Below are 121642 nucleotides of genomic sequence, written 5' to 3'. Positions count from 1 at the left end.
TGCAATAAAATACTATATATTATGCACATGGAAAACAACTTTTCTGTGTTTTATTTTTATTTTAAAAAACAGTTGCATCATGTAAACAAAGGGTTAATATCCTGAAAACGAATGAATAGTTGGTAGTAATTATTAATGTAACCTGGTGAAAGTTGAAAATTATATTAATATTGAGTATTTTTATGTAAGTTTTTGACATGGGACATTTTTTGTACTAAATGTGGTCTGAGTATTTTTTATTTTTTTCATCAGTTACCCGAGGGATTAACGGTAAAAAGCATCTTAAGAACTGAACCTGTGACCATAAAACTATGATAATGTCAGGTATATTCAACTTTGACAGCCCTACTTTCTGTATATTTGTATATAAATAAGTGTGTATTTGAGATGTTGCATTGGTAGCTATTTTTTTTAATGGCTAATAGCACATTGTCAATTTGCAAACTACCCTGTTTCGTGACATTGCTAATTTTGACTAGCACTATCAACCTGTAGGACAAGGTTTGTAGGGCACTGATGTGTAGATGCTCGCTAGCTGCTAGTCTGACCCTCTGGGCTGTGAACATTAGCTTCGGTGGAACAAATAGGCTATGCCCCACCGAAATTGCCACCGGTTTGAATGTAAATGGGCCTTTGAATTTACAGTCACATCAAATGTATTAGCAGTGTGAATAGTAAAGAGCTCAGTATTTTTGGAGAGGATTGTAGTGTGAGGCTCTTTGCCTGCTTTTACAGTAATTATTGTAGGATAGCATTTTAGGGCACTCAGCACTCTTCCAGTTTCCAAGAGCAGAGTGTAGTCAGTGGAGGGACAGACACAGAAATCTGACTGTGATGAGGATAGCAGCAACAATGGGGCAACAAATGATTGTAATGTGTAATTACAAGGTGAAAATATTGTCATAACACTGTTTAATTGACACAAATTATGCAATCGGTGAATTAAAAAATCGAGATTGTTAATATATTAGATCTACATCAATGGAACATACAGTAGGACATCCAGCCATTGTTTGGCATGCTGCATTTGGCGTACTATTTATTGACACATACTAAATCTTATTCAGACATACTAAATACTGTTCAGAGATCTTGTTTTATTATGTTTAGGGGATTTAAGTGCACAGATGTATGTGTTAGGTTGTTATTCTTGTGTTGAGCTATAAACTGCTCCTCTGAACCCAGACTCTGGTCCTAGCTATCTGTAAACATCTACAGTGCTACATTGAGGTTACACTTTTAAAAGGATGAATGTGACAGAATAATATATATCTAATTAACATTTTTTATTTGCGAATTGAATTTATTGTGGGAACCTGAGCACCAGGGGAAAACCCACACAGACATACTTGACTTGACTTGACTTGACCTGACTTGAACTGAGACGAGATGACTTGATTTGACTCAAGTCATTTGGTCCGAGTCTCAAGTCACTTTTTCTTGGGCAAGTCAAGTCAAGTTGAGACAGTGGACAGCAATTTAGTGTTTTTTTAAATGAAATATTTATTTCATCATGGGAAGAAACCTGAGCACCAGGAGAAAACCCTACTGTGTGATTGCTGAGCCACTGTCAAGTAAATGGGGGGGACGGGGGTGGAAATCGGAAAGGATTAGGAGACGGGCTGGGGTTCAGAGAGAGATGGAGGCAGGTGGGAAGAGGGGGGTGAGGATGAGGTCGAGGGGGAGAGGGTGGAGCGAGGACGGAGGAATGAAGGCAAAGTGATCCGAGAACGGGAGGAGGGAGATTTTCTTTTCATTTCTTTTTTCTCCTCCTTTGCTCTCTTTTGGAGCTCCGCCTTCATCTGTTTTTCTTTCTTTTTCATCTCCTTTTCCTGATGCTTTTCCAGCTTTTTTTTAGCTTTCAGGTCCTCTTTCTCTTCTTCTTGTTTCCTTTTCAGGTCTTGCATCTCTTGTTTTTGTTTCATTTTCATCGCTTTCTTTTCTTTCTTCCTGATCTTCTTATCTGTTTTACCTTCCTTTTGCTCCTCGTTTGTTTCCTCTACCTCTTGGTTTGTTTCCTCTACCTCTGGGTTTGTTTCCTCTACCTCTTGGTTTGTCTCCTCCACCTGTTCTACTCTCAACTTCCAGCTCTGTTCTTTGTCCTCCAGCTCGCTGAAATTCTCCTGCAGAACTTTATATTTCGTCTGCCAAGCCTGTTCGCTCTGGAGAAATTCAGCTTTGTTGTTTGTCAGCTGGTTTGTGGTCTCCGTGAGCTTGTGAGAGAGACCCACTTTCTCCTTCCCGAGATCCAGGATTACATCATTCTTCTTTTGAAGCTCCTGCTCCAACTGCTTCACCTTCTTCTGCAGGTCGATCTGGAGCAGAACGCTCTTGTGGTTGTTGAGCTTCAGCTGGAGCATCTGATCGTTTTGCTCAGACAGCTTTTGTTTTTCTGCCTCCAGTCTTGCTGCCATGTCTTCCTTCTCCTGATTGCTCCGTTGCTCGAGGCTATCCACCTGCGCCATCCGGAACTGGAGATCGGTCTTCAGGTTTGAGATCTGGGCCTCATGAGATGCGATGGTCTCGTGCTTTTCTTTGTACTCGACCTTGAACGCTTTCTCCCTGAGCTCCACAATACCCTCAAGTCTGTTGAGCTGATACTTGAGGTTGTGGATCTTGTAGCCCATAGCCTGTTTCTCCATTGCCCAGCGTTCATATGGATTATCTATGTGGTCAAAGGGACCCTCGTCCTGGTCAGATACTGGGCGGCGCCGAGGACGGGCGTGAACCACTTGCTCCATGTTTCTTGGGCCGTTTCTCTGGTTGTTCTGGCGATACATTTCAGTTATCGTGGTAAACAAAGTTGAAATGGCCTCAAAGTGTTCAGTGAAGCAAAGTTGTAGCTATCTGCCGTAGACTGTGGTCTCTAGAAGATTGTCTGGTTGATGCTACTCCAATGTGGTCACGTGTGGCAAGGTTTGAATATTAGACCTGCCTTTTAAACTCTAGCAGAGTTCTAAAGGTTGGTTCCAGTCCGTGGCTTTAATCTGTTGTCTTTCATCTCCGATCCTTTACAAGATCAGAGCCACAGAATGGAACCATCATTCAAACTGTTTGAATGAGGTTTGAATGATGCAACCATGCTTTTAATCAGTAAGTATTAATAATATAATATATCAGTGGGGCCATACCAGTACTTTAAATGAATGAAAACACCTGTGCATGTGAACCACATCTGTGCAGGCCCCTATAAGGATGTTACCATGGACTTACAAGTCTTTGGACATGCTCAAAGGGAAAGCATGTGGTGTAAGCTGTAACTTCATATCATTGCTATAACATCATATGAGATTCATATGAGATTATTAATAAAATGCATTATATAACAAAGTCAGACCACAACAACACTTCATTTGTACTGATATTTAATATTTAGACACGGGGCAACAGCCATTTTTACAGCACAATTTGCACAATTTATCAATACCTCCTGTGTACAATCACAAAACCATGACAGTAGATTTATATTTTTTTTATCTGTTTACTTACAAGTGAAAAACCAGACAGGTTTTACAAGCGCAATCTTTGTACAGTTAGCATACGTCATCAATAATTTGAATAGGTTTTCTTTTTTCTTTTTCAGTTATGCGTTGTGTTGTAAACCAAAAAAGGAGACCATGCTAGCATATAGAAAGAATGTCTGGGATCAGACTATGCAGGATGATGTGCCTATAAAGTGTGTGAATGTGCAGGTTCACGTCAAATAGGAGAAACTCAGAGAAGCTGTTGGGGAGCCAGACAGGAAGCCACCAGCCCTGCCTTATATCAAAGACTGCAGAAAGTGTCCTGAGTCATCTTCTCAGACCTTCATGTAGTCATGATGTTATATTAAAATGCTTCCTGCTCTCCCTCAGTGAACAGTGGGACTTGTCTGCTGTGTCCCCATTGAGCCCTGGGGTGATGAGTTTAGTGTTCACAACTGCAGAAAGTCGAGGAAGAAGCAGCTTCAACTGCAACAAATAAACAGACCCAGAGAGGAGACATACCATGTCTCAGAGATACCAAACAAATGTCAGTGCCTGCAGTGGACGTGCCAAAATTAAAGGCAGAGTACGTAAGATTTGTCAGTTGCTGTTCATAAACACACCAGGATAGGTCAGTGATTCTTGAAGAGAGTTGAGTCTCATTCACAGGTTGTTGAATACTGATGGTTTGGGTTGGCAGACACCCAGACTGACACAGGAGTTAGTGTTAGGCACGGCTAGACAATTTTTTTTGTACAGCACATTTCATACATACATAGACAATTGTGGTTTACAGCAGTGTTTCCAAATTTTTTTTTAAATGGTAAACAAAATACAGAACTTTTTTTCTTTTTTTCCAAAGTTTTAAACAAAGTAGAAGAAGCTCTACTGAATACCTCCTATAATCCAAATATTTATTGCACACTCACTGTTTGAGTGTTAACATTGAAAATAAATGGATTTACACGAACCTCACACACATACACAAAGGGATAAAGTCCATCCCATCTGCAAACATTAACGAGTAAACTTTACAATGAGCATGTCTCTTTCTTATGGGAGGTCTTCTGCAGCTGCACCGGTGTTGCAGTGATCATTTGGGCCTGGCTTCAGAAGCAACACTTACACATTCCTGACCTTTGGAGAAAGCTCGCTGTCGGGCAGATTCAGGTGCACCAAGAAGGGAAACAGAGAGGAGAATGATATTAAAGGTGGTGATTTCGATTGTGTGTGCTGTTGCCGTGCTGACCGTAGGGATCCTGATCGGCCACTTTGGTATCAAAAAGGGCAGCTCGGCACCGTCCTGGGTGGGGGATCTGGCGAAGGATGTGGACGAAACCCTCATTGAGAAGTTCTTGTCTGAGGTTGACAACATCGAGATTCAAGAGAACCTAAGGTGAGCTGATGAATGTTCAAATTTAGATTTTGTTCTTCAGTCAGACTTCTGTTGTTGTTTATTAGCTCAAGTGACAAAAATGTGAGACCTATAAACAGCAGCTTTTATATTTCACATTAAGGTGTCTCGGTCTGAATAAATTGAAGGCTAATCAGCATTCTTATGGCAATAGTCCTTATTATAGACATTTTTGGTATTGGACAGTACAATAGGAAACATTCAATTTAATCAAGATTTTCTGAAACCTCATCTCCCTCCACAGGGAGTTGACCAAAGTGCCCCATATGGCCACCACACCTGGAGACGAGCAGACAGTGAAGCTTATGCTAGAGAGATGGCAGGACCCTGAAACCGGCCTGGACGAGGCCTGGAGAGAGGAGTATATGGTCTACCTGTCCTTCCCCGACACCAAGAACCCCAACAAGGTCACTGTGGGTGAGTTGACCTCTGAATGTGTGAAAGTAGAGATTTGTCTTTCAACATAATTTTTGAATGTTTATGAATACTGAGTAATTAATAGCGAGCAGGTCTCACACAACATTACAATATAAGAAATGGAGTGAATCAACAGCCTGTACTTCATGTGTTGTGCTGTCTGATTTACTGCTATGAAAGCTGCCGTAAAACTGGATTTAATTTATCTGCAGGATCTGCAGGACAAAGTCCTCAAGCCACTCATGAATTATTACATTTAGCTCATGATGTTTCCCATCAAAATCGACTTCATCTGGAAGTCTTTTTTTTTGTTTTGAAATACCATTTACAATCCAAACTCAACACAACGAACCACAAAGAAATAACTGGAACTAATCTAAAAAAGTCTGACAACACTGAGTGGGTTTTCATTCTGCCAGAGTTTCGCTTTATTTACCGACTGATCAGTCACCATGAGTTGTTTCCATTTCAGTGAGTCCATCAGATACCGTCAGATACTCTGCCAGAGAAAAAGAGAAGGCTTACACTGCTGACCAAAATGATCCTGAGGTGGTTCAACCCTATGCTGCGTACTCCCCTCCTGGACACCCAAAGGTAAAAAGCTGCACCCTGATGTATCTGAAAATCTGCTAAAAGCTCCTTTAGCTCCCTGACAGCCCCAGGCAGAGCTCTTTATACATTTGATTAGTAAAGGTATCCCTTAAGCCAGCATTTTTCGATCACTGAGTAACTGAAAAAGTGGTCTGGCATTCAGTGCATGATTTAAGAGAAAAAAATCATGAAAACCTATTCAACATTCAATTTTACTTTTAAATAAAAAGGATTCAAGTGTCTGTAATTTAGACAATTTTTTTTATTGTGCTTATTCCGATAAAGGGACTTCTAACAATTAATGTACTTAATGGGATGAACAGAAAGGGCCCCATGATGTAAAGTCATTTTGACCTTAAAGTGCTGCATATAGTCCTCTACATCCTTTCTTGAGGTGCATCGGGAATGTACATCTGATTTCCTTCTAGGTGAATGTACTTTTACACCAAATGATGATTATCTTGAGTATTTTCTCACTATTTACATGGATGGGTAGATGAGTGGACGGATAAAACGATAGTCTGCGTTTATGGAACTTCCTGTTTAAATGAAGCACACATAACTTCTGAGAAGTAACTCACTGAAACAACAACGAGCACGTGATTGTCACATCCCTGCCTCACACAGCGCAAGTTTACCTGTGTTAACCTCTGAGGCGTGACAGGCATATTTATCTGTAAGTCATTGTTATAGTAGGCTCATCAAAATATTTTACTACTCTGCTGTCAGGAATAAGAGTGTGTTTGACAGGGAAGTCATTACTTTACTGCAGTGACGGTCCATGGTCTCGATGATAAGCTTGGGGGAAGGTTTAGTTTATATATGTTTATACAACAAGAATACATTGAAAGGGAAAGAGGATAAAACATAAGAGACCAGTGATTGATCATTTTTTGCGTTTTTTCAATTTATAGTCAAAGTCAGATACTCTATGATTCCGTAAGGCTCAAACCTTTTGCATGTCTTATCAAGTACCGATAACATTACAAGTTATGATGTAGATGATGTGATATCACTATCTGTGAACATCTATATTAGGGGTGAAGGAGGTCATGATAAGGGTTTGAATGAAAATGATAAGGAATCAAATAAAGATTTATCTAGACAAGAGTGTGGTGAAAGGATTCTCAGAGGGCAGTGAGATAATTTTGAGAGCAATGTTTAGAAGTTTTCACGAATGTGATAAAAATGCAGTATATTTTTATTTTTATCTCCCAGACGGAAAAATTCTGCACAAAAGGCAGCTGTGATTTTTACAATCAAAGATCACATTCCTCATAAAAGATCATACTCCTGCCAATGGTTCATGAGATTACTGCTCAAATTGACTCAACGTTGACTTTTCTGATGGTTTTAGGGGAAACTGGTGTACGCCAACCAGGGGAAACCAAGTGACTACCAAGAGTTGAACAAGACAATGGACCTCAGAGGAACCATCGCTATCACCAGATATGGTGGAGCAGGCAGAGCTGCTAAAGTGAGTTGCGCTTTGTGCTAAAAAGTGAATGACTTATTATAATGTTTGTTTGGTAGTTTTAAAATAATAAGCACAAACATTCTGTCCAAGACATACAAAAGTTACACAGTGACACATTTTATTGTGATAGTGGAGGACAACATGTTACAGTGTCATTACTTTACAACTGAAGAAACAGAAGAAAGATTTTAAAAAACTGCAGACTTAAAAATGCTTACAAAGCTTTGACGTGTTCACTGCATCACTGCAATGCCCAAATCACCACTATGCACCATGTAAAAAAGGATGTATTCCCACATTACGACTGAGAATAAGGTTGGGTAAATCATTACGCATATATAGTTTTGTGTACAGTTTAATGTCCATCAGTAGGAAAATGGTTGTACTGCAATGCTTCTAGATGGTAGTGCCTGTTACATTAAGTTGAATTGAAAGATAAATAAATGATGTTAATGAAATTCAAGTGTTAACAAATGCCATGTGTGTCTCATCCAGGCCATCAATGCAGCACCCTACGGTGTCATCGGTGTGCTCGTCTACACAGACCCTTTGGACATCAACGATGGTGTCATGTCAGACATCGATGAGACGTATCCTCACTCCTGGTACCTGCCTCCCTCTGGTGTGGAGAGAGGTTCCTTCAACACTCACTTTGGAGACATGCTCACACCCTACCTGGCTGCCAAAGGTAATTACCAGTGACTTGTGTAAAAATAGTACACAGAGTTCGCAGTAGTGTTTTTATTGTTTCTCCTGCTGCACTTTGGCTCAATACTACCTGAAGGTGGGACTTTTATGACAGTTTCAAACATACCTATAAAGATAAAGTTGGATACTTTTAAATCATTTTATTATGCTATTTTTACTTTTCTATAAATTCTTCAGTTATACTGTACATTTGTTTCTGCAGATGAAACCTACAGAATTCCTGTTGAGGACATCACAGGGATCCCGCCCATTCCAATTCAACCAATCGGATTTGAGGATGCCTACGTACTAATCTGGTTTGTGATCAGAGAAATCTGCTTTAGGAATAAATACAGGCCAAAATCAAAATAAATCGATTCTAACTTGTTTTTTTTTGTTGGCCATTTCAGTGAGCTAGGAGGAGAAGCAGCTCTAGCTGATTGGCAGGGAGCGTTTAACTGTACCTACAACGTTGGAGGTCCGGGGTTCAAAGAAACATCAGCTTTCAACGGCAGGTAGCCAGACATACTCAGGCATTAGCTGCATTTAAAGCTAATCCAGGAGTTTTTTATTGAGTTATGCCTGTTCATTATCAAACCTTTCTTTTAAAAGTCTGATACAACTAGTCAAAATACTTCTAACTCCCAGAGTGGGGAGTAAACCATTTTTTCTGAATACATCCCATTGGAGAAGTAGCAGTCGAGCAGTGGGACCTTTTGTCAATTCCTTCATCCTTATGACTTCGATCCTCTTTTCCAGCGATGTGAAACTGGACATCTTCAATCATGGAGAACTTAAGAACTCCTCCAATGTGATGGGAGTTATCAGAGGGAGTGTCGAGCCAGGTGATACTAGAAAACAATGTCGCAATTGGCCATTAAATTTAATCTGTTTTCGCCTTGTAATTACTTTGTTTGTGCTCTGTGTGTGTTTGTGTCCACAGACAGGTATGTGATCTATGGGAACCACAGGGACAGTTGGGTTCATGGTGCCATCGATCCGAGCAGTGGGACGTCGGTCATGCTGGAATTAACCAGAGTGTTGGGCAGGATGGTAAAGCAGGGTGAGGATACTAAAAGCTGTATGATCTACCAATAGTTTGGCATATATGGCTGAATAAAGAGTTCATTTTTGTTCTTGTCTGTGGCAGGCAAATGGAGGCCTCGCAGGTCAATAATATTTGGAAGCTGGGGAGCAGAGGAGTTCGGCCTTATCGGCTCCGCAGAATACACAGAGGTGATTTCAATTAATCCACAAGATCAGACATAACACGAACCAGCATGACATTTTTATTTTTATTTTTGTTTTAAGGCAAGAAAGATCAATCTTTCTTGCAAAACACTTGTTGCTCATTTCAACACACATAGGTTTTATTGATACAACCTTCCTTGGTATGGTGTCTAATGTTAGCAAACTTTAGATGGATACTCCTGTCTAACAAATGATAACAATCACTAACAAATCACTGAGTAACTTTTCTGACTTGAAGTTCTGCTGTATACTTACTGTCACTGACAAATATAACCTTTATCTTGTCTTTTCCCCAGCAATACTTCACCAAGCTCAGTGAACGGACTGTTGCTTACATCAATGTGGATATAGCTGTCTTTGGTAAGAAGCTCTTCCTGCCTCCCAGGAGTAAATAAAGACATCCAGTGACAGGAATAGTCTCAGTCCTTGGGTCCACCTGTACAGATGCAGCCATGTAGTTGGAGAAATGATCACAAAAACTACTTGTTTTTAAAAAATAATTTAAATTTTTTTAAAATAAATTTAAAAATGTACATTTCAAGATGTTTGTAGGTTTTTTCTTGAAACTCTCTTGTTGACAAACATGCATTATTTTGTGGTACACAAAGTTAAATGCATGAAGAGGAATGGCTGCCACTGTAGGTTGTGTTCACTGACTGCCAGCCTTGTGCCTTGGAGCTGTTCAAGTTAATGGTGACGCTAATCCAAAACCTGTATTCATCTTCCTCTCCTCAGCCAACGCCACTCTCAGAGCTTCAGGGATGCCGTCAGTACAGAACGTCATCTTCAAAGCCACAAAACAGGTGAGCTCTTTAAAAACCAGCTTATGTCACTTCAGGTGGTTCTTTCCAGAAATTTAAGGAGGCTGTTACATGAAAATGTGTTTCTTGTCTAGGTCAATGCAGCTGGAATGGACTCAACATCTGTATATGACAACTGGATCAAATATTTCAACTGGACAAGCCCAGAACATGGACTCATTCCCAAGTAATGGACTACAGTTAAACCTTTCTGTTTTCCCACATCTTGCATTGCATTGTGTGAAGAGTTATTTAGGTTTTTATTTTTTTGGAAGTTTGCAGAATTGATTGGTTGTTTGCCCATTGCTGATCTATTGCTGTCTATCTTTAACAGGATGGGACACCTTACAGGAGCAGGGAGCGATTACGCAGCCTTTGTCCATTATCTGGGAATCACTGCCATGGACATTTCATACACGTATGACAGGGTATGAAAGAACCCTGCCTTTGAATTGCTGTACTACAATATATTTTTGTTTAATGACCATGTGACCATGTGGCTTTATGTACAGTAGGACATAGATACCAAAGTAAGGCCTCAAATAAAAGACTTGTTTTTTAATCTTCCGCTGTCATTTAGTTTCTCTTCATTGGGTCCGAGACACATTGCTCCTCCCTGTAAATTGGATAAATCTTACATTTTTGGCGCACTGCTGTCATTCTGCGCTGTTCCTCTTAAGTTGTCTTATTTTATCTCTTGTTTGAAACAAGCTGTCACCCAACAAAAGTTTTTTTCTGCCTGAGCTTGTGAGGCAAAATCAGAAGTGAGCTGAACTCATTCAGTCAGTCATGTAACTTCTATTAAATTGTTTTTTTTCTTCTTACAGAGTAAAACAAATGCTCGGATATACCCTGCGTACCACACAGCATATGACACCTTTGACTACGCCTCAAAGTACATTGATCCAGGTGAGTAATGATGTCTCTCATGTTACCACATATTGGAGATTCTTGGAAGTCCTGATCCTTTTTTCTGTCATGGTACTGCAGATTAGGCTGTCTTTCATGTCATAACAGTGAAAAATGTGATCTATTACAACAAAGAAGCTTTTATTTCTTAGTTTCTAATATTTTTTCTCCATCTTCTGATGTAAAATTTGCCAACTGCAAAGAAAGCAAAACATTTTCCCAACAATTACAAAGTATTTTGAACTGTTTTTTTCTAAGTAGATGATACTAACCAAACTAGATTTCTCTCTAGGCTAATTTTCCGTAGTTTAACTTCTTACAGTGTGAAGTAATTGGTAGCCAGCAAAGCTTTCAAAGTAGTTTCCCCAACACTGATTCTAACACTTCGTCCTCTCAGGGTTCTTCAGTCACCAAGCTGTTGCCAGGACGGCAGGAAACGTCCTGATTCGATTGGCAGACAGCCTGGTGTTGCCACTCAACTGCAGTGACTACGCTGAGCTTCTGGAGGCATACCTCAACAGAGCAGTGGATCTATATCAGAGCAAACTGCAAGCTATACCCATCTCCATGGGTAAGGACAGGACTGTTAGAGAATACTTTACGTTTCAATATGTCAAGACAAGAATTCAGCGTTTGAAATGGGGCTGTGAATTTTATGTTTTCTTTCTTATGTTTTGACTTGTGTGTCCATCTTGGGCCACAGCAGCTGGAATAATTTACTTACTACATTATGTCTAGTCTCTGGACCTAACATCAATGATGTCTCTGACTGGAACCTGCATTCACCAAAATGCTTTTTGTAACAGGAAAAACCTGAAGACATCTGTGCTAAAAAACATGTCTTCGGGCTGCACTTAAGAGCAGAACAAACAACAGAAACAACATCTGTTTCTCCTACTAGAGGATTAGAGAGGGTGAAATCTTTGCAGAGAGGCTGCACAGCTGACCTGTGTCTTATTTCAGAGCCACTAAAACGTGCAGTGGCCAGCTTTCGCAGTGCAGCTTCTCATCTGGACCAGGTGATTCGCAGTTCAGACCTGGCAAACGAAACGTAAGAGCACAAACATACATATGTTGTCATCTCCTTTGCTGCCCACAAAGAAATGAATTTCAGTCCATCCCGTCTCTCGCTGACTCTCTTCTCTTAGACCAATGAAGGTCAGAAGGATCAACGACCAGCTCATGCTGCTGGACCGAGCTTTCTTGGACCCTCTGGCCTTCCCAGAGAAATATGCATTCAGGTAAGAAAATTATATGACAGCCTCAAAATAAAACTAAGCTGCCATGTGTAGTTTTATGGTTGCTCTGTACTTGACAGTCATAAAGTAAATGCATGCAAAGGTAGTAGGAGGAATGGAGGGTTATGCTACTGCCAATTTCCTGATCTCTACTTTGCTCCAGATTCAAACTATTGTATGGATTGCCGTTTCATTTTGAAAAAAACGTTCATGGTTGCCAGATTAAGTTTCGCCACTAGGTTGACAATTTTGAAAGAAATGTCTTGACCATAATTGGATGGATTGCAATGTGAGATGTTAAAATTTGTTAAATCATTTCTCTGTTTCCTTGTGTGATACACAGACATGTTATCTGGGCTTCAAGCAGTGCTGGCATGTCAACCTTCCCTGGTCTGGCTGATGCCTTCGCTAAAGCTGAGTCATCAGGACAGTCCAGCGACTGGAACAAAGTGCACTACCACCTGTCAGTCCTGAGCCAGAACATCGAGGGCGCCGCCAATACACTGGTTGACGTCATATAGAGCAGGAGGAGGGAGGAGAGAAGGGACTGCACTTGCTCAGTGATTTTTTTTCCAAAAGACAGGGACCTGGAGCCAGTCAGGCCATGATGGGACTATTTATGGATGATATTAAGTGAGGCGATATAGGAATCAATAAACAAAGCACACCATTGAACAGTAAAGTGATTGATGTATTCTACTTTTCTAACAGGATTAAAATATAACAATATGATGAATCTTTTTCATTAAAGCACTTCATCAAAGATGAACTACAATTATTGTTGTTATTACAGCTTTAGTTATTATAATTGTACAACAGCTGTTAAACTGAATTCACAATGAGCGCCATAAGAACAATAATGAAGAAAAGACTATAAAGCAAATGTCACTTACATACACTTACAGATATGAAGAGACACATATACAAGTATAAAAAGTAAAGACATCCACTTATTCTGACCACCTCATCAAAACTGATGAGATGACAGGATGGCTGAATATCTCTAAATCAGGGTTGCCCAAACTTTTTCCTTGAAGTGCCAAAACTTATAGTACTGTATTTTTAAGATCCTTGGTCCGTGTCCACTATTTTCAGATTTGAAAAATTATAATTTGTAATAAATAATTCATAAACTTACTTGTTATTTTTCCTTTAGAAACATCTGTCAGGCCACATATAACATTACGGTGGTCCAGCTTTGGCCCGAGGGCCCCACTTTGGGCAGATCTGCTCTAACTGAATGTTGATATTACATCTAAATCTGTAGAAAAGTGTCAAAACTGACTTTTCATTACTGTTGATGCATTTCAGTATTGTAGCATTTCAATAAACTAATTTGTGTTTTTATATAGATTTAAAGAACTGAGTAACAGCAGAGTGTTTCTTTGTTCTCACTGCAAAGATCTCTTCTTTTCAGAAGTAAAATTTTAGGGTACTGACACCGACATGGTATTTTTTTTTTTATTTCAAAGATCAAACGCTCACACAAGATCTGTGCGACGACTGCGTGTGCCAAATTTACTTTGAAAGGAGCGGTAAGCCACCAGACTGAAAGAGAAAAGGCTGACAGACACTGCAGAGCCATTACAACAGAATGATGCAATGTACTACTGGGTTAATGATCCAGAAATTAATGGATCAAGACCATCCTCCACTGGTGTAATGGCATACAATAGAATGACGTTTAAGTTAGAAGAATTGGCGCAAAGGTTTGTCCAATTAGGGCGAATGCTTGTGAGCTGTCAAGGATATCAGGCAATCAGCACCTTGATATGTCAGCGTTCACAGCAACATGAGATGACTATCAGAGCTCCAAAGAGACTAAATCATCTCTAGCCAGACTGCACGTGCATAAAAATGCAAATTATTTAATGCAACAACTGGTTTGGTCTGGGAAATATCGACTGCACCTCATTGAAAACCTACACATACTTTATGGGCCTCAGTTGCATCCTGTCTTAGCCTGCTGCCCTGGTGCAGGCCTTCATATTAGGCCGCAATACTACTTCCTACCACCAGGGGTCAGAAAATGCTTTGAGACAATCCTTAGAGCCTAGTCAGCATTTGGGATTAGTGTTTGGGAAGTGTGGCTTCCACAAAATTGAGTAGCAGTAGTGGCAACAAATCACTGCTGAAATGGTTATTGAAGACGAAAAGTGACAATATCTGATGAGAGAAATGGGATGGAAGAGGAAAAGCATGAAAAAAAAAAGTCTACTCCTTAACTTATTTCCTGTTCAGGCTCTCCTGTAAACATGGGTCTCTCAGGGATTGCTGGTTTCATCCAGACCCCTCCTCTCTGGTTAAAGCCCACAGTGTTAGTCACGCTCATCTGAGCCCTTGCAGCCGCTGCAGAAACACAACTTGGGGGTAGCACTGGCGTGTAAATGAATAACTGTGAGTTTGTGTGGGTTGGTAGATCTGAGAGCTGGATGGGTTCATTTATGTTCATCTTTTATTCTCCCTCGAAAAGATGGGTTGTTTGGTTCCTGGTTATATTTAAATTACAGACACTTCTACTAAGTGAAGTTAAATATCACTTAGCAGCATGGTGAGGTTTTAAAAGTGGCCTATAAAGCAACACATGACACTTAACAGCCCTACGAGCAAGCTGAATGTCTATCAGTCACAAAAACTCCACAAGTAACAAGCAAGGACATAATGAATATGTGCTGTGAATAGAGGACAAGCAACCTAATATAAGTCTCATTGTCGCAGTGTTTGCAGTTGGTTTGGGTTTTCTTTGTTTATTAAAATGTTGGTTTATTTTTTGTCCACAGACTTTATTTTTTTTGGTCATATTTTTATCTTGTATAAGCAAAGTCTCCTGACATTATGAGCTGAGTATTGCAGGAATGACTGGCTGTTTTGTTGGTCAGATATATATATAGATGTCCTCCATATTTTTAGCTGGGGAATATTTACAGAGGATGACTCCTCTTTTCAGCAATGCAGTGCTTGACATTAACACAGTTTGATGTCAATATTTGCAGACTTGCCCAGAACAACCAAAGTCTGTCTGTCTGTGACTTAGCCTGTTAGTAGTTTCAGTGGTGCAGTAGAAGTTGGGGAAGGAAGCGCTTTCTGTCTTAAAGGTTCCTCTCATGCAGATTTGTGAACATCTGCAAGATAGAAATCAAACTGAATCTCAGTTGTCAGGCTTCCTTTGGTGTCAGCTGCTTCCTTTATTCTATATTGTGTTATTTATTAGTTCTGGTCTCAAGTAGATGGGAAATAGAATGCAGATGCAGATTATTGATATTTTATCATTTTATTATTTTTAACTGTCTTTAATGCAGAATAATCACATCTGGCTGATAACCACTGACTTGGGTGGAAAGTCACGGGGCAGTAACAGCAAATGATGAGGTAAAAAGTAGCATTTCCACAATCGGGTCAGTCAGAAATGACAACAAACACAGGTGCTACTCGCCAGTCGCAGAGTTTATTCTTTTAAATATACATAGACTTTATCCCCATATTAAATACCCCACCACCCTTCCCTCCCTCATCATCCCTCCCTCCTCCCTCCTCCCATTTCTTCCCACTCTTAGTTCTCCGCTTTCTCTGTTCCCCGCTCCAGAGAGAAAGCTCGTCCGGCTGAAAAACACACTCTACTTTGTGCAGCATATTGCTTATTAAGACATTTGCGAAAAACATAAATTAAAAATACTACAGCTTGTTGTTTTTTTTTTTCCATTTTCTGCTCCAACATCTGACTGTTTAGAACAGAATCTTAAAAAAACGAAAAATGAAAAAAAGAAACGGCACAGTGTCCCTCAGTCTGGCTACATAACATGAACTGGATTCCCCTGTTTTCCACTACATGGTATGACCCTCCTGGTTTGAAGTGTACACAGTGGTCTATACCGCGGTAGGTGAAATGGTAAGAAGAGAGATGTATTGTTTAACAGATGTCCTGAGTTTGGTCAAATCATGTCTGTGTTTCTTTTTATCATGTGTTAAATGATGAGACATCCGAGATCAAGATGGCTGATTCTGCTTCAGCCTTCGCTTTCACAAGCATTTGTGTTTTTGCTCCTCTGCTGGTCAGAAAGTGTGTGAGTGTGTGAAAAGTGTGAAGGGAGGGTAATTACTTTATTCTCCCGACAATCAGGCATGTGCTTTTTGTTTGGTGGTCGCTTGTCAAATCGAAACTTGTGGAAATTATTGGTCCAAAGAGGTGGCTGGAGCTGCAGGCAGAGTGAAGGACAGTGTGATACGGCACTAGAGGAAAATTCAGGTGTTTAAGTCACAAGGCATGCATGTTAACACTGAACTCACAGCCTCCACCAGAAGTGTTTCAGCTGTGACGTGTGGGGTGTGTGCTGTGTACATGTCAGTGTTTGTACAGTTGAAGGTGTCGTAAAAGTCCTGCTTTTGACTGCATGCAGGATGGGCTGCTGCTTTGCTAATAATTCTAATATTTTCAGAGGATAAAAGATACAAGGAATGCCGTGTTTGGTTCAGATTTCTATCACCAAACTGTTTTGACTTTGAATAAATGCATAAAAGCAGGGCTTTTACTAACACCGACACTGTATCATGTGTGCACCTGTGTCTTGTGTGCATGTGGCGTGTCTCATCAAGTCTTATCAAGTTTCGTGTCCATCATTCTAGCAGTCTGTCTGTTTCCCTCCCTCCTCTTTAGGAAGCACAAGAGGGGCTGCGTTGGCGTCGGGGAGGGTCAAAGGGTCAAGCTGGGGGTCACACGCGGGGGGAGTATTTGGGGTTTCTTGGCACCTCGGTGAAAGATTTCAGCTCATAAGGGATCCCTGTGTCCACTTCGATGGATTTGCGGGAGAATAGCAGCCGGATATCATTGTGCAAGTAGATCTTCCCAGATTTGGAGCTCTGGAATCTGAGAAAGCAAAAAAAAAAAATTATTAGCAAAACACTTTTTTCTAAGTACATAGTTTTCCTCTTACATGTAGTGCTATTTATCTGTCTAGATTGTTTTTGTGAGTTCCTGACCTTTGGAGATATCGGTCATAGAGATGTCTGCCTTCTCTCAGAAGGAATGGAACTAGATGGCACTCAACAGCAATGTCTCTTTCCAGAAATCATATCCCTGCTATTATATTATTATGTGAGCAGTTTCATGTGGGATGTACTTTCTTTCTACTGAACTTCACCCACAAACCATATGCATAGAAGAAGCGCACACTAAGATAACCAAGCTAGCTAAAGTTACAGCTCACCGAGGAGGACGTCCCTAATGGGCACTAATGTTTATATCCCGCTTTCACAAGCACCTTGTCCATGAGTAGATGCAGGCTTTTATCTACTGGTGATACAGTTAGTGGGTGCAGTTCAGTAGATAGAACATTCCTTCATGAAACTGCTCACAAGGTCTTTGAGCTAGTTTCATTATATTCAACATAAGGCAGATATACAGCTGATATATCCAAAACTCTGTAACTCACGCCAAAACAACCCAGATGGATACATAGCACAACAGGTAAGAGGAAACATATGTAGCTTAGATTTTGGGGTGAACTGTCTTCTTTAAACTTGGAAAATTACTGCAAGTACATAAAAGTATTTTACTAGTATTCAATGAAAAAACTGCAAAAGCATTATGCACTTATAGGTGTGTAACAACATAATATTAAGAATTCACGTTTTACTGATGCTGTAATTTCGCTCTGTTTTAATTCTTGTGCAGATTAGGGATATTTCAAATAAGCATTTTAAATTTGTTATCATTACTTTATTATACTTTTCCAGACACAATGTTGACTAATAACACAAAATTTAGAGACAATTGCTGACAAAACGTAAGTAATGCAGACAGCTGAAAGCTCAGTCGCACCTGAGATGTATCAGGTAGCAGAGAATCTTCTTCCTGTCGACTACTCCACCCCCTGGAGACACCTCGCTTTTCCCTTCAACCCCCTCCTCTACAGGCACCAGGAAGATACGGTGGCGCAGGAAGGTCATGTGATTGACGGGCATGTCGCCGAAGTTGTAGGTCACCAGGAACATCTTCACCACAGTTTTGTTGGGATTAAATAAGGTCTGAGAACAGAAGTCAGTCGGAAGTCAGCATTTAAAACGGCACAAAACAGACTGCAGTAGTTTTAAATTAGTGAGACTATCTTTTGAATTCAAATGACAAAAGAACTATTGAACATGGTTTCATCCTTGCCATGAAAAGTACAAATCCCTTATAGTGTGGTTGTAATGATATCAACATAATCAAAGTCATCATGTTAAAACATTGTGATAGCATAGATGAGATATCTCTGAAAGATTTTTAATTTTTCTTAGACAACCTGGTCTTAACCTGAGTATGGAATGAGATGAGGTTGAAGGAAAAGATTAACTCACCACTTGAATGGTCCCTGCTTTGGGTATGCTGTATCCTTTCTTTCCAAGAGGCTCGAGGGATATCACCCCCTGTGAAGGAAAGAGACATGGCACTGATTAATGTCCTCATTCACTGCAGTGTTGAAATAACTCTCTCTCTTTGGTACACTTTAATAGCTGTGAACTTCTACAGCAGGGTCATGATCTGTCTTAAAGGTGCCGAAATGAAACTTGCATCATTAAAATGCAATTATCATTTCTGGTTTTATTCACTGACAAGACATGTCTGTTTAAGTTATGCATCTAAACTCTAAAATAAAAGTGGATGAACTCTAAAATAACTACATCAAGCTGTAGTTACAAAGTTGCTACACAGGGAGACCTATTATGTTAAATGTCCGTTTACAGTTCAAAGCACTGAATCAAAAGGAGCCCAACACTCACCACATCTATACACAACAATTCAAAGTCAACATGAGGCATTAAGCTAAGAAATGGAAAACAGCTGGTTTCCAAATAGCCACAGCAGACTAGGTTCAAGACTTATTATGAGTCGGACTAAAGTTGTTCACATGTTAATGCTGATGCCTCTTTACTAAGGACTAGGTGATTGTATATATCATTATTTGAGCATACAAATTGTGAATGTATATTGTATTCTGTGCTGATGTGGACAGATGTGGGAAAAGGCCTTGCGATAAATGCATGAAAGGAAAAACATGCCACATTTTTTATGCATCTGGTTCTGAGGAAGCAAGCCAACATAAATTTTGTTGAAGCCAATTCTATATTTGTTATTGCTTTGAGTACTTGTTCTGATCCGATTTGTTTTTCTTTCAATGAGTGTATTTTTTTTCCTGCAATCAGACAAACCATCTACCATGAGAAATAAACAGTGTTGTTTTTTGTTTGATTTATTGTTTGTGCTTGACTAAATGTGCACACAACCACCCACAAACACATAATATCATACAGACACACACACACACACACACACACTGACCAGGAAGGGTGAGGGTGCGCTGTGCTCTGAGATATCGTAGTACGTAACCTGCACGGGCAGGGTGACGTGCTGCGGGCAATAGGAGCCACTGGCGCCGATCTCAGCTGTGAAACCTTCGATCCGGCCTGACGGGGAGAATCGACCCTTCAGTATAGACTCCTGAAACAAGTGAGAGAAGAGGGTATATAGTCATGAATATGAGCCTTTAAAACTCTTCATACTACCTAGGGTTCATAAAGGACGTGGTTTACTGCTGCACTCTGAGTCAAGTTCGGCCATAGAATCAGAGAAACGCCCAACTTTGTGAAATCCATGAAAATCCATGAAAATCCATATTTACGGTTTTAATCTTAAGTGAAACCACAGCAGCATTGAACAGAAACAAAATATGTATCTGCAGGTCAACAACAATGTGAGCCAAGGGGAGGAAAGCATTAAATCATGAACTCACTTGATTACAGTGTTACCCTTTTTACCTCATTTAGTGCCAATACATTAGAATCATCTGTCTTTAAGTAAAGGACATATCAAAGATATATTTGACATGTCATTTTGGCACTAACTTTCTCCATTTACTGTTAGTCCTTATAATTCTTTGGTGAGACCTGGGCCTCTCCAACAATCATTTTCTTTTTAATGACATTAAGATACTCAGGCTGTATCAAAACTAACAGCAAGAATTTAACAATATTATGCAACCTATTATAAACAATGTAATGATGAAAACTGTTACTATTCCATCTTCCTGAAAGTCCTGTTTAAAAAAATGTTTTAAAAATACTTTTGTCAAAAAAACATATATTTTATAAAAGTTTTATATAACTCCCTGTACTTTACTTACCATTATTATTTTAATTACATTTGCTTGTACATCAGGACATCACAATTTCCACCATTTCTTGGCAATCCATAAATGTCCCAATAACTAAAGTGAAGTTTTCTTAACAAAGACAGACAATAAAAGTGCATGATTCTTTTGACACTGTCCAAAAGATGTTGATTCATATTTATGTTTTAGCATTAAGATCATACTGTAGTTTCTAATATTCTGCCCTCTTCATGTAGATAAATGGGCAGGACAGAAAATTAGGAACACCAGTCAATATAATGTAGTCCAGTACAACATCACTCTACTAACTAAGACCCTTATAATAAATATATAATTGAAATACAAAACATTTACAACAATGTCACCAAAACATGAACATTATAAACTTTGTAAAAAGGAATTTATGATTGAGCTGCATTGGATTGTATAGGTGTGCCTCATGAAATGGCTCCAGAGACTACCTGAAATGGTAAACCCATTGGTCGGGTTTGCATCTGGATCTGCCAATACTCTGTGGACACAGCACTATTTCTGACCTGCAGTTACTTGTGTCTTCTGATGTTATTAAAACATTTTTTACAATTCGTACCTCAAAGTTGCCGAGTAGCGATCTGCTGATGGAAGATGAGGGCCAACTGGAACGTGTGGAGCGGCTGGTGTCTGTGTGTCTGCCGCTGCGCAGCTGCCGACTAAATAGGACCGCAAACACACACATACAGACCCGTGGTTAGTGGTTAACATCACACTAATTTTGTCTTAACCAACATGTCACATGCCACTGAGTGTGTCTCAGTATTCAAGTCCAGACACAAAACCCTTTAATTAAGAATAACATCTAACCTACGCAAACTCCCACTGTCTTTCCTTGTGTTGACTTTGCTGGTTTAAAGGGACAGTTCATCACAAATTAAAATGTACATATTTTCCTCTCACCTGTATAGCTATCTATTCATCTAGATTGTTTTGGTTGGAATTGCCAATAGACGTCTGCCTTCCCTCTAATATAATGGAACTAAATGGTATTTGGCTTGTGGTGCTGAAAGGGCCAAAAGGTACATCTGAAAACCTCAACCGCAGTGTCTCTTTCCAGAAATCATGACCGAGTTACGCAAGATAACCCAGAAAAGCGGTTTCATGTGTTTTCTGTCTATGCACCGTGCAGAAGGAATATATTCAAGAGAAGGCAGACATCTGTACAGCCAATATCTCGACAACTGAGCAATTCAAACTGACACAATCTAAATCAATTAATAGCACAACAGGAGAGAGAGATGCAAAAATATCTAGTTTAGACTTTGAGTCTTAACTGTCCGTTTAAATATTTTTCTCTCGTCAGAAATAAGGCACAGCACTCACCTCTTCAGCCGCAGCCCGCTTTTTAGCCGTCTCCCTGATCTCGTGCAGTCTGTGCCGGTCTGAACAGGACAAAAAGAAGGAAATTATTATTTGTTTTTTTTATTAATATCCCTGATTTATGTCAGCACCTAGCTATTCACAAATGAGTCACTTGCTTAATACGTTAAAAAAATTAGATTCTCGATACACACACAGAAAGTACAGATACTCAAACAAAGAATAAATGGGCATGTGTTTGTGTTTCTGCGTTCACGTGAGAGAAATTTGTATGTGTAATTGTGTATTCCGGGTGTCCTCTTACTTACTGAGCGTTGACTATTGGAAGTTGCACTAACATTCCCCATTTCCAAGCTGCTGTTCATCGTAAAGGCCACCCAGCTGTCGGATGACTCATCACTAGCCAAACCTATGCTACCTGCTAGCCATTTGCCCACAGCAAACCTTTCACTCATGGTCAGCTCCCTGGTATTAGCTAACCCTTGGCTACACTGGCTCTCTACAGAGCTCGGAGCTCTTTGTCAGCTTGTCGTCTCATCGTCGCTCTCGATCAAAACCACAGATGGCATTTTCGAATGTTCTCCTGTCTCCCCTTTCTTTGTCTCAAAAATATATTTGTCTAACTTACTTAAATACCTGTTCCTGTGACAGCTTAGCCTTGCTCCTTTCACTGCCCTCTTTGTCCCTATTTTGAATACTTGAGTCTTTCTTAAATCTGTTTCTCCCTGTGCTTCCCTCACACAACACTGAACACCTCTAGCCACGGTGTTCCCACCACTGTATGAAACTAACTAATGAACTAGTGAACCCTATTGTCACCATTAGCACACTCCCCATCCCACCAACCTGCAAACATAAAGCTCTTTCTGGCCTCCCAATGTTCAAAAATGGCCAGTTCACTTCCAGAACCATTTTTCAAGCAGGATGTATGTACATGTGTGTGGGCGTGCGCGTGTGTGTGTTTGTGTGTGCATGTGTATGAGAGACGCAGCACAGTCATGTAGGGGGAACAATGGACGCTCCCTCAATGGGCTTTATTCTGGAGCTACTCAGCCTGTTCCAGCGTGGCGTGATAATGAGCCGGCCATCACTTCATTCTTTCACTTTTTACTCGTTCTCTTAGTTTCCCTTTATTTATACCTCAGCCTCTTTGCCACAACTGTCAAGGCTCGCAGATGTCTTACCATCAACCACTGACTTGAAACGGCTATTTCTTATTCTGTATTCAAAGTTTTAGGAGCCTTCGCATATGGTGGTCTCAGTGTTTTTGGTCTAAGAGCACAGTATTTGCATGCAAATGTGCACATGCTGTTTTACTATGTATGCTGCAATAAAGTCACCTTGAGCTTCTTTCTCGTAGTAGTAGCAACTCAATATACTATACAATCATGACACTAAGATAATGACATCAAGATACAGCAAAACATTTGTCTGTCACATCTATAAATTTAAGACTCAGTTACTTGGTATTACAGCCAGGTTGCAGAACAGCTCATGTTAGCTTTTAGTGAGGAAAGTGGTTGGAAGTAATTTCCTAAGAGAGATGTATGATGTATGTCTGTGTATGCATGGAAGTTTGCTGACCTTAGGCCGGTCCCATGCAGAGGGCAGCAGGTGGTTCCAGTAAGGGGCAGCTTTAGCATCAGTGCTGCGACACGATGCTGGGCCAAGTCCTGGAGCCAGCAATGACAGCCTGCTCCTCTTGGATGTGGAGGGTCCCTCATCATCTGAACATGACTCCCCTGTGTCGCTCGGGGACAGCAGTCTCTTTTTGGCCGGCCAGTGGCCTCCAGAGGAGAGACGGTGGCCATTAGTGCTGGGAGTTTTCTCCCAGGAAGCCAGACCATTAGAGGAGGAGGAAGCAGTCTGTGTGGCACTTCGCTCAGGGGGGGAGGATTCAAGTCCGACTTCCCATTCGGTGGCCTCCCCTGGTTCCTGCAGCTCTGTGTGGTGTGGGGGCGAGAAAGGGCCTGGAGGGCTGGTGGGACTGGTAGGGTTGGGAATCTCATATGTGGACATTTCATATAAGTAGGGGCTGGGCTGGCCTCCAGATGAGCCATTATTGAAACTCTCACTTCCAGGGCTACCTAGTGGGTGGGTGGGTGTGTGGCCCCCATTAGGTGCCTCAGTCCTGGCTGATCCTCCAATGGAATGACCCTGGTCACACAGATGACTATGTGGGTCACACATTGGGGGAGATTTAGGTGAGAGAGGAGCAAACACATCAGGAATGGGCCTGTCATGATTGTGCTGAGTTGGGCGTCGGGAGGGGTTGTGGCTTGGGGAGAGGGGTGGAGACCTGGGTGACAGTCCCCCCTCAGAGTCTCTGTGCTCCATCTGTGCGCAAGAGTATACAGAACCAGGCCCAGTAGGGCCCATCGCTAACCCCATCCCAACACCTTGAGCGGGGGCCGGCCCACATAGCACCCCTCCCTCAAACGCCTCTTTATCTGAGGTGTCCCCCAGGTGAGGGCGCTTATGAGTCAGCTGGGGTTCCTCTAGCCCCCTTTTCACACCCACCCGGACAGGCCTCTGTTGGGTATCAGTGTGGGATTCTGTGGAGGTAGAAAATCCCCCCAACTGGGAGAAAATAGAGAGCTGGTAGACCTTTTGGAGACGTAACTCCTCCTGTCCAAAGTGCCTGGGTGCCCCTGGTCTGACCCCAGGATCTAGGCCCTGTGTTGGGACCTTAGGTGGAGGCAGGTCCCCCTCCTGGGCTGGAAGCTCTAATGGAGCCTTTTTGTGGGCTAACTCCACGTGAATGTGCCGCATGGTTTCTACGCTGGAGGATAAGAGTCCTGACTAAATTTTGTGCAACAGGGTCAAGTAGGTCCTCACAAGTGCCAGAGCAAGATGTTCCACAGGAATAGGAAGTCCTATAGTTCCTGCTGTGATTTTGTCAGATAGTGTGAATCAGGAAGCTGAGCTGCACAGCACCTGAGAGGAACATAATACAGTATTATTACTTTATAATTACTTTAATAAAGCAATCGATGATGGTAGACCGTAGGAGTGATGGAAAACGACAAAAGGGCATTGAGCGATCAACAATGATGTTAGGACATTAATGATCTATTTAATTCTTTGGGTTCTAATAAAATCTGACTGAAATGAACTCATTTCATTCTGTATGCAGGTTTCCCTGTCTTTTACAGTTCTCCACAGAGTATTGACTGACTGTCACATACATGAATCACATTAAGCAATCAATCATATCTATAAACAGTGCGTCAGTTTTCACCACTCGCATGTGGTACATGCTCACTTCAGCATGTGTTGCTAACATGCCCATCCAATTGTTACCACAAAAGAAATGCAGAGCTACATAATAAAAACTTTTTATGAAAAAAAAATTATATTCTCTCTATTTCCCTTATTGTTACACCAAAGAAATAGTATGCCTTGTGATTTTTGATTTTGACAAACTACCTTTACACTTAAAATGACAACTATAATGTCATGACTTCATGACATGGTGTTATCTGAATAAGTTGTAGTAGTACATCTTTTCTGCCCTGACAAAATATCTTGCCACAAAATCAAAAGGAAAATCAGCTACTTATATTTATAGATAAAGTTTGATTGAGTATAACATATAAATACCACTCAGGACCTTTCAGCTCTAAAACTGTATGAAGATACAGCTCTTGCATTAATGGTCCACTTTACATAATACAATTTAGGGCAGGCTTAAGCCTATTTTGCCTCCTGTCTAATTAACGACAATGTCCAAGATCAGCATTTTACCTCTGTGCCCGTCCTTGTCTAATTCTGCCCGTGTGGACGACCTGCATCTGGCCCAACATCTGGAGGTTGTGTCTTAAATAGCCTACTAAAGGAACCCATCTATCTCCATGGCAGCTGCCACGAAACGACTCCAACATCCCAAGATGGGTAATCAGGAAACAGTAAGGACTCCAGAGAAAACAGGAGTGAAGGAAGGGGGCAATGACCTGAGAAGAAATAAAAAAGATTAGTTGTTGGTCAAAAAAGAAAATGCAATCAACCAAAACCATGATAGATATTATAATTCAGAGTGCATTTATGTATAATGGACCACTGGATGAAAACTGAAGAAATTCCACTTTTGACATGCATGCTTGTTAAACACTTTTAATACCTTGACAAGAATTTAAAAAAATTTTTTTGGTATGTTTTAATCACTGGAAGTTGCAGGCAACTTGGCCATACCAATTGAACGGTACAAATTATTTGCATTACCTTGATTTGTTTAAGAACATTTAAAAAGGTCCAGTGTGTAGGATTTAGCGGCATCTCTAAACGGTAACATAAACACAATGGTTTTTAGATTCAAGTCATTATAGACGAATGCTTACATATTTCTGAATATTATATTCAATTACTGCACCTAAATCCTACTCACTGGACATGTAAATAGAGAATCGACTGAAATAAGTGACTTGGAAATCATCGTCCAGAATGCTAAAACGTACCAGAGGGGCAAAGTGTCAGTGATGCAGGAGGCTCTTGAGAGGAAATGTATCTGAACAGGAATCTGAAGTAACTCTATTGGGGCTCCATCTGTGATTGGCCGATAGCCAGACACGCCCTCCTTGGTCACCTGGGCGTATGGTGTGGCACGGCTGTAGCATCATGACAGGGTCATTCCACCCAGAAACCCTGAGGAGACAGAAAGATATAGAAACAAATCAGTGGTCAGTCAGTTGCTTTTATCTTACCCCCCGCGTATACATGCACAGAATATGTATGATACTGAACACAATATTGTACACAAATATATACTCATACTTGTGCATACTTGAGCAGACACGTACTGCAGTCGAACGCACAGATATTGTGCAAACATGGCAAAATGGAAGTCAATATCTAAGTCCGTTCATACACTTGAGAAGAACAACACAAAAGACGCTTCAATCAAATAATAAATTCCTGTATAATGTTGGTATTCATAATTTCAAAAGGAAAACATTTTTCACTCATTCCTTTTTATTTTCTATAACTAAAGTTCCTCATATTGAGAACAAAAACCCAAAGACTCTGGGCTGAGGATCAAACAAGAAGGAGCCAGTTCAAACTTGACACTAAATGGTGCTAGGCCAAGAGAAGCGGGACGTTTTCCGACCCACTTGGACCAGAACTTGGGAATGTGGAGGGAAGGAGGGGGGGGGGACACAGTGAGCTGTCGCTGTGGCAACCAGTAGCCCAAGGATAACGGCTCCTTTGTACTTGGCCACAAAGAGGGAGAAAGAGAAGCAGAACTAGAGGGAGGGGATGGTGGGGGGTGCTGGGGGGGGGCAGGGATAGGCTGGCAAAGATGCTCCTCCGAGAAAATATCTACAAACACAACAAAATGGCTGTCCTCCATGAGGTGTGTACAACCATTCAAAAATGTCAATACACTATGATGCCTGCCCTGCGATAACCCAAAGCAGGCAAAAGATTTTGATTGAATCCAAAGCTTGTAAAATGTGACAAGTTTTGAAAACGGGAAAGAAAGCTACCCTGCCGCCGTTTAGTTGGTTCCCATTTAGACCTACATTACAGCAACCAGCAATTTCACTTTCTTGTATTTCCTATTGAATCATCATGGTGAAACAGTGATTACACATGAAGAGATCCATTATGTGCACAGAAGCAATGACATAAGCCTAAAGATCCAGCAAGAGGAAAGTAAAACCGGTGAGAAAAGGGAAATGTAAATAACTAGAGTGGTTCATGGGTACTTTCCACTCCATTGAATCATACCTGAAATGTAAACACCAGTGGAGTTGTAAAGGATGTTACAAAAAATCCCCAAATTTCTACACAAATATAGCAAGGGGGTAACACTGCACTCTGCTGTAGGTGTTTTAACTGCTTGGCTGACAAATAGTGTTTGTATAAGCATGCATTGTGTTTCATATCTTTTCTAAAAACCAAATTATCCACTAATTTGGGACAACACAGTCTTAAACGTCAACAAGAAAGGAGTGATCGTCTGTCAAAGGTGACAAAAGAATGAGATGGTCCAGACAGGGAGACACAAACAGAGAAATAGAGACAGGATTTGTGCCTATATACTGTACATTACAGCCTGATTACATACAACTGAAAACATAATGGTATATCATCAGGTAATTATGCTTTCGTATCAGTGCGCACAAAAGATTTCACATGGATACGATGTCAGGCGTCAAGCCTTTGTCACCTGTAATTATATACATGACATATGGCCCACACTCAGTCGAACGGTGCAGCCTTTGGGAAAACCCAGTTGTGCAGACTAAACACACAAATATGTGAGCGCCATTCCCAATTTTCACAACAACCCGAGATGGGGGAGTTTTTTAAATAAATACCAAAGAATATAACCTAAAAAACATGCTATTATTCTGACATTATTAGCCTAAATACACTGAAATTTCGAGGAATTCTGCTAAAATGAACAGGAGGGTACATGGCGATGTGTCTATAACTACTGAAAACATTATGGAGTCGCATATCATCATAACATATCAACTGCTGTCCATGCTAGGACATTTGAAGGACAAATGCTGTATACCGTTCAGATTATTTTGCAGATATATCTCAGTTTGGGGATTTGTGTTGAACCAGAACTGCTCCGGTAAAACCTGAATGTCTGGTTAATTGAATTTGCAAGTCAAATGATAAAAGATAGGCAGCATGACTTGCATATTAGAGTTCAATCAACATAATGCAAGAAATCACCTCCTCTTGTTTTGTGTCCGCCTGAAGACAGGTGGAGTCTCCAGGGTGACATCCAAGGGCGGACTCAGGTGGTGGGGGATGGGGAAAGACTGGAAGAGGAGTCAGCAATTAGTATTTATAGCCATTGCATATATCAGAGCTCACTGGGAGTACCAAAGGGCTCTGTGCTAGGTCCCACTTGATTTCTGACCTTATTTTGAACTAGCTGAGCCTGAGGCTGGCAGAGGCTGCCCAACCCTTTTCAGGCTCGATCCAGGAGCCAATAAGGCGTAGAAACACAAAAAAAGGCTTCAGTTTGCAGGGTGTGTGTGCCAGCTGAGACTTGAGAATTTAAGAGCGCCATTATCGCAGAGCATTGTAGAGATTTTAATAAACTCCACCTGCCCTATTAGACAAAGTTCCAATATTCACCTTTTATCTACCTGTACAATCTGTTAACACCTACAGCAAAACAGCAACCATTCTTTGTGTTACTCCCTGTTTGGAAATCTGCATTTTCTGTGGAACAATTTCCAGACTTAAAGGATAAAAACACATTTTAGCTCATCTAGATAAAACCATTAACCCCCCTCCGAGCTTTAGCTAAATGCTATCACTACATTCAAAAAGTCATTACCCTCAAATTTCTTCTCACATTTCCTTGAGTTAAAGCAGCTGACAATCAAGCATAAAGATGTTACACATCATTGGCAAGCCATGTGCAATCTCGATGCAACATCTGCAGCTTCTCTGGAAGTGGAGCAGCAAGCAATCATTCACTGAGGGAGAGCGAAAGTAGAAATGGTGAGATGACAGACAAAGGGAATGAGAAATGCCTGACAAGAAGGAAGCAGCTAGACAGAGACAGAGCGAGAGAAGAGAGGAGGAGAGGAGAGAGGGTGAGGGGAACACAGAGAGCCCAGCCAAAGACCTTGAGGAAGATATAAATACAGGAGGAGCAGGTAGCACTCCCAGGTGTCAGGGCCAACTCAGAGTGCTCATGGCTACAGTGCATAACCCAGCAGTTGAGTCAGCTCATAGCCTTAAATTTAAGCTGCACAAATGGCCAAAGAAATCCTTTAGAGCCACCACAACCCACTTCTAATTGGTTATTTCTTGAAAAGGGTCCAGTGAACAAATAGCTCCTGCTGCCAAAAAAAATGCAAATAGCAAGGCTGGACTGTAGCATGCATATTATTGTTTTTAGTACAATAATCAGACTGAAGATTAGCTGTAATTAAAAGGCCCAAAAATTACTTTTGGTTGGGAAGAAACCCACACATATAACTACTGAATTAATATTGTTTTACTCTGTCATGTTTTGTTTGTTTAATTGTGATGAAAGGAGGAGGAAATCCATTGTGATTATGTGAAACAAATGAGGAAATAGGTGTAAAACAATGATGGGTGTGCTTGGGAGAGGAAATCAAATGGGATCAGTAAAGTTGTGAACATGACCAAGACAAAATAATCAAAATAGCAATAGCATCAGTCATGATTGCAGAAACATTCAAATGCAATCAGACCATAACCAAACCTGGGAAATGACTGTCCAATAGAAACAAGCTTAGGACAACAATAGGAAAATGAGATGGGATGGGAAAGGTGGAACTTCTATGTATTTATTCACTGCTGGTATCCACAACAGAAAATCATTGAAAATGCTATACTAGCAATGCAACTGTGCCGTTCACAGAGGCATCCAAACCTCAGGAACAGCATCAAGAAACACTACTGCTCATCATGTGTGAGGACCGAGGTCAATGGGTTCAGTCTGGGTGTTAATTTAGGCCGAAGAAGACTGTGGTCAAAAGGTCAGAGGCCAATGGTCTTGGGTCAGATGACTTCGAGCACATCAGGAGACCTAGAGGCATTTAATTTCACCATTATCAGAGAGGTGGCGTTAGGAGGTAGTGGTAAAAGGCTAAGGCAAAAGCAAACAAGGTGTCGTTGATCTACATGTAGCAAATAAATTACACACACACTTGGACAGTTCCACTGAGGGGCCCATAAAGAACGTGTTGGACTGAGTTACTTATGAGTCATTGTGGCAACTGGAGCATCAGTACTTTAAGCAAAAACATCTGCAGAACAGACAAAAGTACACTTAAGATCCTGTGCATTTTGAAAAGCTGCTCACAGGTTGAATGGAACACATTAATGTACACAGACTCGTCTTTAGGTGCCATGCTGACGGCTCTGACCTCAAAACCAGCTCGTGGTGAAATAAATAGGCTTGAAAGGGGCAGAGTTCATAGCCAAAATACCCTGACATTTGGCCTGTGCACATTCATCACAACACCCAGATACCTCGTGCATGTGTGCACACACACACACACGTGCAAGGCGACATCACTTATGTCTTTCTGCAATTAAAAAGACAGAACGAAGACGAAGTACGACAAGCTACTACATTTAAATGTATTTGTTTACAGTCTTCACCACAAGTGCAAGAAACACAGTCACTGCATAGTTCAGATATTTTTATAGCATGCCTTTTGACAATCACTGCACTCCACCTTTGAGAAACTGTTTATGGGAGAGAAACAGCTGCTCGGTTTACAGCTGACTGAACTTGCAAGAAACTTGCCTACTTCCTCACCAGTTTAGAGATGTTATATCATACTTTATACTGTTATGCAGGACTGTAGATCCATGACATTCAAAAGCCAAAAGAGTCTGTGGGAAATTTCCCTCATTTTCAAAATAAGGTTTTTCCTCCCCTTGATCAGGATCCTAAACTGCCAGGCTGGATTATTTCTTCAGGACTAATAATAATAATAATAAACTTATAAACTAATAATAAACCATGGACACTAATATTGCGTTTCTCCTTTAATTTCCTCCACATTATTAATTTGAATTAATTAGTCTAATACAGGACAATATTTGCATCAAAAACTTCAACCCCGACAACTGATGGCAAACTTCTGACAGTCTCTATTCTCCCCGCAGTCCCCTTTAATATTAAAATGAGTCTAGTGATAGAGGCAGTCATAGCCTTCAGAGTCACCAATGCAATGCCAGAGTAATCAAAAAGCAAGGTTTTAGCCTGCGCTCATGTTTGTACTTTCCATCACACAAAAGAAAATACCCATTCATGAAGAAAGGCATCATTCTATTGAATGTCCTTCTTAATAAATGCTTGAAACAGTGCTAGCCAATGACAAAGTCCCATAATAACCAAATGTGTTGCAACACATTTTGTGAGAGTCAGCCTTTGGCCTCTGGATAGGGTTAATTCTCCACCTAGACTGTCTGAAATGACTTGTTATCACTCACATACTGTGAGCTATCATCTTGAGTGAGTCTTCTGTGGAAACTCTTGTCCCTAGCTGCTCAGCTGCACAATGTCGTCAGTAAACTCAGCCTGTAACAGAGGTGTGATAGCATCAGCATGAAGTTAGCAGCCTCCCAAATGCCCCGATTGTCTCATCAACTTTTAGCAGAGCCCCACCCGAGCTACTCCCAGGCTTGTACAGGGCCTGGAGGCTGATAAACACTCAGACGCACTTATGCACACATTCTTCAACACAAAAAGTTGCTAAGCGCTCCTGCAAACAATCACCTGTTGATTGGATTACAGGAGGCATCTAGAGTTTGGAAATCTGATGTCGCTGTGCACGAGGGGATGGAATGACAGTCGAGCATGTGTGTTTGTATGTGTCTGTATGTGTGTGTTTCAGTATCAGACAAAGACAGAAGACAGGAAGCGGCAAAGAAAGACAGAACGTGACAGAGGGAGACAGGTTGTGTTCACTGAAACTGACTGAAACCTCTAAGCGAGACAATGTAACACCAGACACACACACGGTACTCAAGCTGGTGAGTCATGGCAGTATAAACTAAGCTGGTCCAGTGACATAGTTGCTGAGAATGCTGTTTGACACGGGGTCCCTTTCTGTCTCCCCCCTCCCTCCCTCAGTCCGTCTGTGTGTCTGCCTGCCTGTCTCTCTGTCTGCCTTTCATGTGGCCATTTTAGGAGACGTTGAGTCACCCGAGCGCAGCTGACAATATGACAGGAGCAACATTAGTACACTTGACAGCAGGAGAACTTGTGACACTCACCCTCTCAGAAAGATGTGGTTTATCTCGCTGTCTCACTCTCTGCCTCTCTCCTTCCTTCCTCTATTTCGTCTGGTGGCTGGATGATGGCTGATTCTGCTGCCTTGTCTCTCTGTCCTCCTCTGTGTTTCTATTTCCACCGGGTTAAGCTGCCTTCTCTCTCTCTCTCTCTCTGTCTGTCTCTCTCTGCGTCGGCTCTCTGGCTTGTTGTCTCTCTGTGCTTCCTTCCTCCTGAAAAAGTGGTGTTGAGAAGACAGTCAAGTTGTTTGGCCTGCCTTTGCTTGTCTTGTCAGGAGGCCTGCTAGCCTGCTCTCTCTCGTTCTCTCTGTATCTTGTTTTCTTCCTGTCTACCTCTCTCCACCCTCACACATGCACAAATCAAAAACCCATCAACAACTTCACCCCCCACCCATCTCCCTTTTTCCCTCCCTCTCCTTGTCTCTCTCTCAAGCTCCCCCCCCCTGCCCTCTTTCTTCCTTTCTCTCATTCGCGCCCCTCCAAAATATCTTGAATACAAAAGCCACTCCCCTTTTCCTCTTGTCCCATTCCTCCTCTTCCTCACCCTCTTCTCTCCCCCTTTCAACCCTTTCTAGCTGTCCTACCCTCAACCTCTCTCTTGCGCTCTCTCTGTTTTCTTTCTGTCGGTTTCCTCTCAGCTGATAGAGCAAGGCATGCTTTGCTCACTCAGCAGTGAAGGCATACAGGGGAAGGGGGGGGTGGTGCTGCTGCAAGCTGATTGGCTAGAGAAAAGGGGGGTCAGCTGTAGTAGCTCAGGTCCTGATTGGTCAGGAGAGGGAGTTAAAGGGAGGAGGAGGTGTGGGGAGCCCAAACTCCACCCACCTGCTCCTGCTTGGCCTGTTCTGCAGAAGTTCGACCATGGAGAACTTTCCCCAAACACTGTGTGAGTGGGTGTGTGTGTGTTAAATGTGTGTCCTTGACAGCTTTAAGCATGTTGTGTGCACAGTTTTTCACTTGTGTAATCTCTTCCCGCAGCTTGCCAGCCACATGTATTTCTGTGTGTGAGTTAGTTAAAGAACATCAGTTAATGAAAGAGTTTATTCCTCAGAGAGTACAGACGCAAACACAGATGCAATCAGCCCTCCCCCTTCCTTTGCTGTCGTCCCTCTCACACTCACAAAGGCGCTGTGTGTGTGTGTGTGTGTAGTATGAACTGTACACAGCGACATATAGCCGACACAAGCTCACGAAGGCAGAGGGCTTATCTGCTGCTGGAGTGTAGATGCATGTGAAAAAGTTTATCAGCTGAGTACCAGGAGCTGCCCTCAGCTGTGTGCGTGTGCGTGCGTGTGTTTTGCCATCTGTGAGCTAATAAGGAACAGCATGTTGACTAGGCAGGAACCATTTCGAACAGAGTGGTGTGGTTAAAGTATGCACACTGCGAGCAAGTGCATCACACACTAGCGCTTATGCACTCTCACCTCTCTCTCACACACACACACACACACAGATTGTGGGTGGAGAGTATAAAAGTTGAAAGCACTGTAAAAACATATTTGAAGCTGTCAAGAACACATATTTAGCGCACGACAGACACAAACACACTGACCACGTTACACTTGATCCTTTTTTAGGCAAGCAGGGTTGTCTTGTTATCAGATGCATGCAGGTTGAGACATGCGAGACAAACCTATTGATAGTTCTCTGTCTCTCTCCTCGTCTACCTTTATCTCCACAGTTTCCATCTGTATGTTTCAACCCGTGTCCGTTTCAAAATCAAGGTGGACATTTTTACACCTGCTAGTTGCTGCTGCTTTGATATGCTATCTCTGTTAGATGAAAGTATATAAGGTGTCGTATGTTCATTGCATGATTAAGGTTTTTTTTTAATGAAAATGACTAATAGTAAAGTTATTGTAATACTCATGACCCCTTACCTCGCTATGTCAAAATCACAAAAAACTGTTTCTCGTGATAAAAAGAAATGTATCCGCCTGAAAAACAATTTTTTCTCTCAACTGCATTTAAAATTATAGTAACATATTTATAGGAAGGAAGTGGTTCCCCGCAGCCACCAGACAAAATGCTGGTAAATACTCCAAATTTGAACTCTACCAGCCTAAACATTTAATTTATTACAAATTAGTTTTTTATGCAATATGACGCACATCCTTTTATGCGAGACTGCACTTTATTATCACTCATTGCACTTTATCTAACGAGCCAAACCAGAACGTTATCACCAGTTTTGTGTTACACTGTTTGATAATAATGTGTTTTACTGCCTTTTGAGCCTGTTTTTGTTCGCCTGTACAATGAATATTGTTGTTCTACTTTGAACCTATTGCTTTTAAGCAGTCACTGCCATTGATGGACAAATTGGTCAAAGTTTTCTGCCTCGGTTGTAATGCTGCCCAATTGCAATCCACTTGGGTGTTTGGATGCATGCATGTACATAGAGCTGCAACTAACGATTAGTTTCATTGTTGTTTAATCTGCCAATTATTTAGCAAGAGCAAACTAGCAACACATCCATTTAACTTCCAGTTGCTAGTTTTATATAGTGAACAGTCCAAAACCCTAAAGTATTCAATTTGCTGTCTTATAAAGACAAATAAAAACATCAAATACTAACATGAAGGAGATCTTTTTTAAGTTTTTGTTTGAAAATTGCATCAAATTATCAAAATACTGTAGTTACTAATTGATTTTCTGCTAATTGACACATTGATTAATTGTCTGAGCTATACATGTATATACTCATAGATGAATGCAGTGTGTATAAATATGTGTGGAAGTATGTCACAGTTGTTTTGGTGCGTGTGAGTGGTAAAAGTAAGCAGAGATGAGGTTTGAAAAACAAGACAGGGCTTCTGCTACATACCTCCAAATATAGAGATGTGGGGATATGGGAGAGAGGGGAGGGAGGAGGCAGAAGACTGACAGCAAGATGGACCAAGAAAGATAAACTGACAGACACACATCCAGACTGCAACCAGGCAGTTTCCTGTCATTAAACAGGCTCAGCTGCTGCTTTCAACAGCAAAGCCTGTAAAAACTGTATTAATGTGGACTTTCTGCTCACAAGCAGCAACGTTACTTGGGATCTCGTGTTTCAGAGCTAACAAACACAGACATTCACACACTTCTGTCCCTTTAAGAGCCCATGTTGCCTTCCATATTTGGCAATAGAGGGTGTGTCTTCACTGCAAAGACCCTCCTCCACTCAAGGGCACTCTGAGTGCAGCCGAGGAGAAAGAAGCATTGAAAACACACACTAACATTCCATCAAACACACATACTGATACAATCCTGACTTTAAAGCATGGCAGTATTTGTTTTGTGTCTATATGACGAAGTTGGGGTTGGACTTTCAGCCATGGCGGCTAAAAGACTGCCTTCACGCACACAGATACACGCACACCTTGTTTTTCTAGGCCTCTCAAAGTGACACCAGCTGTGTGATTTACCCATCAGCACCCAACAGTCACAGGATTCAGAACATAAAGAGCTTCGATTTGACTACCAGCCCCATACCTCAGTGAGGAAAATCGGTTGGTCACAGTTTTAAATGTCCAGTGTTAAATATCAAAAACAAGGTCCAGTTCGCCCTCCTCTATCGGGAGGGAGAGAACAAAAGGAGGAGAGGAAGAGGGGAGGTGGAGGAAGGGTGGGAAAGGAAAGTCTACACACACTTGTGTCTGTGTGTGTGAAGGGAGGGGTTGTCCGTGTAATGCTGAACATGTTTAAAGAGGCATGGGCCCATGCTTGTGTTGGTTTCTTTTGGCATGCACCAGAGTGTGTTAGTGGGACGAACATGGAGATGAATGTACAGTATGTGGATCTCTCTGACACGTGTGATGAGAGCATGGACATCAAGACGGCTCCAGTGTGCAGAAGAAAATTTCAAAGCTAATATTTACAAGGAAATAACAAGCAGCAATGTGTCGACTTGCTGTAAAGCTCTGTAAAGCAGTGCACGGTAATAGGGTGGAAATGTTGTAGGAAGGCTGAAGTTTACAGTAACAACCATCAGCATTTCAAATTAACTTTGACCTGTCAGGCATATTTTAAGTCGTATGTAGGTCGTAAATATAACAAGCTCCATTTCAGAGCTACACCACTGACAAGAATAAAGTTAAAAGTGCTAATTTAAAACTGGATTTCCCACTTCTACAGCACATGGTTTTTGTCTTAGTCCTCATTTTCTATTTTCAGCAGCCTCACTTATTACGTGTCGCCACATGGCAATAACATTAACTGCTTTCTATTTTCAACATTTCAGCCCTTATTCACAGCCAGGCCAGAGTGTCTTGTAAATCCCACTTTCTTTCTCAGGATTTTACAATAGAACAAGACCTCTGAATAAGATTCTTAACTGCCAGTTTGACTGCTATAACCCCACCCCCAAACAATCCCACAACCAAAACTAATCAGATAACAAGTTCCTACAGGTTGTTTCCCAACCAAGAGTGGTTTCTTCATATTTACATATCTAAGCACTGTAACAATCCGGTGAGACTAACTCTCTGGAAGGGCATGTTTGACCAGCTGTGTGTTGACAAATGGGATTGCAAGCATTGGGAGGTATAAGCATTTAACTGTGTGTGCAAATGTGTGTACTTTGCCCTCTTTGTCATTTAAGCAAATTAGCTAGATATATTTGCCCAATAAAACCTTGATTGTTATTGCTTTATTTGAATTCTATATGTCTATGCTCAATTTATTATCTAGTGGCTATAAGTGTCAGTTGATATAATTGTGACTCTCAATATGATCAAGAGGATTACATTTAGGATTGGGGTTAGGTGTAAACTGGGCATATGGAGCAAATACACTTTGCTGAACACAGACTTTTTGTTAATCCATTTTAAAAGCCACACTGTCCAAATAAAGCATTCCGGAAATAGCTTCTGCTTGTTTTTCCATTACCAGATATGTCTCTCCATCCATTTCATTTCGTCAATCACTCCCACCATTCATTTAATGATGCAACATGCAGCAGCACTGTAAGTGTGCAAACTTTTCTTTTGTGTATCCTGTTGTAATCAGCTGTTGTAAAGTTTGGTGTAATAAATCAAAGACGGGAATAAAGAGGATGAAATGGAAAAATAGAGTAATGGGTGATATGAACAGGGAGGACAGAGAGAGACAGGGTGTAATGGGAAGAACTGCGGAGATGGGGAGGAGTGTGGCACCCTGTCTTGGTGACAGGCCGGGCCAGCTCAGAGGATGGAATGTTCCAGAGAAATATGCTGCCTATTCATGGAGGACAGGAAATAAAGCTCTCTCTCTCTCTCTCTACCTCTCCCCCCTTCCCTTTCAGACTTCACTCCTTCACCTTGAATTCAGCTGCCTGTCTTTTTACCTCACTCTCTCTCCCTCTCTCTTTCTCGTTCTCTCTTCATTTTTTTCCCTGTCCATCTTCCTTCAGTTTAAATTAATTCCTCTTCTCCCTTTCTCTTTCATGCTCGGGGTACTCGCACAGCATGGTGGTGTTGCACCACTCAAGACTGGTAGTATAGTTCAGCCTGCCATCTGGGCAGTGTAATGAAAAGAAGAAGAAAAAAAAAACCCTTTCTTTCCTGTGTAGCTCCCTAATGCCTAACCAGGGCATACTGTCACTATCTAACCAGCCAACCTGGCTAATGATTGGTGGATGGTGGAGAAGATTATGATGGCAGTTTATGCCCACATTTGTAGGCAGATAAGGCTGAACATGAGGGAACGAAGCACAACTTTACAATGACCCCAAGGACAAGTGTTAAACTAAAACACCAGTGAAGCTCGCACACATGCGTGTTCATGAACAAATGCATATATAGAGAGCAGCTCATTCATTTGAGTATGGGGGGTGGGGGGTGACGGGCATTACAGGGTGAAGGGCAGAGAGAGGTCTGGCTAGGGTTAATCCTGAGATCAGTCCAACACAAACACACACACACACTTGTAGTCGTTAAGCAGCAGTTAATAATGAGAAGCTTTGGTACCACAAGAGTTGCTACTCTGTGTTTGAATTGCACACACTATATTTGCAGCAAATAATGTGAATCAGAGTCCAAATAGGTAATTAGACAAAACACAGGGAACCTCAAGAGGTTGGACACAGGTCTAATGTTTTCTGTCATTTCTTGGCATGGAAGCTGCCAGTATATCAAATTAGGCTACATGCAAAAAACATTTTAGTTTAATGCTTTTAAATGCTGCCCAAATAATAACAATCTATAGGCTATTACTAACTCATCCTTGTCATCTAAAATGAACCAAAATGCACAACAAGGGGCCATGGAGAACCTGGGAAAAGACTGTGCCACAACTACTGTGCTACAGGCACGCTAGCAGCTCAGTGAGGCTAAATGCTATCTTCAACATGCTAAGTGAGCTGGGTAAGTTCAGAATATTACATCACTTTAATGGAAGAGACAGCACTGATGCCATATCACTATATAAAGTTATCCACAATCTAAGAATATAAAGTCTCATATCATTCTACATATTATATTATTATACATATAATATCAATGTAATACCCAGCCAACATGCTACTGTTTTGCATAATGTTTTCCATTCCCCAGCTTAGTTTAGCTTATCATTATTAAGTACAGCTTAATAGTAAGTGCAGTTGAGGCTAATGTGATTATATTTGCAGGTATTTGGTTATAATCCAAAGTTCTGGGCAAATTAATATTTTGACTCAATGATTGTGTAATGGGATCACAAAAGCATGTTTTACTCATTCTAAGGGGCACTTAATTTTGGTGCCAAATTTCACGAAAATCCATCCAATAGTTGATGAGACATTTCACTCTAAGCCACAAATAAGAATCGCTATGGGTGCTACAAGAAAAATCAACTGTAGAATATGCACACCCACACACATGTACAGCCCTGTTCTCCTTAAAGGTGCTTCTGTATACAACAACTATCAAGCTCTTTTGGAGGACTTGCAATGTTTTACTGAATTCAGGCATGCAGGAAATACACACTTGTGTCCTTATATTTTCAGGAAAACATGACAGGGTGTCAATTGATTGAACATCCGTCCGGTTCAGGTTTACACACTTCAAACAAATATGCAGGAAGCACCTTCTTGATATTTTGGATCACTACCTGAAGGTCATTATTGTGTTTTTTCTTTATCCAAACTTACAAATCCAGTATTTAAAATAATATTATTAATGAAATTCAAATAGCGGGTATCACAGTTCTCCAAAGGGAAATGTCTTTTCATTCTGTATAAAGGTCAACTTGAGTGACAAATGATGCATGCAAAGGCCTAGGCCTGACATACATGCTCCACAAGATAGAGAGATGGGACTGAGAGTAGCACAGAGAGATGGAGGGCTTTGATGCAACGCGGGAGGATCGAGACAAATGACAACGTACGAGAGAGTAATGGACACAGGGAACAAGACAAGGACGAAAGGGAGAGGGGCAGAGAGTGAACAGGTCTTAGCTTGATAAGCTCTGTGTTGACCTATATAATGCATAGAGATACATCTGCCTTCCAACATCTACTCATTGATTCTGGGCTCTGTATGAAAGCCATATCAACAGCCTAAATGGCTCACAGGCGACATACACAGAATTATATTTAGCCTGCATATGTGAATGCTAAATCATTCATTGTGATCAAGCATGAAACCCTCTTATGGAGCTCTGAGCACTGGATTTTGGGCATCTCAACACCCAAGAGGTTGCTGTTTATCCATGTGTGAATTGAATTATGAATATAAAATGCCCATAGCTTGTGTCCAAAATACACATATTGCACATTTTAAACAATACATATTAAACTTGTTTTTCTCCAGAGTGGTTTGTGCAAATAAAATCAAAACAACAAAGACTATCAATCAAGCATTGATGTAGCAAACAATAGCCACGGTCAACGGTGGTTTCTGAACGGAGCTGTTGTAAACTGTCTTGGTGCAGTGTACCCACAATATAATCTTCCACTATCCACCTAGATATTTTAGTTCCATATTTATGGATTAGCATTGTCACTGTGGCACTGTCCCCAACTGAGACTGCAAGGAATTATTATTTTTTAGAGCTCAACTGATACCAGATTTTTGGGGCAATGACAAAACCAAAATTAGGCAGTAAAAAACATCAGTATGTCGGCCAGTATTCTTTAAATTGTCTTCATGTGAAGAAAAAATATGTAGAAAAAGATTTCATATCAGTGCTTATTGGACAACATATAAGTTGGTCCGACTTTATGATTATTTTTGTCAATTAACCAGTCTTCAGAATTACTGATTCATTGTTTAGTTTGTCATAAAGTTACCAAAACTCAAAAATCAAATCAAACATTTTTCAGTGTCCCACACAACAGGAGAATGGTGAAAAGAGAAAATCAGGGCTGCTTCTAACAATTATTTGCATTATCGAGTAATTGTTTTCTTGAATAATCGATTAATCATTTAATCTATAAAATGTTAGAAAAATAATGAAACATGCCTGTTACACTTTCACAAGCCAAGTTGCTGATTAAATTCCTTGTGATACTTCTTTTTTAACACTTAAAAACCTAAAAATATTCTTTTTGCTATCAAAAATTAAAAAGAAAGACAACACATCCTCACAGGTGAGAAGCTAGAAGTAGGGAATATTAGATATTTTTGCATGAACAAGATATTGTTGATTATCTTTCTGGTCATTTACTAATTGGTCAGCTGACTCATTGGTTCAATTCACAGTAAATTAAATTTTTGCTTGATAAATGACTCAGATGAACAGTCATATGTAATGCTAGCTAAAAACTCTGACATGCCCATCGTGTACAGAACTGGATATCAGAGCTCTTTGCATCTCAGGGTGTAATGTCAATCCATGTTGATTTATTCAGCAGGTGGTACTGTAGCCTTGTCATCCTCCTCTCTCTCTCCCTCCCTCTCTCTCTCCCTCTCTTTCTCTCTCTCTCCTCTGTTGTCAGCTGTGTTTGAATAAAAGTGAGTAGGCCGCTACTAAATATGGAGCTAGCAATCAAGCTAAACTAAGATGGAGCACTTGACAGGAGAGAGAATTCAAATGGTGCAATGCTCGCTTCCTGGTGTTAATGAAACATGAGTGTGAATAAAGGAAGTGGAGGCAGTCGTAAGACCTCTCTTTGGGATTTTTTTGCATTTTGTAGCCAGTTTTTAGCCATTAGCACATAGCCAATTCTCAATATTTATACTTATGTAGGTATTCTAGTGTTCCTCAAGTTATGAGCTTGTGGTGCTCCATTTCCTTTTTCATTCATGGTATCCACCCTTTGCAAGGTCAGTCAGAAGCATCACATTGAAATTACATTTAATACCTGCTTAATTTGCCTGATTAAACATGGTGCAGCATCATTTTGGGTTGTTTGAGCCATTAGACTTAGAAGTAATACACTGAAATCTAAACCTCCGAAAGGTATCAAATATGAAAAATAATGCGTAGGTGACTAGCTCATTATTTTGAGTCTTCTTTCCATTATTGCATTGCTTTGTTGGGCCTAATTGTCAATACACTTACAACCTCTTCGCCTTTGAATTTTTTTATTCCACGGATTCAGTTCTAATGGCCTTCGCTGTCCTATAAATAGGTTAACCTATTAACCACAGTTGCTAGAAGAAGACAGTTACAATCACATGGACACTGAGGGTTTTTAAGAGGACTAACTAGTTCCTCTTATCGACAGACTGTTAAGTGGACTGATCTTTATGGTCAGCCTAAAGCTAGGTTTAGTTTGTGTGTGTGTGTGTGTGTGTGTCTCTGTGTGTATAAAGATCCAAGGCTACAGAATGAGGGTTTTAAGGTTCAAATGGTACCAGTCAAAGCTGCACAGGTGCTATTTTAGGAATAAGATGTAAGAAAGAGAGAAAACAAAGCACCCACACTGTGATTAATATTACAAATTTATCTCCTTATGACCACTCTTTGTAAAAGTGACAGCCATCAGAAAGTCTTCCTTCTGAAGGCTTTCTTTAGTCTTCAGAGTGAAGACATTTGGTCATCATTAAGGTGAAAATACAAGCAAACACACACAGTTACTGTTGCCCTCTGACCTGTCCTCTTGTTAACTTTATCTTTCATCTCAACGTGCTTCCGTTCTGTCTCTGGGCTGAAAGAGGTATCTTCTAGCAAACAGCAGCACTCTGATTAGCTCTCTCTTGCACTGATTATCAAACCCTAGGAGGGTCGACAGAAGATGTATGAAACAGGGCTGCAATTGATGAAATGTTTATATATTATATTATATTCTTGAATAACTGATTAGTTGTTTGATGATGAAATGTTGATCAGTATTTCCTAAAGCTCAAGATAATGTCCTCAAATGTCTTCTTTTGTCAACAACCCAATGACAAAGCAATTAATCGCTGTAGCTTGTGTATGCTGCAGCTCTAGTATGCAAGACTGACCTTTTAATAATTTAGACATTATAATGAAGGCTTTTAAATATTTCCTTCCTCATTTGATACGTTTTTTTTTTAAATTTAGGGTGCCTGGTTTGAATCTGATTTTTTAAGCACTCTTTTTTCCTGTTTTCCAAGAGCATTGTACACTGCCGTTAATCTTTGTGATCTTTTTAATGTTAAATTTTCAAACACAGGGCTTTAACAACAAACGGATCACATAAAATAACAAAAAAAAAGATCTTCATTGTGCCACTATTTTCCATTTGGTGCAACACATAAGGGGGCATATGAATAGGAAGTGTTTTAGAGGTATTTTTTCATTGGACGATCGTTATGGTTTTAGGGAAACTATGCACATTTATATTATCTGAACACAAGGGAGACATTGTTCCTGTCACTCTACCAGTCAGCACCGGTTCTTGGTGATGCCTTAAGGTTCTTTATTAAAACCATGTATTCACAGTGACGTACACATGTGCGTACTACTACTTTTGTGTGGACCTTTCCTGCTCTTATCCTCAAATCTAACCCTTAAATAGCTCTTAATATAAGAGAGGTAATTTGCTCTCATAAGGATGCAAGTACATTTTGTGGAGGCACAAACACTCTCCCTCTCACACACACACACACACACACTAGAGATCAATATAGCCCCAGAGCAGCGTAGAGTACTGGATCTAACCCATATAATCATCTGTAATCTCGGACATCAAATCCTGCAGAGACACATTGGAGGGCTGACAACAAGCCTTCAACAGCTCAACGCGTTTAATAGCCGTCCCCACTTTCCACACACACACACAGAGCTGCCAGGTTCAAACGCTAAAAAGGAGCATTGCAGCCATTAACCACACCAGTCAGATGGACGCAAGAGGTATGGAAGGTACTGTATATACTCCATTTTGGGTGCACAGAGAACCATATGATGAATGGTGTCCCTTAATTTGGATATCAGAGAACTACATATGAATAAAATGGTGTACAGAAGGCTAGGTAAGAAGAGCCACTTACAGACCATTGCTTGACAGAGGCTGTAATATTGTTAGCATGGGCCTAATCGATTCAGACAGAATCAGGAGAAACTGGGCTCTTACAGTATCACAAGCCTCAAGTAAGCGTCATGTCGACCATAATGTACTGATCTAATAAAAAGGCTAACTAGGCACTGGTGGCTCTGTATAGAGAAAGCACAAGGTTACTCATGACTCATTGTATTTGGCTGGCTGGTAAGCATAAAGTGATATACAGTATTTCCCTGAGGTTGAATATATTGGGACAGCAGTTATACATTTTGAAGTAAGCAAACAGACCAGTCATCATCAGGGATTCCTAATGTTGTTTCCCTTCCTTGAGTTATTTGATCTCTCCCTCCCTTCCTTTTCTTTTCATGTGAGAGGATTTTCTAAGTTCCTTTGTCTCACCTGAACAGACTGAATTAATGTCTTCTCTTTGATTCTCCCAGTGTGTTTGAGCATTTGGGAACTTAAGTCAAAAAGACATTGTGCATGGGACAAGCCCAGACCCAGGACCCAGGCCTGCTGAACAACATGCACCTCGCCTTCAGGGTTGGTTACAGCAAAGATCTGCATGACGTCACACTCAGCTGAGGACAAAGCCCACTGGTTTTTTCTCCCAGACAGGGAGGTGGGGGGTGGCTGTCAGAGCAACGCAAGGACAAGCGAGAGGGAGAGAGAGAGAGAGAGAAATGTCGACTTGCAGATGGATTTTGCTGCAGCAATGTGTGTATGTGTATATGTATATGTATATGTGTGTTTGTGCAGAAATCTGCCATTTGTGAGACAGCTGGTCCATTACACATGCACGTGTGCTGTATGGCTGATGTATAGTGTGTGTGAGTGCATACATGTGTGCCTAATGTGTATGTCAATGCCATCATGCCCTGCCTGTCAGGACAATGGGAGCTCCTGCTTTGCAGTTGAGCATAAAACATTGTAATAGCTGACTCTAATACTTTATAGATTTCATATATACTGTAAAAAAAGTGTCAACATCAATGCTCCCATCCCTGAATGATGCAATGCAACTCCCAAGTGCAATCCAAGGGAACAATACACCCACTGCACTGGTACTATCCTCTCTCCTGTAGGCATTACAGTGATCATCATCACTCCACCCGCTTGGCTACAGTCATAATCTCACAGATATATACCAGTGCTGCTGCTTGATCCCCCCTCCTTGCACAGCCCATATGTGCACAATGCCAGGAGGGCATGAGTGTGCAGTGATGACAAAATGAAATATTTGCACATGCATTTTGATGGCCACACACACCCAATATGATGAGTAACAGGCTGGGATTTCTATCACTTTGTCCCTAACCACTGCAGACTGCACACACACACACATACACACACACACATAAAGACAGAGTGAAGAAGGCAGACAAAGCAGGGGAACGCCCCCTACACCAAGATACTGTCAGGTCATCAGCTGGCTTAGGCTGGATTCCAGTCATTCCTTACTCAGATTCACTGGTTAATTAAGAAAATGATGCAACTGATGACCTGCACGTTCAAAGTGGGAACATTTAACTGAAATCATCCAGAAATTAGCAAATAACCTGAGCATTTGTACAAAGTCAACACGATACATGGCTTTCTTTCATGTTAACACAATGCAGAAGATTAAGAGGTAGCTAGCTAGCAAAAATGTTGAAGTCTACTCACCTAACAAAAGAAAAAGGTGGACTCGGGAGGAAAACCACAGCCTGGCAGCCTGAACTGACGCGTCCCTGTCGTCTGGGAGTTTGGCCTTTTTATTATCTCTCTGCCTGCTGCGTTGACGGATTCCAGGTAGCTAACGTTATGGGGCGAAAATCGACTTCGAAGCTAAAAAGCCGCTTGCAACGTTAGGTGGAAGTCTCACGGGTAAAATAATCGCACAGTTTCAGTCTCGTCCTCCCACTCTGCTTTGCCACATAGCTCGCTAGTTGGCCTACTACGTCCCTTCCTCTCTCTCTGCCTGTCTTTTTTCTGTGCTCGCAGCTGTTTTCGTTGTTTCAACCTTTGCCTGAAATTCCTCCTCTGTCCCTTTAAGCGACAACGTTTCCGGGGTTCGCGAGTGTATATATAGGGGGCGGGACTTCACGGCCAGCTGAGCGCCTGTCATTTAAGCGATTGGTCGCTTCTATTCCGCTAAACCAATCAACACTCGGGGATTACGCCTTCTTTAAAACATGCAGATTTATTCAAAAATACCGCTCCGTGATTGGGCTATGGATTAACTCGAGACACGCCCAGTACACGTGCTTTTTCTCTCCTCCCATTCTTTAGTGCCAAGGGTGGCTGCTGCTCTGGAGCTCCGGCTGTCAATAGATCGTATTATATCTAACAAAAAACCTCCAACAAACAGTCATCTCACATGAAAGCAACACTTTATATAGTTACACAGCACTGACATCGTGTGTTTATTTATTTACAGTTTATGACATTTATATTCCCAAACAAATAGAAACGAGGTAACCCTCTTCTTCTCTTCCGTTTGTACTGATCAGTCATAGCCATGTTGTCACAGAGCTAAGAATAGATCAGCTACACGTTGTATCCCCATATTGCCTTGCAGCTGCACTGAGCTCCACGCCCATCTACCCAGAGCACACTGGGGCCTGATTATACTGTGCTGTGGAGAGGAGGCCTGTGCAGATAAAAGAAGGGCCTACTGAAAGCTCTGAGAGTGGAATAAAGGATATCGCATTTACTGCTCTCGGCCATTCACCCACCTCTCTTCTGATGTTGGCAGAGCAACCGCAACATGTTTCACTGCAAAATCACTTCTCTTTTTCTCCAGATGTCACTCTGTAATATATATATTGCAGGCAATAGGAACCAAATCATTACACGCATTACAAAACCAATTAGCAATTGACTTACCATTTTAAGCACTACAAAATTTGGCATCATCAGAGCAGTAAACATGCATGTAATGTGGGTGCAAAAAATCCCCTTTCAGCTGGCAAATAACGTTTTCATCATGGATTGTCTGTTTTGTTTTAATAGACGCCACTTAGATTGTTGGTTGTGTCCTCCCACCCAGTGTCTATTTGTTTGAGATGTCCCATTACCAGAGCATTTCTAATTTGTGACATCACCATATTAAATTTAGCTGCTGGTGACCAGAAGTGTCGCTGATGCTTTTACTGACATACTTCCACCAATTAACTTCCTTCTTTCTACAAAAAATGGTAAGAAAGCCAGTGGACCAACTTTCAAGTTTTGGAAAACACTGAATCTAAAGTGCTGATCCTGCTGAGAAAAAAAGATATATGATCTAGTTTTTCAACATTTGTAACTGTCACATCTTATTTAAAATGTAATTTGCATTTGCAGCCTTTATTCATCACATCATGTGTTTTAAAAAGGGAAATGAAAGCTTCAGCAAGTCCGCTGCAAAAAAAAAGAGACATATTTATTGCAGGTCTTGGAAAAACTGAGAAATGCTGCTCTCAAAAACAAAATTCCACATGGAAAAATAGGTATATCAAATCATAAAAATTGATGCTACAGTCCAGGTTTTTACCATCTCTATCAAACTCTTCTCTTCAACCTTCAGATATCTTTGTTACATTAGTTGAGTGACTGGCGCCCCCTGCTGTTCACTCACCAGAATAGTTTTGTTCCTCTCCGATCTATCAAAGTGCTGTAGACAGACTTACTTTCTAATCACAATCCTGGACTTGCTGGAAGAATTCAGGCAGGAAAGAATGACTTGAATGAGGATTTTCACTATGATGCCTTTGTTTAAATGGAGGTCAGTGACCAATCAAGTGGCAGAACCAAGCTGATTAAAATCATTGAGTGTGCAGCATGTTGGGATTTCGGTCCTTGTAATGCAATCATTAGAGGCAACTTTTCAACATAAATATATCCAATAGGCATCGCTTAATATTGTTAATATATTTACTGCAAACTCACAATTATGTTATAAAGAAGGTTAGGTACAACTTCCTATATACACACTACTGTTGGGCTAGTGAGTGTTTATTCAGCATGGGCAACCAAACCAAGTACCAAGTACAACTCAGAAACATAGTAGAAAATCTCATTCACATACTACAAACTATATGCATCCCTTTACTCATTAACTCTCACACACCACATATCATATTCAGATTAAGTGTTGTCAGCATTTGTCAGCTGTTCAGTCGTTTTTGTCTTCTTTGACCCCTCTGCTCCGTGCTCCCTCTTCCTCTTCTGTCTGTCCTTCTGCCCTTCCTCTTGTCTGAACTGGTGCCTGTTAAAAACATAAAAGAGAGGCTGGTGAAGTTAATCTGCTGAGCTGAATATTAAACATTATGTTGCCTTTTGAATGTTTATCCAGGAACAACATATTAGCCTTTACAGCCAGCTCTGGGCCGTAGATTTTTCTCCCACATACACCACTGGCCACTTTGGCTTTTGACTGTCAAGCACAGATCTTTTCTCTTTTATAATCTCTCGGTGAACTGGAAGATGCCTGACAGTCATCAGCCAGCGGCACCTTGTAGATAAAAAGTCTGTTGCAGTGTGGTTACAGTCTCACTCCTATACTATCTAGCTGAAAAATATTAGTTTTTACATAAATAAATTACAAGAGAGAATGCAGTTTATATTCACAAAAAACGATAAAAAATAATCTTGTATAAATATCTTGTGTTTGTGCTGTACTAAACTGAATATAGGCTGAAAATGAAATATCAATAAATAACTTGGTATGTATACAATATATATAAATATTTTCTAGTGTTAAGCAGGCAAACTGGTGTGTCTCTTGTTGTTCTCCATACAGGCTGATGATAATCTACTAAAGTGTTTGGTAACGATAACAACAGACAGGATATCAAACCTTAAGTTAAGGCCCATATGTGTGTAAAAATGTATGTGACTGTGTGAGAAGACTCTTGGTTCATAACAATTCTGTTACTCTCAAGTGTAATAGGTAGTGTTGTTATCTCACCTGGACTGCCAGCGTCGGCCACTGTTCCACACTCTACCAAAGGAGGGAAGCCAGTTGGCGTCTGTATGCGAGCTGTGATCAAAGTTGGCCCCGACTCTGTTTGGTGGAAGCTTCCTCAGCTTCTCTTGCTCCTCTGACAAAAGACAATTGAGGCCATTTTAGTTTTACTAAAATCTTTGTGAGATTTTGAAAATGATCAGAGACAAATATGTTGATACTATCAAGTGCAATTAATTTCTAAAGGGTACAGCAGTAGTATGAATTTGTATCTAAATTGGTTGCAGTGATTGTATGAGAGCATAGCTATTATAAATCACAGCTCCCTACAAGTCATGTGACAGAAACCAATAAAACATAACTGCTCATGGAAATCGCATATTTCTCTGTGCAAACAAACTGCTCAGCTGACAACAAATTTACACAACAGATGTCTGTGTGTGATTCTTACTGTGTTTAAGGAAGTCTTGGAGCGAAGGGCCGATCTCCGGGTGTGCTGCAGCTCCAGAGGTCCCCTCCAGAGGATCATCCTGGAGCCACGGAGGGACAGCACCTGCAACACACAGAGGCCTAAGCTTACTCTTTGTCAATCACATGCTCACCAAACCTAACCTGAAACAGAGAGCAATCTTGCTAATGTAGGATGACATAATTACATTCTCATGAAGTATACTGTATTATAAGGTCTTCTATGCCTCGGGGGAAATGAGTTGTGATCAGCATCAGTATCGCACAGGAAAGGCCATGTATGAGGCAATTGTCTAAACTACGGTCTGGTAACAACTGATAATGAAATACAATACATCAGGATCAGAAACAAAAATCACATTGATCATTGATTCTTTGTCGTTGGGTAAGAGTAGAAATAAATACAAGTTAATAATAATAACGTATATGTCTTATAAATTTACACATAATAATCGTAGCATTTCAACTCAACTACTCAAAAGTAGTGCTTACTCTGAGCCTCCAAATATATACAACTCATTCTTGGCAATATTGCAGATACTCAACTATAACACAAACTCATATACCACTGTACCTGTATGAACATTTCCACTGTTTGACGAATCCTGTAACAGAGAAACAAGAGATCGAGTGATGTAAACACGTTTGTGTAATAAGACAATTAATTTTCAAACTGGGTGACTTTGTAATGAGCTGTCCATTTACCTGATATCCTATGAAAGTCAGGCCTTGTCCTGCTGCAGCCCGCGGTACTTCGACCATTGAGTCGACAAAGCCGCTCCCCGTCGACCGGCCTGATCCCTGAGGCGGAAACTGAGAGCTGTTCCCAAGATAATAAGATGAGCCCCAGATCAACGATTTCAATTTTATTTCAAGTGCTATTAATAACCGAATGCAAAGAAGGATAAAATGACAGTGATGGACACAGTGTTACCTGACAGCATCCTCTGCAAATATGTCCGTGCCGTTGGGTCCATTGAACAACTCCAGCTCTGTGTCACGCTGATATTGATTCAGGAAAAGCCAACAGGGTTTCACAGAGGAAATCTGAGCACTAATCATGCGTCATCTCGACTTTTATCACCCACACTAGTTTGCCCCAAATGTTGACACAAACCCCTCTCTATTCAGGGTTTTTTTCCCTTTCCTACTTTATTACAATTCTCAGTTTGGATCAAATTTTTTTGTTAATTTTTTACCTTAAAATTATTTTAAAAAACAAACAAACCTTGTCCTTCAATTATTTACCTACTTTGGCAGTTACAATCATTTGGCTAGAGACAACAACAGAAAACAACACTCAAGGCCAAAGTGATGGATACTGCCACTGCATCCCTGGAAAACAAACCTCTAAAAGAGACTGAAGAACCTCTTGACGATGCCTCTCATGGGCCCGGATGACTTCAGCTTGCTGCAGCCATGCAAGGAAACCAAGAAAAAAACAAAAAAAAACAACAGATTACCATCAACAGATTTCAAGTCTGGTTAAAATAACACTCCTCAGGACACTATGTCAGTCTGTCCACCACTGGTTATGACATATGAAATATTTCAACAACTATTGGATGGACTGCCTTGAAGTTTGGCAAAAAAAATCATAATTTGTATTTAACTCCAAACACCAGTGCTTGCTAGTCTAGTTAAGTTGTCAATCAAGGTTAATGTGAAATTTGGCCGTTGTATTACCTGTTTTATGAATTCATCTTCCTTCTCCACAAATGATTCCAAAGCATTTGCCACCTCAGCTTTAAACCTAAACAATAAACAAACAAAACGTGAAGAATCTTTTTTCTTCCAATTTTTCCAAACAAACTTTATTCATACAGACTTTTGGTTCAGCAGGATTACCTTTCACTCTCCTCTTCTGTGATAATGACCTTGTCTCTAAACTTGGGGTCGGCCTTATTGTCCCACCAGAATTTGTGAGTATTCTTCCTGTGCTCTGGGCTGAAAGCAGATATATTTTAAAAGTCAAAACAAAACTTCTTTATCACAAAAATTTATGAGGTAAAAAGCAGGAATATGAGAATTCTGTCAAGCCCACAGACATCTGACAAATGTGTAGGGCAGCTTGCATCTTAATTGAGGTATAAGCCACAATAAGCTAGTCAGGATGACAAAAACAATATTCTGAAGTTTTCTTCTACAAGACTATTTAATGTATTCAATTTATTTTTCATCAGCCTAAAAAAGCACTGATGAAATCATTTTGCTCATGCAAATATTACTAAAAAGATCTTTGATTATGTACTTTTCTGGGATACATGTACGTGAAGCCAGATATCAGTGAAAATAAAACAAGCTCAATAAAAGTTAATTAAATAAAACTTACGTAGCCATGTGTTCTATCAGGCCTCCGTACAGCACAGTCATGTTGCCGTCTGTAACATTTCTTTCAACTTCAAGCCCACAGCAGTAGCACCAGAATGTCTGTTTGTGCTGGGTGCAATCAAACTTTTCTACTTGGGGTTTTTTAAGTGTTCGGCGAGCTTCCTTCACCTAGAAGACAGAGGATCAAACAAAGACAGGAAACATAAAAAGTTACACCAACTAAAACTGATACAGTCTAATATAACAGCCCTGCAATAATTCCTCCATTGTTGAATGTTAAAATGTTTGGGGGATGTAACTTGAGGTGTTGAATAATATTGAGTTTTTTTTGTTTTCCACTGAATTAATGAATTGAATTAAAATGGCAATTCAGTCTCCTCTAGCAGCAATGGTCATTCACGTAAACTAGATAAGATTACATGTTGCCGCAACACAGGTAAGTGGAAGGAAAACCAGGGGCTGATGAATGACAAAGTACACACAATTAAATGAGGAATTCGGAAAAATTGGAGATGGCAAAGCCAGTAGATAAATAACTACATGTGTCATAATAATGTGCTGTAATAAGATATGTTACTACATCATCTACTACTACTCCAGTTATAGCACAATAAGTAGCCCAGACGAAAACAACATAAACTTGGACAAACGAAGAATGATTTTGATTTTACTACTCTACAAATTACTGTTGTTAACATAATGCCACTTTTTATTAGATTGATAATAAATTGAATGTTCATGACGCACCTCCTAGTGGCCATCTGTAGATGATCGATCAATCAATCAATCAATCAATCAATCCATCAATCAATCCAGAAATACATATTAACATGTTTTAGTAGATTTTAAAAAAGTTATGGTATCAAGCAGCAAAACATATTAAACATAAAACCAGTGTCATTCAACAGGTGACACTGAAAATGTTGTCTGTGACGATGACCTGCAGCTAAAATCAGCATCACGGCCAACTCTGTCCGCTGCTAGGCTCAGCTAAGTGGACGAAAATATAATGACAAACTACACTTGAGTCGATATTAACCTACTTACCTTTTCTAAGAATTTGAGAAGAACCACTCTGAGTCTGCTTTGGTGATTTTTTCCGAAGATGTGTCCCTTCCCATTGAATGTTGTTTGCCTACATATCGCACAGTAATATGCACCCATTTAGACTAGGTGTGAGAACCAGAACATGTGCTAAAACTAAGCTGACGCGGGACCTGAGCTAAAAAACAAACATTTCGACTTGCTTTTTGGGTATTCTCCCCCTAATGTATCTAAATTGTATCGGAAATCAACATAAGCTAGCGCTAGTAACTAGCTACCGGAAGTAGTACCGTCTCGATATCTGTCGCCCCGGAAACAGACAGCAGCAACAACAAGTCGCGTTCCCCCCATGGTTCCCCCACGTGGATGAATTGAGTAAAGATGACAGAGGATGGATTATATGTAACTCTGTCATTTTAATTAAACAACAATGCATGCGGTTAAGCATTTGAGTTTTTAATAAAATGTCATCAGTTGAAAGCGGAACAAATAAAAGCTCCAGCACTTCCACTGTCGGAACTTATCAGCGTGACACCCAATCGGAAGTAAACAACACAAACGATAGTGGCGCGTGAGTTGCACGTATGTATGTATTGCAGTAACTGGAGGATGGTATTATAGTCTCGGCTCAGATAATAATTGAATTTGTAATAAAAACAACAATGTCTTCAGTCGAATGTTTGAGAGACTTTGTTAGCGAGCGACTTACTGCTGCTGCTGAAGAAATATTCGGAGTTTTTAGTAAAACTATTGTCGAGTACGAGGAAGAGATCGCTCGTCAGCGCAGACTGCTGGGTATCGTTTGGAAACCTAATATAAAGTTACACAGGATAGGTAAATGCATCTTAATGATATTTAAAAATGTCTACAGACACTACTTAAATGATAACGTGTTGTGTTGCTCAGGTGTAATGTAAACTAACATCAGTGTGTTAGCATGCTCAAATTTGCTAATGAGTCTTTAATAACGTAGACCTTATACTTTATGCTTTGGTGCCTGTGTCACACATTTGCTTATTTTGCTCCCCCAGAGCTCCAACAGCAGCATGTCTGTAAAGAGGAGGAGGTTCTCTCTGACCAGCAGCTCTTTAACCAGGAGAGGAACTCCAGTCTGGACCAAGAGGACCCAGAGCCTCCACAGATTAAAGAGGAACAGGAGGAACTCTGCATCAGTCAGGAGGGAGAGCAGCTTGTACTGAAGCAGGAGGATGCTATCATTATGTTGATTCCTGCTTATGAGGAAAGTGACCACAGTGAATCTGAATCAAGTAGTGACCACCAGCTCCTTTCTCATAATTCCCTCATAGCTGAGAGTGGAGACCAGAAAGGAGGCGTGTATGAAGACTCTGGATCAAGTATAAATGCAGAGACAAAACCACAGAATGAACATCAAGAAAGCACAAGTCACAGTAACAAAGAATATAACTCTACCATTCACAGTAATACTCACACAGGTCAAGTGTCTCACAAATGTGGCACTTGTGAAAAGACCTTTCGGTATAAGTCAACATTGCAGAGACACCTAATTGTCCACACAGGTGAGAAGCTGTACCTTTGCACTACCTGTGGGAAACGATTCTGTGACAATCCAGCATTGAAAAAGCACATGAGAATCCACACTGGTGAGAAACCATTCATGGAGGGAGAGCAGCTTGTAGTGAAGCTGAAGCCCGATACCTTTATGTTGACTCCTACTTATGAGGAAAGTGACCACAATGAAGATCACACTGTGTATTTTGAACATGATTTAAGTGCAACTGAGAAGGAGACTATCGTCAACATATCAGTCAAAAGCTCTGTGCTACCAGAACCATGCGCTGACAATCACCTCCTCTCCCACAACTCGCACGAGGGTGAGAGCCAAGATCACAAAGGGGGCGAACATAGAGACTCAGCATCGACTAGAAATGCAGATACAGAAGTAAAGAAAAGACTGATGGTGAATGTGTGTAGGAGCCAGCTAAATACTTGTGCAGATACAAAGTTTCTCATATGTGACTATTGTGGGAAAGACTGTGAGAACAAGTCCAAATTGGTTAGACATATTATATCTCACACAGGTGAGAAGCCATGTTTTTGCAACACCTGTGGAAGGGGTTTTAGGGACATGTGGACATTAAGGAGGCATACAATGGTTCACACAAGTGCAAGGCCATTTCCATGCAAACTATGTGGGAGAAACTTCAGACTTAAACAACACTTAGAAGGCCACCTGGCAATTCACGCAGATAAAAGGCCATTTAAATGCGACATATGTGGGAAAAGATACTCTCGGATGACAAGCTTGAAAAGGCATTTAAGTATTCATACCAGTGAGGAGCGTACTTGCCAAACATTGGAGAACTCTGTGGTGACTTGACAGTCTGTATGAGAAGTCATACCTGCAAAGCTACATCTGTGGGAGAAAAATTAAGTTGTAGTGTTTCATGGATAAAAGCTGGCTAAACCCACAGAAGTGAAGGGATAGATGATTCTTCAAATGATATACCTTGAAGCTTGCTGGACAAGTATTTCATTAACTAAGATGAATACACTTATGCAATAGCTACATCTCAGTAATTTGGGAGAAATGAAAAAAATTCCCTGGAACTTAATTTAGACCCTGTTTCCTGCGGTGGATACACACTGAGGTCCTCCACAGGTTCCTTGTCCCCAGAGAAAAGTTTGGTGTTGGAAATGTGTCTCCAGAGATGCAGAGTCAGAACTAAAAACAAGATGTCACACTAACAAATACACAACCAGAACATGTTAAAGATTCACTGTGAAAGTTTAAACAGTTTAAAATGAGAGACTGGGAAAGGTTAAGTGTAACTCCAGATTGCATCTACACATGGGAATCCACACAGGTGAGAAGTCGTACTCATGAAACACCTGTAGGAAAAGATTTTGTCAGACTTAAAAAATGTCATGTATTTATTTGAACACTGCAGTTTTACAGCATGAGGTCCCAATACACAAATACTGAATTCACACTGAAATCCTGTGTTGGAAAGTAGTTAACTACATGTTATTAAACGGTAAGTTGAACTTCATTTTGCATTGACATTGTTTAAAAAAAAAACACTTTGCCATGAATAGTGTGCTATTATTATTACTCTTATTATTTTTTGGTTTATGTATGAATGTATTACCTGTGAAAAAGGTGGCACTTTTTGCAATAAACTCAGTTAAATGGCATACTTACTGGCATGTGTTTTTTTTTGTACATTCTGGTAAAATTTTGTATCACATGTCAACTCTATTTTTCACAAAATAGTTTGAATTACTATTTATAGGTGGCTGTAGTTAAAAGTGCATGGTGTAGTTTTGGAGAAAAAACTTTAATCAGATGAGAAAGATCTTCATTGACTTTTTTTATGCCTAAATAAACTGAATAAACAAACGCTTCATTTTCATGAATGAATGAACTAAATAAACAAACTAACCATCCAGGGCAACAATTAATAATTGCATACCGTTTTGATTATATTTGGCGGACCCTGCCACCTTTCTAGCTTCATGGGGAACTTATTTTCCTCTGAGAACAGCTTGTTTATTCAGTTATGGGGAAAAAATCTGAGTTTGTATTATAACTTCATTAATACTGTAATTACTAAAATTCTGAGTTTGAATTTCTTCTCCAAAACTACATAGCCCCCCTTTACCAAACAGATTTCTCCTTAGAGTAGCTTTGTTGCAGTTCAACTTATTCCAGTGTGAAGTCATTGGTGGCTTGCGAAGCTGCAAGTAAAAAAAAAAAAAAGTAAAATACAAGTATTAAACTGAAGTTAAAATATCAGTGAGGGTGCAAAATGTCATACCAACACGACAGTTCTTATGCTTAGTTTAAAGACAGAAAATACCTCTGCGCGGAACAAAACAATAAACAACTTCACTGTCGGAAGTTCAACAGTGTAACACCCAGCGGAAGTAAACAAAGCAGACGTCAGTCGCTTCAGCTGCATGGATTCACTGGGTTAACTGACAGGGGGTTGGTCTGTCAGTAAAACTATTAGCCGCCTTCATTTTAATTTAGCAACAATGACTTCAGTCGAGCATTTGAGAGAGTTTATCAGCGAGCGACTTTCCGCCGCTGCTGAGGAAATATTCAGAGTGGTTAAAAAAGCCATCGTCGAGTACGAGGAGGAGATCGATCGTCAGCGCAGACTGCTGGATGTGGCTTGTAAACCCGAAATACAGTCACCCAGGACGGGTGTGTTCATTATCACAAAACGTAATTATTTGATTTGCTTGCACCTCTGTATTTTAAATGTATCACTGTTCTCTGTCCCTGCAGAGCTCCCACAGCAACATGTCTCTATGGAGGAGGAGGGTCCTGCTGACCAGGAGAGGAACTCCAGTCTGGACCAAGAGGACCCAGCGCCTCCACAGATTAAAGAGGAACAGGAGGAGCAGCTTGTACTGAAGCAGGAGCCTGATACCTTTATGTTGACTCCTACTTATGAGGAAAGTGACCCCAAAGGAGATAAGACACTATATTTGAATCCTGACAGAAGTCAGAGTGCTGCAGAGACAGAGCTCCCATCTAGCATGTGTATCAGTTGGGTAAAAAATGAATCTGACCATGAGAATTCAGAAGTAACGGAGTTAATAAATCAACAGCTCCTCTCTCATAACTTGTATTTAGCTGAGAGCCGAGATCAGACAGAAGGTGAGCACAGAGACTCAGATTCACCAGAGCCAAAGAAAAGCCAAAGCCCCAGTAAAGATGTATGCAACCTTGATTTGTCAGAGATTCACTGTAATACTCACACCGGTAAAAGGTCCTTCAAATGTGACACCTGTGGGAAAGATTGTAAGTGTATGTCAAAGTTGAATATTCACATGAGAATCCACACAGGCGAGAAGCCGTATTCGTGCAGCACCTGTGGGAAAAGATTCAATCAGACATCTGGACTGAAGGCTCACAGACGAATCCACACAGGCGAGAGGCCATATTCCTGCAACACCTGCGGGAAAAGGTTCAATCAGACATCAGTGTTAAACGCACATAAAAGAATCCACACAGGTGAGAAGCCATATTCTTGCGAAACATGCGGGAGAGCGTTCAGGTATAGTGGTGACTTAACAGTTCACATCAGAAGAGCCCACACTGGTGAGAAGCCGTATCACTGCAACAAATGTGGGAAAAGATTCTCTGGAGTGTTTGAATTTTCAAGGCATATAAAAGTGCATAAATGCAAGTAGTGTTTGGAGCCACATAAATGCAGCAACTCTAACCCTAACCCAGAAAAATCCACAAACAGGATCATCAAACCATCATACTGAACCACTGCTGGACAAGTGGTCACCCACCAAAATGAATACTCATCAAAACTACATATTGTATCTAACCATTATCCATAAAGAAAAGGTCACAATATCTTAAAGTAATGAAGTAGTACATTGTCAATAATCAAATCAAGTTTTGTTGAACTAATCTTTCTCCTAATATTACTTGATTAGTCATATTTATGTTAGCAACAGTATTTCTTCGAGACAACCATAATTTACAAATCTGAATAATTCTTGCATACTGAGTGCACAGTTCCTTCAGCATGCTTGACCTGTGCAACACATTTTCTTTTTTACTAATTTCCTGCACTACCTCTTTTAGTGGATTGTGAACTCTATGATGACGTAGCTAAGAAACATCACATGTTGTTCGACCACTCTTGTTGTCATTTATTTGTCTGTCATGTGATTTGATATTTAATGTATTTTGTGGTCAACTTTATAAGTTTCACGTTTTAGAGCTGTTCTCAAAGAATATTGTTGCCAATGAAAACATGCAATGCCAGTTATTCAGACTAATGTTCCCAAACTAATGGATTGGAGGATAATGTTTACCACCAGCAGTAAAAGCACAGGTGCTAGTTGGACATACTATGGTTCGTACTAAACTCTTTTCAGAGTGTTAAATCATAACGTGCAAGAAGTGCTTTAATGATGCAGCTCATCAGCTGGAGGTTAAGTGAAAGTATTATCTGGTACTGTTTGATAGTTTGGTAAGTGGAGCTGCCTTATATTGAATAAGCATGTATGCAGTGATATAACTACATTTACTAATCTACTGTATGTATGTATGTATGTATGTATGTATGTACAATATTGATTGTTCTCAGATGGCCAAGATAGCATGTATATCAAGATATGAAATAATAATAATAATAATAATAATAAACACATCAAATGAAAAATAAGTAAATTGGAAGGTATTTGTTCTATGATTACTTTTATTTGATGTTACACATTATTGACTTTACTACTTTTCAACAGGGTTTGCAGAAGTATTCAGATCCTTATGCTCGAAAAGACTTAACATAAACGTAGAAAATGAATTGCCTTTGACATTAAGCGAGAAACATGCCCCAACCCTTATTGAAAGCGGAAAGAAAAGCGAACTCACTTGCTACTGACGGAACATAATACGGTGACACCAACCGGAAGTAAACACTGCAGGTGCTATTAGCGTATTAGCGTTAGCTTCATGGATGTATGGAATTAGCAGGTAGACAGTATTGTAGTCGTAACGTCGATACGCGTTTGATTTGTAATAAATCGATAATGTCTTCTGTTGCTTATTTGAGAGAGTTTATCAGCGAGCGACTGACTGCTGCTGCTGAGGAGATATTCAGAGTTTTTGAAGTCACCATCGTCGAGTACGAAGAAGAGATCGACCGTCAGCGCAAACTGCTGGATGTGGCTCTGAAACCTGAAATAAAGTTAAACAGGATAGGTGTGTAAAACGTGACAACAGTAAGGCTACAAAACAGAGCCATTAGATTGATTTATAATCCAAACTGTAAATATATACCGGTACTCTCCTCCGTTGTTTTTCTTTATCACACTAGTGTCCTACTCATTTTTCTCTCTCTCTGCAGAGCTCCCACAGCAACATGTCTGTAAGGAGGAGGAGGAGGAGGAGGAGGAAGTTCCTGACCAGCAGCTCTGTATCCAGGAGAGGAACTCCAGTCCAGACCAAGAGGACTACAAGCCTCCACAGATTAAAGAGGAACAGGAGGAACTCTGCACCAGTCAGGATGGAGAGCAGCTTGTTGTGAAGCAGGAGGATGACACCATTATGTTGATTCCTGCTTATGAGGAAAGTGACCACAGTGAATCTGAATCAAGTAGTGACCACCAGCTCCTTTCTCATAACTCCCTTATAGCTGAGAGTGGAGACCAGAAAGGAGGCGTGTATGAAGACTCTGGATCAAGTACAAATGCAGAGACAAAACCACAGAATGAACATCAAGAAAGCACAAGTCACAGTAACAATGAATTTAACTCTACCATTCACAGTAATACTCACATGGGTAAAGTGTCGTACAAATGTGGCACTTGTGAAAAGACCTTTCAGTATAAGTCAAAACTGCAGAGACACCTAATTGTCCACACAGGTGAGAAGCCATATTCTTGCACCACCTGTGGGAAACGATTCTGTGACAATCCAGCGTTGAAAAAGCACATGAGAATCCACACTGGTGAGAAACCATTCATTTGCATGTTCTGCGGGCAAGGATTCCCTTACATGTCGGTGCTGAATACACATATAAGGATCCACACAGGCGAGAAGCCGTATTTGTGCAAAACGTGTGGGAAAGATTTTACACGTAGCAGTGCCCTGAGGGTCCACATGAGGATCCACACAGGCGAGAAGCCGCACGTTTGCAAAACCTGCGGGAAAGGGTTCCATGACAAGCAAACATTGAAAAGGCATATAAGAGTTCACACTGGTGAGAAGCCATATACCTGCAAAACGTGTGGGCAAGGATTCTCTCAGTCAGCAGAATTGAAAACTCATATAAGGATCCACACAGGCGAGAGGCCATTTTCATGCAAAACATGTGGGAAAGGTTTCAGACTCAACAGCGTCTTGAAAGTTCACATGAGAACCCACACAGGGGAGAAGCCGTACCTCTGTAAAATATGTGGCAGCAATTTCAGTTATAGCAGTGGCTTGATGGCGCACATAAGAAGAGCCCACACTGGTGAGAAGGCATAGCACTGCTCCACCTGTGGGAGAAGTTTTTGGTTTGGTACGGTATATAACAGGGGTTGACAACCATTTTGATATGAAGTGCCATTTTAAAATCTTTTTAATCAGTGTTTCACATCAGCCTTAAGGTTAGCATTAAGTTTAATCATGACACAACATCAAAATATAAATCTCCCAACAGATCTGTAATTTTATTTCTGCAACATTTTAAAAAATCATACGAGAGCACTAAACACAGCTGCCATGCATATGAAAACATCAACATGAATTTAGAATCATTAACAATTCCACTAATCTTGTTCATCAGCAACAAAAGAGAGAACAAAAGAGTTGAATTTTATTTTTTTTTACTCCCTGTGGTTACAAATAATATGCTCAGTTCCCATATCAGCACACTGCTTTCAATGAATTCCTCTGATTGAAAAGTGTTTCAATGGCAGCAAATGTCCAAAAGAGAGAAATTACCAAAATAAGCGGTATACAAGAATGCCATCTCCATGAAAACATCAACATCTGAGTTGGAATCATTCATCTTGTTCATCAGCAATAAACATTTCCAAAAAGTCTTTGTGCTCGTCTGCCATTGGTTAAGCTACTGCGTGCCAATGGTGGCGCACGTGCCTATGGTTGCTGACCCCTGTGTATAGGATGATTTACATTCAAGTAGCCTTGTATTCGTGAAACTTGGGAGACAATTCAGTTGTAGTGGTTACAGACTACAGAAATTGAGAGCCTTATAATTGAAGCACTTGTGGGAAAATTTTGACTCAAATCGTGCTTGAAAAAACATGAGGATCAATAAACTACAGGAGAAACCATGGAGCTGAAACTCCTGTGGAGAAGTTTCACCTACAGAATGAAATGCACTTTTGCAGTAGCTACAACTGTTACTGATTGTATTTGTATACATTTATATGTAATTATGTAGTACATTTTCAACAACATCACGTTTTGTTTAATGTATTTCTTCATATTACTACATAACTTATATCTCTAGTAGCAACAATTTTCTTTGAAAACAATCAATCTCCCAAATGTTTATTACAAAGTGCAGCATTTCTCTTGATTTGTCACTTTAAAGTGTTTTGTGATTGGTTAACCTTCATGTAAAGTTGAATTCGGGTTTTAGAGGTGACACAAAAACACATTGTTGAAAATTTGCTCCATTTGAATGAAAATATATTCTTTAAATGCCAGCATTTCAGACTTAAGTTCCCCTTGTGCTTGTAGTGCATACTGTTATTAGTACCTAAAGGAAAGTGGCTTACAATGTGCTGTTTTTTTATTCTTATTTATGTATTGTATCAATAAATCTTTGTTAAGTGAACATGTAAGGATACCAGATTCACACTTCACCACAGGCCCAATCTGTTCATCAAGACTGTAAACGGGTGTGACTGAGATCAAAAGTAAAAGTAGTCATAGTTCTTTTCAAAGAGTTCAGTCACAGCATGCAAGAGGTGTTTTAATGTTGAAGCTCACCACCTGGAGGTTAAGTGATATTGAACAAGTATATATGCAGTAGAGGAACCGAACTACATTTACTTAAACCCTGCACTAATGTACAACATTAATTGCCTTCATATTGCCACGATTGCAAGTAAACTCCACACAGATATGAAATCTTGAAATCTTCTTTTAGTACTTTCATTGTATGTTACATGTACTTCTCTTTTACTACATTTCACAGGCAAATACTGTACTTTTTAGGCCATTAGATTTTACTTTACAGCTTTAGTGTGCTAATAGCATGAATAGAAAAACATATAATTAGCTTATTTAATGTGATGCCTTGTTAAACTATCCTTCCGTGTGTGAACTACGTAAAAAAATATAATAGCTCCACCTCGACTAGCCGCCACAAAAAGCTTTTTATACATCACGGCCTCAGTAACACTGAGAAGGGCCATTGAGCATGAGTACTTAAACATTTCATACTTTAAATACATTTTTCTGAGAGTAATTTTGCTAGTTCACTAACATTTTTATTGCATGCAGTATTTTTACACTGTTGTGGTAGAAATTCAAGTAATGTTCATTTTGTGGAACGACGTGGTTGAGAGGCCTCCTCAGAGTCCTTCACACCTGCCATACTTTTTGTGAGGAGGCTTTGGGTGTCTGCTGTCTCTTACATTAATTGTTTTCCCTGGTGGTGGTGTTATACGTGATTCTGAATGACGAGGAACATCCTGTATTAAGCTGAGAGAATGCAATGGTTGTGCTACTTTACTGTGTCCATCTTTACACGCTGTAACAAGGTCTTCTCTCACACCAGATATGTGTTGTAATAAACATATGTATTCTAGTAAGGACAACTGAGGTTAATTGAGTTTATTCCTTTTATTCATCATAGTGAAGTTTGTCCAGAAGTTTTAAGCATTACTCATCTGTGTCATATATGTCACTTTGTTTTGAAAGGAGATCTGACATGATGGTGGTGTGTGTGTGTGTGTGTGTGTGTGTGTGTGTGTGTGTGTGATGCATACTTGGCTCTGGTCTGCAGAGCAATGGTCTAGGGATTGCACCTCACCTTCAACTTACTTCCTTCTGGGGTTCTAGTAGATTGTTTTGCTTGTGACTCGTCCTTAATGTGGCATAAACAAGGCAGTCTATCAGTACTTGAGCGCTCCTTGTCTTGAATAGGACACAGGGAACCTCTGCCTGGGCCACTCTGCCCTGTTACTAGAGGACGAACTGGCTGCCGTCAAGCCTTGCTCAATATCCAAGGCCATTTAAGGACATGTAATAAGAATGTGTATTGTGTAGTTTTATATAATAAGAATATACATGTCATATAATGTGACCTGTAATTAATAAGGCTATAATATAGAAATAGGAATTATTCACCACAGGAAGACAACGACGCAGTGATGCAGCTGAGATTTTTACTTGCAACAGGTTATTTTTTACAGTAGTAACAGTACTGTTACTTGTGTAAACTATCTTTATATTTCACCACCACTATTAATAACATTTTGAATGCAGGGGTATATTCACATTTTGGTACTTTTCGTCACGTGTGTTAACTTCTTACACTCATGTTTATATGTTTTCTATTTAAAATCATTGGCTGGCAGATTACTCGAAAATATTTAAGTAAACATAACGTGTGGAGAATAATCTCATTTCAACAATGAAATAAAGCGAGACTGATGCCCAAGCGGAAAGAAAAGCGAACTCACTTTCACTGACGGAACGTAATACGGTGACACCCGGCGGAAGTGAACCCTGGAGCGTCAGCTGGAGGATGAAATTGTGGATGTAACGTGGATAATATTTCATTTGTAATAAAACAAAAATGTCTTCTGTCGCTTACTTGAGAGAGTTTATCAGCGAGCGACTGACTGCTGCTGCTGAGGAGATATTCAGAGTTTTTGAAGTCACCGTCGTCGAGTACGAAGAAGAGATCGACCGTCAGCGCAAACTGCTGGATGTGGCTCTGAAACCTGAAATAAAGTTAAACAGGATAGGTGTGTAAAACGTGACAACAGTAACACCGCAAAACAGATCCATTAGATTTATATATAACGCTAATTGTTTAAGTCTACAGGTACTTTCCCCCAATCATCATAATATTATTAATTCTGTCCTCTGTTCCTCCAGAGCTCCAACAGCAACATGTCTTTACAGAGGAGGAGGAGGAGGAGGAAGTTCTGGCTGAGCAGCAGCTCTGTATCCAGGAGAGGAGCTCCAGTCTGGACCAAGAGGACCCAGAGCCTCCACTGATTAAAGAGGAGCAGGAGGAACTCTGCACCAGTCAGGAGGGACAGCTTGTCCTGAATCAGGAGACTGATACCTTCATGTTGATTCCTTCGTATGAGGAAAGTGACCACAGTGAAGCCGAATCGAGCGGTGACCACCAGCTCCTCGCTGACAGCTCTCGTGTAGCTGAGAGCCGAGATCATAAAGTGGGCGTGCGTGGAGACTTTCAATCAACTACAAATGCAGAGACGAAACTACAGATTGAGCATCATGAGAGCACAAGTCACAGTAACAATGAATATAACTCTGCCACGTCAGAGACTCTCTGTGATTCTCACACAGGCAAAGTGTCTCATAAATGTGGCACTTGTGGAAAAATCTTTCAGTACAAGTCAAAATTGCAGAGGCACCTGAGCGTGCACACAGGGGAGAAGCCGTACGTTTGCAAGTTCTGCGATCAAAGATTCGGATACATGTCGGCACTGAAAACTCACGTGAGAATCCACACGGGTGAGAAGCCGTATTCCTGCAAAATATGCGGGAAAGATTTCGCACTTACTACTGCCCTGACATCCCACATGAGAACGCACACAGGCGAGAAGCCGTACCTGTGCATGACCTGTGGGAAAACGTTCCGTACCATGCCACCGTTGAAAAGGCATATGAGGATCCACACGGGTGAAAAGCCGTTTGTTTGCAAAACATGTGGGAAAACATTCTGTCGGACATCAGAGTTGAATACGCATATAAGGATCCACACAGGCGAGAAGCCGTACTCCTGTGAAATATGTGGGAAAGATTTCAGACTCAACGGTGTCTTGAAAGTTCACAGGAGAACCCACACAGGGGAGAAGCCGTACCTCTGTAAAATATGTGGAAGCGATTTCAGCTGTAGTAGTGGCTTGTTGGTCCATATAAGAAGAGCCCACACTGGTGAGAGGCCATAGCCCTGCAGCACCTGTGGGGAAAAAGGTGTATGGTTCGGTACGTGTGTGTAAGAGTGTTTACAGGCAAGTAAACTGAGCAAAAGTTGTGTGTGAGTTCCTCTGATGTGATCACAGACGAACATCTTTCCTGTGTTTCAGCCCAGCGGCCCAAAGGTGTAAACACCCTTCCTGTTATGCAGCCAAAAGGCCCAAATGAAAGGAAATGAACATCTCCGCTATGTCCTCACACAATAGTGTTTGCAGGATGTTGTAGATGATAAGTCGTAGTGGTCAACACAAAACACATTACAACTGACTGAAGTCAGAGGACACAAAATGGGAGCACTTGTTGGAACATTTACTCAAATTGCATACTTGAAAAACACACGAGGATCAATACTCACATGAGAAACTCATCCATTAAATGAGATGCACTACTGACACATCATGTGACATCAGAAGTAAAGCTGAAGTTAAAGTATACAGGCAGCGGTGGAACTGAACTACATTGATTGTCCTCATTTGGCCAAGTTAGCATGTAAATAATCTTACAGATATGAAATCTTGAACGCTGCTAATAAAAAAACACATTGATTATATATTACACGTACATCTGTTTTACTAGATCTCACAGGCAAATGTGCTTTTTAGGCCATGACATTTACTTGACAGCTCTTGTGTGTGTATTATTAGCTTATTTTATATGATGCCTCGTTAAACTGTTGAAAATAAGAAGGCTCCACCTCGTCTAATTCATCCCCTCACACATCTTTGTGAACCAGGGTGCCGGCATCAGTATTTGTACAGTACAACAAATTATTATTTGAAGGACATGTAAGTCTGAAAGACATGAATCATTGCTATTTGTACATTGTGGCCTCAGTAAAACTGAGATGGACCTCTGAGCATAAGCGCTTTCATGTTCACATTTGTTCTGAGAGAAGTTTCACTAGTTTACTAACTTTGTGAATGCATGGTGTGTTTTTAAACTGTTGTGGTAGAAATTTAAAGAATGTTTAACTTGTGCATTAGTTTGGGAGCCTCTTCAGAGGCCTTCACACTCGACATACTTGATGTTAGGAGGCTTCGGGTGTCTGGTGTCTCGTAAGTCTGTGTTAAAGGGCCACTGTGTAGTTTTGGAGAAGAAGTCAAAGTCAGAATTTTAATATTTACAATATTAAAGAGGTAATAATTCAAACTCAGAAATACACATCCCTCCCATACCTGAATAAAAACTCCTCAGAGGAAAATAAGATCCCAGGAACAGAGTTTGAAGCTAGAAAGGTGGCAGGGTCCGCCAAATATAAACAAAGCAAAGAATGAAAGTCATGAAAACGAAGAGGGTTTGTTTATTTAAGTTTGTTTAAGCATTCAAAAAAAAAATAGTCAATGAAGATCTTTCTCTTCCTCCCCAAAACTACATAGTGCACCTTTAAGCTCAGATCATGTAACACTAATTTAAGTTTTTGGACTGTGTCCATGTTTACACGCTGTGGAACAATCTCTGATCACAGATTCCTTTTGTAATAAACTTTTTTAACCAAGGCTCTCGAAGTTTGTTCTGCTGTTGATCAAACTGTTTTGCTGCGTTACATATATTTAAAATGTGTTTACAGGAAAGAAGATTAGAGGAAACACTGCTGTTTCTCAGATTGACTGATTTACATACAGTCTAATCACTTTTGTAATGAAATAACTGTTAACACGTAAACAGTCTTATAGTACTTCACCACCTACAACTCATTTTCAGGTTAGGATTATTTTAAAAAAATGAATGAGCTCATAAAATGATAATGTTTTGTTAAACAATCCAAGGGGATGTAAAAAAAAAGATAAATAAATAAAGGTGGAACTGAACTTCACCTTGTTTGGGTGCTACAAACAAATGACACTCATTATGGCATCAGTAATTAAAATTAAATATTACATGACACTGAATTACACTGTGACATTTCTACTTTAAAACTTCTTCAGTCACTTAAAATGTAAAATGTGGTTCTTTAGGGGAAGCGAGGTGAATGTCCAACCTTGATGCTGACATTGATAAACGTACAACTTTAAATAAAATGCCTTTCCCCCCCCCCCATAAATAAAAGAGCACCCAGTAGTTGGCGGTATGTGCCTTAAAAGTCAGGATTTCAATCCGCCATAAAACGGAGAGACGAAGAAGAAGAAGAAGTCTGCGGCTGCTGTTTGCAGCTGGATGATCGTGACACTTCCAACTGAGGAGGATGGCGGGTGGATGTGTCGCAGTGAGTTAGCCTCCTTGATTTGTAAATCAAGCAGCGATGTCTTCATCTGAGTTCCTGAGAGACTTGGTGAGAAAGCGACTAGCTGTTACTGCCGGAGAGGAAATATTGGGAGTTTTTAAAGAAACCATCGCCGGGTACGAGGAGGAGATCGACCGTCAGCGCAGACTGCTGGATGTCGCTCTGAAACCTGACGTGAAGTTACACAGGAAAGGTGTGTGATATCGAGTTATTGTTTCTAATTAACGTTTTACAGCTCAAAACAGAGAAATCGGATATAAATATGAAGACAGTTGTTGATAAGTGCACTCACAAACTTACAAACACACATGTATTTATATACTCATGCAGGTATCAACAGAATAAGGCAGAATAAGTGTGTTATATTTGTTTATTAATTTAATATCACACATATTCGACTTTATATATTTGATCTCAATACTTTGTCCTCTGTTCCTGCAGAGCTCCCACAGCAACATGTCTGTAAGGAGGAAGAGGAGGAGGAAGGTCTCTCTGACCAGCAGCTCTGTATCCAGGAGAGGAACTCCAGTCTGGACCAAGAGGACCCAGAGCCTCCACAGATTAAAGAGGAGCAGGAGGAACTCTGCACCAGTCAGGAGGGAGAGCAGCTTGTACTGAAGCAAGAGGACGATACCGTTATGTTGATTCCTGCTTATGAGGAAAGTGACCACAGTGAACCTGAACAAAAAAGTGACCACCAGCCTGAGCAGGCAGACTCAGTGTAGGGAAACATGCCTACGATCTCATGTGGACCTGTGACCTGCTGAGGCCCTGTTTTTTTTCTCATTATTAACACTTTCCATCTGTGTGAGGACGTTATCAAGATGGAGACGCCGGGATGTCTCCCCGTGTTATCTCTTAGGAGGGAGAACAACACTCTCTCGTCATAAAACCACCAGAGGGAATCAGTTTGAATTAATTTACGATGGTAACCCCCCTGTACGAACTGTTTTTGACCTAACCAACAGGAACATTCCTTTCACACAGGTCAAACGAAGGAAACATATGAAGCTACTTCTCCTTTAAAACCTCAACCAAAGGAACCGGGATTGTTTGTGATAAGTTGTGTGATATAATGTCTTTATAATTGTAATTAGGTAACACGTCTGATGGACCGATCTTGCTATCTGTCCCTCAAACTCATCCTTCTTCTCCCTACTTCCCAATACACACACTAGAGAAAAGGACGGTGGAAAACCCCCCCCTTTCTCTACCTCCTCTCTTTGAAGAGATTAACGACACATCTGTTTCAGTGTTATCTTTGGTACATTCCAAACAAATGGTCAGAGTTTCCTCTAGACTTCAGAAGCATTTCTAATTAACCATTAAATCAGAGTCTGACCTGTTTAATTCTTACAATTTGAAATCCAGTAAAATAAGCTCATCAAACTGAACCAATTCCTAAGTTTCTGTGATGAACATGGACTGAGATCCCGCTTAATGCTCACTGGTGTCTGGTGTTTGGTGGAGTCACAGTGCCATCTAGTGGTAAGTTATGGTTAACTGGATTAGACTGTCGGAGATCCTTTTTTCTAACGTGTTTATAAACTACAATTTAAAAGTCTGTAAAATGTTTTTCTTCACAAGCCTTAAGCTAACACTAGAAGGAACATGTATAAGCGACCAGTTTCATCAGTCCTACGTTGTTTTCAAGTGTATTCTTATGTTCTGATCCAGTGTTGATTTCATTTAAGTGTTCAATGATTTTAATCAGATCATACTGTCTTATTGTTTCACAAAAGTCCATCTACTTTTGCCATGGTAAAGTTCTGAGAAAGGCTAAGCGCGATTTCGAAGCGTTAACTTGATAGTTGGAATTAATCAAGTTTAAAGGTGTGGAATTAAAACATCCACACTGGGAGTGTGGTCAGTACGCCCCCTTTGCTCCGCCTGCAACAAGAACTATTAAAACCAAGGGACAGAGCTCCCTCGTTCTCTCTTTCCGCTCTTTCTCTTCTTTGCTTAATTTTTCAACACTTTACTTTGCTTCTTTTTGTAACAAGCTCCTAAATCTCCGTACAATCGACCACGTGCGATAATCTTTAAGAGCTTTTATTTTTGTTAGATGTTAATAGAAGTAAGTTCCGTCCTTACTATTTTTGTTAAGTATCACTATTTTATTCAGTGAAACAGAATTCAGTTTAATTATTCTTGTATTGAGAAACAACTGAGGAAGCGCCAGGCCAGCGTTGTCCTTTCGTTATCCTCGTCAGGAAAGTTAAATATCAGTTGAATTAGAGTTAAAAGTCACCACTCAGAGTGTGAAGATAAACAACAGTCTTTTTAAGACTAAAAACGCCAAGCAAAACGCGCAGTGTCACTGCCTGTTTCCACAAACCTAGGACCACGGTTTGCAACGACTTTGTGCCAAGCTGAAGTTACGCTGCCCTCTACGCTCACGAGCGGTACCATCCCGCTGGGCAGCGAACCGGACCATCCTCTGCTGAGCGCTGGACCAGCTGATCTCTCTCCGACACCTGGACGAGAGAGAGCCGCCTGCTGTGAGGTCGAACCGGACCATCCTCTGCTGAGCGCTGGATCAGCTGATCTCTCTCCGACACCTGGACGAGAGAGAGCCGCCTGCTGTGAAGTCGGATCGACCGCATCTTCCCTCTTTCTTCGGGACCCGCAGCTACCGCGAGCCAGCAATCCCTCAGACGAAATCCGGCAGAAAGATCGAAGCGAAAGGCTTCTCCACTCTTCAGACGAAGTAGGCTAAGCATCTTGCACACGTTTCACTAAACGTTCATGAGTTGGTGTTCTTTTAATTCCTAATTCATAATAATCTTTTCACAAGACAAGTCCGGTTAGGGTCTCGTTAGTATCAAAATTACTCTCGTAACATTTGAATGCTGCCCAGACTCACGACTTTACCATCGCTCACTTCCACCTTAAATAATCCTGTCACTTTAACCATACAGTCTTCACATTTCTGTTTGTTTTATTGTTGTCTGAATCATCATTTCATTTATTCACCTTGATTTATTTAGTAAATAAACATATTTAACCGTACGTCGTTGTCTGTGCTTACTTGCTTTGATGTGGAGAACCGAGGAAACTGTATAAAGAAGTCACTAATTCAGCTATGAGACTAACTAAATTGATTTAAATTGATACAAGTTAACCTTGTTTAGTCGGATTTGATTAATTACCTCCGGATTATTCAAATAGACAAAACATCGGAGGTGGTGCCCCATTAACGAGTGTTTTATTAATCTTCAGTGATTAATACATTTGCCTTTAATACAGTGTATCTCCTACATCAGGATCATCAAGATATTCAGAGTCAAAACCAAAAACCAGTCAAACCAAAAGACATCGAAAAAGCAGAAGGCACAGTGATACTCACTCAGGTGAAACGTCTCATGAATGTGACCAGTGTGGGAAAGCTTTTAAGTTCAAGTCAAAACTGCAGGAGCACCTGAGGGTCCACACAGGTGAGAAGCCACACCGTTGCCCCAAGTGTAGAAGAAGATTCAGTCAGACATCAGAGCTGAACACTCATTTAAGGAAACACGCGGGTGAGAAGCTGCATGTGTGCAAAACGTGTGGGAGAGCTTTCAAACACAGCAGCTCCTTAACAGTCCACCTGAGGTGTCACACAGGTGAGAAGCCATATTCTTGCAACATCTGTGAGCAAAGATTCAGCCAGTTATCAACGTTGAACGGTCATTTAGGAGTCCACACAGGCGAGAAGCCATGTTCTTGCAGCTTATGTGGAAACAAGTTCACAAAGGGTTCAGAGCTGAAACGCCACATGAGAATCCACACAGGTGAGAAGCCGTTTTCGTGCAAAATCTGTGGCAAAGCTTTTAGACTCAACAGCGCCTTGACAATCCACATGCGAGGCCACACAGGGGAGAAGCCACATTCTTGCAAAACATGCGGGAAAGATTTCAGATTCGGTGGGGAGTTGAAAGTCCACATGAGATCCCACACAGGCGAGAAGCCCTACAGTTGCAAGGCCTGTGGGACAAGATTCCAGATCAAGTCGCTGTTGAAAAGGCATATGAAAATCCACACGGATGAGAAGCCACATTCCTGCAAAACATGTGGGAAAAACTTCCAATTTGAGGGGGACATAAAAGTTCACATGAGAATCCACGCAGGTGAGAAGCCTTACCCTTGCAAAACATGTGGAAAACATTTCAGAAGTAGTAGCAATTTGTCAGTCCACATGAAATTACACAGATGTAACCCTGCCTAAGATGTGGGAAAAGATTCTGACGGATGCCAGACCTGAAAAAACATGGAAGCATTCATACAAGTATAAATCTGTATACCTGAGGGAGCTTTCAGACTTGGTGCTGCCATGACAGTCAACATGAGAAAAGCCCACACTGGTGAGAGGCTGCACCTTTGCAAGATCTGCAGGAAACAACGTGCTGGTTCATGGTTAATTCACACAAGAAGTGAGGAGCCATATGATTGACTTTCACGTCATTCAGCAAGCATACACACAAAAGAGACCAAAGAGCTGAAACTCCTCTTTGAGCAACAGCGTTTGTCAATTGTTTTTGTTTACTTTGACGCACAATCATTGCATAGTTCCTACAGATGACTTGTTAAATGAGTTTCAACCTCAATTATATGAGTGGATTTCAAACTTGAAACCGAATCATCGTGATGTTGAGCTCACAACAACAGTCACTTCCGTTGTGCTTTGGGGAACTGGACCCTGAACCCTAACTTTAACGAGTAAAGATAGATTTATGTGTCTTTGCTGGAGTCTTTGATATCTTCACAACAGCCACATCTCAGACTAAATGCTAGTTTTGGTAAAATCAAGCTGTCATTTTCTATAACAGGTAAATAAGCTCTCCACACATAACATCAGTGAAAGTGTTGTTATCAATGAGATATGACAAAGCATCAAACATGCATTTTAGATTAATTGTGTAAACTTACAATGTGTGATGCCAGGGTTTTCTACCAGGAAGTTTTTTGTAAACAAGCGTTGTGATTCGGTCTGTGCATATTTTGGTTTTGGGAGGCTTTAGAGGAGGCAAATTAATTGTAGTTTAAATGTTACATGTACGTGTTGTGCTTTTTCTTTTGAGCTGCTACTGTTGAGGATTGTCTTTAATCTTGACATCTCAAGTGATGAAGGATACTCAGGACACGCGATGCCTTACTTTGAAGTATTTAATGAAGCTCTATCGAGGAGAAATGGCTCAACAATACAAGTGTATGCATGGTGTAATGCCAAACCAGTTCTGGAGGACACTTCCCAGTCTCTGGGTATTTAACCCTTACAAAGAATATCCATACAACCACATATAATACTGCCTGCGCATTTTTATCATGTGTCCTCAGATAGCACTGCCATTGAGCAAGTGGCCTTGCAGCAGCATGTCTGGCCTCGAACAACCATCAAAGAAGAACCTTGGCAGATGTTTCTTATGTCCATTCCTAGTGAAGCAGATACACAGAATCATTAGACTGCTGAAGTATGATGAAACCCTGTTTACACAGCAAAAATTAGTCAAAAGTAAAAAAATCCCCTCAAACCCCCTCTGCAGGAAGTAGGGTAAAGGTGAAAACCTCCCCTCTTCTGGTTTAGACTCTACGACAGAGATAAGGAAACTCGTGTGATTGGCCAGCCGTGAACTGTATGAGTTAAACTGACAGGCCTCCAAAAGCGGGAGAAATATTCCCATTGGTGGAGAAAGGGAAGTGTGTAAAGGAAACTACATTTTGCTATGTTCTCTGGTTCCATGCTCTGCAGACTGTGGTGCTCATTCTTTAAAATAATAATAAAGAGTTAAGGAAGAAGACTTCTCTCCGTGTTTTTCATTATTATTGAAAGTTATTCTACTACACTATGAGAGATAAATTAGGTCTCCAACCACAACATAAGTGATGCTTACTTAAGTCTAATTGAGATTAATGGAGCAAGAAGAAGGTCCATTACTGTCGCCATGCAGCCAAAAGTCCTGGGGACAACGAGCGCTAGCAGGATTTAATGTCAGGGTTTCATTCTGAATTTCCTTTAACAGCTCTGAAAAGTGGCTTTTGTATGCTGACCTTAGAAAATGACATTTAATTCATTTTTTAGTATTATCATAATCATTACATAACCTCTTAAATATCTTTTATATATTTACTTATTAAGCCTTATTAATTACAGGTTACATTATATTAAATGTATATTCTTATCATATTTGTTGCAGATAAAACTACACACACACATTCTTATTAAATGTCCTAAAATGGCCTTAGATATTGAGCAAGGCCTGATGGCAGTCTGTCTGTCCTCAAGTAGCAGGGCAGAGTGACCCAGGCAGATTTCTTATGTGTCCTTTAGATAAGGAGTACTTAAGTATTGACAGAATGCCTTGTTTTCGGCAAATTAAGGATGAGTGATAAGCAAAAAATATCGCAGAACCCCTAGTAGGACATACGTTTCAAATCCATTTCAGATGGTATGGGATGAGCTTCAAGTGTCCAAAGGCTTATCAGGAGTTGGAACCTCAGCATCTGATAAAGAATGTAGCTGTGTGGTTGCACGAGGTACAGACTTGTGTTTTATACTACAAAGATATTTGCATATATACTGTACAACTACACCCGAAATTCACCCAGTATGTGACCTGTCAAACCAGAGAGAAGACCCTGGACCTGCTGTATGCTAATATAAAAGACACATACACCTCCACGTCTCTCCCCCCGCTGGGAAGATCAGATCACAACTTGGTGCTTCTCACTCCCTGCTATGTGCCTCTAGTGAAGAGGCTGCCTGTGACCACAAAGACAGTGAGGACATGGTCAGAGGACTGCTATGAGGCACTGCAGGGCTGCTTTGAGGTGACTGACTGGAATGTACTCTGTGAGCCACATGGAGAGGACATTGATGGGCTTACTGAGTGTATTACTGACTACATCAGTTTCAGGTGGACTGCATTGTCCCAGCAAGGACTGTGCGCTGTTACCCAAACAACAAGCCTTGGGTAACAAAAGACATCAAAGCCATACTCAACCGGAAGAAGAAGGCTTTCAGAGGTGGCAACAGGGAGGAGCTGAGGGACATTCAGAGGGACCTGAATGTCAAGATCAAAGAGGCTAAGGACGGCTACAGAAGGAAGCTGGAGTGGAAACTCCAGCAGAATAACATGAGGGAGGTCTGGAGTGGTATGAGGACCGTCACCAGTTTCAGACCAACTAGCAGTGGAGCTGATGGTAGTGTGGCCAGGGCCAATGAGTTGACTCTGTTCTTCAATAGGTTTGATGGAACAGCCCCTGCTGGCTCTCCTGTTGACTGTCTCCAGCCACCACTGCTTCTGACCCCCCTCCTCCTCCTGATAGCACTCCATCCAACTTTATGAGCCCCTCACACCCACCCCCCACTCCTCACACCTCCTCTGGCTCCCATGCTACCTGCCCTCCTCTCACTGTAGACTCCAACTCTCCCCCTCCTCGACCTGCACTGTTTACACCGGTGGATCTGAGGAGAACCAGGACACCAGTGACCCCAGTTACTATCCTGGGGCATAACGTGGACATTGTTGAACACTACAAATATCTGGGGGTGTTCATTGACAATAAACTGGACAGGACTAAGAGCACTGAAGTCCTTTACAAGAAGGGACAGAGCCGCCTCTATTTTCTGAGGAGGCTCCGCTCCTTTAACATCTGCCGGACTGTGCTGAGGATGTTTTATGAGTCTGTGGGTGCCAGTGCTATTCTGTTTGCTGTTGTGTGCTGGGGCAGCAGACTGAGAGTAGCAGACGCCAACAGACTAAACAAGCTGATCAAGAAGGCCAGTGACGTTGTGGGTGTGGAGCTGGACACTTTGATAGCAGTGTCAGACAGGAGGATGCTGTCGAAGTTGCGGGTGATACTGCAGTATGGTGAGGTATCTGAACAACAGCACATTCTGTACTATGAGTTAACTGTGATAGGGTGTTCCTCTGTGTAAGGTTTAAGGAATACAGCTGTTCTGTGTGTGTGCGTTACATGTTAGCTACAAGATGAGGCCCTTAAAAGGGATTACACTGAGCTCGGCTCTCATCCCAATTGTTTGGATCTGGCTTAACATATACATTTCCATATAGAGACAGAGAGAGATTCAGGGCGGCTTTAGGTCGTAAAGTCCAGAAGTGACATCAGCAGAGTTAGGTAACTCTCGCCTATTGGATAGATGGACCCTCAATCCACCAAAGTGACTAATTAGAAGAAGTAGATAGTTGTAGGCAGAAGCGATCTAAAAAGGCCCACACAGACAGAGAAAGTCAGTGGTGGACACTTGTAGATTTCCTAGAGTAGAGAGGATTTCTGATAGAGCAGACGACAAAGCTTTCGGCATAACTTTATCAGAAATTGGGAACATCGGGTGCGGCCGCACTGGTTTCGGACGCAGGCTTGAAATCTGTTTCAATAAAGAATGTTCTTTCCATCCACCATCTGCCTCCGAGGACTCTCTCATCACCAAACTACACACCAACACCTTTGATGGAGACTGCCCAGAAACAACAATGGCTCTCACCCTCTCCACAACGCTCTGGTCAAACAGAGGAGCACTTTCAGCGAAAGACTAATTGCTCCCAAATGCATCACTGAGCGCCACAGGAAGTCATTCCTACCTGTGGCCATTAAACTTTACAACTCCTCCCTCTGATGATCGGACTCAAATGGCTATTTATATATTTATATATGTGTATATATGTGTATCTATGTATATTTCCCATTTACCATATTTATATTGCACTGTATATCTGTAAATACTTAGATTGTCTGCTTTATTATTTTATTTTATTGTCTACTTAACTATTTTATTTATATCTTTACCTTTATCTCTTGTTTCCATTCATGCCATATTTCTTTTTCTACTGTATCCTGATTGATTTCCTCAGACTCTGCTTAAGAAATCTTCCATTCAGCAACAATATCTTTGTTTGAGTATTTGAGCGAGTTTGTCAGTGACACATCTCAATTCAGTTGTGGAAAAACATATGTCTGCGTTTGTATTATTAACTCAATCAATATTTCAAATATTAAAATTCTGAGTTTGAATATTTCTCCTCCAAATCTACATGGTGCTCCTTTAACTTTGCACACCAAGGCATCAGGTGAAAGCGGAACGAAAAGCTTGCGCACGTTCACTGTCGGAACCTGACAGCGTGACATCCAGCGGAAGTAAACAACATATACGTTAGCTAAGTAGCTAGCTTAGTAGCGGCATACGGAAGAGGACGTGGTAGTCGTAGCACTACTGATTTATCTAACTGTAAACAAACAACAATGTCTTCAGTTGAGAGTTTGAGAGAGGTCATTAACGAGCGACTAACCGCTGCTGCTGAAGAAATATTCAGCGTTTTTAAACAAACTATCATCACTTTTGAGGAAGAGATCGATCGTCAGCGCAGACTGCTGGATGCTTTGAAACCTGAAATACAGTTACAAAGGACAGGTGTGTAAAACATGATTATTTTAAAAGCACAAAACAGAGGAATTAGATTTTAATGTAAGCTGTTAAATGTAGGTTATTCTGTCCTCTGTCCCACCAGAGTTCCCACAGCAACATGTCTGTAAGGAGAAGGAGGACGAGGACGACGAGGAGGAGGAAGTTCTCTCTGACCAGCAGCTCTGTGACCAGGAGAGGAACTCCAGTCTGGACCAAGAGGACCCAGAGCCTCCACAGATTAAAGCGGAACAGGAGGAACTCTGCACCAGTCAGGAGAGAGAGCAGCTTGTACTGAAGCTGGAGGATGATACCTTCATGTGGATTCCTGCTTATGAGGAAAGTGACCACAGTGAACCTGAACAAACAAGTGACCACCAGCCTGAGCAGCCAGACTCAGGATCAACAACACATTCAGAGCCAAAGAAAATACATCAAAAAACCCAAACGCACTGTAATACTGACAAAGTTGAAATGTCTCATGAATGTGACCAATGTGGGAAAGTTTTTAAGTTCACCTCAAAATTGCAGGAGCACCTGAGGGTCCACACAGGTGAGAAGCCACATTGTTGCAGCATCTGTGGAGCAAGATTCAGTCAGACATCAGAGTTGAAAACTCATTTAAGAATCCACACAGGTGAGAAGCCGCATTCGTGCAAAACCTGCGGGAAAGCTTACAAATATAGTAGTGGCTTAATAGTCCACCTGAGAAGTCACACAGGTGAGAAGCCATATTCTTGCAACATATGTGGGGAAAGATTCAGTCAGACGTCATCCTTGAACTTTCATTTAAGGGTCCACGCAGGTGAGAAGCCACATTCTTGTGGCGCCTGCGGAAAAGAATTCAAAAAGGGTACAGATTTAAAAACTCATATGAGAATCCACACAGGTGAGAAGCCGTATTCGTGTGAAATTTGTGGCAAAGGTTTCCGACTTGGCAGTGTCTTGAAAGTCCACGTGAGAAGCCACACAGGGGAGAAGCCATATCCTTGCAAAATCTGTGGGAAAAGATTCTGTGACGCTTCATCGGTGAGCAGGCATATGAGAATCCACACAGGTGAGAAGCCGTATTCATGTGAAATATGTGGCAAAGATTTCCGACTTGGCAACGTCTTGAAAGTTCACATGAGAAGCCACACAGGGGAGAAGCCATACGTTTGCAAGATCTGTGGGATGAGATTTACTGTCGGGTTTTTATTGAAAAAGCATAGGACATCTCACATGGATCAAGAGCTATATTATTGTTAAAGATTCTGTTGGATGCCCGACTGGCAAAGGGACAAAAAGCATGCTAAACATGTGGGGGAGCTTTCAGACAAGACAAGACCACGGACAAGCAAGTAGTCTTGTTCAGTTCTAGTGATTCAATGTATAAATACATTAGATCTGAGGAGCTACATGTCTGCAGTCCTTTTAGGGAAAAAGTACCTGAGTCTAGGGATGGGACGATAATAGATTTAATGCCAATTGTGACAAAAAACACTCACAATTAGTTGATCATGGATAATTTTTATCATGGGGTTAAATTCTGAATCAAGATGATCGTAAAAATCCTGTCACGAATGACTTAAAAATCTTTCTGGCCTGCTGGTTTCCAGATCTATTTTGAATTGCCTAATCCTGTCACAATGGCTGAAGGCTCGGCTTGCACTTTGTATCCACCACAAAAACAATTTAAATCAAATGTGTGGAAATATAACAGATTCCAAGTGGAAAAACAACAGTGAGAGGAGGATACCAGCGTTATGATTTATGATTACTTATTTAAGATTCTTTGATTGTTTTCCACTTCAGAAAGAAAAGATTGTGTTCTATCTGTGATGAAATAAAAATGTTTTCTAACCAAATGTAAAGTGATTCCAGTATATTTTAGTGCAATATATATATATATTTTTTATTATGTTTGAAGAATATTTTTTAAATTGTTGTGATAATATTGTGAATGCTGGACAGGATAATTGTCAAAAGACATTTTCATATCATCCCATGCCTACCTAAGTCACACAATATGTATTACTCTACTAAGTTAAATATTCTCTGTATATACTCGGCAGGTAAAAACTCTTTAAAATGTGACACGTGGGAAAGCTTCTGTGGCTACATGCATGTGATCTGACAAATTGCCACCAGTGAGTTTGATATTCTGCCAAAACATTTGGAAGAGGTTTCAGTTCAGTTAAAAGGTGTACGCTCTGTATCTCAGGTATCTTTTTCAGACTGAGCACACAGTGGTGGCTATAATTCTAACGTTGTGATGTGAGGGACCGATATCGTGTGCATAAGAGCCTTTAAAATGTCATGAAAGTAAATGTTTTCAAAAGCCCAGCGTCTTGTGGTTTTTGTCTGTAGCTCTAAACTCCCAGAAGTGAGGAGCCACATAATTCCAGCACTTGTGGAATAACTTTTACTTAATTCACATACTTGAAACACCTGACGACCAGTGTGTGTGTGTGTATATATATATATATATATATATATATATATATATATATATGAACATATATAAATACTATTTACTATTCAACAGATAATCATTGTACATTTTTATTGCACTACGTTTCTTCAACAGCTATAGCTATAGTACTTTTGGGGCTGCAATATTTTGATTTAATTATTAGTAATTTTTTAAGAAGAAAAGTCAAACTTCTCTGATTCCAGCTTCATAAATGGGAATATTTTCTGGTTTCTTTGCTCCTCAATGACCATAACCTGAATATCTTTGGTTTGTAGACGGAACAATATATTTGAGGACATCATCATGGAAGAGAGGGATCTTCATTGACGGATTTATTAATGCTTAACAAACTGACCTTAAAGGACAACACAATTTCATACTGTTCTACTTTGTTTGTATGTGGCAGACCCTGCCACCTTTCTGGCTTCAGTGTTACAGAGACCTTATTTTCCTCCAAGAACAGTTTATTTATTTAGTTATGAGTTTGTATTATTCGACAATCATATTGTAAATATTGCAAGACTCCAAGACTACATAGTGTCCCTTTAATCATCATCAGAAATCCATGAAATACAGAAGAAAAAGAAGATCGAGAGAAATGAGTTCTGCCTTTTTTCAGAATCGGGTAAAAAATCCAAACTCAACCCTAATCCTCTTCCATACTGGAGAGACAAAAGATGTAAGAAATAGTTTACCTATGTGATGATGACAGACATCTGAGCAGATTAATCCAAGTATTTTGAATATGATCATATATGAGTCATATTCCTGTGACCATTGAAGTTTTAAGAACTATTTCTCCAGCAGCAGCAGTTGGTCGCTCATTGACAAACTCTCAAATAACCAATTGAGGACATTGTTCTTAAAGCTGCTCTGTGTAACAATTTGTAGCAATTTACGCGTATTAATCACTTTATTAATGACCGTGCGTGAGTGTCATAAAAAATGAGGCCTTTGCGTCTCTCTCAGTTGCCTATTCAAGCCTTGGGCTAACATGAACAAAAACATTTCAACACAACATTAAAGTTCGAGAGCCCCTTTAATTAAAAATTATATAATTAGTAATGCTATGACAACAGTATTGTCTTACAGCTACTTCAAGTAGTGTATGCAGCTAAAGCTACTTGAACTTTGTGACTTACAAACATGATTTTTTGTAACTTCACAAATAAGGATTGTGCATACAAGAAACAAAGAAGCAGTGGTTCAGGAAGTATTCAAGTTATTAACTAGAAATACCACAGTGTAATTCATGGTACATTCAAAATGTTCAGTAAAAGTACAGATATATAACCAGCAAAATATATTTTAAATAGGAAACATTCAGCTTGATGGTTCCCCCCCTGCATGTTTAATGTCGTGTATTAGACTGTGCCGTATCAATGGTTCCTCCCCCATATTTTTATTCTCGTGTATTAGACTGTGCCGTGTCAATACAGTCTTCTCGAAGTATCTCATACCGCAGATCTTGCAAACGTACGGCTTCTCACCAGTATGGGCTCTTCTCGTGTGAACTGTCAATTGAGCATTACATACGAAAGCTCTTCCACATGTTTTGCAAATAAATGGCTTCTCACCTGTGTGGGTTCTCATGTGGACTAAAAGGGAACTGCTGAATCTGAAATCTCGACCACACATTGTGCATGAATACGGCTTCTCACCTGTGTGGATTCTTACATGCTTTTTCAAGTCTTCTGTCCGAGCAAATCTTTTACCACAGGTATTGCACGGATATGGCTTCTCACCTGTGTGGGTTTTCATGTGCATATGTAATCGGGATTTAAACTTAAAAACTTTCCCACAAGCTTCACAAGAAAATTGCCTCCCCTCACTTGTGTGCGTATTATGGTCAGTCTCTGACAAGTTTGATTTGGATACATCGATACTCTGACTTGGGACTCTGGGATGTGCTTTCTTTGGTTCTGGCTCATGTATCATTGATCGGGAGTCTCCATACATGCCCCCTCTCTGATCCTGGCTGTCAGCTACATGCCAGTTCTCAAAGAGGAGCTGGTGGTCACTTTCTAATTCTGGTTCACTGTGGTCACTTTCCTTATAAGTAGGAGTCAACACAAAGGTATCAGTCTCCAGCTTCAGTACAGGCTGCTCTCCCTCCTGACTGGTGCTGAGATCCCTCTGTTCCTCTTTAATCTGTGGAGGCTCTGGGTCCTCTTGGTCCAGACTGGAGTTCCTCTCCTGGTCACAGGGCTGCTGGTCAGAGAGAACCTCCTCCTCCATACAGTCATGTTGCTGTGGGAGCTCTGAAGGGACAGAGAACAAAATAAAAAAGACATTACTGTGATGACGAAAAGAAAAAATATGCAGACATGTGAGCAAATTACAGTGCAAGTTAAACAACCGGGGTTACATTCATCGATTTCTTCTGTTTTGTGTCATTAAATAAATACGTTTACAAACCTATCCTGTTTAACTTTATTTGAGGTTTCAAAACAACATCCAGCAGTCTGCGCTGACGATTGATCTCTTCCTCGTACTCGACGATAGTTTTAATAAAAACCCCGAATATTTCTTCAGCGGCAGCAGTTAGTCGCTCGCTAACAAAGTCTCTCAAACACTCAACTGAAGACATTGTTGTTTTTAATACAAATTAAATTATTTTCTGAGCGGAGACTATAGTACCATCTTCCAGTTACTTCAATATATTCATGCAGCTAACGCGCTACCAGCGTTTGTGTTGTTTACTTCCGCTGGGTGTGACGCTCATAAGTTCCGACAGAGGAAGTGCTGGAGCTTTTATTTGTTCCGCTTTCAACTGATGACATTTCATTAGAAACCCGGATGTTAAACATCACAGCAAAGATGAAGCCTAATTTCATCGCGTGTTGATACTGCTTTTGGTGACGTATATTGTGCGATACGATGCGGTGTACTGAGCAGTTTGTACTGTTTATTTGTATTGTCTTGCTTTATGTCCTCGATGTAATCTTATTTTCACTTAGATTTGATTGCATGTGCTACTGTTTGATTTACCTGGACTCCTTGTAAATTGATCTTTCTTAAATAAAGGTTTATTCAAAACATTTTTTTAACACTGAACAGTTTTTACACAAAACTAAATGGTAATCTACAATCTTTCCAACAAAATGTGACTCTCAAATTGCAAAATTATCTTTTATGAATTGACAAACATATGTGTAATTCCTTACACATTTATATTTTTGCATGTCCCCATTGGCACACAATGTATAATATACAATTATATATTTTTAATTATCTTAACCTATGAACTAACTATGGCATGTTAGCTGTCATGGTATATGAATGTTTTAGGTTAAAAAGTGGGGACTCTACTGCTCACATCTTAACAACTATCTCAGTACAAAAGTGATATTTTTAGTCTTTAGTATTGTTTCCTTGTTTTGAACTGAATTCACACTAGAACTACTGACAAAAAACAAAATGGTGGTCTTTTGAAAAATGAACCTTTATTAAGTTCGGCAAATGCCCTTATCCACACGACAGTCAGTCATCCACATAACAGTGTTACAGCCACTATTGTGCACCTAACCTGAACCAAAGTTGTTGTTCTGAGAAATGCTGTTGCTCCAACTTATGTTATGTGCTCAAGAACTAAGGCACGGTGATGTCATACATATTTTTACAGACCTGAAATCTCCTACACATGGTGTCTTGCCTGTATGGGTCATTGCTGATAATACTCAATATTCCACCTGTGACACTGAGGGCAGATTAGTGCAAATTATAAACACATTCATAGCCAAAAGAAAGACATGACACTCATGTTACCTAACCTGCTAACACACAATGTTAGTCCTATTTAGAACATAGGGTGGTGTTGCACTTCAGCCTCTTGTGGTCGAAATGATCATTACAAACACAAACTCAGAAAAATGTGCGTTTCAGAATAAAAACAGAACAAAAAAAGTTCTCCTCCAAAAAAACTTTTTTCCCCACTTGGTTTCACTCATGTAATAGAAAAAGATAACAATTCTCCTGCCAAAATTCTTCTCCCACCAGGTTTCAAACATGGGGGGCAAAAAACTTGTTTAAAATAAAAAAAAAAACAAAAACGTTTTCACAGATGAAAATTTGTCTCCTCAGGGGTTTTTAGCTGGATGGTTCCTCCCCTGTATGTTGCTTTTTGTGTTTTACGCTCATGTGCGTGGTCAGTACAGACTTCTCAAAGTACCTCTTACCGCAGATCTTGCAAAGGTACGGCTTCTCACCAGTATGGGCTCTTCTCATGTGAACTGTCACCTGAGTACTACGTGCAAAAGCTCTCCCACATGTTTTGCAAATATACGGCTTCTCACCTGTGTGGGTTCTCATGTGTTCTACAAGGGTGCTGCTACGTTTGAAATCTCGACTACACGTTGTGCATGAATACGGCTTCTCATCTGTGTGGATTCTTACATGCTTTCTCAAGTCTTTTGTCCAGGCAAATCTTTTCTCACAGGTATTGCACGGATATGGCTTCTCACCTGTGTGGGATTTCATGTGCATACGTAATCGGGACTTGTACTTAAAAGCTTTCCCACATGCTTCACAGGAATACTGCTTCTTCTCACTTGTGTGCATATTCGGGTTGATCTCTGATAAGTTTGATCTGAATACATCGATACCCTGACTTCTGCTTTTGGGATGTGTTTTCTTTGGTTCTGGCTCTGTATTTGTAGTTGGTCTGGAGTCTCCATACATGCCCCCTTTCTGGTCCTGGCTCTCAGCTACATGCCTGTTCTCAGAGAGGAGCTGGCGGTCACTTTTTGATTCTGGTTCACGGGGGTCACTTTCCTTATAAGTAGGAGTCAACATAAAAGTATCAGTCTCCAGCTTCAGTACAGGCTGCTCTCCCTCCTGACTGGTGCCGAGATCCCTCTGTTCTTCTTTAATCTGTGGAGGCTCTGGGTCCTCTTGGTCCAGACTGGAGTTCCTCTCCTGGTCACAGGGCTGCTGGTCAGAGAGAACCTCCTCCTCCATACAGTCATGTTGCTGTCGGAGCTCTGAAGGGACAGAGAACAAAATAAAAAGGACATTACTGTGATGACGAAAAGAAGAAATATGCAGACGTGAGCAAATTACAGTGCAAGTATAAATTCAAACAACGGGGGTTACATTCATCGATTTCTGCTGTTTTGTGTCATTAAATAAATCCGTTTACAAACCTGTCCTGTTTAACTTTATTTTCGGTTTCAAAACAACATCCAGCAGTCTGCGCTGACGGTCGATCTCATCCTCGTACTCGACGATAGTTTTAATAAAAACCCCGAATATTTCTTCAGCAGCAGCAGTTAGTCGCTCGCTAACAAAGTCTCTCAAACACTCAGCTGAAGACATTGTTGTTTTTAATACAAATTAAATTATTATCTGAGCGGAGACTATAGTACCATCTCAATATATTCATGCAGCTAACGCGCTACTAGCGTTTGTATGTTTACTTCCGCTGGGTGTCACGCTCACAAGTTCCGACAGTGGAAGTGCTGGAGCTTTTATTTGTTCCGCTTTCAACTTGATGACATTTTACTAAAAACTAGGATGTTTAACATCACAGCAAAGATAAAGCCTAATTTTATCGCGTGTTGATAGTCCTGTGTATCACTTTTGACTAACAGACATCCTTCCACATAAAGACATTACTGTGAATAATGATTTGCCGTGTTGACGGCCATGTTGGTTTTGTTGACGTATATTGTGCGAGACGATGCAGTTTACTGAGCAGTTTTTACTGAAACAAAATGGTATTTTACAATCTTTTATATTATTTGCCTTATTGAACAGAGGGGGAACAATATCTGACAGTAATAAAATAAGCTGTCAGGATGCGTTCCCCCTGTTGTAAATGGTCAAATTTAATGATATCAGCCTGAAAATCACAGGACTTATCTGTTGTGGGGAAAGAAGTCAGCAGTATGAATTTGAAAGATGTGTGAGCCTCCTTTCATATTGAACAGAGGGGGAACAGTATCTGACAGTAATACTCCAAGCTGTCAGGACACAGAGCTCGATACAACACCTGTTCTACACCTCCAATTAATGTCTTTTTACAGTGTGAACACACTTTTTCCAAACCTGCCTACGACGTATTTGGCACACAGCTATAGTGTGCAATAACCAATTAGCACCACAAGATGGCAGTGTAACGCAAAAGCGTCTGCCGGAAGTTCTGAGTAACATTATTTGGAGTCCGACAGAAACACACAACTGACGTGCGGACGGAGAACACCGAGAACAGGGTTGTGGTGAAGCTGTCTGTTTTGTCTGTCTGACAATGGAAACGTCTTCAGGTCATTGTTTGAAGAAGTTCGTCAACGAGCGACTAACGGCGGCTGCTGAGGAGATATTTGGAATGTTTGAAAAAACTTTATTGGTATACAAAGAGGAGATCATTCGTCACCGCAGACTGTTGGGCGGACTGACGCCCGACATAAAACTTGAGGAGACAGGTTTGTAAAATAGTGTTTTTAAGGCTGGTTGATGAAAACTGGGATCAGAAATGTCTTTATATTCTTATTCAAGTGGTTAAACTTGATAGTAGAATAGTAGGAACAAGGTCAGGACAGAAAGAAGACAACACGGCCTGACAAGTAATAATACCAACTGGGTAACACTGAGACAGATCTACGAGCTAACAAGCTAACTTACCTTCATTAGCCGTTCAAAACAAGATAATTCAGACTTTTAACAACGAAATCCGGGAAGATAATAAGAGAATGAGTTTGGTGTAACATGTTCTTTATTTGTTTTTCATAGTAGAGTATTAGACCCTTTACCTCAATTACAAGCAACAGTCCTACAATCAAAACATTACTTGCGTATAATCAGCAAAATGTATTAAGGTATTAAAAGTAAAAGTACTCATTGTGCAGTAAAATGCACCGCACTAGTGTTCATTATTGTATCTAACTAATATTACTGCTTTATTAATGTGTATGTTGTATTTAAATGTAGATGATTAACTGGTTTTTACTACTTCATATACTGTATTTACTGAATACTATACTGAATAATATGTTGAGCCATTTTCTTGATGGATGCGATTGTCGTGGGTAATTTTCAGGGTCATTTCCGTAGCTGTGGATGCATGGAGACCCTAACACTAAAGAGTACTTTCTTTATTCTTCCCCTCAGCTCTCCCACAGGCGTCAGTCTGTAAGGAGGAGGTTCTCCTTGACCTGCAGCAGTGTGACTCGGAGAACAGCGCCGGTCTGGACCAAGAAGACTCCAAGCCTCCACTGATTAAAGAGGAACTGGAGGAAGTCTGCACCCATCAGGAGGAACAGGAGACTGAAGTGTTAAAGTTGAGTCCTGGTTTTGATGGAAGTGACCACAGTGAAAATCTGACTCTACTTTTGGACCAAAGTTGGAGTGAAGCAGAGAGAGAACCTCAGACCAGCATTCCAGATGAGGGGACGCAATCTGACTCTGAAAGAAAGGAAAAAAAGAGCTCTGTAGACACAGATCCAGAGAGGGACAACGACCAGCATGTTAGAACAGGCGGGACGCAGTGCGTGTGCACCATCTGCGGGAAAAGTTTCAAAATAAGGAAATACTTACAAATACATAGGAAAATTCACACAGGCGTGAAGCCTTTCAGCTGCAAGTACTGCGGGAAGGAGTTTGTTTGTGGCTCATCTTTCAAGAGGCATCTGCGAGTGCACACTGGGGAGAAGCCTTATGAATGTTCTCTGTGTGGGAAAAGATTTAGTGTCAGCACAACGTTGAGAGTCCACTACAGAATCCACACGGGTGAAAAGCCTTTTAAATGCAAAACTTGTGAAAGAGCGTTCACCACCAGCTCAAACCTGAAGCAGCACATGACTCTACATACTTAAGTTGGAAATAGTAGACACAATGAAATGGTTAAGGCTGTTATTTCCTTTGTTTTTTAAACTGAATGATATCATGGGCTTGTTAGAGATTAATAAACCTTGGGTGTCCTTAAAAATCTGTACCTGCAGTACAGCTTGAATTTCTCTGACACACAGGCATTAAGTGTAGAATAAGATGACTTATTAAATAGATGTGCTATTATTCTTATACAGAAAAAATGTAGTTTTATAAGGTGAAATAAAAGTAAAAGTGTTAAAGATTGAGCAGTATTTTCAACTACATGTAACAATTAAGTAAAAATGCATTTTGCGAGTGTTTGAGAAAGTTTGTATGTCGGTTTCAAACCTGTGATAAAACATAAATCAGCAGAAAATGAATCAGCAACTGTTTTGATAATTAATCAATGAAGTCACAAGCAAAATTGCAGAACAGCTTATCCATTGTGAGGACTTGGAGGACATGACGTAATTAAGTGCTTAGAAAAGTCTGGGTTTTGACAACAAGCAGGGAGTTTACATTCTACCCAAAAAAAGGGTCTCGCACATTGCGGTTATTAAGTTGATTTGGTATTATTAGACTGGTTTACATTTGATACATTACATATGCTTTTAAGTAAACAAAATAATTAATCAATAAAGGCTACAGCATTGTATTCTTGGCACTCTGAAGAAGGCTTGTAACACCATTTAGACCTTGATATAAAGTTTACTAAAAAGGTCAAGTATGACGAATCCGTCTTTATCCCTTGAATAAAGAAAACTGGACATCTTTGTGGTTTTCTGAGGATTAAGCTGTGTGTTCAGGGGGATTCATGACCTCCTTATTGCTAACATCCTTTTTATGGCTCTGCTGTGGAGAGATATTTAAGATAACAAAATTTTAGAGTTTTATTCTTTTTGAGTTACACTTTCTTAAGATGGTTTGATTCTTAAGGTGGTTTGTTAATCAACTTTTTCTTTGAATATTTCTTTTGCTTTTATTGGTTGAATACCGGCAGTTAATTATACTTGAGAGCAAGGCTTCTTTGTGATTATTTGTGATATTTGTGGAGGTAAATTTCCACGCACATTCAGTATTTGTTGTCATCTTTTACGCCCTCATGTTGTCTTGTTGTTGACTAAAATGAACATGTTGCTGCCACAGAGGAAACTTCAACAGAAAGCGACGCGTTCCCTTTAAATCGGAGTAACATCATATTGTGTCCGGCGGAAGTAAGCGTCACTTACAGTATCACGGAGTCAACTGAGGTGTTGAAGTGAAATGATCTGAAGTATCTTAACTTATTCCCTCAAAATGTCTTCCGTGCAGTGTCTCAGACAGTTTGTAAATGAGCGACTGACTGCTGCAACTGAGGAAATATTAGAAGTCTTTGAAAAAACAGTGAAAGTGTACGAGGAGGAGATCAACCGTCAGCGCAAATTACTCGATATCGTTTTGAAGCCGGAGATAAGACTACACAGGATAGGTTTGTAATAAGCCTCTGTTAATAAATAACATGAGGGATTACGTGAATTTACAATGTTCAGCTTTTTGTTATTTGAAGCTACCTTTTAAAGTGCATAAGCTAATGCTCACGGTTATAGGGGCAGCATATCACCAGAGTAACTGGTAACTGCTGTTAACTGTAGCAGACGTTAGCTAGTAAGCTCAGTTAGCTGTGCAGCTAGAGGTTTTATTGGGGTCATCCCATGCCAACTCAACCAAAATCCAGAACTTTTCCCAGTGCATGTCACGGATTTTCTATAAAGAATCATGTTGAAACTGCTATTAAATTAACGGGACCTTGTAAAATCCAATATCTGTGCTCAATACTATTTAAGTTATGAATTGGTAGTTACAGGAAGTCATTTTTAATTTTTACCTGAATGAAGAATGTCATTTTCAAAAATTCATATCTCCACTAGTTTTCACTTTCTTGCAACCAAATGTTGGTTCTGAGTATTATTAATGTAGATCTGTCACATCTAGTTATTTGTTCCTGCATAACAATTTGAGTGCCATAGATCTAGTTAGATATAGCTTCAGAGCTGAAAAAAACAAACACTTTTCAGGTTATTTTGACTGTAGATTTTCCCAAGAAGGATTATTTTAACTTCCTTGAAACATTTGTAAAATGCAGCAATGTAAAGTGAAAACTAGTGGAGATATGATTTTTTGAAAATGACAGATTTTTCGTTCAAAAAAAAAAAAAAAAGCCTTCCTGCTACTTTATTGATTACTATAACAGTTCAGCAACAACTATATACATGAATGAATGTTGCCAAGTTTCCTTAGAGTCTCTTCGATGTTCGGGACAAATTTCAATCCAATCCAGTGAAAAATTAGTGATCGGTGAGACTTTGAATACACATACAGGAAATCACTAAAATGCTGAAATCCAGCATAGGGCCAAACTTTAAAAAATGAAAACCTAGCATCAGGAGTACAGCTACAAGTGCTTTCAAGGACCCATGAACTTAATTAAAGTGTTCACATTTAATCTATCCAGAAAATCTATGTCATGAAGTGGGAAGCCTGAGGTAATTTGGCAAGGAATTACCCATTAGCTGGCATTGCCGAGAGTGGGAGCTCAGAGCAGCGGAGGATTGTTGGTGTTTTACTATTTGACCATCGCCTTGTTAGATAGCCTAGCCTATGGCTAGTGGCAAGCTAGTTAGCATGCTTACTTTAATAGGTACCCCTCTTACACAATACAAAGATGTATTGTACAATACAAAGATGTTCTGTTGATGATTTGGATAATTTTTGAATGCTTCAAACAAGAAAACTTACAAATTGCACCTGTAAGTGAAATGTTTAATGTGGGTCCTGTCATGGTGTTTTCACACTGTGGTATTGCTATGTTTACATATTCAAAGGGTCTGAGAAGTTTCTCCCGACACTACATGTGTGTAGCTATGGATTGGAGCTGCTTTAAATTAACCACTAAGAGTGCTTCTCCTGTCCTTCCCTTCAGAGATATCACAGTCTGTCTGTGATGACAAGGTTCTCGATGGCCAGCAGCTCTGTGTTCAGGAGAGGAACTCCAGTCTGGACCAAGAGGACCCAGAGCCTCCACAGATTAAAGAGGAACAGGAGGAGCAGCTTGTACTGAAGCAGGAGAGTGATTTGTTCAAGTTTAGACCCACTTGTGAGGGAAGTGATTGCAGTGAAGAACAAACCCTACTTTTGGATCCACTGCCACTGACCATCATCTCAGTTGAAGCTATAAAATCTGAATCTGACACAGTGGGCTCAGGCCTATCAGAACCCTGTGACCACCACCTTTCTCACAACTCTCACACAGCGACGAGCCAAGACCCTGAAAGAGGAAACCAAGAGGATGCAAGTAGTGATCAGAAAACGGAGAACAAACGTTTCAAATGTGTGTTTTGCCCTGAGGAGTTTAATGATAATTTGATGTTAAGAAATCACAAAAAGACCCACATCAATGAAAAGCGTTTCAAATGTGACACTTGTGGGGAAGAATTTGCCCGGAAGATACGTTTGAAGACACACATGATGAGTCACACCGGGTTAAAGCCCTTCAATTGCGGAGTTTGTGGAAAGGAATTCTGCTGGAAGTCGAGCTACATCAGTCACATGAAAATTCACACAGGTGAGAAGTCCCACTCCTGCATCACCTGCGGGAAAAAGTTCTACCGCGGCACAGATCTGAGGAGGCACATCCGAATTCACACAGGAGAGAAGCCGTACAGCTGCGTCCACTGTGGGAAGGGGTTTTCTCGCTTTTCAACTCTCACCATTCACGGCCGAGTCCACACGGGGGAGAAACCTTATAAGTGTAGCTGGTGTGGGAGAATGTTTGCAGCCAACGCAAGTTTGAAAATACACACCAAAGTCCATACAGGGGAGCCGTTTGAATGCAACCTTTGTGGGAAGAATTTTGCTCAGCACAGAAAATTGAAATTACACAAGATGATCCATAAATGGGCAAAACAGCAGCGCTGAAATTTCTTTTTAGAAATGTTCAGAAAAAAAACAAAACTTAAGTAAGATTACAGTATTGGGACTCACCTCGAACTGCCATATTGGACATGTTGCAGAAAGTCAAGTCATCAAAACTCTAATCCCTAGATTGATTTATTTTCTACTGTTGCATTGCTTGTTAAATTCAACATGTTAGTACATTTTCCCCTGAAAGGATCAGATTACTTTTGTGTGATTGTCCAGATATTATTATTGTTATTATTATTATTATCTCACATTAAACATGCTCTCATGCGTGAGGGTTTTATGTATACTTATCAACCTTTGCTCAAACGTCCCCCAAAACATCACACTGCAGTTCATATGAAGGTTACGTCATGTACAGTTATCCAATCCTACATCGAAACTGGAGTAGACTGTAGCCAGTTTCTTGATTTTAATTTTCCGATGTCCCTGATGCAGCTTGCTGGATGTACTTGTCAGAAATCTTATCTCCAAACAAGCTTGTTTGTAATCTGTATGGTTTTGTGATCAAACTTGAATCCAATAAATTACATAATTCGTCTTCTCAATTAATGTTGAACTAGTTTTTTTTTCTGTTCACATGGAAAGATTTTTTAGGGAAGTACTTTGTATTTTATCTCGTTTTATTATTTTTTTTAGCTGTTTTTTGTATTTCTTCATGTTTTATAGACACATTAGAAAGAGGGTAAATTATGAGTCCACATTCCAGATCACTGGGTGGCGGTAATGAGGCCGGAAGCTGTTAGGCAACCACCAATAAAATCAGAAGAAGAAGAACAAGAAGCCGAACAAGACGAAGAAGAAGAAGTAGAAGAAGAACTTTTCATGCGGAAGTAAACAGAGAACTGGCCAGTCCAGTTTTCGCAAATACTTTGATAAAAGTTTTTGCAGGAAGAAGTATCTCACTCTCAGTTCAACAATGTCTTCAGCTCAAAGTATGAGACAGTTTGTCTGTGATCGGCTAACCGCGGCCGCACAAGAAATACTGGGAGTTTTTGAGAAGAAATTGGAAAATTGCGAGGCAGAAATCGCTCGTCAACGCAGACTGTTGGACTCTGTCTTCACGCCTGAGATAAAGTTACACCGGACAGGTTGGGAAAATTCATCTTTTTTTTCTAATGAAGCCAATTCTGTGTTAAACAGTCGCAGGTATTGGTCAAGTCATGTGTTATTTTTCTCAGCTATGTCGAGCCTCAACTTCCAGACGAACCACTTTAACAGGTGTAACAAAACATTAGTTTTCGAGAAGATAACGTGATGAGTGGGATCAGCATGTTGTTAAATAGGCATAAATATATGTGTCCAAATTGTTAGTGGCATTACACTGTATTACACTTACTACTGTCACAAAGCGTGTTAGACACGTGAAGCCTCGTTACATGCGGAAGTCGCCATAATACTTCGGTCCTATCTCCTGAGGGTCGATAAAAACTTGACAATAATTGACAGATCTTAAACATTGCCAGAAACCTGAACTCGGCCATTGGTCTTTATGTTAGACAACTTTGTTGACAACAAGCAGTTGTGGAAACTAACCAGTGGTTGAATGTAACTAAGTACATTTACTCAAGTACTGTACTATTTGTAGGTTTTGTAATGTCCAGCCACCTGCTTAAAGCGAATAGGAGGCAGTATTTCCCCCTTTCTCAAGGTTTAGTTCAAACCCTTTTTGGCATTTATCCTATATATTTCATTTGTTTCCTTGCAAATTCAATATTGCACGTTGTTAAAATTGTAAACACCGAAATAATTACTTCTATCTATATATTTAGTTACCCATATATTCACCATTGCACAGTTGTTGGAGGTTTACATTGATTCTGAATTTTGAAAGCTCATTCAATTTGTTCATTTCAGTTATTGTCAACACAAAAAGCCTTTTGTGTTTTGGCATTTATTACAAACAAAAACAAAATGTACAAAAATATCAGTGCAGTAGTAGACAGAAATATTTGCCGTGGTGTTCAGTGCATTAAAAAAAAATGAAGGCTAATTACTGCAGCAGTCGAGACCATAAATATAGAACACAAAAATTACAATAAAAATTAAAGGAAATACTATAACAAGTATGCATGTTTTAGACCTACAAAGCTGTACAGTTTTGTGCAAACCTCTTCATCATGGGTTGTGCAAAAGTTCACGGTATAAAGAATATATGTCATGGGATGATGATCAAAGATGTCAGCTGAGACAGACGTCCACTGGGGGGACCTTGTTGATGCAGATAAGAATAAAGGGCAGGGTGGTAATTCATCACTGCGGGTGGCTGGACTGGACTTTGCTTCTAAAAATACCAAGATGTGGCAGGGCAGTTACTTTAGTTCAGACACCTTGTTTTTTAAAAACATGTTAGGGCTGTGTTTATTATACAGTGTCAACAGTGATGTGACCGGGCTAAGATAAATACAATGTGAACTCTGTAGCATTTTGAATGGTTTTTGTAAAGCCTTCTGTACATGTAAGATATGATTCATAAGATTTTTAATTTTAATATTACAGGGAGGATTTATTCATTATTTCACTCAGATGATGTCAGCTCCATAATACATACATCACAGTGTCATCTGTCCTCTGTATACAGTATGTTTACTTTTTACGTTGCTGCTTTTCTCTGCACCTGACGTGGTGTCTTTTCAGGAGTTGTTGTTTGAGATGATGATAAAAGTCGTTTTTCTGGAGCTTCTGCATCTTTGTGTTTACTGAATAACTTATGAGGCTGTTAACTTCTCTATGGTAGTTCCTCTGGTTGGCTTGACTTCTTCATCATCTCCTGCAGCACACTAGTCGCTACAGCGACTCATTATCACACCCCCAGGCCAGGAGGACATATTACAGAATGTATTACAGAAGAGACAGCCTGTACTTGGCTGCTTAGCAGTGGATATCTCTGCAATGCAGTACAAAGACATCTTGGACATAACACCAGAACTGCCACTTCTTCACGCTCGTTGATAGGGTTAGTTCATTTTTTTTAATTTTTAAAACTAAAATAATACACCTTTATGTACAAATTTGATGTACTGGCACTCAAATGGAGTATTTTCATGTTATGCAACTTAAAATTTGTACTCAATAATCATACTGTTTCAGTTCAGAGAAAACCATCTATCTCAAAATTCAGTGATTTTAAATTTGATTATTTCAAATTGATTATTTTATTAAACATGTGATGATTTTATAGAATACAATCCGTTGCAGATTAAATTACCCAACAGTATTGAGCTCAAATCTAAACATCTAGAGGGTTAACATACAACATACACATTAATAGAGCAGTAATATTAATCCAAAAAAAAACTAAACTTCATGTTCAATAGTAAAAAACTGACTGGCAAACATTGACATTTTTACTGCACAATGAGTACTTTTATTTTTGATATTTTAGAGACATTCATCTGACATACTTCCATGGTTTAACTTTAGTAAGGTTTTGAATGCCTCACTTTTACTTTTGGTGGAGTACTTTCACAGTGTGGTATTGCTACTTTTATTTAAGTGCATAGTCTGAGTACTTCTTATAAGCTTATAGGCTTATACAATATATTTCCTCATTAAATATTAAAACTGTGATTCCTAAACCTTCTGGCTTGTGATCACTTACAATAAGGTCCAGCTGGGGTCATGTTACAGATGTCTTTGAGTTGTTGGTACTCAAAGACATCAAACTTCTTGCCTTGCTTTGTCAGTCCTTGAGAAGCGAACTGTTGTGTGTCTAATTAACACTGTTCATCGTAGACTTTCTTAATCACAACTGTTGAATACAGGCTTATTAATGTGCAGCATTTCATCATTGTCTCATTTCGTTGTCCTTCCCTTTTAGAGCTCGCGCAGTTATCTGTCAATAAGGAGGGGGCGGTCCTTCGGAACAGGCCGCAGACTGGCTCCAGTTCGGTCCAACCAGATCCTGCACGTATCAAAGAGGAACAAGAGGAAATGTGTGTCAGTCAGGAACGACAGCAGCTTGCACAGCAACAGGACACCAATGTCTCTAAGTTGACTCCAGCTTGTGAGGAAAGTGTCCACAGGGATCAATCTCAGAATTTGGACAAAGACCAGCCAAATAAAGATCCTCCATCCAGCGACTCAAATAAAGATATATTATCTGGATCTGACGGGGAGAGTTCTGCGGTATCAGCAACAAATGGTGGGAATCTAACTCACAACTCTCAAGTAACTGAGAGCCAAGATCACATAACTTGCACCCATGGAGGTGCAACCCCAACTAGACATAATGAGTCAACACCAAATGAAAAATGTAATAAGACCACAGCATCAACTAGAAACACCCCAACATCAGAAGGTAATAGTGAGTCAACACCAAACAAGACAAGCCAAGATGACAGCACAACAGCGGCTACAAGTATTGAGCAAACACTTAATAAGAAGTATAATGATGACAATACAGCATCAATCAGTAGTCCCGAGCTAACACCAAATGACAACACAACATCAATCGGAAATACTAAGCCAACACCACAGAGTAAGTGCAGTGATAAGACCACAAAATCAACTAAAGGCACCAAGCAAACACCAAATGAGAACCGTAATGATGAGGAAACAACATCAGTTACACATACTGAGTCAGCGCCAAAGAAGAAAGGTGACGATAAGACCACAACGTCAAATGATGAGAACTCAACATCGAAAGGAAATGTTGAACCAACACCAAATAAGAAACGAAACAATGAGAAGACAACATCAGCCAAAAGTACTATGAGTACTAAACCAGCACCAAAAAGACACAGTGGTGGTAAAACAACTTCTAGTGGAAGTATTGAGCCAACACCACATGAGGATTGTAACAGTGAGAACGATTCAGCTACCCCACAGGAGAAGGATGATGATACAACCACAACATCAAATGAATGCACCGAACTTACACCAAATGAGACATATAATGATGAGAACCCAACATCAGAAGAAAATATTGAACCAAAACTAAATAGGAAAAGCCAAGATGGGAGACCAACCTCAACTGGAAGTTTTGAGCCAGCACCAAGTAAGAAACGTAACAATGTGAAGACAACATCAGCTAAAAGTGCTGATCCAACAGCAAAAAGAAAACCCAATGACGGGAAAGCAAAATTAACCTCAAGTTCTAAACCAGCACCAAACAAGAGTAATGATGGAAGCACCACATCAACCAGAAGCAATGAGTTGACACCAAATAAGAAACCGAAAAATGACAACACAGAGTCTACAAGCAGCAAGGGGTCGACAACTCGTAAGAGACTTAAGGAGGGAAGCACAACATCGGTTGGAAGTAGTGAATCAACACCAATAAAGAAACGTAAGGATGAAAATACACCAACCAGAAATACAGAGCAAAAGCAAAGTGAGGAATGCAACAATGAGAGCACAGGGTCAACTGGAAGTACTACAGCACCAACAAACAAGAATGATGGGAACACCTCAGGTAGTAGTAGTAACGAGGGTGAAACCGACAACCCTTTCAAGTGTGAAAGGTGCGGTAAAGTGATGACTAATTTCAAAAACTACAAATTTCATATGAAATCCCACACTGTTGAAAAGACTTACAAATGTGACGATTGTGGGAAAATGTTCAGGGAGAGTTGGGATTTGAATAAACATCTGGTGGTTCACTCTGTTGTCAAGCCCTTTAAATGCAAGGTCTGCGGAAACGGGTTCAACCGCCAGTATAATCTGGATCTGCATTCAAGGGTTCACACTGGAGAAAAGCCATACAAATGTGACGTCTGTGATAAAAGCTTCAGCTCATTGGTGAATATGAAAAAGCACAAGAGAATTCACACAGGTGTGAAGCCTTACAGCTGCAGCGAATGTGGGAAGGAGTTTGCAGATTCTTCGGCTTTCAGAAATCACCAGCGAGTCCATTCGGGGGAAAAGCCCTTCAAGTGTTCCCATTGCAAGAGAGAATTTGCTACCGGTACGACTTTGAAAAGGCACACCAGAATACACACAGGTGAAAAGCCATATAAGTGCACTGTGTGTGACAAGTTGTTTGGTCATAAAACAGACCTGAAAGGACACATGAGGTTACATACTGGGGAGAAGCCTTACAAATGCAGCACTTGTGGAGAACAGTTCTCCACCTGGTTAAAACACAGCAAACACAAAAGAAAGCACACAAGCGAAGCACAAACCCCTTCTACTTAAAAACAAGTCTGCATTTGATGCACAATACTGCTGATAAAGGTACATGAATTGCACTAAAGCAGAATTTCTGCTGGTATTTTAACATTTTATTTTAAAAGAGCACTCCCCCAATTTAGCATTGCATTCCTAAAACATTGCTGGACTTCATCACTCCACCTGAACCAGTCTTCCTTATTCAAGTCCAATATATACAGTACATATATATATATATATATATATATATATATATATATATATATATGTATATGTACTGTATATATTTTTTAACTGGCTGCCTGGATGTCACTTAAGACGACATATCAGACTTTACACAGCTCCCTCTGAAGCCGAATGCAAGTTTTTCACATATAGTATGTAGTAAGACCTGTAAACAGACTTTGATGTTAAATGTGGAGTTGACTTAAGTTTTAATTTTCTGTTTTCTGTTTTATATTTTAAGGTATTTTCATGCCTTGTGTTTGATGTGGTAACTGAGCTTAGAGTATTAGCCAGCTCACTTTGCTCTCATTGGGCCGTCCAGGGCTTAATAATGGAGCTGCACTTATAAACTCAAAGGGCAGCATTGGTGATGGTTTGCTGCTTTAGCTACTTTAGAGAGGATGAAATGCAGTCCAGGAAGGGTGGTTTGAGTAATGGATCTATAAACTAGCACTGCACAGAGCATTAGAATATCAAACTGACAATCATTTTTATAGACAAACAGTAGATTTATATGGTTCATGCTACAATGTAGTCCTGGATTGTGTGCTAGCATTTATTCAACTGGCCAGAATGGTCATTTGCTGGATTAGCTTGCACTGTGTTGCAGCAAAAGTCCATCTAGCTTTAAGTTTTCGTTGGACGCTTTGTTGTTTTTTTTTTTTCTTGAGTTGTCTTTATGAAATGAATGAGCGGGCTGCACATTAGCTCGTAGCACTATGTCAGTCTGGACACAGCCTTATCTCTGGCACCGTCGCATGATGGTGACTCAAAATGAATATGTCATGAGTATGGTAAAAAGCAAATGTGCAGGTTGTTAATGAATGTATTTCAGTGTCTAGAAAAACCTAAATCTTATTTAAATACAGGGTGATCTAATTGAGGTAGAGGCACTCTCACTTATTACTCTGATGGAACAAATCTATATGAATGACAAAATCAGTTTGTAATCCCACCGTTTTGGGCCTTGCTATGTTTCATGACAGTAACATACACAGAAATGGTTATTTTGATCTGCTGTGTCATTGTTTTAATCAGAGAGCATGTTATATATTGTATTAGGAAAAGAAACAGCCTCTTTGTTGTCTTGATGCCTTAATGCCTTATCCTCTTGGTAATGAGTTTGTTTTCAAAAGTGCAACTTCTAATCTACAATTTTTCTGTAAAACCCTCAAAATGAATGTATTATGAATGATTTTTAATCAGTCTTAAATAAACCAAAATTTGCCTTTTTCATAAAAAGGTGTGGTTGTAATGTTGCTTGCAATTTACATTTCTGGCAGCTGATGGACAGACAGATAGGATGCCTCAGACGTGATGCACTTGAACTGGCTTGTGTAGATGAGCACTGCTCTCTCTAGGTTTTATAGTAAGAAACTTTTGCTAAGTTAAGTGACAAAATGAAGACAGTGTGTCTCTGAATTGCAGCTAAATGAACTATTTGGATATTATGAAAATTCAGTGTTTTTTTTCCAATAACTTCCATATCATGTAACACAGTGACTCCAAGCCAAGGCTGAATTGTTTGACTAAATGGGACAAATAAGACTCCTCTCTTTTAATTACATTTTACTGCTTCTTTTATTTTATATGAATATTTATTATGGAAATTAAGCATTTATTTTCAATAGCTTCCATGTAATGTGACCCAGTGACTCCAAACCAATGCCGAATTGTGACTAAATGGGACTCTTCTCCTTTATTACATTTTACTGCTTCTTTTATTTTATATGAATCAAATGTCCAGCCTAAAACTAACTTCACCTCGGTGTTTGGTTAAGTACATTTCATTAATTATTTAATATATGTATTACTTAGCCTTGCAGTTTGCAGTATGTTTGTATTGTTTTATGCAATGAAAAATATTATTCCTACAAGAATTATACAATTTATTGTTAATAAAGTTTTTTGAGGGGAAAAAAAAAGAACATGGGCCGGTTACGTCAGAGGCTGGGGGCGGGGTTATCGTGACCCACCGGAACATAAACAGTGTTTGTTTAGCCCACAGATTTGTAGCCTGGCATAAGAAGAACAAGAACAGTGTTTCACAATGGAGGAGAAATGGAAGAAATGGTCCTTGGAGGAGACGAACTGTCTCCTTGCACTGTGGTCCTCACCTGAAGTCCAGAGCAAACTAGTCGGAGCGACAAGAACAAAACCCGCGTACGAGCAGATACAACACGGGATGTCTACAGCGGGGTACAACAGGAGCTTCGACCAGATCGTTAACAGACTCAAGAAGCTGAAAACTGAGTACAGGGAACTAAAGAAAAGCCAAAGCGGCAGTGAGCAGCCACAGAGTAACCCCTATTTCAAAGTACTCGACTCGGTCCTCGGCGATAGACCTGCATGCCAGCTGACCGAGGCCTTGAACTCATCAGCAGCAATCGTTAAGGTGATAGTGGATGATAAAGTGTTGCAAACCTTCAGTGTTCCTGGTAAGTTTTATAATTCAATTGTTTTTTTCATTTTATTTTTTTAATATAAATGTTTCCCCCTGTTTCTAATCAGCTATTTATTTCTTAATGGTTCAGCGAATGAACGGTTGCTAGTTTGTCACCTCAATTTCATGGCCCCGAAAACTCAGACTACCTTTCATTAAGAACAAAAGAAAACTTGCAATACCATCTTCTATTTCTGACCCTAGCCCAATAGTTCCCACACAGTCCGTAAAGGATAACTGAAGTTATAGTGCAGCTTGTATTAACTTCTTTATTTGACCTCTGATTTGTTGACCTGACTTCAGACTACTTGTACTCTTATACTCTCACAGCAGTTAAATACTGATTCATATGTTATACATAAAAGTTGTGTGATGGAATATTTTTTTATAAAACCACACAGTGCTTCATGAGGCAAAACATCTTTATTTTCCCTTGTTTTGTCCATTCAGAGCTCCCACAATATGTCTGTAAGAAGGAGGAAGAAGAGGAGGAGGAGAAGGAGGTTGTTCTTGACCAGCAGCTCTGTAAGCAGGAGAGTGACTCCAGTCTGGACCAAGAGGACTCCAAGCCTCCACAGATTAAAGAGGAACAGGAGGAACTCTGCACCAGTCAGGATGGAGAGCAGCTTGTACTGAAGCAGGAAACTGATACCTTTATGTTGACTCCTACATATGATCAAACTGAATTCAAAGGTCAATCTCTGCTTTTACATCCTAAACAAACTCTGCAAGATGCAGCAGAGGAAAATCCTCTTGACAAAATCCAGATTGAATGTGTCACATCTGAAACTGACACCTACCATGTAGCAGATAACCAGAATCACAGGGGAGAAAACCACAGAGACTCGGCACCAACGACAAATACTGTGCCAGAACCAAAGAAGGACCAACCGATGAAAACTCCCAAAGAAAAACCCTATAAATGCTGCTTCTGTGAGAAAACGTTTGCTCAGTCCGGTGAGTTAACTAAACACAGGAGAACTCATACGGGTGAGAAGCCGTATGTTTGCAGCACCTGTGGGAAAACATTCATCTGTGGTGCAAATATGAAGAGGCACATGAGGACTCACACAGGTGACAAGCCTCACATCTGCAGTTACTGTAGTAAAGCGTTTCTTTTCTTAAAAAACTTGAAAGTTCACATGAGAATCCACACTGGTGAAAAGCCTTATAAATGCAGCTACTGTGAAAGGACCTTCATCCATCACTCTATCCTGAAACGACACATAAAAACTCACACTGGAGAAAAGCCCTTTGAATGCCGCTTATGTGAGAAAACTTTTGCTCAGGTGGCTGAGGTAACCAAACACATGAGGACTCACACGGGCGAGAAGCCATACGTCTGTGTCACCTGTGGGAAAAGTTTCAGCTGTGGTGCTAATTTGAATAGGCACATAAGGATTCACACAGGTGAGACGCCTTACACCTGCAGCGACTGTGGGAAGGAGTTTAAGGATTCCTCGTCGTTGAAGAATCATTTTCGAATGCATACAGGGGAGAAGCCGTATGAATGCCCTGCATGTGGGAAGAGATTTCCAATCAGTTCAGCGTTGGCTAAGCACATTAGAATCCACACAGGTGATAGGCCATACAAGTGTGACACCTGTGGAGTTGGTTATATCCAAAAAACAGAATTGAGAGCACACATTATGATCCATACAGGTGAGAGGCCATTCAAATGCAATGTGTGTGGAGACGGGTTCAGAAGAAAGACAACACTGAAGAATCACATGAAAGTCCATAAGGGGGTTTCACCAAGTAGCAGTTCTTTAAATGATGTACCTGTGCATGACACGAAAAAGTAATCAAATGGTAAAAAAAAAAAAAAGACTTCTCTGTAGATCTTGTTTAATGTTTTCACCTCACAGCCTTGTTTCTAAACATAACCCCAATGAACTGACTGCTCTTGGAGGTTTTCTTCCGTAATTTTCAAGAAATTGCTGTCTGACCTTGCTTCATGATACAGGCCTCTGAGCCACACAAATAGGTGTGATGCAGATGCATAAACAATGACTCGAAAGTGGTGAAATAACTGAAATGACACCCCTGGTGGAAATGGATCTACAGATTCAGACAGAGTTCTGTTGGTGCACCCGGAGTCAGCTGCTGTCTGGGATATAACTCAATTTTAAAACAACCAATCTTTATTTGATCATATTGATACAATGTACAACATAATGAAACTGGTGCTCTGCATTAAACCCATCCTGAAGAACCAGCGACTCCAGATGTGAGCCCTGGTCAAGGGCACTGACGGGAGAATTAATCTGGTGTGCATGTTTTGAAGGTGGGGGTAACCAGAGTACCCGGAGGAAACCCACGCAAGGGGAGAACATGCAAACTCTGCAGAGCACCACCGTGCTCATGGTCCTATTCTGCCATCATGTGGTTGTTCATTTACTTGCACTATTTATTTGTTGTATTTTTAAGCAGACAACATGTAAAATTAGTTAAGTATATTGGGATATGGGTGCATATGTGCATGCATATGCAATACAAGTCAAACGTGTTGCATTATTTTTGGGGACCAAAAATATTCACAAAATAGAAAATAAAAATTCTGATATGTCACAGAATAAACAATCAAGTGAAAAATATCTCAATATCCCTAACTAATTTTGAGTAGTGTATCGTGCATCCCCGGTAAATACATGTCTAAGTTGCCATTTTCATCTTGTGCAACTGTCAGCTACCCCTGTACAGTATTTCCATTGGTATCTGATGTGAATTCATTTTATGGGCCAACCTTTTTTTGCTCTTGTGTGTGTCTGGAAAGTGTATTATGATGCTTTCATGCAGCAGTTGGATATAATGTATCTGTCAATTTAAATTATGTTTAAAATAAATTAGACTATAACTAACATAAAGCATGAGCATTTGACCTATATTTCTAGATAGAAAGTTTGACCTCTTGCGTTTTGTGATTGTGAGGGAGAAACTATTGAACATATTTTTACAGATTGTTTCCATACTACTGCCTTTTGGTTTGAGTTACAGAAATGCCTTTCAGAAATGCTTGCAAAAGATGTCACCCTAACAAAGATTGATATTTCACTAATTTTTAACAAGCCCAACTTCTCCCCAGATGAAATGTAAATAATTAATGTAATTATTATTTTAGCAAAATATTACATTCATAAAATGAAATGGCTTGAAAGATTGCCCTCCTGTCACACTTTTAAAGTGACAGATTTAAAATCATATTTGACTTCCATTGATAATTAAAATCTGATAAAAACAGAAATTGGCAAAAACAATTCAACTATTTAGGCATTTCAAATGTACTCTTCAATTAGCAGACCTCTGAACTGTGTTTTGTTTTGCTTGTTGCTGTTTGGTTGTGCTGTGGGTGGACTGGAATTTTGAACTTGTATGGATTGTTTGTATGTATTTAAGGTTCTTGAATAAAAAAATAAAATTAAAATAAAAAACAAAAACAAATTGACCTCTTACGTCAGAGGCTGTGGGCGGGATTATCGTCACCCACCGGAACAAGTAAAACTGTGACCGCCATTTTTAAATAAACATTGCAAATGTAGCCCGGCTAATCATATGGAGAAGAAGAAGAGGAGAGTTTCACTATGGAAGACAAATGGAAGAAATGGTCCTTGGAGGAGACGAACTGTCTCCTTGCACTGTGGTCCTCACCTGAGGTCCAGAGCAAACTAGTCGGAACTAGGAGAACAAAACCCGCGTACGAGCAGATACAACACGGGATGTCTACAGCGGGGTACAACAGGAGCTTGGACCAGATCGTCAACATATTCAGGAAGCTGAAAACTGAGTACAGGGAACTAAAGAAAAGCCAAAGCGGCAGCGAGCAGCCACAGAGTAACCCCTATTTCAAAGTACTCGACTCGGTCCTCGGCGATAGACCTGCATGTCAACTGACCGAGGCCGTGAACTCATCAGCAGCAATCGTTAAGATGATAGTGGATGATAAAGTGTTGCAAACCTTCAATGTTCCTGGTAAGTTTCATTTTTCAAATGTTGTTTTTCTTGTTACCAACCAGCTATATATTTCTTAACGGTTCAGCAAGTTGGTTATTTCTCGCATCATTGTTACGAACATCGGAGGACGTTTGGTTGGGATAAGGGATGAAGCTTGGTGGATGGATGCTGAGGGGGCTGCAGCATCCCCTGAAACGAGGCTATAACATATGCCGAATTTACAAGAAGGCCCAAATACTTAAGAATTTGTCAGAGACTGCGCTTCTCAAAGTTTATAAAGTTAATCTGAACTCGACAACTCACAAAATTGAGCTATTTTTTAAGGGAGTCTGGGGAATTTTCTCTCTCTTCATCTCCTTGCTGTTGTTGACTGAGGTTAATGTGGCTGCTTTGACCCACGATATGTTGGTGTTCAAGTTGGCTGTCTGCTGTTGTGCCAAATGCTCTCAAGTTGTAAATAATTTTTTCACAACGATCAGATTGTTATCCTGACCATTCAAATTAATCACCAAGGAGCTCTGCACCCCCAACTGTGAGGGACTTCCTATGTCCCTGGTTGGGTGAAACATAGAATAAGATGTAAATGACAATACAACGTGTTTCATGTCCCTTATTGAAAATTAGAGCCTGACCGTTATGCACTGGTTGGCAGATCTTATCGGCTGTTTTTGGTCTATCATAGATATGTTGGTATTGATGTATATGTTGTTCAAGTTGCACTCATATGAAAAACATTTTTATGGGGCATTATGATGCAGAAGAAGATGCTTGGGGTAATTTGTGACTGATGTCATTTCAGACATTAAAGGGGCACTATGCAGTTTTGGAGAAGAAATTCAAACTTAGAATTTTAATATTTTAATCATAAATTGAGTCATATTCTCAATAAAACCACACAGTGCTTCATGAGGCAAAACATCGTTATTGTTCCTTGTTTTGTCCATTCAGAGCTCCCACAATATGTCTGTAAGAAGGAGGAAGAAGAGGAGGAGGAGAAGGAGGTTGTTCTTGACCAGCAGCTCTGTAAGCAGGAGAGTGACTCCAGTCTGGACCAAGAGGACTCCAAGCCTCCAAAGATTAAAGAGGAACAGGAGGAACTCTGCACCAGTCAGGATGGAGAGCAGCTTGTACTGAAGCAGGAAACTGATACCTTTATGTTGACTCCTACATATGATCAAACTGAATTCAAAGATCAATCTCTGCTTTTACATCCTGAACAAACTCTGCAAGGTGCAGCAGAGGACGATCCTCTTGACAAAATCCAGATTGTATGTGTAAAATCTGAAACTGACACCTACCATGTAGCAGATAACCAGAATCACAGGGGAGAAAACCTCAGAGACTCGGCACCAATGACACATACTGTGCCAGAACCAAAGAAGGACCAACAACAAATAAAAACTCCCAAAGAAAAACCCTATAAATGCTGCTTCTGTGAGAAAACATTTTCTCAGTCAGGTGATTTAACCAAACACAGGAGAACTCATACGGGTGAGAAGCCGTATGTTTGCAGCACCTGTGGGAAAACATTCATCTGTGGTGCAAATATGAAGAGGCACATGAGGACTCACACAGGTGACAAGCCTCACATCTGCAGCTACTGCAGTAAATCATATTATTTGTCCAAAAACTTGAAAGTTCATATGAGAATCCACACTGGTGAAAGGCCTTATAAATGCAGCTACTGTGAAAAGACGTTCACCTGTCCGTCTACCCTGAAACGGCACACAAAAACTCACACTGGAGAAAAAGCCTTCAAATGCCGCTTCTGTGGGAAAATGTTCGCCCAGGTGGCTGAGGTAACTTCACACATGAGGACTCACACGGGCGAGAAGCCGTATGTTTGCGTCACCTGTGGGAAGAACTTCACCTGTGGTGCTAATTTGAATAGGCACATAATGATTCACACAGGTGAGACGCCTTACACCTGCAGCGACTGTGGGAAGGGGTTTAAAGACTCCACATCGTTGAAGAATCACTTTCGGGTGCATACAGGGGAGAAGCCGTATGAATGCCCTGCATGTGGGAAAAAATTCACTATGAGTACATCTTTGGCAAAGCACATTAGAATCCACACAGGTGATAGACCATACAAGTGTGACACCTGTGGGATCAGTTTTTTCCTAATAACAGATTTGAGAGCACACGTTATGATCCATACAGGCGAGAGGCCATTCAAATGCTATGTGTGTGGAGACGGGTTCAGGAGAAAGGGAACACTGAAGAAGCACATGAAAGTCCATAAGGGGGTTTCACTAAGTATAAGTTCTTTAAATGATGTACCTGTGCATGACATGAAAAAGTTATCAAATGTAAAAAAACAAAACAAAAAAGGTGCAAAGTATGAATTCTAGGGATGCACAATATGGATCTTTTTTCAGCCATCATCGATAACCAATATTTACCTGCTTCTCCTGGCTGATAGAGATAACTGATCATTTCAAATTTCTGTATTTTAAAAAGATGTACTATGCTTTATGCACACCTTAGGGTAAGACGGGCTAAGATATAGTGAGCAAAGATGGATGATTTAATATTTCATGCATCCCTGGTGAACACATATCTAGGCTGCCAATTTCTGCCTTTCTACCCCTGTGCAGTATTTCCATTGGTATCTATTGTGAACTAATTTATTTGCTGACCTTTTCTTGTTTTTAGTTTGTATGGGAAGTATATTATGATGCTTTCATGCTGCTAATACCTTTTGTCTCTGTCTCACTTAATTAAGACTGTATGACTCTTTAATATAGTCCCTCATGTTCAATAATCTGCTTTTTTAGAAATAACAGATGCTGCTCATCTGTCATTAGAAACCTCCCAGCAGCACTGAATCAATTATAACTTCATTTGGCTATCTAGTGGGAATAGTGGGAATTTCCCCAATTAAAGTTTGTTATTTTTTAGCCTCCATAAATTTAAATACATATTCCTTATTTTTACTTTTGGGTTCTTTTACACACTAGGGGCTGTTCTAATCCCTCTGATACGTTCATGATTATTATGTGCAAGTTATCAGGCTAACCTACAGATTCTGCTGTTAAAGTAACACCCAGAATTTGTAGTTATGTTGAGAGTGGTTTCGGTGCCAGACAGCCATTAAAGCTGAGATCCTCCAGACACAAAGTGTGCTTTACAGCAAGTAGCTCATTATTACCTCTTAAACAAATATGCCATGTTAACATTATTTTTCTTCCACAGACATTATCTTCAGTATAATTTCCTCAAGAGTAGTAGCCTGAACACAGTAAAAAATTTTTTATTTGAGCTCTAGCTGTGGGGCTGCACTCCTGTGTTCACTGTTCCCTTTGTATACACACGCATGCACACACTCACGCGCGCTTTATCTATCTCTTCATCTTTCCTCCTCTTTTCTGTTATATATACACACACAGTCAAAGGCTCACTCATTGCAAAATATTATTGTACTGCAGAGGTTGCTGTCAGATACCAAAAGAAGTGTACATGCATATCGTTTCATTGGAATATACAAAGTGATAATAGATGATAAAAATGAAAGAAAACTGCAGGCACTGTCTCTGTCTGTCAGACCACCTACCGTCCTCTTTGTACTGTACATTTATCAGTCTGAGCTGCAGTGGTTAATCAGTGGGTCGTGGTTCCAGAGCTCGACTATTAGCAGCTCACAGGTGGGTTCATAAATCATCTAGATTGTGTTTGCACAGCTGGTTGCAGCCCTCCACTCACTGCTTACCCCAACCTCCACCACCATATCAATTTCAAACAGGCAGATATTTGTAATCATCCTGGATGACTTGTTTTACTTTGTAAAGTTTCATAATGTGATTAATGGAGTAAGTGTGAGTAGGCCTATGGGGGGCTACTGAAAGGGAAAAAAAACAGCCCAAAATAAAGTACATTAAAATGCATTGTTTTCTTTCTAAATTGCTATTTGAAAGAACTATCTATCATTCATCTACAGTACCTACCATCCATCTAGCTATGGTGATTTCTACTTGATGAACAAGTAAAGTGAATCACTTACACAATATTTCATTGCCATTTGCCTCGGGCATGGATGTATGTAGGTATATCTTATTTGATCTTTGTACTCTGCCTTATACACTGTATTTAAAGATCCCTTCCAGACATTTTAAGATGAATATTAAACACTCTACTTTGACTAATATATTTATTCTCATACAAAAAAAGCTGTATTGTTACAGTTGTTGAAGTTTCATCTACTCTTTCCTCATAAAAAAAACCCCATAAAGTCTATGATCTATTCAAATGTGTGTCATTGCTGATTTTTTCCTGCTGGACAAAAGATGTCCCCCACTTCCCTGTAAAGTCCATTCTCAGTTTATGTGCTCCATGCTTCCACATCACACTTGTGTATGCTGAATATAGTTGTAAATTTATCCATTAATGAAAACCCTTAATAATCTACTTACCCTCATGCTGATCCATGAAGCCTCTGTCTCTGGTGTATGGATGTGTGAGTGAATGCTGACTTATAAGGGGCTTTGAGTGGTTGTCAAGACTAGAAAAGGGCAATATAAATAGTCCATTTACTTTAGTTTGTTGTGAATTTAATTTCTTTTACATATCTTTACTGTGTTATGATAATTGTTGGCTGCTTTTATCGGATTAATATCTTAAGTGCTTGGCATTGTAATGCTGTGTACCTCTTGCTTGAAAAGTTTCCTGTAAATAGATTGTGAATACGATGATTAGGGCAGATCTTACAAAGTATCCTCAAAAATGCATCAAATAGTTAAAGACCCCCTCCATTGAAAATCAAGTTTAAACCTTGTTAACCTGTCAAAAAGGTGTTTTTTTTGTATTATACAAGACATATTATGTTTAAAAAATATGAGCAACAAATAAAATTGCTCAGTGAGTTGTGTGTATTGAAACTAATCAGAGGTCTTTGTATTCCTGATTAGACCTCAAATACTCAGGAATCATCACAGGTCAGGAGACCCGATTCCTTGGTCTCATTAAAAACATCAGTCTCCCCAACTTCTTTCTCATTAAGCACAGCAGGCTGGAGCGGCCTGTCACTGCCTGTATTGTTCGGCTGACATTTTGTTTTTCAGTGAATCAATGTTTCTAGCTATAACACTGTGGTAATTGGATTGAACAGCGGTCAAGACTGCGTGAAGCTGAGTTGTTTGTCTCACCCTAGTGACAGCAGAGCCCCTTATACCAAACGCCACAGTACTAAGCTCAGACAATGTCTATCTTTACCTTCTGTCAGCTCTGCCAGTTCAGTTAACATCACCCTCACTCTTTCTCTCCCTCACACACACACACACACATACACATACACAGAGCAGAGTTTAAGTTTCATAAAGAAGTCAGTTTCAGTGGGAATTTTCCCATCTATATCATACTTTCCAACAAGGCCAGTGTGTCTAAAATGGACACATAAAAAGATTAAAAAGATTCTGTATATTTAACCAAATTACATAAAAGCTTAAATGGATTTGTGATGAAACCCTGAGCTCAAAAACCATGTCTGCGAAATCCATCATGGTTTTCACAAGCTTTCCCCGGTGATTAGCGTTGGCTGGAGCGTTGGCGTGCACTGCAAAATCAAAACCATATTCATTCTGGCCCGACACACTTGTGTGCTTGCAGAAAGTGTCTCAGTCACTAACCCCGTGATTTATAAACGTTTATCTCACCGCAGAGGCCGAATCAAAGGCCTGGGAAAAGGGAGCAAATTAACAGAAAGGTATTTAGCTTTTCTAAGAGACCTAATTTTGAAAGCCGCAGTATTCATAAAGCCACAGTGCATAATTATGTTTTTATAGCTGTATAAACTATAATGTTACCTTGTAATTTCATGGTTACCAATGTAGCAATTTTGCGACCCCAGTTTTGCTTTGGCTTTGTTTGTTTGTGTTTTTGTGTAAGAAGTTATGCATGTTTTTGAAAACTGAGCTCTAATTTTCACAGGATGTGGGATTTTTGTAGATGTTGCATTTGTGACTAAACGTGCAGGAATCTGGAGAGACAGGTGTGCAGTGGATTTTGGCAGGAGGTTTGATGACTCATAAGGCTGAAACTATTGATCATACACTGTTGGCTGTATAATAATCTGAACTAACACTGTATTTAGACTGTACCGAAGCAAAAAGTATCACTATAAGAAGCACCATAAATACATGACCTGTTGTTGGCTGTATTTTATCTATTAAGATATAGTTTAACGGCTCTATATGCTTTGACTAAGGCCTGTGTTTTTTTTTTGCATTTAGGATTAGGCACTTTAATAGGTACAGAGATGAGCAGAATATAAGAAACACATGTAAATAGGCTATAAATAAGTTTAGTACAACAACACCTTATTAACACCTCCATAGTGTTGTCAAAAATGTTGAAAAATTGTTCAGTATCGATTCTGAATGTTTGAAACAGTTTCGATACACCTGTACTAGCGATTTTTCGCTCTCCTCTCTGATTGCGAGGTTGCCACACACGCTGCTGCAGTGCCCACATAGTCCCGCGCCCTCCATAAATACATTAACTGAGAAACACAGAGTGCATAAGCCTTGTTATGTTAATCTTTCAATAATATCAAAACTTTAATGCCCTCAGTGTTGTTTCAGTATATCGAACACGCTAGTGAATATTGATATTTTTCAAGGTACTGTATCGAAATGACAGTATCGTGACAACACTAACCTCTACAGTGTCAACAGAAAAACTCAAAAGTTAAAAGTGGGACAAATGCTGTATTGGATTGCATTAGTTTGCACAGATGTTAAATAAATTAATTGCCTAATAATTTCATCACTCGTAAAGTTTCTCATTGTCCTTTGAGACTCAGCACTTCAAAACAGAGTATATGTGTGCATAAATTAGAGCTGCAAGGATCAAGGATCGATCAACAGAAAATAAGTCTTAATTTTGAAGATCGACTAATAGCTTTGAGTCATTATTTAGAAAAAAAGTTATGTTGCAGTTGAACTTCTGTAACTGATGAAAGACAAACACTTGCGTACACGATGATGTCTCACGCAGTGTGGCAGCTGTAGGCACATTTTCACAAGCATGTAGTATATTACTGAAAATGTGAAGGACAAACATTGTGGACTCCCACCATCTCTCCTGAATTATGACTCCTTTTATTTTCTTGTATTTTTACATTACACACAGCCAAATCTGTGTGACTTTCTTAGCAATCCAGTTTTTACATATCAAAGACCCCATTTATGTATGTAATTCTGCCAGAATTATATTGCTCCCAGAAGTTTGAATCTATTCCATGTCTCTGTCTACTTTAAAGACTTCTAGTGTTTTCACGCTTCAGGCCTTAAACTGATGCCATTATGCAGAGCGCATAATCAGCACAACAACAGGACAAACCTCTTTTTCCTACTTTGCTAAATTTAGAGCCAAACAATTGAAAGTATTACAATTGCCAGTACAATATTTCTCTAATATTTCCATGACGTCAGTATGGTATTTGAAGAGCTGTGAGAGGGGAGTTTTATGGAAACTTTTGAGTGAAAAGCAGACATGGAATCTGACTGTTTCAAGGTGACATGAGGTAATAGTCGAAAAAGATGACTTTCTAAGAAGGAAGCGACTGCTCTTCTGATCACAGTAGGACAGTTATTCCACCATCAGGGAGCCAAGAAGGAGCAGACACATTACAGATGTGTAATAGTGGCATTACCTCTTTGTTCTTACGCTCCACCAGTTCCATCTGAGCCATAGGAGAGTGATGCTCTGGTTTCAACCTGGCAGCCTGAGCTCTAACATAAATAATGACCTTTAAGTGCAGCTCAATTGTTGCAATAATTTAGACTGAATGTAGTGAGAACTTGTTTTTCTTACAGGGATAATGGCGGAGCTCTAAAGGGCCTTTAAACCTGCTGTGTAGTCTGTGTAGCTGAAGAAAAGAGAGCAGAAGAAGCATTATTCTGCCTGCTGTTAAAGTATGCGACTGCTGTTAGACATTTGAATGCAGTGGTGGACTCAGGATGTTTGAGGGGGAGGGACGAAAAAAATAAAAAGGGCACCGGCTGTGTGCGATGGCGCACCAGCACACCGAAAGTCGTGACATATATATAGTGAAGGGAGGGCACTTTATCACATTTTCTCCACTGGAGGGGCACCCTAGAGGGCACTTTATTATATTTTATCTTCTGTAGGAGCGTCCAAGAGGGCACTTTCGCAATGTTTTTTTTTCCAATATGGGGCATCAGGGCTGCCAATCACCAGTCCACCAGTCCACCAGTGCTTGAATGTATTATCAGCATGTGGTGGGTGGGACAGCAACAGATGACAGAAAATTGGCAGAAAATTATTCTTCCAACAGTTCTGATAATCCATCAATTTTCATCTTTCAAAGAAAAATGCCAAAATTAGTATGTAGTTATATATAGAAACAACAAAACAACAACAACAACAACCAACAAACCAGCCAACAGCCAAGAACTGGTCTATTGTAAATAAAAAACCACAGACTGATCAGAAATGACAGCAACATGATATAAAAAAAATGCATATTGACGTATAAAACAACAATCCTCGTTACATTTATAATCATCAGGATAAATATTATAATAGATTTTGGTATAGATGATGGGTCATATCATCCAGACCTACCAGAAAGTATCAAAATCTCAGTTCTTAGCACCTTTCGAGCTGCCAATAAGTACCTGCTCATATCCAGCAGGGGGCACCAGTTCACTGGCTGACTGGGCTGTCACTGCCTCACCCTGAAAATAAATCTCAAGTTTCCCTTTAACACTGGAGGAGAGGTGGTCATAGCAAAAGTTTGTCACCAGGATCAGGATTTAAACCCAGACACAAATTAAGTTCAGATTTTATATTTAAACCAAATGTGCATGAGAAAAAAGAAACAAATAATGCCAATTATTGTACTTTTACCATGTACAGATATTACACACTAGCCCCCACAAAAAAGAAAAAGAAAAAAAAAGCTTGAATCAGTAGTTGTATGCATCACTTTTGAGTGAGTGTATAATGCATCACACCCACTACATTAAAAAGTGGTAGTCAGTTGTGTGTCTGGGCTGTTAGCAGCAGATCGTGTTAATGCAGCTGTGGGAAAACAGAGATGAGCTGGAGAGGTCATAAATCTTCCTCAGCTCACAATAGTGTTGGCTCACTGACCGAGTGGCATGACTTCAAAGAGAACCCCTGTCTTCAAATGAACTTGTTGCCTTCACTGATACAGGTTTAGCTTGGCCAGCTGTTTCAACTGTGTGTGTGTGTGTGTGTGTGTGTGTGTGTGTGTATGTGTCTTTGTCTTTAGATTGACATCAGTGGGCCACCAACCAGGAGCAATGACACCTTTTGGATAGAGTCCTGGTGTGTATGTGTGTGTGTGTGTGTGCCATTCTGAAATGTTAAAGGGCCATACCAGTGTTTCTGCATATTGTAGTCCATTTGCTACAATACAAATCATGTATATGTATATGTTACATTACAGTTGTAAGATTGGTTGTTTTGAAAAGAAAGATACCTAAAATATTCCTGCACACTTTTGGCAAAAGTTCGCCTGGAAATACAAAGTCTACAGAAAACATACTAGTTGAATCTCTCAGTTCTCAGACAGAAACCATATTTGGAGTCTCGTTAAAGAACTGAACAGTCAAATCTATAAAATAATATAATAAAATGTGGTGATGGGAGCACATTTTTGTACCGTTTTGTTTCCGACTGAGTCACACCCATTGGAAAAACACAAAATAATATCTAAAAGTGGCTGCAGCATGACGTCTGACGTCTCATGAAAGTGATTGGTGGTGGAAAAGAAAGGTTTTAGTTGTAGAATAAGGAGGAGTTTGATCTAATTTAAGATTCTAGACTGAGTTATTATGGCGAATCTGGGGAACAATTTTTCTTTTAAAAATACATAATATTGCTGTTTCTGCATTCTTTTAAGAAACAAATGAATCTGTTAGTAAATTAAATAAAAAGCCCCTGAACACTCTTGTGGCCCCAGATTAGAATGAATTAAAGCAGCTGGTGCTTGTATTTGTTAATGTTTCTCTAAAAGGGCATATGACTTTAACAAGTGTCTGACTTCCACTTGTTGTGAAAGCAGTCCAGGCTGATCATGTGTTAGGGGGCCTGCAGGGTGTTAGAGCATTCCAGTAACAGCAACGTCCTTCCAATATCTTCCTGGTATTACTCTTTCTTTATGGGATCTGTCTTTGTGCTCACTTTGATCTCTCTACTTTACCATCAGTCTTTCTCCCACCCACTATCGTCTCCTCTTTTTTCTTCCCTTTCCTCCTTTCTCTCTCTCTCTCTTCCCATCTCTTGTGTTGGTTGTCTTTCCGTGTCAGAGACTAAGCAAACAGAGTCGTGTGTGAGCGGCCTCATAACTCCACGTTCCTGAGAGACTGGGAGCTCTCAGACGAGCGCAGCTGTGTCTTCATTTGTCGGCCATGTTCGGCATTCTCCAGATATCTCCTGGAGGCTCCTGGGCTTTTTCTGTGTTCTAGTTTGACCTTGTGCCCCTGTGGAAGTCTGCGTGGAAGGGAGGCAAAGTGGGACACATTTTCATGTACAGTTACAAGGTAGAAAGACACATGATTCAAGAAAGAAGTTTGGTTCAAGCTGTTGTGAAATCAATCATATTTTTCCTAATATTCAGGTAAATCACATGTAACCTGATTTGGGGTGCAGTGAACAATTATTTTCATTATCAGTAATCTGGTGATCATTGATCATTTTTCATAGAAAATAGTCTTAAATGACCCTAGAACCCAATAGGGAATTTTCAAATGTCTTATTTTGTTTGACAAACAGTCCAAAACCAAAAGATGGTTTCTTTTCTTCTCAAAAGATATTTGATTTATCATCAAAGGATGCAAAGAAAATTATAAATCTTCGTATTTGAGTAGATAAAACCTTTGAATTGTTGGCATTCTTGCTCAAAACTGACAAAACAAGTAATCCAATTCATTTTCTGTCAATCCATTGACTAATTATTTGATATTTTCAGCTCTAACACTAAATTTTTGTTGAATGCAATGACTTTTCACATGAAAAACAAGAACTTCCACAACTCACTGGGTCAGTTTTTCATCCTGCTGTAACATGATAAATTAAACATAATCACAATATGATTCCACTGAGAAATCCAAAATGAATGTTAAATTGCATTTAGGCCGCAACTGCCAATATTTTTCATTATCAATGATTGTGATGATTATTTCTTGATTAATTGAATTATTATTTGGTCCAACAATGGAAGAAAATAGTGAAAACTGTCCTGTGCCAAGCTAATTTCTATACATTGCCTGTAAAGTCCAACCAACAGTCCATCCCCCAGAAATATGCATTTACCCACAACATGAGACGACATATACCACCAAATCTGTGTGAATCAGGAACGTTTTGCAGTCATGCTTGAAAAAAAAGCTCCAAGATTTTCTGTTGATGGACTAATCAATTAATCGAGCCATCATTTCAGCTCTAATTGAATTATCGGCCACTTGAAAAGCAAGAGGGAGAAAATGAAGAGTGGCAGTGTGGTTGCAACAGTTTGGAGCTTTCAAGAAAGGAAAAAGAAAGAGGAGGACATTCAAGGCGATAGAGCACAGAGCAGATGGTGTGTGTGAGCATGCGAAGAGAGTGTGTGAAGAGAGTGAGGAGACCTGTCCAGGCCAGTCTCATGGCTAACACAGATATCAGCAGGAGGCCAGCATGTGCTATCTTCTCTTTCTGTCTCCCCTCCTCCCCTACTTGCAGTCCCCTTGACCCCTCTCTTCCTTCACCTTGCAGGCGTGAATCATCAGATACGCACACATCTGTATTCACACTCCTCTCTTCTCTCCTCCCTTCTATCTCTCTCTATCTTCTTTTTTACTGTTTCACTCCTCTCTCTCTCTCTCTCTCTCTCTCTTTGTCACTCGCTCATCTGTTTCTTGGTGCATCTGGCGAACATGAGCTGTGGAAAGACAACACACAAGTAATGGGAGAAGTGTGTGGGCGAGTGTGTGTGTGTGTTGTGTGGGGGCGGCTGTGCACATCTGCATGTGTGCCGTATCCACAGATGACAAAGGCAACTGTGCGTCTTCGTCAACCAAATCCCATCTGAAAGTATTTTCATATGAGCTCTTGGTTCTGTACTGACACTGAACAGACACCCACAAAAACCACTGACACTTGAGTCGCTAAGCTGTCCAACAAGGATTGCTGAAATCTCTCAATATGCGCCAATTTACAATAGTAGCATGAACATGCTCTGCGTATAAAAAGCTTGGTGGTTGGGCAGTCAGTCCTGATCCGCTTGACAGCAAATTTATCCATCTGTCTAGGTCTTCACAAGAACTGGACAAAATCATACAGGAATAAGTTTACTGGTTGATTTGTGCGGGGACTAACAACTCTTGTGTAGTAGCCCTAATATCTCAAAGTGGTTTATACAGAAAGGAGTTAAAGTCAGTGCACACACTGTGTTTTGGCTACTTTTTTTTGTCACTCAGGTACAATTAGAGACAGGTTCCAGTAGTTGCTTCCATTTCAAAGCGTCTCACCAAGGTTTATAAAGGTCTGACGCTAACAAACCTCCTATCAAACTTTTCTTTGTCTCTCCTCACTCTATTGTGCAACGCACATCATTTTAATTAGGCTGCCACTGAAACCTGTTGTGTTTCTGCTCTCTGAGCCAACAAGAGGTGATTGAAGATGTTTTTAGCTGTTGGTTACATGCAGATGAAAAGTGAAACTAATGGGGCGCCCCTGTAGCTGATCTGGTTGTGATCATTTTCCGTACATTTTCTTATTGATACCATATGAATGTTATTAAAAGAATATGTAAAAGTGTGTGTTAAGTTTATATCAAGTTTCATGCCTGTCAGGACATAATCTCTGAAATTATGATAAAGCATTTGTTCAACGTAAAATAAATTATTTCCTTTAGTGGTGATTTTAACTTAAAAAAAACCCAATAATAATTGTGTTATCTTTAGTCCTTAGCAGCAGCCCATGTCTGACTCAGACCTGTGGCCCCTGATGCATGTCCCCCCCCTTGTAAACCAATTACAATAAAGTCAGTATTGTTTTACCTTTTTACATTTTGTAGTGTAAATTCTTATGCAGTGTAAAGAAACAGAAATACAAAAGATATGATATACATTAATTTTAGAGTTGTTTTGAGTGTTTTTCTGCATTTGTGTGTATTAAAAAGAATGCAATTTTCAGAGTTCATTGTCAATGTTTAAATATCCTTTGTACAGGAGAAAAAACGCAAGTACCATCAGACCCACACTAGATTATCAAGATGCGGAGGCCGATTATCTGACAAGCTGTTACAAGTATAAAAAGCTGACACCATCATGAAACCAGTGAATTGTATGTTCAGTATGATAACATGAAGCTGAATTTGGTCGGTGCCTAACGTCCCTCTGCTCATCACAACTTGAAACAGTCCAAAACCAAAAGATATCCTGTTCACTCTCATGGAAGACTAAAAAACATTTGTACTGAGAAAATACAGATGACATTTGGAGAGTTTTCTGAAATGAAATCCTTCATGTGTAGTACTGCAGTGTGAGATGTGTGTGATTTTTGAAACTTTTTGTTAAACTCTTGACACTGTGACTCTTGAGCTGAAGCATATGAAGTGCCAGGTTGCATAAGACAGTGTTCAACTTCTGCACTTCGCATATTAACCTTCCACTGCCATGTGCTGCTAATGAATGGTGGCTTTGTGGTTCAGACCAGGCAGATGCCAAGTCCTGGATGTGCAGAGCCTGCCAGTGACCATCGGTTGCACAGTCAAGCTGCACTGAGAGTAATATGACGATCTGATGGTCTAATTCGCTAAGAAGTAACATCTGTCAAGCTAAAACCTAGTCTGAAGTGTAAACAGATGAAGGTTGTATTGGTTTCTGTTGGAGGCACTCTGGTGGTTTGTACTTTCAGCACACCTACAAAACAGCACAAGCCACCGACCACATCGCTTCCATCTCTGGCCTCACTTTGCCTGAGGTTTCCCCTTGAAGTACCTTTGCTAGCACCTTGCAAGCCACAAAACACTAACTGACTCCGGGAAGTGACAAATTGAGGGGTTTTGGCAGTCTGCTGGCGGTAAAACATGCCTGTTTACATGGGAGGATCCCACAGAACCACAGACATGTCTCCGACAGCCAATGAGAGGAGGAGAGGAGGGAATGAAGGCAGAGCTGTAGAGGGAGTGAAGGAGTGAAGGAGTGAGAAAGAAAAGGCAGGAATTATAACAGATAGTACCCTGTCAAGATATGAATGCACAGGAATTGTGGGAGGGTCAAACACAGAAGCACACAATTACATGTGTACATGCATTTCCCCAAAACATATACAGCCCTCTAGCAAGTTGTAAATTCAGACAATTTTGTGGCAAGCTTCCAGGGATGGTCGACTGAAATACCTGGACAACTATTGGGTAGTTTTCCATAAACTTTAGGCATTCATCAGACAGTCATGGTGCTTTGGTTATCCCCTGACTTTTTCTCTAGTCCCACCATGTGGCTGACATTTGTATTGAATGTTCAAGGAGATTTATTTGTCATTGTACAACACCAGGTTGCATAATGAAACAAAACATTGTAAAGTCCTTCATGCTACAGAAATGTGGAAAAATTTGGGCAACAAACTTTGACTGCGTGTGGACACCGGGCATCAGCAACGTAAACACAGAGTCCACCTCTTGTCCCACTTCAGTTCTGGATGTTGTGATGGAGAAAGGACTCTATAATGATGTGGGCACAACAGTCTCTGATACCCCGTTGCTCGGCTAACTGGGTAATTTTCCTGTGATTAGACATTAGCAAGGAGTAGCCCTAAATCCAAGCTGGGTTAGCATGGTTTAATCGTATTAAAGTCTGCTGCTCTTAGTCCAAAACCTGCGCTTTCTTCTCCAATGTTGATGAATGTATTCTGTCTGTAACAGCTACTTGTTTAAACAATAAATCAGAAAAAATTATAGTTAAAAAGACAAAAATGTAGCAGAATTTGAAGGAGCTATCAGCCGTAACATCTGTTTTTGCATGTCATAAGTCATTTATTAAACTATGTGATGAATTGTCATGAAATTTGGTTTAGAGAGTCATGTCCGATGCTCTTTTTTACCCTGTAGCACCATTATCAAGTCAAAATGTAAAGGTTTTCAACAACTTTGGTTTGCTCGCATGCTAACGATAGCATTTAGCTCAATGCCCTGCTGACCCATGACTCACAGAGCTGCCACCATGGCGGCAGACTCCTTGTCTTGCTATTGTGATTGACTGATTAAATCCATGATGGATGCTGCTGGCACAAGAAATATTCCCAATTCAAAAATCAAACACAACTCCTCCTCTTCTATGAGACTTTAACTTCTTACACCAGACCTCTTCAAGCCAATAAATTACTGACAGCCATTGTCTTCAGCCAGTGTGTTGAGCTGCCTGTGGAGCGGGGCTCAGATTTCCTGGCCAAGACAAAACTTTAAGACGCTCTGACAGAAACGTCTGAGAGAGAAGAAACCCTATCCAGCACATGTCATTGTAATTCAGGAATATTATATGATTTAGAGGGTGGAGAGCACAGGGCTATGGAAACACAGAGCTCAGTGGCAGGGCACACAAAGGATGTCTGTTCCTTCACAATGGAAACCTTGTTGGCATCTCCTTAGTGCCTTGGAGAAAACCAAAGAATAAACAACAGTTTGCTGTCCCCCGTCTCTGACGTGATTGTATCTCTGACAGCCCTTCCCAAATGGAAATAGGGTGGATTTAAATTCATGCGAGGCAAAGCTCAGTTTGATGCGTTATTGAATAATACTACGTGTGGCTTCATTGTGAATTTGAGGGGTGAAATGCGCAAAAATCACCACAAGTGTGACTAAAGCTAGAGCGCAGCTGTAAAAGACAACAAAGCAGTTGAAGCTCGAGTCTGTTTATGTGAAATCTATAAATGTAATTGTCAGAGGGTCACTGCTCTGTCCTTACTCTCCATCCATCTTCTTTCAGTAACAGAAATCCCTTTGCCCTACAGTAAGGTGTTCAGGTTAGCGAGAAGGATTATAGACGCTTTGTATCTCTTTAAAGTTGAAACTCACATTTGACTTGAGGAGCTGCAATTGTCACTTATGCCTGCACGATGAAATTTGGACCTCAAGGTTTAATGCAGCACTTTAACTACAGCTCAGTTAAAGCTGCTGATATTAATGATGTAGATAGTAACTGTACTATAAAAGGTAGTGATAAACCTACAGAGAATTACCACATCTATGCAGTTCCCCTCAACTCTATGGAGCATTTAACGGCTTTTAGCTATTTTTTTTTTGACTGTTGGTCATGTTGGTTGGTTCTTACTCTCCTTAGCTGTTTTCAGTGAAAAAGCTTTGATGAACCCAGTGTAGGAAACACAGTGAAGGATTTAGCAGCTACTTGCTGCTGGAGATGATGAAGAATATAACGGAGGTAAAAGGTGTTTTAGTGTTACCTTTTGTCACGCTTCAGTTTTAAGCATAAAACCTTGTTTGTGTTTCATGCTATTCACAATTTATTACGATGTATTTGATATTATATGTTTTTTGTCCTTGCATGTCTTGGTGAATATTTGAAAAAGTGCTATACTTATGTTGTTTATGAGTGGTTGTGTGGCCGAAAAAATGCAGATTTAATATTAATTTCATCTATTTATTATTCAATTAAACTAATTCAAACCAACACAACTGCCGTTGCTAAGTTTGTTCAGCTAAGTCAAACAGGGTTATTCACTTTAATTACTGATTTTTATTTAAAGTTAGCTATGATTAGCAGAGAACCACTGACTGCTGCTGGATATTGTGTTTGAAAGTTCTGGTGATTCCCTGTTATGGTTGCAGTCTGCTGCAGTAAACATTCACTACTCCACATTATTGCCTCTGCCAGAGGCAAGTGAAGAGTTTCATTTGAGTAAAGCTCCATAGGAAATGAATTAGATGAGATGGAAAATGTAGAAAAGATGCACATGACATTCTCCAGGCTGATTTTCTGGGGATCTGCTTTGTTCCAAGAATTGATACTGATACTGTGTGAGCGCACTGCTTCACCATCTCATTTATCATCTTTTGAGGTGTTCAAAATAATACAAGTGAAACACTTTGAACAGCTGGACAAGTCAAACCGGTGTTAGTTGAGGCAACAAGTTCAATTGAAGAAGGGGTTCCTCTTTGAAGAAGTGTCACCAAGCAAACAACAAGCGAACTGAGGAGGATTTATGACTTCTGGAGCTCACCTCTGCTTTCCCCACAGCTGCCTTTACACACTCGGCTAGTGACACCCCAGCAGGAAAGCCAGGAAGAGCTGCCACACATAAACCAAACGTTCTGAAAAGCTATAGTAGGCGACAACTTCATGGCCCTGAGGAAGCATGGAGTAACTAAAAAATGTCTTTATTATGGAGGTTGCTATGTTTCCATGTGTGGTTTTCATTCAGAGCTAATCATGAAAATGGATTATGATTTTTTTTTCATCCTTTTTTTGTTGCATTTTTTCATATTACACAACATGGAGTTCTCAGATGATTTGGATTTGATAAAAAAATTGTCCAGCATACATTGAAAATCTCATTAAAACCCTGTCTTGATGTCTCGTGCAGGAAAACTAGTGTCTCCAGCTCTTTTATGCAAGAACCTGACAGCTAAGATGTGCGAAGGATTAGATTTGAAATAGCTATGATCTGATAAGGTGTCTAATGTCCCGGTCCAACCACTTTCCCTAACATATTCTTGCGTTGTTTGTAAAAAATGTATCTCTGTATATGCGCTGCTATCACAAAACAGACCAAAAATTATCATATTTTTCATGAAACAATCGAGTTTCTCCTGA

General features: G+C 40.2%; 13 protein-coding genes across 16 annotated transcripts; 9 read left to right on the top strand and 4 right to left on the bottom strand.

Moving 5' to 3' along the window:
• The first annotated feature begins 4331 nt into the window (after nucleotides 1–4331).
• naaladl1 (N-acetylated alpha-linked acidic dipeptidase like 1) lies at nucleotides 4332–12940 on the top strand. Its single transcript, XM_084360846.1, has 19 exons — nucleotides 4332–4860; nucleotides 5123–5295; nucleotides 5768–5889; nucleotides 7244–7363; nucleotides 7859–8051; nucleotides 8274–8367; nucleotides 8461–8565; nucleotides 8810–8895; nucleotides 8994–9113; nucleotides 9201–9286; nucleotides 9598–9661; nucleotides 10037–10104; nucleotides 10197–10288; nucleotides 10436–10529; nucleotides 10929–11010; nucleotides 11408–11581; nucleotides 11974–12061; nucleotides 12159–12251; nucleotides 12592–12940. Exons 1-19 carry the CDS (start codon nucleotides 4664–4666, stop codon nucleotides 12767–12769), a joined length of 2229 nt encoding a protein of 742 aa, XP_084216972.1. The 5' UTR covers nucleotides 4332–4663; the 3' UTR covers nucleotides 12770–12940.
• Nucleotides 12941–15677: 2737 nt separating this feature from the next.
• atosb (atos homolog b) lies at nucleotides 15678–45907 on the bottom strand. Of its 4 annotated transcripts, XM_084360436.1 has the most exons (11): nucleotides 45513–45907; nucleotides 32483–32710; nucleotides 26200–26386; nucleotides 25493–25698; nucleotides 23330–24682; nucleotides 21749–21807; nucleotides 20982–21081; nucleotides 19564–19722; nucleotides 18582–18650; nucleotides 18064–18269; nucleotides 15678–17109 (listed from the first exon to the last, which is right to left on the bottom strand). In XM_084360436.1, the coding sequence occupies exons 5-11, from the start codon at nucleotides 24515–24517 to the stop codon at nucleotides 16956–16958; spliced, it is 1935 nt and encodes a 644-aa protein (XP_084216562.1). In that variant the 5' UTR covers nucleotides 24518–24682; nucleotides 25493–25698; nucleotides 26200–26386; nucleotides 32483–32710; nucleotides 45513–45907; the 3' UTR covers nucleotides 15678–16955. The 4 variants fall into 4 exon arrangements, with proteins under 4 accessions (XP_084216562.1, XP_084216563.1, XP_084216561.1 ...); XM_084360437.1 differs by lacking the exon at nucleotides 32483–32710; XM_084360435.1 differs by lacking the exon at nucleotides 45513–45907 and having other exon boundaries at nucleotides 32483–32889.
• Nucleotides 45908–47804: 1897 nt separating this feature from the next.
• cenatac (centrosomal AT-AC splicing factor) lies at nucleotides 47805–52917 on the bottom strand. Its single transcript, XM_084359122.1, has 11 exons — nucleotides 52621–52917; nucleotides 51575–51741; nucleotides 51091–51189; nucleotides 50929–50995; nucleotides 50591–50653; nucleotides 50177–50244; nucleotides 49948–50062; nucleotides 49817–49847; nucleotides 49226–49327; nucleotides 48778–48910; nucleotides 47805–48075 (listed from the first exon to the last, which is right to left on the bottom strand). The coding sequence occupies exons 1-11, from the start codon at nucleotides 52735–52737 to the stop codon at nucleotides 47955–47957; spliced, it is 1083 nt and encodes a 360-aa protein (XP_084215248.1). The 5' UTR covers nucleotides 52738–52917; the 3' UTR covers nucleotides 47805–47954.
• Nucleotides 52918–53163: 246 nt separating this feature from the next.
• On the top strand, nucleotides 53164–55796 carry LOC311260967 (uncharacterized protein). Its single transcript, XM_084359303.1, has 2 exons — nucleotides 53164–53451; nucleotides 53649–55796. The coding sequence occupies exons 1-2, from the start codon at nucleotides 53280–53282 to the stop codon at nucleotides 54974–54976; spliced, it is 1500 nt and encodes a 499-aa protein (XP_084215429.1). The 5' UTR covers nucleotides 53164–53279; the 3' UTR covers nucleotides 54977–55796.
• A 753-nt stretch (nucleotides 55797–56549) lies between these two features.
• Nucleotides 56550–58771, top strand: LOC311261227 (uncharacterized protein). Its single transcript, XM_084359715.1, has 2 exons — nucleotides 56550–56809; nucleotides 56894–58771. Exons 1-2 carry the CDS (start codon nucleotides 56638–56640, stop codon nucleotides 57802–57804), a joined length of 1083 nt encoding a protein of 360 aa, XP_084215841.1. The 5' UTR covers nucleotides 56550–56637; the 3' UTR covers nucleotides 57805–58771.
• A 237-nt stretch (nucleotides 58772–59008) lies between these two features.
• Nucleotides 59009–61925, top strand: LOC311261518 (uncharacterized protein). The gene is made up of 2 exons (XM_084360219.1): nucleotides 59009–59335; nucleotides 59481–61925. The coding sequence occupies exons 1-2, from the start codon at nucleotides 59095–59097 to the stop codon at nucleotides 60602–60604; spliced, it is 1365 nt and encodes a 454-aa protein (XP_084216345.1). The 5' UTR covers nucleotides 59009–59094; the 3' UTR covers nucleotides 60605–61925.
• A 1909-nt stretch (nucleotides 61926–63834) lies between these two features.
• Nucleotides 63835–79211, top strand: LOC311261878 (uncharacterized protein). The gene is made up of 9 exons (XM_084360891.1): nucleotides 63835–64068; nucleotides 64202–65233; nucleotides 67507–67689; nucleotides 67938–68217; nucleotides 74224–74263; nucleotides 74384–74718; nucleotides 75207–75346; nucleotides 76657–76905; nucleotides 77003–79211. Exons 1-9 carry the CDS (start codon nucleotides 63897–63899, stop codon nucleotides 78142–78144), a joined length of 3573 nt encoding a protein of 1190 aa, XP_084217017.1. The 5' UTR covers nucleotides 63835–63896; the 3' UTR covers nucleotides 78145–79211.
• Nucleotides 79212–79811: 600 nt separating this feature from the next.
• On the bottom strand, nucleotides 79812–82468 carry LOC311261127 (uncharacterized protein). Its single transcript, XM_084359522.1, has 2 exons — nucleotides 81770–82468; nucleotides 79812–81612 (listed from the first exon to the last, which is right to left on the bottom strand). The coding sequence occupies exons 1-2, from the start codon at nucleotides 81939–81941 to the stop codon at nucleotides 80675–80677; spliced, it is 1110 nt and encodes a 369-aa protein (XP_084215648.1). The 5' UTR covers nucleotides 81942–82468; the 3' UTR covers nucleotides 79812–80674.
• A 309-nt stretch (nucleotides 82469–82777) lies between these two features.
• On the bottom strand, nucleotides 82778–84778 carry LOC311261225 (uncharacterized protein). The gene is made up of 2 exons (XM_084359714.1): nucleotides 84496–84778; nucleotides 82778–84333 (listed from the first exon to the last, which is right to left on the bottom strand). Exons 1-2 carry the CDS (start codon nucleotides 84665–84667, stop codon nucleotides 83441–83443), a joined length of 1065 nt encoding a protein of 354 aa, XP_084215840.1. The 5' UTR covers nucleotides 84668–84778; the 3' UTR covers nucleotides 82778–83440.
• Nucleotides 84779–85530: 752 nt separating this feature from the next.
• Nucleotides 85531–87812, top strand: LOC311261433 (uncharacterized protein). The gene is made up of 2 exons (XM_084360044.1): nucleotides 85531–85773; nucleotides 86459–87812. The coding sequence occupies exons 1-2, from the start codon at nucleotides 85599–85601 to the stop codon at nucleotides 87160–87162; spliced, it is 879 nt and encodes a 292-aa protein (XP_084216170.1). The 5' UTR covers nucleotides 85531–85598; the 3' UTR covers nucleotides 87163–87812.
• A 536-nt stretch (nucleotides 87813–88348) lies between these two features.
• LOC311261432 (uncharacterized protein) lies at nucleotides 88349–91662 on the top strand. The gene is made up of 2 exons (XM_084360043.1): nucleotides 88349–88625; nucleotides 90117–91662. Exons 1-2 carry the CDS (start codon nucleotides 88454–88456, stop codon nucleotides 91109–91111), a joined length of 1167 nt encoding a protein of 388 aa, XP_084216169.1. The 5' UTR covers nucleotides 88349–88453; the 3' UTR covers nucleotides 91112–91662.
• A 7755-nt stretch (nucleotides 91663–99417) lies between these two features.
• LOC311261835 (uncharacterized protein) lies at nucleotides 99418–103316 on the top strand. The gene is made up of 2 exons (XM_084360843.1): nucleotides 99418–99888; nucleotides 100344–103316. Exons 1-2 carry the CDS (start codon nucleotides 99501–99503, stop codon nucleotides 101696–101698), a joined length of 1743 nt encoding a protein of 580 aa, XP_084216969.1. The 5' UTR covers nucleotides 99418–99500; the 3' UTR covers nucleotides 101699–103316.
• An 84-nt stretch (nucleotides 103317–103400) lies between these two features.
• LOC311261126 (uncharacterized protein) lies at nucleotides 103401–107731 on the top strand. The gene is made up of 2 exons (XM_084359521.1): nucleotides 103401–103862; nucleotides 104793–107731. The coding sequence occupies exons 1-2, from the start codon at nucleotides 103475–103477 to the stop codon at nucleotides 106196–106198; spliced, it is 1794 nt and encodes a 597-aa protein (XP_084215647.1). The 5' UTR covers nucleotides 103401–103474; the 3' UTR covers nucleotides 106199–107731.
• Nucleotides 107732–121642: the final 13911 nt, after the last annotated feature.

This window comes from Pagrus pagrus, assembly GCF_965226575.1.
Source record: "Pagrus pagrus genome assembly, chromosome: 8".
Classification (NCBI taxonomy): Eukaryota; Metazoa; Chordata; class Actinopteri; order Spariformes; family Sparidae; genus Pagrus; species Pagrus pagrus.
The sequence above is the reverse complement of the archived record's forward strand: the minus strand, read 5'-3'. Positions and strand labels throughout refer to the sequence as shown.

Coding starts and splice junctions, on each gene's coding strand:
- naaladl1 (XM_084360846.1), top strand. CDS start 4,664: ATGATATTAAAGGTGGTGATTTCGATTGTGTGTGCTGTTGCCGTGCTG. Junction 10,289..10,435: donor GAACATGGACTCATTCCCAA/GTAATGGACTAC, acceptor TATCTTTAACAG/GATGGGACACCTTACAGGAG. Junction 11,011..11,407: donor CTCAAAGTACATTGATCCAG/GTGAGTAATGAT, acceptor TCGTCCTCTCAG/GGTTCTTCAGTCACCAAGCT.
- atosb (XM_084360436.1), bottom strand. CDS start 24,517: ATGCGGCACATTCACGTGGAGTTAGCCCACAAAAAGGCTCCATTAGAG. Junction 21,082..21,748: donor AGCGGGCTGCGGCTGAAGAG/GTGAGTGCTGTG, acceptor GGTCCTATTTAG/TCGGCAGCTGCGCAGCGGCA. Junction 18,270..18,581: donor AAGCAGGGACCATTCAAGTG/GTGAGTTAATCT, acceptor TTCTGTTCTCAG/ACCTTATTTAATCCCAACAA.
- cenatac (XM_084359122.1), bottom strand. CDS start 52,737: ATGGGTGCATATTACTGTGCGATATGTAGGCAAACAACATTCAATGGG. Junction 49,848..49,947: donor TGACTTTCATAGGATATCAG/GTAAATGGACAG, acceptor TCTCTGTTACAG/GATTCGTCAAACAGTGGAAA. Junction 48,076..48,777: donor GGCCGACGCTGGCAGTCCAG/GTGAGATAACAA, acceptor TGTTTTTAACAG/GCACCAGTTCAGACAAGAGG.
- LOC311260967 (XM_084359303.1), top strand. CDS start 53,280: ATGTCTTCAGTCGAATGTTTGAGAGACTTTGTTAGCGAGCGACTTACT. Junction 53,452..53,648: donor TATAAAGTTACACAGGATAG/GTAAATGCATCT, acceptor TTGCTCCCCCAG/AGCTCCAACAGCAGCATGTC.
- LOC311261227 (XM_084359715.1), top strand. CDS start 56,638: ATGACTTCAGTCGAGCATTTGAGAGAGTTTATCAGCGAGCGACTTTCC. Junction 56,810..56,893: donor AATACAGTCACCCAGGACGG/GTGTGTTCATTA, acceptor CTGTCCCTGCAG/AGCTCCCACAGCAACATGTC.
- LOC311261518 (XM_084360219.1), top strand. CDS start 59,095: ATGGAATTAGCAGGTAGACAGTATTGTAGTCGTAACGTCGATACGCGT. Junction 59,336..59,480: donor AATAAAGTTAAACAGGATAG/GTGTGTAAAACG, acceptor CTCTCTCTGCAG/AGCTCCCACAGCAACATGTC.
- LOC311261878 (XM_084360891.1), top strand. CDS start 63,897: ATGTCTTCTGTCGCTTACTTGAGAGAGTTTATCAGCGAGCGACTGACT. Junction 65,234..67,506: donor TATAAGAAGAGCCCACACTG/GTGAGAGGCCAT, acceptor GATTTGTAAATC/AAGCAGCGATGTCTTCATCT. Junction 68,218..74,223: donor CCTGAGCAGGCAGACTCAGT/GTAGGGAAACAT, acceptor ATGTGCCTCTAG/TGAAGAGGCTGCCTGTGACC.
- LOC311261127 (XM_084359522.1), bottom strand. CDS start 81,941: ATGTCTTCAGTTGAGTGTTTGAGAGACTTTGTTAGCGAGCGACTAACT. Junction 81,613..81,769: donor AATAAAGTTAAACAGGATAG/GTTTGTAAACGT, acceptor CTGTCCCTTCAG/AGCTCCCACAGCAACATGAC.
- LOC311261225 (XM_084359714.1), bottom strand. CDS start 84,667: ATGTCTTCAGCTGAGTGTTTGAGAGACTTTGTTAGCGAGCGACTAACT. Junction 84,334..84,495: donor AATAAAGTTAAACAGGACAG/GTTTGTAAACGG, acceptor CTGTCCCTTCAG/AGCTCCGACAGCAACATGAC.
- LOC311261433 (XM_084360044.1), top strand. CDS start 85,599: ATGGAAACGTCTTCAGGTCATTGTTTGAAGAAGTTCGTCAACGAGCGA. Junction 85,774..86,458: donor CATAAAACTTGAGGAGACAG/GTTTGTAAAATA, acceptor TCTTCCCCTCAG/CTCTCCCACAGGCGTCAGTC.
- LOC311261432 (XM_084360043.1), top strand. CDS start 88,454: ATGTCTTCCGTGCAGTGTCTCAGACAGTTTGTAAATGAGCGACTGACT. Junction 88,626..90,116: donor GATAAGACTACACAGGATAG/GTTTGTAATAAG, acceptor CCTTCCCTTCAG/AGATATCACAGTCTGTCTGT.
- LOC311261835 (XM_084360843.1), top strand. CDS start 99,501: ATGGAGGAGAAATGGAAGAAATGGTCCTTGGAGGAGACGAACTGTCTC. Junction 99,889..100,343: donor GCAAACCTTCAGTGTTCCTG/GTAAGTTTTATA, acceptor TTGTCCATTCAG/AGCTCCCACAATATGTCTGT.
- LOC311261126 (XM_084359521.1), top strand. CDS start 103,475: ATGGAAGACAAATGGAAGAAATGGTCCTTGGAGGAGACGAACTGTCTC. Junction 103,863..104,792: donor GCAAACCTTCAATGTTCCTG/GTAAGTTTCATT, acceptor TTGTCCATTCAG/AGCTCCCACAATATGTCTGT.